Raw genomic sequence first — 121896 nt, 5'->3', positions numbered from 1 at the left:
AATCAAAGTTATTCAAGCTGGTCCTCTCCCTTCAATGACTTTTATTAGTGTACTGTAAGTTTTAATATAAAAAACCTCATTTATATTTTAAAAAATCATCACTACTAATTCAGAAAGTCTTATTCCCTTTTGAACCCAAGTTAGTAAGATGATATAACTCTATTGTATTTTGGTTTCTCACCTGAGGAATGGTATTTTCAAACCACTGCAAAAAGCAAAAAGCCAACCCAGGGCATGTCTAGGGTGGAAGGAGGTAAAACGATGGGGAGAAGGAATCGAGGTCTAGTAGTAATCAGTATTTTATGCTCTCCCAAAATTCCTTAAATGAACAGTGTATGTATTCCTGCTCTCTTGGGATATAAAAAATACCAGAAGATGTACTTAATTTATAATAAGATAATAATTTGATTTATTTTTATACTATTTAATTAATTTATTTGAAATAGGATTTTTGAAAATCATTTGTAGGGGGAAATGTCTAATCCTCTAAATAGAAATGATAGAGATTGTTTGAACTACTGAGAACATGCATTATCTGCTTAATTAAAAAATATATACAAAAAAGGATTGGTATTACCAAAACACACTGTACCTGTCCCGGGAAAGAGAGAGACTCTGGCCCTCAGGCCACAGGCTTACAATGAATGCCAACTGGCAGCAAGGAAAAACTTAATCTTGGAGATAATAAAAAAAAATAAAGATTTGACACCATAGGCAAGTCAGAGGTTGAGAAATCAGGTTTGAAGACACCCAAGTTCTGCTTTGTGTTTAGTTTCATAGGAACAGAGGGGATTTAAGGCTGAGCATGAAAAGAATCCTGAATTGAATAACTTGATACTCTAGTCTTTTAAATTCAGTTACAGAATTTGGTGTGTCTGAGTTCCCAGAAACCAGAATCAGTGGTTCTTATAAAGTCACAGCATGGCCTCAACAAAAACTGAGGAAGAATAATTGAAATCTACAAGGCTGTAAAGAATGTTATTGACACAGTGAACAAGAAAATCCTAGGAAAAGGTGAGTTAACATCAAATGAAAGGCCCTATTTTAAACAGCAGGCTACACGTTTAAGGAGCTCATCAACCCAGTAAAAACAGAAATGTGAAATAATTTCTTTTTCATGGTGGTAAATTCATGGATTACAGATACATAATTAATTTTAGGGAAAACTGAGATAAGTGTGGGATTATCTTCCAAGCTGAAATGAAAGAGGACAAGCATCCCCACTCTGTCAGAGGCAGACAGGCAAAGAGCCGGGGTTTGGGCAGATGGAGATTGACTACTGTGGCACTCCTGTGTCCATCCCCTCAGCAAGTGTTCACTGTTCCCCTACCATGTGCGAGATGCCAGGCTACGTGTACTACAAAGGCAATAACACAATCCCTGCCTCAAGCAGGTCACAGGCTAGTGGGAGACTGGACAAGTAAACCAGAATAACTAGAATCATGGACATGATCCATGCTGCAAATATTTCCTTGAGTTGTTGATGAGCTCCTGCATCCTATTTCCATCTTGTATTCACCCAACTCAGAGTATAACAGCTACTCGCATTGAAAATATCTTTCTTCAGGAATAGCTGAGGTTTAGATAAATCTTTGTAACTGTGAAAAAGCCTGAAATCCTGTAGTTCTAACTCTTTGAGGAGGCTGTACCAGAACCGTACAACACTGCTGTCACTGCCACTGACCTCAAACCCGGGCCAGTGGAGATGGATCTCAAAGATGAGCTGTCCAATTTGTTCAAGGACATCTTCCAGAATAAGATTTTCCAAAACTTTCCATTCTGCGCTTTCCAGATCTGCTTTGAGAACATCAATCTGTAACAAAATGATGAAATGAGATTAGCAGAGTCAATAAACATTGTTAAAAATACCACTGATATCAGAAGCATCACTGTGTAGCTACCTTCCAAGAAAGCAGAATTTTTCAAATTTTAGAGTTAGAAGTCTTTTTCAAATGGTCACTTATGACATGAATTCCTAACCTCACACCACACCAAATGTTAATATACAAATAATGAAATACCAGTCAGAAATCATGATGGACCTTCTTACTCTCTGCCCAGTGGGAATGGATGTCCAAGAAGGAGATGCTGGAGCATGTATATCACAAAGCACCATGTCCACAGCCTCTCCCCAGCAACCTATATGCTGCTCAGAGGAACCCAGCCATGTCCTGGCAGAATGGTAGCCTGCAGGGAGGGACTGACAAAGGGCCACTGCCTACAGGAACCATCTCAAAAAACCTTACCCCCCCACCAACTTCATCAGGATTGGAAGCCAGGGAAAGAGTTCTCAGGTATCTGAATTCTGGACTTGAAAAAGAAAATTATTAACATTATTCCATGATTGCTTTAAAAAGTATATACCAGTACAGTGTTCTAAAAAAATTTCTAATAAAACCATTCTCTGTTCATTTAATGAATACACGTTCACATTCCAGGTGAAATGGAACATAGGAAGAAGAGTAGGATGGGAGAGATTTTGCAATTAATCAAGCTACGAGAAGCAGCTCCTTTCTGCTGACTTTGCACAAAATCCGTTAGAATAGCAGAATACCAAATACTTCCAGAAAGCAATGAAAGCTAATTACTTTGCTCCTGGCACTATGCTAAGTGCTTCACCTTGCAATATTCATTTACTCCTCTCAACAATTCTACAGCGGTGTATCCCTATTTAAAGCTGAGAAAACCAGACTCAGAGATTAATCCATCCTCAGTCACATAGCTTGAGAGACAGTGGTGAACTCTGAACTGAGTCTGTCTACATGGCCCATGTTCTTAACCACGACATGATGTTGAATTCCCATAAACCACAAGAGGAAAAATGGTAACTCAGAGTTCCTAAAAGGCTTTGGTTTGGAAAATAAGGTGCTATTGGAGCGGGAGTAAGGGTCAGTGAGTACAAGTATTGTTATCAGCATCGCCATTTTACACTGGAAAGCAGAGCACCTTCCAGCTTAAAGAATCACTTTCCACACACATTATCTCAGCAAAACAGCCCTATCGGTACGCAAGGATTTGGTAAAAATGACTTTTCTGCTGCCAAGAAATGGAGGGAGAAGTTAAAGGGGATAATTTGACCACACAGAGGAAGGCTGGCACATTCAGACACAAACGGGAATAATCAACATGCAGGGAATCACTGCAATAGAGCAAAGCCTACAGTTCCAAGAGGTGACAGCAAAACCCTAAACAGCTCTTCAGGAAGCTGCTAACTGAAGTCACCAAAATCCTACCCATGAAAGTGAAGTATCTTTGACTTTTCAGAAGGATGAATAAGAACCAAGGCCAATCCTGCCCCAGCCTCTCCTTTCTCTCAGTGCATCTCTATTTGACAAGCTTCTCATTTGCAGCTGAGATGTGAGGCTCTCAGTGAATGGTAAAATTCCTTGTGTCATTTCAGAGTTGACTGGAGGAGATGCATAGAATTCAGATATAATTGATCCAAGAAAATGGCCTTTGCCCGGCATACTGAGACCCTGCAGGAGAGACTTTCACTCACTTGCCTTGGATAGTACCTCCTGGTCCACCAGAGAAAGAGTGATAGTAACAACCCCAAGAATATCAGGAGGCCTTAGAAAAGGCTAGATATCCATAAACCAGATTTTTTGTTGTTGTTGTTGTTCAATGCTTCCAAAATAAAAGGGAAAAGTTTAAAGAAACAAAAGCAACTTTCTTTTCTAAAAGGAAGCAAGCAAAGGCAGGTTTCATGTGAACATAAACAAGGCTGAAATAATTCTTGTGAACTGGACACAATAGAGTTAATTCACTCTTTTCTTATCTCTGCTGCCCTGGAGCATCCTTGGCTTTGTTTAATCTTCAAAGTTTTAAGCAGAATATTCCTGAATTAGGGTAATTAGGCTGCCAAAAGAAATACTAAATCAAAGCTTCACAGAATTTTTTAACTTATACAGAAAATATTCAAAATCAACATTTGTTGTGTCAGTTCACATAGTCAAGAATATCTTAGGTTTCTTACAGGTTTATTTTTTACTATGGCTTTCTGTGAGTTTGGATATACTGAATGTGATCAATAAATCAAAGTATTAGAGGGGCAGAGTAAACTTAATCAGCCTAAAATTGGCCTAAAAATTATATTGGTGAAGTGTAGAAGAATATACTTAACATATTTTTTCAATCATATTTTTAAAACAAGCCATCAATCAGAAGTTATGAGCAACTGGACTAGAGCCCGCAAGCCACAACTACTGAGCCCGCATGCCACAACTAATGAAGCCCACGCGCCTACAGCCCGTGCTCCCCAACAAGAGAAGCCAGCCCAGTGAAAAGCCCACGCACTGCAACAAAGAATAGCCCCCGCTCGCCGCAACTGGAGAAAGCCCGCGCACAGCAACGAAGACCCAACACAGCCAAAAATAAATAAATAAATTTATATAAAAGAAGCTATGCGCAACTGGAAAAAAACAAATTATTAGGCTAATTCATAGCAAATACATGCTTTCTTTAGAAATGCAATTTTCATTTACAAAATGCTATTCCAACTAAAGAGCAAAAAGTATTTCAAACATGACCACACTCCCCCACCCCCTTTTGAATCCAGTGACTGAAAATTCTCCACTTCAATCAGAATTATAAAGGTTGATCTAAATCATGCAGCCCAGGGGTAGTACAGCACTGAGGAAGACATAGCTCTTTCCTATCTTCCAGCCTTAGCGCACAGACAGCCAAATGCGGTGAATAAAACACGGTTTTCTCTTCCAGTGTGCTTTTTCTATTTCTTGCATTTCAGAATGTTCTATTACCACAGCTATTTTGCAAGTGTAATTTCTATTATTACTGCGTAATGCACCCAATATTATTGTTATTATAAGGTGCTAAACATCTCTGAATAAGGTATGCCACTCTTAAGATTCTAATATCAGCTTTCAACAATTATGGCACTAAAAATCATGCAAATTACTATATCGGAATAATCAAGTGTCAATCCTAATACAGTTAGGTTAAATCAGGTTTCTTGAGAAAAACAACTAAATGTTAGCTCTCTGTAAACTCTGGAATAACTGAGGACATATTCTCAAAGGAAGTAGATGAAGCAACCTATTTGGTATAAAATCAGAGGCATTAAAGTAGTCCTCCCATCAAAGTTATCTCCTTTTCCTTGTGCCTGAAATATATAATAAATCACCTTTTATAGAACTTTTTGAGGAAATGAGAATTTTAATTTTAACTGGATTAAGATGTGAGGCCACCTGGCAGCTTCCTCTTCATGGGCACAGTTTATTCTGTGTTCATCCACCCAGAAATGCAGAGATGAGAGGAAAGGAGGGTAAGGTGCACTGGCATGGGTATTAGTTTGCTAGGACTGCTGTAACAAAGTACCACAGATTGTGTGGCTTCAGAAACAGAAATGTGTTGTCTCATTTCTGGAGGCTAGATGTCCAAAATCAAGGTGTCCAACACTGTTGGTTCCTCTGAGAGCTATGAAGGATACTCTGTTTCATGCCTCTCTCCTAGCTCCTAGTGGTCTGCTGGCAATCTTTAGCATTCCTTGGTTTCTTCATCTCTCTGATCTATGTCTTCATCTTTATACAATGTTATTCCTGTGTATGTGTCCAAATTTCCCCTCTTTATAAGGACACCAATCATATTGGATTAGGGACCCACCCCCATCATTATGACCTCATTTAAACTAATTACGTCTGGCTTGACTCTGACTCTATTTCCAGTTATGATCACATTCTGAGGAACCAGGGGTTGTGACTTCAACATACGTATTTTGGGAGGACACAACAGTGTTTGAAGTAACTACTGCTATAGAGCTTTGGCAAGTATGTGTCAGGAGCCAGTTTTCTGGGGCCAGTGCCCAGGGAAAGTGTCCTGTACCAGAGATCCAAGGGCAAGCAACTACCTGAGGGAATTATGGATGTTGTCCTGATGGTCCCCTACATCAGCCAACACTGACAGCTCCAATCTTGCTAAATGTCAAACCCAAGGCAGATCAACAAGCCTCCAAAGCCAATTAAAACCATCATCATGAAACCCCTTTGCTTCATTCCCTGGGTCTTTCTTGGCCACACAACCAGGCCCAGCAGGTGTGGCTCCTGTTTGGCACCCTCCTGTTCCCTAGCCCATCCCTCTCCCTCCTCTGGAACTCCTTCAGGCAGTCAGTGTGCTCATGCCTACAGCTCCCCACCTGAGCCTTTTCCCCTTTGAGGGGGTTCTCCAGCAGGATAGGAAGATTTTGTTACATGCCTGCTAACTTTCAAGAGGGCAAAAGTGGAAGCTGCAACACCAGCATCATTTCTGCTGCATTCTATTGGCCAAAGCAAACCACGAGGCTAGCCCAGATTCAAGGGGAGATGAAATAGATGCCACTCTTGAGGGGAGGAGTGGCATACACAGAAACGAGGAGATAGTCATTGTTCACAGCCATGTCTGCAGATAATTGACCCCAATGATTGAAAACAATATTATTTTATATACAAATCCATGAATGAACTACAGTATTACCATAGACATGAGCCTTAAATGAACACAAGCAACACTCCAGGAAAAATGAATAATAAAGCCTTTATTCATCAGAATATTATTAAAGAAGGGACATTAGGGTATTCCCTGGCAGTCCAGTGGTTAGGACTCCATGCTTTCACTGCCGAGGGCCCGGGTTCAATCCCTGGTTGGGGAACTAAGATCTCACAAGCCTCGTGGTGCAGCCAAAAAAAAAAAGAAGGGACATTAATTAAAACATGGTATTTTCTGTTACATCTGGCTTTCCTTGGAAGTTGACAGAGAACATGGGATATCCAATGGATTAAAGATGACTAATAAAGAAAATTCTGAAAAGAACAAGTAAACATGTATAAGTCCTAGATATATTAGTCTACTAGGGCTCCTATAACAAAATACCACAGACTGAGTGACTTAACAACAGAAATTTGTTTTCTCACAGTTCTGGAGGCTGGAAGTCCTAGATCAAAGTGTCAATAGGCTTGGTTTCTCCTAAGGTCCCTCTTCGTGGCTTGCTGAAGGCTGCTTCCTCACTGTGCTCACATGGCCTTTCCTCTGTATGAGCACTCCTGGTATCCCTTCCTCTTCTTATAAGGACACCAGTCCTATTGGATCAGGGACCACTCTTACAACTTCATTTTAACCTTAATTACCTCCTTAAAGGCTCTATGACCAAACACAATCATATTGAGGGTAAGTGCTTCAATTTGTGAATTTGGGGAGGACACAATTCAGTCCATAACAGATATAAAACAGGTATTTTTGCTGTACTTTATTTAGAGGCAACCAGTATCTCTGCACGAAGAGTTTTAAAATACATCCCTGTTACTGCTATGGCAGCCCGGTTGCTGGAGAGGGCCAGCAGTTCTTCCTGCATAGCTAATGGCTACTCCAGTTCTGGGTAGTAAAAATGTGAGCCATCTAATTAATTGAAGGTAAGTCATAGACACTGTGGCAGATTTTATTTTCCAAAGGTGGTCTCACCATTAATGCCCATTTCACATGCTTTTCTACAATATGGCCTTGATCTTCCTCCCATCAAGAGATGAAGTTGATGTCCCCTCCCCAGGGATAGCTTCTTGGGATGCAACCTACACAGTCACACCAGGCCCTGCACTTAAAAGGGCTCAACACTTGGTTTAATGCTCTGTTTAATTCAAGTCAGTGGACTTGAATTTCTTAATACGTTTTGAACAAAAGACCCTACACTTTCACTTTGTACTCAGCCCCACAAATTCTGTATCCTGTCCTGTTATCCTCCCCCTGAATCTTGATGGGCTTGTGACTAGGGACTACTAAAGTCTGGTAGAAGTGACTCTAGGTGACATTCAAGCACAGGCCATAAAGGTGATGCAGCTTCTCCTTTGTTCACTGGTACTCTTTCTCTTGAAAACTTTAGCCAACATGCAAGGTGCCCAAGTGCCCTGAGGCCACCATGCTATGAGTCCAAACTAGCCCTTGCAGAGAGACCATACGAAGAGACTCAATCAATATGAAGAGAGTGATGCCTGACTGACCCCAGTTGCTCCAGCCAGCATCTGACTGCAACCCGATAAGAGATCCTGAGCCAGAACTGCCCAGAAAAGCCCTTCCCAAACACTGACCCCCAGAAACTGAGAGAGATAATAAAATGATCAATTGCTGGTGTTTTAAGAAACTTTAAGTTTTGAGGGTGACTCATTATGTGACAGGAAATAACTAGAACAGAGACCAAGTGCTGTTTATGCAAGTCTTCTTTTGAAATATTACAAGTTACTTGTATAGTGTCAAATACTATATTTTCCAAAGCTATGACTTCTAGAAATTAATGTATATTTAACCAAAGATATTTTCTTATTAAAAAACCAGTACATAGTCATTATTTAAAAATTAAAGCTACAGATAAGCAAAAAGAAAAAGAATTAAAATACACATCATCTAGAGTTTAAAAACAATTCATTTGAACACCTGGTATACTTCTTGTTAAACATTTTTCTTTGTCTTAAACACACACACATACACACCCCACAGATTACAGCCTACATGGGCATAATTCAAATACACATGTTGTTTATAAAATTAGAATTATACTGTTTTAAAATTTGCTTTTTAATGTAACAGGCCATGAATATTTTTCCAGGCCAATAAATTTTCATCTAAAATGTTCTCTCAAATAGCATCCTTGGGAGCTTTCATAAGAATGTGATGGAGGTGAGTAAGGCCCCTGCAGGAGTGAGGGAGATGTGGAGGAGGCCCCAGACCTTCTGCCTCGATTCAACAGGAGCAGCTCCCCTTTTCCCTCTTTTATATGCTTGGAATCCCTTGTAAATTTTTGCTTAAGAAAGAGCTTTCCTGCCTAAGAAAAAAAGAATTTGGAAGCCTCCAGCTATAATTTTTTTTAACAATTTTTATATTGGTTTAATTTACTTAACCAAATTCCCCTTCTGATGGTCATTTAGGTTCTTTCCAACTGGATGATGTTACAAACTGACATGTTCAACCAACTTGCAGCTAAATATTTAAGTGTGTTTGATTCCTTCCTTAGAAGAAGAACACTCCCAGAAGCAGAGTAGCAGGTTCAAAGCATAGGCACAGTTTACACCTTTAATAATTTTACTAACCAGCAACCCCTTCCTATCCCTTCTCTTGAGAAACTGAGGACAAACCAGGTTGCCCTAAGGTGGGAAGCACGGGCAGGCAGACCACAAAAGGCTCCTCCACTGTTATCAGCCCAGTCTACACTCGCTTGTTTTCTTACCCTGAAGCCACATGACACTCTGGAGCATTCCTAAACAGACCTATACTTTTATGTCCCAGTGATTCTCTAGATAAGACAAAAACCATTTAAAGAAAGAGAAAACAAGACAAATCAATTTTAACTAAGTACATGTTAAACTGTTTTTATATAACTTTTTATTTTAAACATTTTAATAAAAAAATGCTTTATCTATTGTTCTATATTAAATCTTTAAAAGAAGATAGATTCTTTTTCCACCCAGAAAATGTGTATTAAAGCTTCAAACTGGCATCACCATCCCTCATAAAGCTAATTAATCATTATATTAGTCAAAATCCCTGGCTAAGAGCCAAAACTACATAACGCCAATAAAATGTCAATATTAACCATACAGCTTATCAATCGACTAACACAGAACAAGGGATTTCCCATTCATACCAGAATTGACCTGCAAACACAGCTGCTTGCCTCACTATGGGCAGTCTGGTTCTGAGGCAAGAATCAGATACTACGTATATGGCATTTACAGATATATCTCACATTTTGTAAAAGATAGATTCCTGAAAAAGTGTGGAAATTGATTTTTGTAATTAGGCTCTATTTTTTAAATTATTATTTGACCACTCATTGAGTTATTTATAAATATTTTTAAATTAATTTCTCAGCAATTACTTAGCACCCCAACAATACATGCTGCATTCATTCTCCATATTCACCGTGGTTTAGGTCAATATTCAATCATAATTTTAAAATTAGTTTATCAATACAACTTCTTCCTGGCTTTTAGTTTAATTATGAAAAGTTGTTATTTAATGATTGAAGCAAGGTAAATCCAGGCTTTTATATACTGTCTGCTTAAAGCAAGATATATCTGCACCTACAAAATTAAAAGCTGAACACATTAGAAAGAGGATCTTGTTTTTGTAGAAAAATACAAGAAATTTATCTTAAATGAAGAAGAGGATTAAAAGTCTCCTTAAAAGCCTTAAACTTTAAACACACTAAATCAGGCCCAATTATCAGTGTTGGCTGGCAGAAATGTAACATTACAGGATTTTTGCTACCACTACAGAAAGGGGGAGATAAGACTTGCCCTGCATAGTATGGGAAATATGAAGGGTCACTCTAAGCTAATGTAGGAGCAATTCTGAACTAATAATAAAAGAAAATGATTTGTATGTAGTAATCGGCTCACAGAAGTGACCTCTGCAAGGAGCAACACTCTGTAAATGAATTTTAAAGGAATTAAGGGAAACATTTACAAACACTTTTTTTTTCTGCCAAATCTCTAGCCTATTCCAAAGGAGTTAACCTGAAGCTGCCGGGCAAGAACATTCTGGGCTGGGTGAGGTCATATAACATGTAACCCCAGAAACCTAGGTCAGAGACAGGAAATGGGTGAGCTGGTGACAAGTCAAGAAGTCAGCAGGGCTGCTGGTGACATGCAACAGCAAGGAACCAAGCAGTGCAAATTTAGGCAGGATTGAGGTGGCAGCAAGGGACCTGGCCCAGGGCAGAGTCAGGCAGCACCAAGGACAGCACCAGGCAACTGCTTTAATTTCCATCAGCACAAAAAGTTCTATTGGACAGTGCTGCTCAGAGTATCACATGCATCAGAATCAGCTGGAGGGCTTGTGAACACACAGGGTCTGATTCAGTGGATCTGGAGTGGGGCCTGAGTATTTACATTTTTACCAGGAGCCCAGCTGATGATGTTGTTACTGGTCCAAGGATGACACTTTGAGAACCACTGGGCCACACATCGGACTTGGCCGATGACACTGGGTGAGCTTTTCATGGTGTGTTTGCAAAGAACTCAGCCTCAGCACAGGCTGGGTTCTCCCCCTTCTCATAAGCAGATGCAGAAAGTATCTACGCACTGGTAGGGACTTCCCTGGTGGTCCAGTGGTAAAGAATCCATCTTCCAATGCAGGGGACATGGGTTCAATCCCTGGTTGGGGAACTAAGATCCCACACGCCATGGGGCAACTAAGCCCACATGCCACAACTACTGAGCTTGTGCGCCTCAACAAGAGAGTCCATCTGCCACAAACTACAGAGCCCATGCACTCTGGACCCTGCACACCACAACTACAGAGCACACACGCCCTGGAGCCTGCATGCCACAACTAGAGAGAAGCCAGCACGCCACAACAAAGAGCCCGCGCCACAACGAAAGATCCCACACACCTCAAGGAAGACCCCGAGTGCTGCAACTAAGACCCGATGCAGCCAAAAAAGAAAAAAAAAAAAAGGGAGAGAGAAAGAAAGTATCTACACACTGGTCGTCTTTGGCTTGGAAGGTATATGGTGGGTTTCCAACACCAGATGTTTTCTTTACTAGGATACAGTTAGGTCAGGGTTTCCTAAACATATCACCAAGGTGTTGATAAGGCTTGTACTCCTTGACTGTGTACAGAAAAATGTGTGTTTATTTCCATGAGCACTTCTAAGAAAATTCTAGTCCCTGGGACCTTGGCTCTGGGGCCAATTGCCTTATCACATGGGTCTAGGGCAGGTTGTTTAGCCTCTCCTACCACAGGGCTCTCTTGAGGTTAAAGGAGAAATGCACATAACTCACAGAAATGCACAGCACCTAACAGAGAGTATGTGCTCTGTTTGTGGCAGCTGTTATTATTTTCACAAATTCTCAGCGTGGTCCATAACCCCTTCATTAGCCCTGCCTCAGTTAAGATTATCTTATTTAAGCTAATATTAAAATGTGCCTGGGCTTCCATGGTGGCGCAGTGGTTGAGAGTCCGCCTGCCGATGCAGGGAACACGGGTTCATGCCCCAGTCTGGGAAGATCCCACATGCCGCGGAGCGGCTAGGCCCGTGAGCCATGGCCACTGAGCCTGCGTGTCCGGAGCCTGTGCTCCGCAACGGGAGAGGCCACAACAGCAAGAGGCCCACATACCGCCAAAAAAAAAAAAAAAAAAAAGTAAAAATAATTGATAGGTAGATAGATGGATGAATGGACAAGTGAACAGATGGACAGGTGGATGGATAAGAGAATGGAGAGATGGTTAAATGGACCTCCCAGGATCCAGGTTCTGGAAGATTAGAGCCAGTAATGATACGTGAATATCTGGGCCACTTCCTCATTTTCTAGACAAGGAAAACTGCGGCCTAAGAGGCTAAATGATTTGTCCAAGATCACAAATTAATTAATCAGTGGCAGATATTCTACATCTCAAATATCACTCTCTGCTCTGAGTCTTAGATACACATACACATACATACACATACATCCAGTAACATTTATCACGCATTAATACAGCTTTGAGATGAGTCTACAACTCTAAGCTTTATTTTCCTTGAGACTTAAGGACTAGAGAAGTGTTTTATTTCATGACTGCTATAATATTTGAGAAAGAAGCATGATTCCTTTCTTCTCTCAATATCCCTCTCTGCCAAGAATCACTTTGCACCAGAAGTGCCCAGAAAAGCACAATCTGGCATTTTCTAAATTTACTTCTGATCAATACCAGCTCACCACTAAGAACATTAATACAAATTCAGATCCTATAAAATGCTTTTCTCTTAGTAGAGAAAAATAGCAACATATACTATTGTTTAGTTTAAAGGGAAATGTAGCATGGCAGAGGTATCACTTGCACACATATCCATTCCTTCTTCTTTCTCAATAACAAAACCCTGATTTCTAGCTGATCACATTGCTGCCCAGATAAAAGACTGTATCTCCTAGTCTCTCTTATGGCTGTGTGGCCATGTGACTAAAACCTGACCAATGATATAAAAGTAAAATTGTCATGTGGGATTTCCAGTAAGTTCCCTTAAAGGAAAAGGCTGTACTTAGTGCTTCCTCCATCCCTTTGCCTGGAGTGAGAATGTGATGGCTGGAGCTGCAGCAGCAATACTGCACCATGAGGAGAAAGATTACACCCTAAGAAGAAAGACGAGCTGGTTGAAGCTCAGATTCCTGGTGACTATGGAGTCTCTATACAAGACTTGTACTACATACCTCTAGACTTCTCTTATATGAGAGGAAGAAAATTTTCCTACTGTTTAAGCCACTATAATTTTTTTCACATGTAAGTCAACCTAATTTTATTTTTTTAATTTATTTATTTTTTGCAGTACGCGGGCCTCTCACTGCTGTGGCCTCTTCCGTTGCGGAGCACAGGCTCTGGACGTGCAGGCTCAGCAGCCATGGCTCACGGGCCCAGCCGCTCTGCGGCATGTGGGATCTTCCCAGACCATGGCACAAACCCGTGTCCCCTGCATCAGCAGGCGGACTCTCAACCACTGCGTCACCAGGGAAGCCCCCAGTCAACCTAATTTTAAATACATTCAACATATTCTAGTATTCTTAGCTGCTAATAAAGAGTGGTGTCTCTGTTGAAAAATTTATTTAGAATTGAAATCTTCTGTGAAGAAGTAGTTAGTGGCAGTGAAACAGACCAGGAATCCATGCCTGCTGGAAATTAACTTATTCAGCACTTCCTGAATTGGTAAGCAACTTTCTAATTCTGGAATTACTACTCTTCCTCTAGATTCCCTACATATTTCTTTCTGGCCTCCTCTTCCTTTGCTCCAAAACCATAGCATTTCCTCTCCTTCCAGAATTCTTATGACCACCACATTGCACTCTCCCTTCCTCTCTTAACGCATAAATTTACAATGCATTAACAAAATGGATCTGCAAAATACACCTGGTCAGTTCTTTTAGCCTGAAAAATCTAGGTTTGAGTCATCATGTTAATGAAGTTAGTACTATTCTTGATCTGTTCTATACATTTGAAATTCTAGTATATGCTTAAGAAGCCAGATACTGACTTATTATCTTGACCATTCAATGAAATCTACACATTTGTATATTTTTATTGAAAGCACAGATACATTCTCTTGAAGAATCAAAGCAAAATTCAGTCAGTCCTCAACTGGAGCAAGAAAATAAAGATATCTTTAGTCTTATAATGCTCTCATAATAACATTCACTTTAGGCAATTTTAAGTTGAATGTGTCAAGTCTTTCACCTGCAAAACAAATGTAACTTATAATTGGGGTATATCCAGGTTTTGTGAAGCTTGAAGCTTATTTAATTTGAGGACCCTTTTTAAGAAAAAGAATATAAAATTACAAATACAGAATTAGGTAAAATCACTTCTGCTTATAATCAAGACATATGTACAAGTCCCAACTCAAGAGAAAAGAGGATTAAATGATAGCGAACTATAAACAGATGTATGGCTAAAAGCCAAAAAACAAAGAGTTTTTTAAAAACCTACAAGAAAAAAATTCAAGCAGTACCAGTTTTGAACCTCCTGTTAAATTTATGTAGCAATTTCAATGAGGGGAGAAAAACTTTATACACAGAAATATCAGTGCCGACTATCACATATGGAAATTATCAATAAAATACCCAAAGAAATCTGCTAGATATTCAGACACAGCTTGTATCTAAAGCCTCATCTTAGGGAAAATGTTAAGACAATGATGGAGAAATAACTACTCATTGGTTCTCACTGGATATTACTTAAAAGTCCCTAACATTTGCTCTAGATGCGCCATCCCTCAGAACATACCTTTTTATCTTATACCTACTGGTAATAAAAAAAAAATTAATAGCCTACTTTAATCAAGCACTTGCTATATGCCCACTCAAGCAGCATACTAAGCACTTTTCATTCAATGCCCCCAATTCATCTCCCAACAAACAAATGAGGTGTTTAATTATCCTCATGCTACAGATGGGCTAACTGAGGCCTAGGTAGGTCACACAACTTGCAAGAGGTGAAGCCAAAGCCAAACCCAAGCAGTTTCCATAGAAACCTGAGATTCAGAGAAGTTAATCAACCAACCCAGGTCACACAGCTATTAAGTGGTAGAATCAGGAATCTAACTGGGTCTGACATCAAAACAGACGTTCTTAACACCATCTTTTTATATCCTCAGAATGTTAAGGAAACCAAGCACAAAATATGATATTGTGGAGGGTTTCTGGATTTACAGTTCCCTTTGCAAAAATGACAGACAGGTGGAAAGCAAATATGGAGTGTTTATTAACCTAATACATCTTTGTTGAGCTCCTAGCATGTGTACGGCCCCCTTGCTGCTATTCTTGGGGGTAAAAGGTAGCAATTAGGCCTGGCTTTAGACAAAACACCCACATTTTAGCAGTTGTATCAATAGCTTATTTTATCATTGGAACTAGTGCCCTCTCCCCTTTGTTCCACGTACTTTTTCTAGAATAATAACATTGTCACTATATTCATTTCATAACTTTTGTATGACCAAAAGGCATAACTTGGGGCTGAGACATTTTCTTTACCAAGTCATGTTTTATAAAGTTCCATACAAAGTAATATAAATACATAATAATAAGAAAACCACCATTTGCATCTGTGGAGGCTGGAACAACAGACACAAGACTCGTGTCCCTTAGCTAAAGAGGGGTTTCCTCCCGCTAATTCATCCCCTCCACACCAAAAATGGATTATGTATTCCCTTTAATTCCTAATTTCAGATTCAGGTCCAACCGGAAAGGGCCAGGTCTATAGCCAACACCATGTCATGTGTTAAATTGTCCAAAAAAAAAATTATTTGAACCCTAGCATACCAAGAAACAAATATATGACATTCCATCCACCTCAGGCCTCTCCATTCCCTAAAGGGCAATAATTTGGGATGCTGTTTGTTTGTTTCTGTTTATAAAAATAAGACACGAATTTGTTAAAAATTGGGAAAGTACAAAAAGATATAGAGAAGAAGGAAAAAACTGTTTAAAATCCCAGTCCCAAGTGGAAATAACTATTAACATTTTGGTTATATTTCTTGCAGTATTTTATCTACCTTAGAAAATAATTGAGATCAAACAGTACATATAATTCTGAAATCTCTTTCTAATGGGGAGTTTTTGCTTTGCTTGTTTTTTCACTTTAAAAGGTCATCTGCTTAATACTCATGTACGGAGCCCTTTTTTACAGGCAAAGAGCATTTCAACAGCTTGACTGGAACATTCTAGAGACATCTGAAAACAGGCCAAGCTTTTCTTAGACGTAATTCAGTAGGCTGTCCTGGGACTTTCTGCTCCATAGAAGTGAAGATGCGCCCTCACAATTTACCCTCCATAGAGTTACGTGACAGGATGGGAACTGACCTTCCTGAAAAATAAGAGTTGTCATTGTATTTTCATGCTAATATGAATTTAGTGAGAAATTTGTATTTTTTCATGTTTTACAACATCTACTGATTTACACCTGGCACTCTCTGAATTACACAAGCAGGAAAGATTGCAAATTCAAAAGAAAGGAAGCACATATGGAGAAGTGGAGGAGTCATTTAAACATTTATCAAGATAAAAAGTGTGCAAGAGCCTCATTCATTTGACAAGGAAGAGGTGAAAGAAGAGGGTGTGAAGGAGGAGGAGCGGGGAGAGGAGACTCAGCTTCATCCTCCAACTGCCCTGTGCCTTGTAGAGGACTTCTGGTTGAGATTTCTCCTTTCTAACAGCCCTAAAACCTTTCTTATTCCTCAGTCTCACAGCAAGTAGAATGGCTGCCCAACAGTTAAGGTGAAAAGGTGCCTTTACTACTTTGTTTGCTATGAATTGACGTGTGGGACATTTGGCAGATGATCACCTGAAAATCACCCAAATCTATACACTTCTAACTGAATCAAAGAGATCAATACATATAATAGATTTTTTTTAAGCCTGTGTGTTGGCCCAGAACAGAGAGAGTGGAGATAATCATGAAAGTTTTATGGGTTGTCAGCCAAGGACTTCATCATCTTGCTTGATTTCAGTGGTAGCTGTTTTTATAATTTTTAAATTGAGGTTCCCAGGATTCTCTATCCTCTTATTCATCTTCCTTTGTTTTTTAAAAGAATTGCTGATGCCTGGGAGGTTTCAGCCATGAGGCAATGCAGTTTTATTGGAGCTAGAGGAGTTTTCCAAATGGCATCTTTTCAATAGAAACAAAAGGAAGGATGTCGTTTCCCTAACGGGCATACACCACTTGTGGAGCTTGGTGGCCAGTCCGTTGTTAACCTGTCACCACGAACAACACCTTCCCTATATTTCAGGGAGTGAGTGGTTTCAGGCAGACATATTTCAGGCACCAAGGTTAGCTCTGAATCATGTTAAGTAGAATGACAGCCTACTGGCTACTTCCCTGAATATAATGTAGTAATAACACATAAACTTCTTGGAAAGCCAAAACTCTTACAAGACATTTTACTTAGCAAGTTTAAATTCTTTCAGTTACTAGTGATCCTCATACCAGTGTTTTCCATAAATGTCTAAATGGAGATAAATGTGTTCTAATTGTCTTGTTTCTTATGAGAGGAGGAAAAGCAGTACCATCTTGGTTCTTCTGAAGTGAGTTGCCAAATTTAGTTGAGTTCCTTACTAACTGGATGTTTAACTAAAGAATTCATGCCAAAAACAGCTTCTTAATATCTTTAGTTAAGAGCATACATCTTTAATTTGTTGTTTCAAAAAACTGAGCGTGGTGTACTGTATCAGATGCAAGCTTATTGATCTATGTGCTAGAAATTGTCAACCAGATACACATTTGAAATTGAAAAAAAAATTAACAGGGAAGGATTAAAAGGAGTCCATAGTTTATTGTAAAAAGTCTATATAGCCTATATATTTTTTGAAGTCAGTTCTCAGTTATCTATGGGGTAATTTCAAAACCCACATTCAAAAAGCAGTTAGACATGTACACTTCATAGCTAAATATCAAATATTTATTTTTAGTTATATACAATTTGGATTAACCAGATCCCTGGAGGAAAATAATAAATTGTTGATAGTGCACAACCAGCTTTCATTATTTGTGGGTAATGTGACTTATTTCTATTTTCTTCATAGACAAAACCCAGTTCAAATTTGTTTATAGCAAGCCCCAGAGCAACTTTAAATGTTTTAGTAATGAATATTTCTTTTAAAATGAATTCTTAAATAGTTTTAAAATGTTTCATGCTGTAGCTTTAATTTTTATTTTATTTATTTATTTATTAACATCTTTATTGGAGTATAATTGCTTTACAATGGTGTGTTAGTTTCCGCTTTATAACAAAGTGAACCAGTTATACATATACATATGTCCCCATATCTCTTCCCTCTTGCGTCTCCCTCCCTCCCACCCTCCCTATCCCACCCCTCTAGGTGGTCACAGAGCACCAAGCTGATCTCCCTGTGCTATGCGGCTGCTTCCCACTAGCTATCTACCTTATGTTTGGTAGTGTATATATGTCCATGCCTCTCTCTCACTTTGTCACAGCTTACCCTTCCTCCTCCCCATATCCTCAAGTCCATTCTCTAGTACGTCTGTGTCTTTATTCCCGTCTTACCCCAGGTTCTTCATGACATTTTTTTTTTCTTAGATTCCATATATATGTGTTAGCATACAGTATTTGTCTTTCTCTTTCTGACTTTGTAGCTTTAATTTTTTATTGCAGTAGGATTTGACTTTTTTTCCAAAAATAAATTTGTTTTATTAAAACGGTTGTAAAAATGCAACTGGGACAGAAATGTATAAAACAAAAAGTAAAAGTACCTTATTCCTGCCCACATTTTAAATTTTGGTAGAGATTGACAGATGTAATAGCTATTGCTAAAATGCCAAGGCTGACTGATAGCACCTTCACCAACACTGGCTCTTATCAATCTTTTTAGTACTTGCTTGCCCAATATTTCTAATGAACTATGCCTTCTCTCAAGAGTTCACAGCCTTGAACTGTCCACCTTCCACAATGTTTCCAGAATTCTCTACCTAATTTTAAACCTAATTACAGTAAGTCCCCTACACATGAACAAGTTCCGTTCCAAGAGCATGTTCGTAAGTCCCATTTGTTTCTAAGTTCAACAACGTTAGCCTAGGTACCCAACTAACACAATCAGCTATATAATACTGTACTGTAATAGGTTTATAATACTTTTCACATAAATAATATGTAAAAAAAAAAAAGACACAAAAAATAAAGAAAACAATTTTAATCTTACAGTACAGTGCCTTGAAAAGTACAGTAGTACAGTACAACAGCTGGCATACAGGGGCTGGCACTGAGTGAACAGGCAAGAAGAGTTACTGGCTGGAGGAGGGAGAGGAGGTGGGAGATGGTAGAGCTGAAGGATCATCAGCAATAGAAGATGGAGGGCAAGCTGCAGTTTCACTCACGCCTGACGTTGACTGCACGGTTCTGGTTCCTTGCTGGATTCAATTCTATCTACCCTCTTAATAAAATGATCCAGCGATGTCTGGGTAGTAGCTCTTTTCTTCTCATCATAGATGACACTGTAGCACTGGATTGCATTCTGAACAGCCGCTGCAACCTTCATGTACTGTTCTATGTTTGGGTCCTATGCCTCAAAAACTAACAGAGCCTCCTCAAATAGAGAAAATCCCCTTGCCATTTCCTGTGTCATGAATCTCTTCAGTTCTTCAGTTACTTCTTCGTTCACTTTTGTTTCCATCGTTATCTCTTGGCGCTTCTTAGCAGTACCAGCTACATTACCACTGCTTTTACACTTGCTTCTGGACATCCTGGGCTTGAAATAAGGATACTGTACTACTGTACTCCATACAGTACTGTACAGTAAAGTACACAAAAGCACAACCACTTGTAGAGGATGCACGAACGTGACAGTGTATGCCAGACATGTGAACACGTGAACTTATGTGACTGGACATGCGAACACACGTTCGCATATTTGAAAGTTCTCAACTTGAAGGTTCGTATGTAGGGGCCTACTGTATTTTAGTCCCCACTTTCAGGGCCTCTGCTAGTTCCCTGTAGCTATAAAATGAAATCCAAGCTCCTTTACAGGCCTCACTAGGGCCCTCACGGCCTGGACTTAACCTTCTTTTTTTTGCCTCATATCCTTTTTCTCTCCACAGATCACTTTTTGTGCAAGCCACGCTGAATTTTTTACCTTTTTGCAATTCACGATTCTCTTTCTCAAGTCTCCACCCCTGCACTTACTATTTCCCCTCACTCCTACCTCTGACAACCTCCCATTCCACTTCTAAGAGCCAGCTGAAGTATCACCTCTTCTGTGATATCTCCCTGACCCCCCACCTAAAAGGAGCTATACATCTCCTCTTCTGCTTCTCTTGCATTAGCACTTAGTACATTTCAGGATAATTTTTGCACAAATGTTTGTCTCCCCCTACAGACCATGATGTCTTTGAGGGAAAGGACCCTCATCATTGCTGCCCTTCATTGGTTGAGTTCCTGATTTACAGGAGAGCCTCAAAAAGTGTTTACTGAACACCTAAAAAGTGTTCAACAGTATCCAGCAAAACTAAAAAACAACAACAAAAATCCAGGCTCTCTTCTTTGTCTGTGGCATGGAATATGAAGTAATTCAGAGTGCTTAGTACATAACAAGTACATAACAATCTATGGCTGCCCTGCACAAGGAAAGCATGCTAAGAAATTGCTGTTGGGCACTTCCACAGCCACAATCGAAATGACCAAGAAGGAAATCTATACCTAAGTATTTCTCCTTCCTGCCCTCCTTCTGCCTTCCTCTCTCACCTCCTGTGACTTCACACCCATGGCATTCACTCTCAGATGCCCTCTGGCTGGACAAAGCTCTTTACTACAAAATGTTCATCAAGCCAGACACAGAAATTTCCTACTTTTCCATCTCGGTCAACTTCCACTCCCTCAGCCAAGTGTTATGAGACACCTACCCGAGAAACAAATGAGGTCATATGATTTAAGTAGCTGATGTCCAGGCAAGAATAAGCTCAATCTTCCAGAGAGAGATGGCTTTTTAAAAGATTAGCTAATTGGGACTTCGCTGGTGGTCCAGTAAAGAATCTGCCTTCCAGTGCATGGGACACGGGTTCGATCACTGGTTGGGGAACTAAGATCCCACATGCTGTGGGGCAACTAAGCCTTTGCACCACAACTACTGAGCTCGTGTGCCTCAACTAGAGAGCCTGCATGCTGCAAACTACAGCGCCCACACGCTCTGGAACCCGTGCGCCACAACTAGAGAGAGAAAAACCCGCACGCTACAATTAGAGAAAAGCCCGCGTGCCGCAACAAAGACCCCACGTGCCATAACTATGACCTGAGAAAGCCAAAAACATAAACAAAATAAATAAATATTAAAACCGGAAAAAAATAAAAGATTAGCTAATTAACTCAAATGAATCTAACCAGCAGAATGTACTTAAGAGATATTTTTATTGGAAGGCATTCCTGAAGTCCCTTGGACTTTCTGGGTATTTAGACCCTACCAGCCCCAAGATGGAAGAGATGGTGTCAGCAACCAGACCCCGTATTTCTGAAAGGTTGCCCACATCAGGCACATCTGCAGGGATTTCTCAGTGTACCTTCTTTAGAGGGTCAGTGCTCAGAAGATCACAATCGCTCAGTGTATACACTTTTGGTCTGGTAGAAATAAATCATTAAAAAACAAATAAGGGGCTTCCCTGGTGGCACAGTGGTTGGGAGTCCACCTGCCGATGCAGGGGACACGGGTTCGTGCCCTGGTCTGGGAAGATCCCACATGCCACGGAGCGGCTGGGCCCGTGAGCCACGGACGCTGAGCCTGCGCGTCCGGAGCCTGTGCTCCAAAACGGGAGAGGCCGCAGCAGTGAGAGACCCGCGTACCGCAAAAAAACAAACAAACAAACAAAAAAAAAAAATAGAATTAAGGCAAGAGAGCAAGGAGGGAAAAGATTGAGAGAAGAGTGACAGATGAGAAAGGATGTCAATATTGGGAGAATCACATAGGAGATAAAAAGCCCAAACAGATGACACTGGGCACTCACACAAAAAAACTACTGAAAACATCAGAAATGCATCCATCCCATCATTAAAATGCTTTTCCCCTAAAAAAGCTGAGTGTCCTATAACACATTAGCTAAAAAAAAGAAACAAAAACAAAAAGACATAAAAGACTGAGTGGATTAGAAAACTCCAGAGTACTTTTCTTCCTGAAATTATGAAAGCCTGCTGAATGGCTGGAAGTGTCTCTGCTCTACCCTCACTTCTCGTGATATTAGTTTCCATCCCCAATTTGATCTGATTTCCAGGGCGGCCATTTCTCTTATAGCCACACATGCTGAGATCAAAGGATGGAGAGGCTGTTATATTCAAGACTAATGTTATAGAGAGAAGAGTTGGAAAGGGCTCAAAATTCATTATATATATAAAAAAGTTTTCAAGGCATAAAAACCATTTTCAGGGGAAGCCAAAACCAAAAATAGTAGCAACTTTAAACTTCGTTTCAGGAGCATGAGGGATGTTATACCCCTCCATGTGGTTGCCTAGGGAACAGGATTCATTTATTCTTTGCTATTCAATAATATCTTGGAAATTTCTACTCTATATTATACCTATGATTGTTAAATCTACTCTAAATGCAAAGGCTCCTCAAAAAGTGCACTTTAAGTTACAGTACAGGAATCTTTGTCAGGAAAATGTCATATAAAGCCAAAGTTCCTTTAATATCTCTTGCTGTTCCAATACATTAACATTCTTCTACTGAGATAGGAGATTTTCTTATCCACAATATCTTATTCTTCATTTTGATTACTGAATGTGGAGTCTTCTTATACGTAACTGAATTTGCCTCAATTAAACACACTTATGTGAGCCTGTCAAAAAATATAAATAGGAATATTCTGGTCTGAACTAAAGCATGCAAAATTACTCTGACTTTCCCCTAAACATTAATGAAAGAATACCCTTGATAACAATGTGTAAGAAGCAAAAGGAATGATATTTGGTTTTCTGTACATGACAAATGTTCTTCAGCTTTTGTCTGTTATAGGCCCAACCATGAGGGAGAAAAGTTCGAGTAACTGCCATGGGGAAACTTATAGAAAGTGCCATCCATGACATTGGCACATGTTTGTTTTATGTAAAAACCACACTGCTGGCCAAATCCCTGTCCCTCTACTTCCTGTAACTCTCTGAGCCCTAAGTAATTATTTCATTGAGTGTGCTGGGTCTTCCATTTCTGGTTCCCTGTGTTGTTAAATGAACAAAGGGCATTCTGAGAGCAGACTTTCCAGTGGGTAGAATATTCCTTCTGTTTATGTCCCCTGCTCATACTTTTTTTCTTTTTTGGCTGCGTTGGGTCATCGTTGCTGCCTGTGGGCTTTCTCTAGTTGCGGCGAGTGGAGGCTACTCTTCGTTGTGGTGCGCAAGCTTCTCATTGCAGTGGCTTCTCTTGTTGTGGAGCATGGGCTCTAGGTGCACAGGCTTCGGTAGCTGCTGCACACTGGCTCAGTAGTCGTGGCTCACGGGCTCTAGAGCTCAGGCTCAGTAGTTGCGGTGCATTGGCTTAGTTGCTCCGCGGCATGTGGGAATCTTCCCAGACCAGGGCTCGAACCCGTGTGCCCTGCACTGGCAGGCGGATTCTTAACCACTGTGCCACCAGGGAAGCCCTTGGTCATGCTTTTGGCTTCTCCACACATTAGCACTTTTTACAGGAAAACTAGATGAGGTTAAAGTTTAACTCTTTACTTTCCTCTTTGAAACAGCTTGTGTTAAAACCTCGATTAGGGAAGAAACTGAGACCAATGGCTAACGAGTGGGGACTTCGTGATTTGGCAAGTTCAATTTTCTATGAAGTGTTAAGATCCTGGCTGTTCTGTACCTAAAACAGAGACTTTGTACCTCAAACACATATCTTCCAGGACAACCATCTCTGAAATGATAGCCATCAGCTGAACAGCAAAATCTCAATTAACCAGAATCTAACCACAGGAGAAAAATTTCTGCTTGTCATAAAGCACTGTCTTGGGCAATATGGGGCTTAAAAATATGCCAAAATAACTTTTTCTTTAGATCAACTTTAAGGGAGTTGAATGATGAAAGAACAAATTCATATAAGAAATCTTGTTTTTAAAAAATGAAAACAGTCCAGTGGTTAAGACTTCACCTTCTAATGCAGGGGGTGTGGGTTCAATCCCTGGTTGGGGAGCTAAGATTCCACATGCCTCACGGCCAAAAACCCAAAACATAAAACAGAAGCAATATTGTAATAAATTTAATAAAGAGCTTTTTAAAAATGGTCATCAAATATATCTTAAAAAAAAAATGAAAACAGGGGTTTCCCTGGTGGCACAGTGTTTGAGAATCTGCCTGCCAATGCAGGAGACACGGGTTCGAGCCCTGGTCTGGGAAGATCCCACATGCCACGGAGCAACTAGGCCCGTGAGCCACAACTACTGAGCCTGCGCGTCTGGAGCTTGTGCTCCACAACAAGAGAGGTCATGACAGTGAGAGGCCCGCGCACCGCGATGAAGAGTGGCCCCCGTTTGCCGCAACTAGAGAAAGCCCTTGCACAGAAACGAAGACCCAACACAGCCATAGATAAATAAATAAATTTAAAAAAAAAAATGAAAACCATTTCCAGGGACGGTCCTAAGATAAGTGCATACCCAGTTCTATCTTCTACAGCTAATTTCTATACCACAAGAGTGAAGTTCAGAGTGACTTTACAGGATTGTCAAATACCTCACTTTGCTCACTTTATTTTTTTTTTATTAACTAGGGCCTATTAATGGCTTCTATGGAATACTGGATACAGATGTTTGAACATGTAAATGCTGAAGTGGATTAACAATCAACACAATTTTATCAGTTTTAAGTTTTAAATTGTTTTATTTGAGAATATGCAGTTCTGCTACAGAAAATGAGAAATCAAATGGGATAGGTGAAACTTGTAAGATATGCTAAGTACAGATAAGTAACTTATGAGACATTAGGCATAAATAAAATACATAGATGTGCTGAACATAGAAAGAGATAGAAGTGCTGGGTAAACACTAAAATTGTCACTAAACATTACACATACATGATGTATGAGACACTTAATATTTATGAAGTCTTAACTTGGTCACCCATTGGTTACACCCATTCTAGCTCCACAGAGAGTCTGCCAGATAAAATCCATAGCTGCTCATAGACTAGTTGGTGAGCTTACCATTGTGGCCAGACACACTTGTCCCTGTATCTCTCTAATTGAGCTTTCTTGCTCCAAACCTCAAGTCTGTTCCTTGTAACCACACCATCAGCAGGGAAGGCTGATGAGAGAGGAAGGGTTGCAGGGGGAGAAAGTGGGGGCGGGGGGGGAGGAGGCAGAGACTGACCAACTGACCAAGACTCATGCAGTGTGGTCCTTCTACCTCACTTGCACCCAAACCTAAGTACATAAACCTACTCCATCTCTTTCCCCTTACTTCTCACTGTGTGTTTTTAATTGATTCAATAAACCATGTGATTAAAGCATCTTAATTTGTGATGTATAACCCATGGGATAGTTTACCTGGTAGTATATGTGAAGGCTATATTGCATCAAGGTAATTTCCCACATGACAAAAGTCATCAGTGTTTCTTAAGCCTTCATACTGTCTGCTAATTGTCTGCCACCAAGGGCCAATAGAAGGAAAATGAATGGAAGGTGGCAACCAATTATTAATTGGCTAAAGTAGTTAATCCTGCTTAGTCCTACAGCTTGGTTACACGTGGCCTTTGTTCTGAGTTTATATTACATACATATAAAGAGTTATGTTTTCTCCTGGTGAAATTATTCCTAGCTCAAATCATTAAATTACAGATATTGGTATTTCACGATGTTCCACAATGAGTATAGTGGCCTAAAAAGGGGGTTATGAGCTCAGGATGCTCACCCAGCTGAAGTTTCACTACCATCACTGTAGAAAGATGCTCACTAACAGTGTGAAACTAACTCATTTAACTGCACCTGTACTTATTTGTTACATATTTCACATGGGCCAGGCACTACGTTGTGTGCTGCAGTGGAGAAAAGGTGAATATGATAGAGTCACTATCTCAGAAATTTCATAGTGTATCATAGAGAAACAATGTATCACAAAGATACACTACATATCCAGGTAATTATGATACAGGGAGCTAGCTACATTCTATAAAAGACATGCAAACAAACCTTTAGGGACTTTCTTTGTTTCCTGGTGCGCGAGGCGAGGAGAGGGAATTCAGAGCGCTGCTTAAAGGAGCTCCAGAGACGGGAGCAAGCCGTGGCTGGCAGCGCGAACCTCTGAGACGGGCATGGGACGCTAGGGCTACTGCTGCCACCACCAAGAAGCCTGTGTGCGAGCACAGGTCCCTATCCACACCTCCCTACCGGGGAGCCTGTGCAGCCCGCCACTGCCATGGTCCCGGGATCCACGGACAGCTTTCCCGGGAGAACGCACGGAGCTCCTCAGGCTGGTGCAATGTCGCGCCGGCCTCTGCCGCTGCAGGCTCGCCCCGCATCCGCACCCGTCCCTCCCCCAAGCCTGAGTGGGCCACAGCCCCCGAATCAGCGGCTCCTTTAACCCCGTCCCGTCTCAGCGAACAACAGACGCCCTCCGGAGACCTACAAGCACAGAGGCGGGGCCATATCCAAAGCTGAGCCCTGGGAGCTGTGAGAACAAAGAGAACGGGAAATCTCTCCCAGCAGCCTCAGGAGCAGCAGATTAAATCTCCACAATCAACTTGATGTACCCTGCATCTGTGGAAAACCTGAATAGACACCGAATCATCCCAAATTGAGGAGGTGGACTTTGAGGGCAAGATTTATTATTTTTTCCCCTTTTCCTCTTTTTGTGAGTGTGTATGTGTACGCTTCTGTGTGAGATTTGGTCTGTATAGCTTTGCTTTCACCATTTGTCCTAGGGTTCTATCCATCCGTTTTTTTGGTTTTGTTTTTTTTTTTATTTAAAAAAAATTTTTTTCCTAATAATTATTTTTAATTTCAATAACTTTATTTTATTTTATCTTACTTTATTTTATTTTCTTTTATCCTCTTTCTTTCTTTCTACTTTTTCTCCCTTTTATTCTGAGCCGTGTGAATGAAAGGCTCTTGGTGCTGCAGCCAGGAGTCAGTGCTGTGCCTCTGAGGTGGGAGAGCCAACTTCAGGACACTGGTCCACAAGAGACCTCCCAGCTCCATGTAATATCAAACAGCAAAAATCTCCCAGGGATCTCCATCTCAACACCAACACCGAGCTTCACTCAACAACCAGCAAGCTACAGTGCTGGACACCCTATGCCAAACAACTAGCAAGACAGGAACACAACCCCACCCCTTAGCAGAGAGGCTGCCTAAAATCATAATAAGGCCACAGACACCCCAAAACACACAACCACACGTAGACCTCCACACCAGAAAGACAAGATCCAGCCTCATCCACCAGAACACAGGCACTACTCCCCTCCACCAGGAAGCCTACACAACCCTCTGAACCAAATTTAGCCACTGGGGACAGACACCAAAAACAACGGGAACTACGAACCTGCAGCCTGAAAAAAGGAGACCCCAAACACAGTAAGTTAAGCAAAATGAGAAGACAGAAAAACACACCGCAGATGAAGGAGCAAGATAAAAACCCACCAGACCAAACAAATGAAGAGGAAACAGGCAGTCTACCTGAAAAACAATTCAGAATAATGATAGTAAAGATGATGCAAACTCTTGGAAATAGAATACAGAAAATGCAAGAAACATTTAATAAGGACCTAAAGAAGAACTAAAGAGGAAACAAGCAACGATGAACAACACAATAAATGAAATGAAAAATACTCTAGAAGGGATCAATAGCAGAATAACTGAGGCAGAAGAACGGATAAGTGACCTGGAAGATAAACTACTGGAAATAATTACTGCAGAGCAGAATAAAGAAAAAAGGATGAAAAGAACTGAGTACAGTCTCAGAGACCTCTGGGACAACATTAAATGCACCAACATTCGAATCATAGGGGTTCCAGAAGAAAAAGAGAGAAAGGGACTGAGAAAATATTTGAAGAGATTATAGTTGAAAACTTCCCTAATATGAGAAAGGAAATAGTTAAGTCCAGGAAGCACAGCAAGTCCCATACAGGGAAAATCCAAGGAGAAACACACCAAGACACATACTAATCCAACTGTCAAAAATTAAATACACAGAAAACATATTAAAAGCAGCAAGGGAAAAACAGCAAATAACACACAAGGGAAACCCCATAAGGTTAACAGCTGATCTTTCAGCAGAAACTCTGCAAGCCAGAAGGGACTGGCAGGACATATTTAAAGTGATGAAGGAGAAAAACCTGCAACCAAGATTACTCTACCCAGCAAGGATCTCATTCAGATTTGATGGAGAAATTAAAACCTTTACAGACAAGCAAAAGCTGAGAGAGTTCAGCACCACCAAACCAGCTCTACAACAACTGCTAAAGGAACTTCTCTAGGCAAGAAACACAAAAGAAGGAAAAGACCTACAATAACGAACCCTAAACAATTAAGAAAATGGGAATAGGAACATACATATCCATAATTACCTTAAATGTAAATGGACTAAATGCTCCCACCAAAAGACACAGATTAGCTGAATGGATACAAAAACAAGACGCATATATTTGCTGTATACAAGAGACCCACTTCAGACCTAGAGACACATACAGACTGAAAGTGAGGGGATGGAAAAAGATATTCCATGCAAATGCAAATCAAAAGAAAGCTGGAGTAGCAATTCTCATATCAGACAAACTAGACTTTAAAATAAAGACTATTAAAAGAGACAAAGAAGGACACTACATAATGATCACGGGATCAATCCAAGAAGAAGATATAACAATTGTAAACATTTATGCACCCAACATAAGAGCACCTCAATACATAAGGCAAATGCTAACAGCCATAAAAGGGGAAATCGACAGTAACACATTCATAGTACGAACTCTAACACCCCACTTTCACCAATGGACAGATCGTCTAAAATGAAAATAAATAAGGAAACACAAGCTTTAAATGATACATTAAACAAGATGGACTTAATTGATATTTATAGGACATTCCATCCAAAAACAACAGAATACACATTTTTCTCAAGTGCTCATGGAACATTCTCAGGATACATCAAGCCTTGGTAAATTTAAGGAAATTGAAATTGTATCAAGTATCTTTTCTGACCACAATGCTATGAGACTAGATATCAATTACAGGAAAAGATCTGTAAAAAGTACAAACACATGGAGGCTAAACAATACACTACTTAATAATGAAGTGATCACTGAAGAAATCAAAGAGGAAATCAAAAAATACCTAGAAACAAATGACAATGGAGGCACGATGACCCAAAACCTATGGGATGCAGCAAAAGCAGTTCTAAGAGGGAAGTTTATAGCAATACAATCCTACCTTAAGAAACAGGAAACATCTGGAATAAACAACCTAACCTTGCACCTAAAGTAATCAGAGAAAGAAGAACAGAAAAACCCCAAAGTTAGCAGAAGGAAAGAAATCATAAAGATCAGATCAGAAATAAATGAAAAAGAAATGAAGGAAACGATAGCAAAGATCAATAAAATTAAAGGCTGGTTCTTTGAGAAGATAAACAAAATTGATAAACCATTAGCAAGACTCATCAAGAAAAAAAGGGAGAAGACTCAAATCAATAGAATTAGAAATGAAAAAGGAGAAGTAACAACTGACACTGCAGAAATACAAAAGATCATGAGAGATTACTACAAGCAACTCTTTGACAATAAAATGGACAACCTGGAAGAAATGGACAAATTCTTAGAAATGCACAACCTGCCAAGACTGAATCAGGAAGAAATAGAAAATATGAACAGACCAATCACAAGCATTGAAATTGAAACCGTGATTAAAAATCTTCCAACAATCAAAAGCCCAGGACCAGATGGCTTCACAGGCGAATTCTATCAAACATTTAAAGAAGAGCTAACACCTATCCTTCTCAAACTCTTCCAAAATACAGCAGAGGGAGGAACACTCCCAAACTCATTCTATGAGGCCACCATCACCCTGATACCAAAAACAGACAAGGATGTCACAAAGAAAGAAAACTACAGGCCAATATCACTGATGAGCATACATGCAAAAATCCTCAACCAAATACTAGCAAACAGAATCCAACAGCATATTAAAAGGATCATACACCATGATCAAGTGGGGTTTATTCCAGGAATGCAAGGATTCTTCAATATACACACATCAATCAATGTGATACACCATATTAACAAACCGAAGGAGAAAAACCATATGGTCATCTCAACAGATGCAGAGAAAGCTTACGACAAAATTCAATACCCATTTATGATAAAAACCCTACAGAAAGCAGGCATAGAGGGAACTTTCCTCAACATAATAAAGGCCATATATGACAAACCCACAGCCAACATCGTCCTCAATGGTGAAAACCTGAAACCATTTCCACTAAGGTCAGGAACAAGACAAGGTTGCCCACTCTCACCACTCTTATTCAACATAGTTTTGGAAGTTTCAGCCACAGCAATCAGAGAAGAAAAGGAAATAAAAGGAATCCAAATCGGAAAAGAAGAAGTAAAGCTGTCACTGTTTGCAGATGACATGATACTATACATAGAGAATCCTAAAGATGATACCAGAAAACTACTAGACCTAATCAATGAATTTGGTAAAGTAGCAGGGTACAAAATTAATGCACAGAAATCTCTTGCATTCCTATACACCAATGATGAAAAATCTGAAAGTGAAATCAAGAAAACACTCCCATTTACCACTGCAACAAAAAGAATAAAATATCTAGGAATAAACCTACCTAAGGAGACAAAAGACCTGTATGCAGAAAATTATAAGACACTGATGAAAGAAATTAAAGATGATACAAAGAGATGGAGAGATATACCATGTTCTTGGATTGGAAGAATCAACATTGTGAAAATGACTCTACTACCCAAAGCAATCTACAGATTCAATGCAATCCCTATCAAACTACCACTAGCATTTTTCACAGAACTAGAACAAAAAATTTCACAATTTGTATGGAAACACAAAAGACCCCGAATAGCCAAAGCAATCTTGAGAACGAAAAACAGAGCTGGAGGAATCAGGCTCCCTGACTTCAGACTATACTACAAAGCTACAGTAATCAAGACAGTATGGTGCTGGCACAAAAACAGAAATATAGATCAATGGAACAGGATAGAAAGCCCAGAGATAAACCCACGCACATATGGTCACCTCATCTTTGATAAAGGAGGCAGGAATGTACAGTGGAGAAAGGACGGCCTCTTTAATAAGTGATGCTGGGAAAACTGGACAGGTACATGTAAAAGTATGAGATTAGAACACTCTCTAACACCATACACAAAAATAAGCTCAAAATGGATTAAAGACCTAAATGCAAGGCCGGAAACTATCAAACTCTTAGAGGAAAACATAGGCAGAACACTCTATGACATAAATCACAGCAAGATCCTTTTTGACCCACCTCCTAGAGAAATGGAAATAAAAACAAAAATAAACAAATGGGACCTAATGAAACTTCAAAGCTTTTGCACAGCAAAGGAAACCATAAACAAGACCAAAAGACAACCCTCAGAATGGGAGAAAATATTTGCAAATGAAGCAACTGACAAAGGATTAATCTCCAAAATTTACAAGCAGCTCATGCAGCTCAATAATAAAAAAACAAACAACCCAATCTAAAAATGGGCAGAAGACCTAAATAGACATTTTTCCAAAGAAGATATACAGAGTGCCAACAAACACATGAAATAATGCTCAACATCATTAATCATTAGAGAAATGCAAATCAAAACTAAAATGAGATATCATCTCACACCGTCAGAATGGCCATCATCAAAAAATCTACAAACAATAAATGCTGGAGAGGGTGTGGAGAAAAGGGAACACTCTTGCACTGCTGGTGGAAATGTGAATTGGCACAGCCACTACAGAGAACAGTATGGAGGTTCCTTAAAAAACTACAAATAGAACTATCATATGACCCACCAATCCCACTACTGGGCATATACCCTGAGAAAACCATAGTTCAAAAAGAGTCATGTACCAAAATGTTCATTGCAGCTCTATTTACAATAGCCAGGTCATGGAAGCAACCTAAGTGTCCATCATCGGATGAATGGATAAAGAAGATGTGGCACTTATATAAAATGGAATATTACTCAGCCATAAAAAGAAATGAAATTGAGTTATTTGTAGTGAGGTGGATGGACCTAGAGTCTGTCATACAGAGTGAAGTAAGTCAGAAAGAAAGAGACAAATACCGTATGCTAACACATATATATGGAATCTAAGGGAAAAAAATGTCATGAAGAACCTAGGGGTAAGACAGGAATAAAGACACAGACCTACTAGAGAATGGACTTGAGGATATGGGGAGGGGGAAGGGTAAGCTGTGACAAAGTGAGAGAGTGGCATGGACATATATACACTACCAAACGTAAAACAGATAGCTAGTGGGAAGCAGCCGCATAGCACAGGGAGATCAGCTCTGTGCTTTGTGACCACCTAGAGGGGTGGGATAGGGAGGGTGGGAGGGAGGGAGACGCAAGAGGGAAGAGATATGGGGACATATGTATATGTATAATTGATTCACTTTGTTATAGTTATAAAGCAGAAACTAACACACCATTGTAAAGCAATTATACTCCAATAAAGATGTTAAAAAAAAAAAAGAATCACAGTCATATCTCAAAGACATTTGTCACTCTTTTCCAATATCTAAATATTAATATTCTAGTATCATTTTTTACTCACTGAATTACAGCCTCTAGTAAATGTGGAATTATTGTGTGAAAAAGAAAAATTAAAAAATTTTGGGAAACTCAAAGAGGTAAGCAATCACATTCACTGTAAGAATCCCCGTAAAGTAAAATGGTACAAATTCTCTTGAGGGTAATTTAGCAATATGTATGAAAAGCCTTAACACTGCACAGTTTATAGTAGTTAAAAACTGGAAATAATCGACATGCCTAACATTTTGGGAGTGGTTAAATAAACTCTGATACACCTATTAATCAGAATATATGCAGGTCTTAAAATTTACATTGCAAATATGTATTTCATTATAGGTTATAGAAAAAGTATAAAATACACACGGTAAAAAAAAAAAATGTTCGGGTTTCCCTGGTGGCGCAGTGGTTGAGAGTTCGCCTGCCAATGCAGGGGACACAGGTTCATGCCCTGGTCCGGGAGGATCCCACATGCCGCAGAGCAACTAAGCCAGTGCACGACATCTACTGAGCCTGCACTCTAGAGCCCGCGAGCCACAACTATTGAAGCCCGCGTACCTAGAGCCCGTGCTCCACAGCAAGAGAAGCCACTGCAGTGAGAAGCCCGCGCACCACAATGAAGAGTAGCCCCGGCTCGCCGCAACTAGAGAAAGCCCATAGGCAGCAACGAAGACCCAACACAGCCAAAAATAATAAATAAATAAAATAAATAAATTTATTAAAAAATAAAAAAATAAAGTACACACACATACATATGTATGTAAAACTCTTCACGTTTATTCAAATAGTGGGTAACATACTATTTGGATCTTTGTTTGGGGCCTTTAACATTTATCTCAGATATCTTTATGTATTAGCGAAATATAGTTCTATAGCATGTTTGTAAATAGTCACAGAGAACGCAATTGTATGGATAAATATATTATTATATATTTATATATTATATATGTATTATATTATATATTAAAATATATATTAATATATAAATTTATACATTAATGTTTATTTATATATAAATATTTGTTGTGTTTATAAATATACAACATATAAATGTATGTTTTATATTAATATATTAATATATACATTTATATATAATATATTTATATATTAGTATATATTTATATAATAAATATATTTAAATATATATAAATCCAACAAAATATGTACAAGATCTATATGAGGAAAATCACAAAACTGTGATGAATAAAATCCAGTAGGAACTAAATAAATGGAGAGATATTCCACATTCACGGTTTGGAAGACTCAATATTTTCCAAGATGTCAGTTCTTCCCTGTTTGATCTATAGATTCAATGTAATCCTAACCAAAATCCCAGCAACTTCTTTTGTCAACAAATTGATCCGGAAGTTTATATGGAGAGGAAAAAACCAAGAATCACCAATGCAATATTGATTGAGAAGGACAAAGTTGGAAGACTAACACTAACTGACTTTAAGACTTACTATAAAGCTATGGTAATCAAGACATTGTGGTACTGACAAAAGTATAGACAAATAGATAAATGGAACAGAATAGGTAGCCCAGAAATAGACCCTCATAAATATAGTCAACTGATCTTTAACAAAGGAGCAAAGGACAGCATTGGAAGAAAAACAGTCTTTCAACAAATGGTGCTAGAAAAACTGGACATCCCCTACAAAAAAAAAAAATGAATCTAGACCCAGACTTTATACCCTTTACAAAAATTAACTCAAAATGGATAACAGACCTAAATGTAAAATACAAATCTATAAAACTCCTAGAAGATAACATAGGAGAACATCTAGACGACCTTGGATTTGACAATGATTTCTTAGATACCACACCAGAGACATGATCCATGAAAGAAATAAGATAAACTGGACTTCATTAAAACTAAAAACTTCTGCTCTGTGAAAGAAAATGTCAGGAGAAAAAGATAAGTGACAGACTGGGAAAAGTATTTGCAAAGGATACATCCAAAAACAGAGAAAAAACTCTTTGAATTCAGCAATAAGAAAACACACAACCAGATTAAAAATTAGACAAAGACCTTAACACACACCTCACCAAAGAAGACACACATATGGCAGCTGAGTATATGAAAAAATGTTCCACATCATATGTCAGTCATCAGGCAAATGCAACTTACAACAGCAATGAGATACCACTATGCACCTATTAGAATGACCAAAATTTGTAACACATTAAATGCTGGCAAGGATGTGGAACAATAGGAACTCTCATTCAGTGCTAGTAGGAATACATAATGGTCTGGTACAGCCGCTTTAGAAGACAGTTTTGCAGTTTCATACAATATTAAACACTATTTTTATAAGATCCAAAGAGTTGAAAACATTTCCACACAAAAAACAGCAAATGGATATTTATAGCAGCTGCATTTATTATTGCCAAAACTTGGAAGCAATCAAGATGTCCTTCAGTAGGTGAATAGATAAACTGTGACACATCCTGATAATGGAATATTATTCAACACTAAAAAAAAAAAAGAATAAAAAGAGCTATCGAGCCATGAAAAGACATGAAAGAAACTTAAATGCATATTTCTAAGTGAAAGAAGTCAATCTGAAAAGGCTACATACTGTATGATTCCAACTGTATGACATTCTGGAAAAGGCAAAATTATGGAGACAGTAAAAAGATCAGAGGTTGCCAGCAGTCTGGGGCAAGGGGGCAACGGGAGAGATGAAGAGGTAGAAACAGAGGATTTTTAGGGTAGTGGAAATACTCTGCATGATAGCATAATAATGATACATGTCATCACACATTTGTCCAAACCCACAGAATGTACAACACCAAGACTGAATCATAACATAAACTATGTACCACTCTAGTGGGGAACATTGATAATGGGAGCTCTGTGTGTGTCGGGGGCAGGGAGTATACTGGAAATCTCTGTACCTTCTGTTCAATTTTATTGTGAACATAAAACTGCTCTAAAAAAAATAGTCAATAACAAAAGAGCAGATTATAAAATAGCATATACAGTATGATCCCATTTTAATTTTGTTAAAATATATTTACTATACAGAGAATAATCTGAAAGGAGTGACTATATGTATTAATAGTAGTTATCTTAGAGGTAGAATTAAAGGTGATTTTAATTTTCATCTTTTTACTTTCTGTGTTCTCTATTATCTAAATTTTCTACAATGAACATATGCAATTTATATAATTAAAAACCACTAAAATAAATGTTTTTAAGAACAGCTTTGTGGATGAGACAGCATTTGAAGCAGACCTTGAAAGATGAGTGAAATTTTGACTTGTTCAGATACAGAGAAAATATGAGTGACAAAAGGAATTGTGACTGAAGTTATATGGGGTGAGGAAGTTTTGGCAAGTTGGAAATAAAATTGTCTAGTTAGGTTAGAGCATAGAATATCTGTAGAAAAGTGGTGGAAAATAAAGAAGTTGGAAACTGAATTGAGACCTTGCACATCAGATGAGGTGTTTATACTTAACACAGTAAGTAGCACAGTAGAGGAACAATAAAGACAGAGGTGGGCAACAGCACATCTTTCATTTAGTCAGAAAATCTAGTTATTCAGAATATTCTTGAGCACTTAGTTCAGCCAACAGTTGGTGCTATACCTGATGTGTCTCCAAAAAGGAGTCAAAATTATCTAACAGAGGGTTTCAGAGAGAGAAAGATCAACCTAGAGGAGATTCAATGTCATAAGGCAAATGTAGTGGCAAGTATTAAAGAGTTATTACTATATAAAATACCTTCGAAGACATCAATACTCACCACCCAAATGATTCCACAATGGTATACTCAATAAGCCTGTGGGGCTTATACCCAAGACATGGACATGGGAAAAAATGACTGAATTACAAGCTTTCTACCAATGCCATGAAGCAGGTGAACTATTTGAAATGCACACCAACCATATTTATTACTGTCACTGCAGAAAGATTGATCCCAGGGACACTGAAGGCATGTCTGGACATCAGATTCACATTGCTACTGTTCTAAGCACTTCCAAAATCCAATCCAGGATACTCACTCTCTAACGTTTTCTAGAGTAAATGGCTGACCTATCGGAAATACCCCACTATCACTAAGAAAGCAGAAGAACAATGAAATACACCAAATGGTCCACACCATAATATTCCATTCCAAGTATTTGAATATCGGCCTAAAACAATTCAAATCAATTCAACCCAGTAACTATTAAATACACAGCTATCATCTGGGGATCAACAGCCCAGGCACTGTGTGCTAGGTTCTTTATAGACCTTTTGTCTTTAATCCTAACAATCTCACACAGAAGGTATTATCATCTCCATTTTACAGAAAAATAAAGCATGGCTCAGAGGGCTTAATTTGCCTATGCTTTTCACACAACTAGCAGGAGGGAAAGGCAGCATTAGAGCCCTTTTCGCTGAAAGCCAGTGACCCCTCCACTGGGCAACCTGGCCCCATACTCCCACCTGCCCCCAAAACAGCATTCGGAAAATGTCATCAACGTTTGTTTTCCTCTGCCAATACTGTGTGCAGGGCAACTGTGAAAAACCCTCAGGACTCATTTCAGACAGATAACTGGATCTCTCTAGCCCATCAGAATAATAATGCCATAGCAAACAGCAAAAACAATCTAAGTTTCTAAGGAAAGAGCTGTGCCAAGTATTTTTGTAGCCAGCCTCTTCCTTTGCCTCAATTGCTAACAAAATTAAAAACTGGGCAGAATAATAAACATGTCTTTCGTTGGTTTGGGGATCAGATAAAAAGATTCCTTTTGTAAAACCAGGATCAAGAAGTTTAAGTCTCCAAATATGCCTATATATCTTAAATATCAGACAATCCCTTGAAAAATCTCAAAAATGAAATTTCAACTGAAAGTATCTATAAATAGCACAGGATTGAGAAAAATGTTACTGGAATGAGAAAATGAGCGAGAGGCCCTTTTGCTATCTTGATAGAACAAAATTTTCTAGGGAATACAGGCAGTGTTCTAAGAATAGAAAGAACATTTTCTCCCTGAATACCCCACGACTCCCTAACATCACTACACTGTCATCTTACATACTCAGGCAGCTTTCTTTTTTCTCCCCCAAAGAAGAGGCAGGGACATATCTGCTGGAAACATCTCAACATCTCTAAGTATTAGACGAGGTACAGAATAAGAAAAAGAACTTTACTGGGAAAATGTTTTCCATAATCTTGCAAAAGAGCCATAGAGGCAACCAAGGAAAAGCTAGTAATCTATTAACAAATGCTCTCACTGACCTCCATTACCATTCCTGCAGTACAGAGGGCAGCTGCATAGCAGGAAGGAAACAAAGGAAAAGGGTCGCCATGGCCTACCCTCCCACCCACCGAACACTTACCGAGTCTCCACTATCGACTAGGCATCAGGAATACAAAAATAAATGGCATATTAGATTGGATTTCTCTGTTAAACACTCCCCACAGCACATCGCACTTCTCTGTAGCACTCACTACAGATTCACATTTCTGCCTTTTTAGAAATGTGTTAAATCTTAAGACACTTGTTTGTAGAAATGTAAAGTGGTACAGCCACTATGAAAAACTGTATGGCCGTTTCTCAAAAAAATTAAAGATAGAATTACCATAGGATCCACCAATTCCATTTCTGGGTGTATATCCAAAAGAACTAGAGACAGCGTTTTGAAAAGATATTTGCACACCCTTTGTGAGCATTACTCACAATAGGCAAGAGGTGGAAGCAACCCAATTGTCCACTGACAGATAAATGGATAAACAAAATTGTGGTATATACGTACATGGGAATATTATTCAGCTTTAAAAAGAAAGGACATCCTGTCACATGCTACAACATGGATGAATCTTGAGGACATTATGCTAAGTGAAATAAGTCACAAAAAGACAAATAGTGTATGATTCTATTTATACGAGGCACCTAGCATAGTCAAATTCATTGAAACAGAAAGTAGAATGGTGGTTGCCAAGGGCTGGGGGAAGAGGGGAATTGGTGTTTAATGAGTACAGAGTTTCAGTTTTGCAGGATGAAAATGTTCTAGAGATTCCCAACAATGTGAACATACATAGCATTACTGAACCACACTTAAAAATAGTTAAGATGGTAAATTTTCTGTTATGTGTATTTTATCACAATTTAAAATTTTTTCAATTAAAAAGAGACTTGTTTGCCCCTACATCTTTATTATTTAAGCACAGGTCCTTGCATATAGAAGATGCTTAATAAATATTTATTAGATGGATAGATGGATGGAGGAATGGATAAATGGATGGATGGACTGGACAGATGGGAATGTGAACAGAAATGTAACATATAAACCAATAATTACTATACCATGTGAACATTGAGAAATGGGCCCTGTGACTGTGAAGAAGTGGAGAGTTCTTGTTACGGTTGGTTTGACATAATATCTTTCATATAGAATTACTTTGTTTTACCAACCAACACCACAAAAACATTTTTATATAGATTCAGTTGTATCTAGTTGAATAATTCCTATTTCTCTTCACTACAGTATAATCTGTCCTCTGACCTACATGACATTAAAACAGAAAAATCCATTTTCTGTCACCTTTGCTTTTTCCAGCACCTCTCTTAATCCGAAAGGGTAATGTGAAATAAAGCTTACACTCAACACTGCAGAAGATGAAAGAGGGTGATAAGTTGCTTGCCCACAGGTTATTAATCAGCTGTCCTCCAGGGCATAGTGTTATGAAGCTGTGTCGTGTAATAAACAGTAGGCAAAAGGAATAATCTCCATTTTCTGACTCTGAAGTGCAGGCATGTGCTATAAAACTAAATTGACATCTGTTAGCAGGCTTGTCACATGAACGGTTTTTTCCCGCAGAATCTGGAATAAATTAGATCTTAAAACTTGGAACAGAGAGGCTGCTTTACATAATTCCTTCTAATGGTGTGCTGTGAACCCATCACACTGATTTTAAAGAGAAGTTCTTATGAGAGATGTTTCATTATCATTTTAATTGCAAAACTGTTGAATGCCACTCCATGCTAGGAAATTTGTGTTTTTTAAAAGGTCCTTATATTTTTAACTTAAAAGTGGCAAATGACATCTTCCTTTTCTAATATTTTCATGGCTGAAAAATAAATCAGCTTTTACCTCCAAGTGAAACTGCAACCACCTTTCCCCATGCACTTGGAGCCTGCTCTGTGGGCGGTTTATTATGCATGGGCACCCCAGAGGCTGGCATGGCTGAGCTCCCGAGGCAGAAACAGCCGGCCTAGGCGTGACCTCACAGATTTGTTCAGGAATCTCTCCCGCAGAGGATTCGCTAATATGATAGCAAGTTCTTGGGGCTCTTAATGTCAAAAGGCATTAAGCATTTTTTAACACACATAAAGGAACTTGCAGAGCTGCCTGACCCAGTGAATCTGAGCTGTGTAGCACTGAGCATAGCATCCCTCTATCGGCCCACCATCTCCTTTAGGAAAGAAAGTCACAAAAAAGGAAACCTTTAGAGGCACCTGGAGCTTAGAGACCCCCTCTGCTCCCTCAGGATTCATTTGGCTCTCACGCCCCAAAGTTTGTCAAAAAGGAAGATTCTCAGACAAATACACCCAGCCCTGGTACACAGCGACGAAGAAAAACAAATGCCAGCTTCCTGGAGCCTAATTTCCTCCATTTGTGAAATCTTCCTCTTTGGTAATAATACTGGACCCCCTTGAAAATCTCAAAGGAGTGAGAGTCAGTCACAGTGCTCTATAAAATAAAGTTCCAATTCTGGTTCCATGAATACTCTTCATTCATCACTGTCACCAACATGAGTTTATTTGCCTGTACAACCTTCTCAAATGGCAGAGATCCATATCGCTCACCTTTTAGTAGGGAACACTGAGGCACAGAGGACACAGAGACTTTGTGAGGAGCGAGGGAGTGAGGCTACAGAAGCTGACAGCCAGGCTCGGGACTCCATTCCTGTTTAACGGGTTTTATGCACAGCAGGGGATGAGGGATTTGCAAACGGAAAGCTGAGCCACTGAAGTCCTCTCTACACAGGGAGGTTCCTCAAAGGGTGATGCTTATATCACCTGGGGCAGAGCGGGGTGGGGTTGGTTAAACATGCAGGTTCCTGAGCTCCATGCCAGACTAGTTAAATCAGAATCTCTGAGGTTGGTCCTGGGCTTGACATTTGAATCAATCTCCCTAGAAGACTGGATGCTTTGACGGTGGCCTGTTGCTGTTATTTTTGGTTTGTTTTCTGGTGTTCTGAATTCTAACACTGAAATCCGAGAAGCGCTTGGTTGTACAGGTGGGAGTGGGTCTCTGGATTCCAGGGCACTGTTCACACACAACCTTTCCGGTCATGGCTTTTGGCCATGGAAAACCAAGGGGAGGACACATCTAAGGAAACAAAAACTGTAGCTCAATGCAGAGGCACTAAATGGTTTGAAAATTATTAAGAAGAGCCAAGCCTTTTTGTTTCACAGCAAATCTCACCATTACTGATACGTGAACAGGGTAAAAAAAGCCAAAACTCATTTCCTAAATGTTGAGTGCACAAGTGCTTGACTCATGTTCTCAAGATGGCTTGTCCTTAGGGTCCACTGCAGATTGATGGAGACAGAAAGATGTCTCTGCATTTCAAATTACAATTCAGTACCGTGAATGACTCATGACTCTTAAATTGCCACTGGCTTATTTCACAGAAACACAGCACCATCATGATTAAATAGCAATTCTGTGAGATGAAGTTGCCTTCAAATATACAGAAAGATACATACCTCTCTTTGAAAAAGGAATATAAACAAGTCTAAATAGAAGATTCCACTGGGCCCTAAAAGAATCACCTGGACTTCTACCTTTATCACAGCATATCTTGTTTTCATGCAGTTTTCTACCCAAATGTTCTTCTGAAATACCAGTGACTAAGGCCTCTGGATGCTCATGCTGCTGCTGATTAATTCCACAGTAGGTTGTAGGAAAAGGTGAAGTATTCAAACTTTGATACCCTGCACGTTTTATTTAGAAAGGTACCAGGGACAAAGTCAGGTGGACAAGCATGTATTTCCTGAGCTCCTCACTGGGTAGTCAGGATGTGACTCCATACGATAAAGAGTCTCTGGTCTTGAGGCACACGCAGTTTAGTTGGAAGCACACATCTGCGAAGCAGAGGTCCAGCTACAGGGTAAAGCCATTAGTCATCCAGGACTCAGGCATGTCTGGGCCTTGCACTGGTGTGGCAGATGACCAGGGGATATTTTTATAAAGGAGTTTTCCTCCTGAGAAAAAAAAATGTCCCAGAAAAACAGCAAGTCTAGTACACAAAGCTGGTGCAACAGGCTGGCACATGAATAGAAAAATGACCTGAAGCACAGCACAGCATCTGTGCCTTGCTCCACCTTTGGTAAGGACTCAGGCTAGAGGCAGAGGACATCAGGAGAACACAAAGTGGCCCAGTGCTGGGCCTCTGGGTGACACTACTTAAGTTCAGGTCCCAGCACTGACAATTACTATTAATATCCTCTGCTCCTATGCTTCTCAGACTGTGGTACACACCTAGCTGCTAGTCATTGTATGGTCCCCAACCAGAAACATCAGCATTGCCTGGAAGCTTGCTAGAAATGCAGAGTCTCGGGCCCCACGCTGAACCTCCTAAATCAACATCTACATTTTCATTAGATTCCCCAGGTGGTTCACATACACAGCAAATACGAGAAATATTGGTGAAGAATATGATTTAGGGCAAGATAAATAAGGATTTCAAAATCTTTTACGTAAGGTATTTTTAATGTATATTGGAAAACAGCCAGGACAGTTGACTCATGAGTCCATGGATATTATTTCTGCAAATAATTCTAAGGAAGAAAGGTGAATCAATTTAAAGAAAAGTATGAAGGAAAGATGCACATCCTCCCCATTGTACCAAACACAAAGTGAAAAAGACAATGATGAGGGAGGGGACAAAAAGATCAAAGCAGGGCTCAAAAACAAGATGAACGTCTCCATGGACCAGAACATAGTGCAGTGAGCAAGACTGAAGCCAGGACATGCTGGGTTCTCGACATAAAGCAGGTATAGCAGTGGTCCTGGGGGTGCATCTCCTGCAGAGAACAGGAACTAAAAGTGCTCCCATGAGAGAGCAGCTGGGCCACATTCACTGATTAACACCAAAGTCTGTAATGGAGTACCCTGGATCCAGAAAGGAGCTCAAAATAAACTGCTGACAACCACTGATGCGGCTATGGCTTAAAACCAGTCATTGGCCTAGGGAGGTGAGAGAAGAGAGACTCACCCCTGCAGACAGCAAATAAGCCAGACCCCAGATGGTTCAGTAACTGAATATTCCCAGTATCACTGGAAGAAGCAGGAGTCCCCAAATGCTTACAAAAGACCAGACCTGAAGGCTATTATAAAATCACTAGGCAGAGAAGGGTGGAACCAAAAAGGAAAGAAAAAAGCAAAACCAAACCAAAAACCTTCCACTGAAAATGAACTAACAAATGAAACTCGAAAATACACACAGAAATTAAATGATGAGAAACAGCCAATCAAAGCCAATAACTGGAACATTACTTCATTTCAAGATTAAATTAATTTTGTTGAACAGTCTGACAAAAGTTTAAAACAAGTATGTTTAGGGCACTCAGAGCAATCAGTAAGAATAATATTTACTTTCACAAAGACGGAAGTAGTGGCAATACACTTTGAAATAAAAACATGCAGAACTAAAAAAGAACGGACGGACAGGCAAAACACCAATTAAAAATCTTGAAAGTGAAAGATACAATAATTATAATTCTTAAAAATATCAACAAAGGGTATGAACTCTAGACTGGACATAGTTAAAAAGAAAATTAAAGAACTGGAAGCCAGCACGGAAGAATTCACCCAAAAGTAGGCCAGTGACTGAGATTTTAAAATATGAAAAAGCAATTGAGAGACAAGGAGGAACCTCTCAAGACTGAGAGGTTCCAAAAGACATCTAAAGGGAACACCAGAAGTAGAGAATAAAGGAAATTGGAGGAGAAGCATTGAAAATATTTTAATTTTTCAAATATTCACAAGGTGTAAAATTAAAAGATATAGAAAGTAGAGTCCCTTCCCCATCCATTCAGTTCTCCTCCCTGGAGTCAACTAGTATCACCAGTTTCTTGTATATATTTTCAGAGAGATCCTATATGTATAAAAACAAGTATGTGAATGATAAAAATCTACATACATTCTTCTGCAATTTGTCTTTGAGATATAATTTATATACAACAAAATTCATATTTTAAGTATACAGGTTGATGAGTTTTGACATACGTATACACCCATGTAACCACCAACACCCCAGAACATTCCCTTGTGACCGTTTCAGTAAATCTCCTCCATTCCACCACCACATGCTTCAGGCAACCACTGGTCTGATTTCTATCACTATAGGATAGTTTTTCTTCTTCACTGAAGAGAATCATACAACATGTAATCTTTTGTGTCTCACTTCCCTCATTCAATATGAGGTCTGTGAGATTTGTTCATGTTGATGTATCACTATACTTGTTCCTTTTTACCGCTGAGTGCTATTCCATCATAGATGGATGGAATGGTGTATGGTATATTGTATATGGTATATTCAAACCATAACTTCCTTAACCATTCACCTGTTGATGGACAATGGGGTTGTTTCCAGTTGGGGTGATAATGAATAAAGCTGTTATGAACATTCAAGTACAAGTCTTTGTGTGGACATATGTTTTCAACATTCTTGGGTAAATACCTAGAAGTGGGTTTGCAGGGTCAATTGGTAAATGTAAGAACGTAGTAAGAAATTGCCAAACTCGTTTCCAAAGAAGTTGCCTTCCCACCAGAAATGTTTGACGGTTCCAGTTACTTCACATCCTTATCATCACTTAGTATCATCAATCTTTTTAATTTTAGCCATCTTGGTGTTTGTGAAGTGGTATTGCATTGTGGCCTTAATTTTCATTTCCCTATTGATTAACAAAATTGAGTATCTTTTCATGTGTGCTTTGCCATCTGTAATATCTTCTTTGGTGAAATGTTTGTTCAAATCTTTTGCCTATTTTTTAGTTGAGTTGTTTCATTTTTGGTTGTACAGCTCTTCATGTATTCTGAATACAAGTCAAATAATCTGCTTAAACACTTCCACAATGGTAAACATGTAGATTATTTCCTGTCCTTTGCTATTACAAACAATGAGGCAAATAATAACAACCTTGTTCATATATCAGTTCACATATATGGGAGTATGACTGTATGGCAAATTCACAGAAGTAGAATTGATGGATCAAAAGGTACTTGCATCTGCAGTGTAACAGATATTGCCAAATGGCCTGGCATAAAGACCGTACCAATTTATGTTCACGCCACTCTTTATCTTTGATAATCTGATTCCTGAGAATATTGTATCTAAGGGTAGTTTCATTTCCATTTCTCATACTATGAGCAAGTTTAAATACTTTTTCATGAGCCATTTGTATTTCCTTTTATGTGAACTACTTTTTCAGTCTTTATCAAATTTTCTGTTAAGTTGCTAACCTTTTACTTATTGATTTGTTAAAGCTCTTACATACCAGTGAAATTAGCTCTCTGCTTATGAAATGAGTTGTAAATACTTTTCAGTTTTTTATTTGCCTTTTAATTTTGCTTTTGGTATTTTTACTGTGTAGAAATTTTATATTTATATGTAATCAAATTAATCATTCCTTCTTTTATGACATCCTTACTCCAGGATTTTTTACATAATTTTTTAAATTTAATTTTATTTATTTTTTATACAGCAGGTTCTTATTAGTTATCTATTTTATACATATTAGTGTATATATGTAAATCCCAATCTCCCAATTCATCCCACCACTACCACCATTCCCCCCTTGGTGTCCATACATTTGTTCTCTATATCTGTGTCTCTTTTTCTGCCTTGCAAACTGGTTCATCTGTACCATTTTTCTAGATTCCACATATATGTGTTAATATACAATATTTGTTTTTCTCTTTCTGACTTACTTAATTCTGTATGACAGTCTCTGGGTCCATCCACGTCTCTACAAGTGATCCAATTTCATTCCTTTTTACGGCTGAGTAATATTCCATTGTATATATGCACCACATCTTCTTTATCCATTCATCTGTCGGTGGGCATTTAGGTTGCTTCCATGACCTGGCTATTGTAAACAGTGCTGCAATGAACATTGGGGTGCCTGTGTCTTTTGGAATTATGGTTTTCTCTGGGTATATGACCAGGAGTGGGATTGCTGGGTCATATGGTAATTTTATTTTTAATTTTTTAGGGAACCTCCATACTGTTCTTCATAGTGGCTGTATCAATTTACATTCCCACCAATAGTACAAGAGGGTTCCCTTTTCTCCACACCCTCTCCAGCATTTGTTGTTTGTAGATTTTCTGATGATGCCCACTCTAACCGGTGTGAGGTGATACCTCATTGTGCTTTTGATTTGCACTTCTCTAATATTAGTGATGTTGAGCAGCTTTTCATGTGCTTCTTGGCCATCTGTATGTCTTCTTTGGAGAAATGTCTATTTAGATCTCTGCCCATTGTTTGACTGGGTTGTTTGTTTTCTTAATATTGAGCTGCATGAGCTGTTTATATATTTTGTAGATTAATCCTTTGTCCGTTGATTTGTTTGCAAATATTTTCTCCCATTCTGAGGGTTGTCTTTTGGTCTTGTTTACAGTTTCCTTTGCTGTGCAAAAGGTTTTACGTATCATTAGGTCCCATTTGTTTATTTTTGTTTTTATTTCCACTACTCTAGGAGGTGGGTCAAAAAAGATCTTGCTGTGATTTATGTCAAAGAGTGTTCTTCCTATGTTTCCCTCTAAGAGTTATATAGTGTCCGGTCTTACATTTAGGTCTTTAATACATTTTGAGTTTATTTTTGTGTATGGTGTTAGGGATCATTCTAATTTCATTCTTTTACATGTAGCTGTCCAGTTTTCCCAGCACCACTTATTGAAGAGGCTGTCTTTTCTCTATTGTATATCCTTGCCTCCTTTGTCATAGACTAGTTGACCATAGGTGCGTGGGTTTATCTCTGGGCTTTCTATCCTGTTCCATTGATCTATATTTCTGTTTTTGTGTCAGTACTATATTGTCTTGATTACTGTAGCTTTGAGTATAATCTGAAGTCAGGGAGTCTGATTCCTTCAGCTTCATTTTTTTCCGTCAAGATTGCTTTGGTTATTCAGGGTCATTTGTGTCTCCATACAAATTTTAAGATTTTTTGTTCTAGTTCTGTAAAAAATGCCACTGGTAATTTGATAGGGATTGCATTGAATCTGCAGATTGCTTTGGGAAGTATAGTCACTTTCACAATATTGATTCTTCCAATCCAAGAACATGATATATCTCTCCATCTGTTTGTGTCATCTTTGATTTCTTTCATCAGTGTCTTATAGTTTTCTGAGTACAGGTCTTTTACCTCCTTAGGTAGGTTTATTCCCAGATATTTTATTCTTTTTGTTACAATGGTGAATGGGATTGTTCCTTAATTACTCTTTTTGATATTTTGTTGTTAGTGTATAGGAATGCAACAGATTTCTGTGCATTAATTTTGTATCCTGTAACATTACCAAATTCATTGATTAGCTCTAGTAGTTTTCTGGTAGCATCTTTAGGATTATCTATATATAGTATCATGTCATCTGCAAACAGTGACAGTTTTGACTTCTTCTTTTCCAATTTGTGTTCCTTTTATTACTTTTTCTTCTCTGTTGCCATGACTAGGACTTCCAAAACTATGTTGAATAATAGTGGCGAGATTGGACATCCTTGTCTTGTTCCTGATCTTAGAGGAAATGATTTCAGATTTTCACCAATGAGAATGATGTTTGCTGTGGGTGTGTCATACATGGCCTTTATTATGTTGAGGTAGGTTCCCTCTATGCCTACTTTCTGGAGAGTTTTCATCATAAATCGGTGTTGAATGTTGTCAAAAGCTTTTTCTGCATCTATTGAGATGATCATATGGTTATTCTTCAATTTGTTAACATGGTGTATCATATTGATTGATTTGCATATACTGAAGAATCCTTGCATCCCTGGGATAAATCCCACTTGATCATGGTGTAAGATCCTTTTAACGTGTTGTAGGATTCTGTTTGCTAGTATTCTGTTGAGGATTTTAGCATCTATATTCATCAGTGATGTTGGTCTGTAATTTTCTTTTTTTGTAGTATCTTTGTCTGGTTTTGGTATCAAGTTGATGGTGGCCTCATAGAATGAGTTTGGGAGTGTTCCTTCCTCTGCAATTTTTTGGAAGAGTCTGAGAAGGATAGGTGTTAGCTCTTCTCTAAATGTTTGACTGAATTCACGTGTGAAGCCATCTGGTCCTGGACTTTGGTTTGTTGGAAGATTTTTAATCACAGTTTCAAGTTCATTACTTGTGATTACTCTATTCATATTTTCTATTTCTTCCTGGTTCAGTCTTGGAAGCTTGTGCTTTTCTAAGGATTTGTCCATTTTTTCCAGGTTATCCATTTAATTGGCATAGAGTTGCTTATAGTTGTCTCTTAGGATGCTTTGTATTTCTGCGGTGTCCACTGTAATTTCTCCTTTTTCATTTCTAATTTTATTGATTTCAGTCCTCTCCCTCTTTTTCTTGATGAGTCTGGCTAAAGTTTTATCAACTTTGTTTATCTTCTCAACGAACCAGCTTTTAGTTTTATTGATCTTTACTATTGTTTTCTTTGTTCCTTTTTCATTTATTTATGCTCTGATCTTGTTTTTTAAATTTATTTATTTATTTATTTTTGGCTGCATTGGGTCTTTGTTGCTGCGCACGAGCTTTCTCTAGTTGTGGCTAGTGGGGGTTACTCTTCGTTGCAGTGCGCAGGCTTCCCATTGCAGTGGCTTCTCTTGTTGCAGAGCATGGGCTCTAGGCATGCAGGCTTCAGTAGCTGTAGCACATGGGCTCAGTAGTTGTGGCTCACGGGCTCTAGAGCGCAGGCTCAGTAGTTGTGGCACACATGCTTAGTTGCTCTGCATCACATGGGATCTTCCCAGACCAGGGCTTGAACCTGTGTCCTCTGCATTGGCAGGTGGATTCTTAACCACTGTGCCACCAGGGAAGACCCTCTGCTCTATCTTTATGATTTCTCTCCTTCTACTAACTTTTGGCTTTGTTTGTTCTTCTTTCTCTAGTTCCTTTGGGTGTAAGGTTAGATTGTTTGAGATTTTTCTTGTTTCTTGAAGTAGGATTGTATTGCTATAAACTTCCCTCTAACACTGCTTTTGCTGCATCCCATAAGTTTTGGATTGTCACGTTTTTGTTGTCATTTGTCTCTAGGTATTTTCTGATTTCCTCTTTGATTTCTTCAGTGATCTCTTGGTTATTTACTAACGTATTGTTTAGCCTGCATGTGTTTGTGTTTTTTATGTTTTTACCCTATAATTTATTTCTAATCTCATAGCGTTGTGGTCAGAAAAGATGCTTCATATGATTTCAATTTTCTTAAATGTACCAAGTCTTGATCTGTGACCCAAGATGTGATCTATCCTGCAGAATGTTCCATGCGCACTTGAGAAGAAAGGGTAATCTGCTGTTTTTGGATGGAATGTCCTATAAATATCAATTAATCTGGTCTATTGTGTCATTTAAAGCTTGTGTTTCCTTATTAATTTTCTGTTTGGATGATCTGTCCATTGGTGTAAGTGAGGTGTTAAAGTCCCCCACTATTATTGTGTTTCTGTTGATTTCCTCTTTTATAGCTGTTAGCATTTGCCTTATGTATTGAGGTGCTCCTATGATGGGTGCATATATATTTATAATTGTTATATCTTCTTCTTGGGTTGATCCCTTGATCATTATGTAGTGTCCTTCCTTGTCTCTTGTAACATTCTTTATTTTAAAGTCTATTTTATCTGACATGAGTATTGCCACTCCAGCTTTCTTTTGATCTCCATTTGCATGGAATATCTTTTTCCATCCCCTCACTTTCAGTCTGTATGTGTCCCTAGATCTGAAGTGGGTCTCTTGTAGACAGCATATATATGGATCTGGTTTTTGTATCCATTCAGCGAGCCTGTGTCATTTGGTTGGAGCATTTAATCCATTCACATTTAAGGTAATTATCGATATGTATGTTCCTATTACCATTTACTTAATTGTTTTGAGTTTGTTTTTGTAGGTCCTTTTCTTCTCTTGTGTCTCCTCCCACGTAGAGAAGTTCCTTTAGCATTTCTTGTAGAGATGTTTTTGTGGTGCTGAATTCTCTTAGCTTTTGCTTGTCTCTAAAGCTTTTGATTTCTCTGTCGAATCTGAATGAGGTCCTTGCCTGGTAGCGTAATCTTGATTGTAGGTTCTTCCCTTTCATCACTTTATTTTTATTTTTATTTTTTTGCAGTATGAGGGCCTCTCACTGTTGTGGCCTCTCCCGTTGCGGAGTACAGGCTCTGGACGCGCAGACCCAGCGGCCATGGCTCACGGGCCCAGCTGCTCCGCGGCATGTGGGATCTTCCCGGACCGAGGCACGAACCCGTGTCCCCTGCATCGGCAGGCGGACTCTCAACCACTGCACCACCAGGGAAGCCCCCTTTCATCACTTTAAATATATCGTGCCACTCCCTTCTGACTTGCAGAGTTTCTGCTGAGAAATCAGCTGTTAACCTTATGGGAGTTCCCTGGTATGTTATTTGTCATTTTTCCCTTGTTACTTTTAATAATTTTTCTTTGTCTTTGATTTTTGTCAATTTGATTACTATGTGTCTCGGCATGTTTCTCTTTGGGTTTATCCTGCCTTGGACTCTCTGTGCTTCCTGGACTTGGGTGGCTATTTCCTTTCCCATGTTAGGGAAGTTTTCGACTGTGATCTCTGCAAATATTTTCTCGGATCCTTTCTCTCTCTCTTCTCCTTCTGGGACCCCTATAACAAGAATGTTGGTGCATTTAATGTTGTCCCAGAGGTCTCTTAGGCTGTCTTCATTTCTTTTCATTCCTTTTTCTTTATTCTATTCTGCAGCTGTGAATTCCACCATTCTGTCTTCCAGGTCACTTACCTGTTCTTCTGCCTCAGTTATTCTGCTACTGATTCCTTCTAGTGTATTTTTCACTTCAGTTATTGTATTGTTCATCTGTTTGTTTGTTCTTTAATTCTTCTAGGTGTTTGTTCCTTAATTCTTCTAGGTATTTGTTAAACATTTCCTGCATCTGCTCTATCTTTGCCTCCATTCTTTTTTCCGAGGTCCTGGATCATCTTCACTATCATTATTCTGAATTGTTTTTTGGAAGGTTGCCTATCTCCACTTCATTTAGTTGTTTTTCTGGGGTTTTATCTTGTTCCTCCCTCTGGTACATAGTCCTCTGCCTTTACATTTTGTCTGTCTTTCTGTGAATGTGATTTTTGCTCCACAGGCTGCAGGATTGTAGTTCTTCTTGCTTCTGCTGTCTTCCCTCTGGTGGATGAGGCTATCAAAGAGGCTTGTGCAAGCTTCCTGATGGGAGGGACTGGTGGTGGGTAGAGCTGGGTGTTGCTCTGCTGGGCAGAGCTCAGTAAAACTTTAATCCGCTTGTCTGTTGATGGGTGGGGCTGGGTTCCCTCCCTGTTGGTTGTTTGGCCTGAGGCAAACCAGCACTGGAGCCTACAGGCCCTTTGGTGGGGCTAATGGTAGACTCTGGGAGGGCTCACACCAAGGAGTACTTCCCAGAACTTCTGCTGCCAGTGTCCTTGTTCCCACAGTGAGCCACAGCCACCCCCCCACACCTCTGCAGTAGACCCTCCAACACCTGCAGGTTGGTCTGGTTCAGTGTCCTATGGGGTCACTGCTCCTTCCCCGTGGGTCCTGATGCGCACACTACTTTGTGTGTGCCCTCCAAGAGTGGACTCCGTTTCCCCCAGACCTGTCAAGGTCCTGCAATCAAATCGCGCTAGCCTTCAAAGTCTGATTCTCTGGGAATTCCTCCTCCCCTTGCCAGACCCCCAGGTTGGGAAGCCTGATATGGGGCTCAGAACCTTCACACCAGTGGGTGGACTTCTGTGGTATAATTGTTCTCCAGTTTGTGAGTCACCCACCCAGCAGTTATGGGATTTGATTTTATTGTGATTGCACCCCTCCTACCATCTCATTGCGGCTTCTCCTCTGCCTTTGGATGTAGGGTATCTTTTTTGGTGAGTTCCAGTGTTTTCCTGTCGATGACTGTTCAGCAATTAGTTGTGATTCCAGCGCTCTCGCAAGAAGGAGTGAGTGCACATCCTTCTACTCTGTCATCTTGAACCAGTCACCCCCTACACAATTTTTAAAGTTACTTTCCATTTACAATTATTACAAAATATTGGTTATATTCCCCACATTGTACAATACATCCTTGAGCCTATCTTACTCCCAGTAGTTGTACCTCCTACTCCCCTACCCTTATATCACCCCTCCCACCCACTGGTAATCACTAGTTTGTTCTCTGTATCTCTGAGTCTGTTTCATTTTTGCTATATTCTAGTTTGTTGTATTTTTTATTTTCCACATATAAGTGATATCATACAGTATTTGTCTTTCTCAGTCTGATTTATTTCACTTAGCAAAATGCCCTCCAAGGTCAGCCATGTTGCTGCAAATGGCAAAATTTCATTCGTTCCTATGGCTAAGTAGTATTCCAGTGTGTGTGTGTGTGTGTGTGTGTGTGTATAAATATATATAACATATCTTCTTTATCCATTCATCTGTTGATGAACACTTAGACTGCTTCCTTATCTTGGCAATTGTAAATAATGCTGCTATGAACAATGGGGTGCATGTATCTTTTTGAATTAGTGGGGTTTTTTTCCGAATATAACCAGGAGTGGAATTCCTTCCAAATTGGAAAGGAAGAAGTAAAACTGTCACTGTTTGCAGGTTACATGATACTATATGTAGAAAATCCTAAAGATGCCACCAGAAAACTATTAAAGTTCATCAGTGAATTCAGTAAAGCTGCAGGACATAAAATTAATATACAAAAATCAGTTGCATTTCTATACACTAACAATGACGTATCAGAAAGAGAAATTAAGGAAACAATACCATTGTAGCAAAAAGAATAAAATACCTAAGAATAAAACTACCTAAAGAGGCAAAAGACCTGTACTCCAAAAACTATAAGACACAAACAGATGGAAAAATATGCTGTGTTCTTGGACTGGAAGAATCAATATTGTTAAAATGGCCATACTACCCAAGGCAGTCTACAGATTCAATGCAATTCCTATCAAAATACCAAAGGCATTTTTCACAGAAATAAAACATAAAATTTTTAAATATATATGGAGACACAAAACCCCAAATAGCCAAAACAATCTTGAGAAAGAACAGAGCTGGAAGAATCACACTCCCCAACTTCAGACTATACTACAAAGTTACTGTAATCAAAACAGTATGATACTGGCACAAAAACAGACACGTAGATCAATAGAACAAGATAGAGAGCCCAGAAATAAAGCCACACACTTATGGTCAATTAATCTGTGACAAAGGAGGCAAGAATATACAAAGGAGTAAAGACAGCTCTTTCTAGCCAGCACCGAGTGATTGGCATCTCTCGGGACAACTGGCACAAGCGCCACAAGACTGGGGGCAAGAGAAAGCCCTACCACAAGAAGCAGAAGTATGTGCTGGGACACCCCACTGACACCAAGGTTGACCCCCCACTGCATACACACAGTCCGTGGGTGGGGAGGCAACAGGAAGTACCAGGCCTTGAGGCTGGATGTAGGGAACTTCTTCTGGGGCTCGGAATGTTGTACGTGCAAGACAAGGATAACTGATGTTGTCTACAATGCATCCAACCACGAACTGTTCTGTACCAAGACCCTGGTGAAGAACTGCATCATGCTCATTGACAGCACACCATACGGACAGTGGCACAAGTCCCACTATGCACTGCCCCTGGGCTGCAAGAAGGGGGCCAAGATGACTCCTGAGGAGGAAGAGATATTAAACAAAAAACAATCAAAAAAATTCAGAAGAAATATGATGGAAAGAAAAAGGATGCCAAAATCAGCAGTCTTCTAGAGGAGCAGTTCCAGCAGGGCAAGGTTCTTGCATGCATCGCTTCAAGACCAGGCCAGTGTGGCCGAGTAGACGGCTATGTGCTAGAGGGAAAGGAGCTGGAATTCTATCTGAGGAAAATCAAGGCCTGGAAAATCAAATAAATCCTCCTCCCTCCTATCTTAGCTTGTGTAATGAATGTGTTTATTGTTCTGAAAAAAAAAAAAGATTCTACCAGCAATTTTACTGGGATCATGTTAAATGAATAAATTAACATAAGAAAGATTAAATCATTATGATGATGAGTCCTTCTACCCAAGAACACGTTATGCTTTTGAATTTGTTCAAGTGTTATTTTAAATTCTTAAATAAAGTTTCCTTCTTATAGATCTTGCACATGTCTCAAGTTTATTTTTATCTTTTTTTTGTTGCTTTTGTAAATGGTGTCTTCTCTGCCTTTATATATTCTGGTTATTCATGAAAGTGTATGTTTTTAATTTTTGTACACTGCACTCAAACAGTTCCTTAAATTCTCTTATTGTTTGATAGTTTTTCATTAGATTCTCTTGAGTTTTCCAGTATGCAATCATATTATCTACCAATAATGAGTGCTCCAATAATAATAATACATATGCATATAATAATAACAATTTTTACCTCCTTCTTCCTAAATTTTACCCCTAAGATTCTTTCTCTTTTCTAATTGTGTTAACTATTATCTTAGGAACTGTGTTAAATAACCGTGACTATACACTGTACAATTTTGTTTATATAACAGTCTTGAAATGACAAAATTATAGAAATGGAAAACAGATAAGTGGTTATCAGGGGCTAGGGAAAGAGGTGGAGAAAAGGAAGGTAGGTGTGGCTATAAAAAGGTAACATGGGGGCTTCCCTGGTGGCGCAGTGGTTGGGAGTCCGCCTGCCTATGCAGGGGACACGGGTTCGTGCCCCGGTCCGGGAAGATCCCACGTGCCACGGAGCGGCTGGGCCTGTGAGCCATGGCCGCTGAGCCTGTGCGTCCGGAGCCTGTGCTGCACAACGGGAGAGGCCATAACAGTGAGAGCCCCGCGAACCGCAGGAAAAAAAAAAAGTTAACATGATCCCAACAGTACTAGAAATGGTCTGTATCTGAACTGTATCATTGTCAATATACTGGCTGTGATATCATACTATAGGTTTGCCATTGGGAAAAGGGACATGGAATCTCTGTATTCTTTCTTACAACTGCATGCAAATCTATAATTATCTCAAAATAAGATTTTTTTAAAAGAGCTCTAATCCAGTTTTTTTTTAATGATAATGACAGGTATCCTTATTTTTCCCCGACTTTAGTAAGGATATTTTCATTGTTTCAACATTAATCGTGATGCCAGCTGATATAACAAAGATGCAATTAATCCAAATATATCAGCAATCACGATAAATACAAATGGATTAAATTCACATACATAGATGTATTATAGAAGTATCCATCCATTCCTTTCCATTGAGTTTTTTAAAAATCTGCAGAGACAACAGTCAAATGCAAATGTAATATTTGTACAAATGAGATGAATTTCAGTGATGAATATATGAGAGTTCATTGTATTATTCTTATTCTTCCAACGTTTATGTTTACATCTTTTCAAAAGAAAATATAAAAATTTTAAAGAGGTAAACTAAAACTCCAGATAATAGCAATGTGGGGCTCATATTCAATGGGTAGTTAAGTTGCTAGGATCCTTGTTGTGTTTAGGAGGAATAGAGAAATACTGACTAATTTGATACGTTGTTTTAAAATTTTATAGTTAATAATATACATTTAAAATTTAAGGGTAACCAAGACGAATTTTAAAAAAATAGCCCAATTTAAAAGAATTGAAATTTGTCCAATATGCCAGTAATCACAATAAAGGTAAGTGAATTAAACACACCTGTTTAAAGACAGACTCTCAGATTGGATTTAAAAATACAGTACAGGCCTATACTTAATATGTCACTCTTACAGGCTACACATAAACTGAAACTATATCCAAAAAATATAAAAATAAAGGACTCTAGAATATCATTTAATATAAAACGTATTTCCCCCCCGCTAAAAAAAAAAGCTGGTATGGCAGAGCTAACAGCAGACAAAACAGAATTTAAGGCAAAGAAGATTTCTAGAAATAAAAAGTGACATAACTTATACACATGGTCCGATGTTCTTCCTGAAAGAATCTTATCATTTTCCATTTCCAGCAGCAAAGTGTGAACAGTATTCCCAACAAGCATTTCAATGTAGGGCAGTATCAACATGTTGTTTATATTTGCAAACTCGATAAGCGAGAAGAAAAAGGAATCTTTTTGTAGTTTAATTTCAAAGCTCATATTCTCTTAAACACAGCACCAAGCATACAACAGATGTTTTGCAATTAATAGCGGGCTGGCTGCCCAGGAAAGCAGAAACTGGCATTCTTTTCAGAGTCCAAGCGGGCACTCAGCCTCGGGGGCAAAGTCCTGGGCGAGGGAGGACCTGCCCCCCCAGGGCTGAACAAGCAAGAAGTCAGCTGCACCTGCATCACCTGACCAGCTGCCCCAACCCCCATGGTCTACATCTGCTCTGAATTAACTCTCAGCAGCTTATTTCACTTCTATACAGCACAGGATTTACTTTCTATACAATCACCACAAAGCTGTTCAGTGCCCTGAGGAGGCAAACAAGAACAGTCCTTCTATGACCAAGTCTGAACGACCAATTCCCTTCAATTTCACACAAAACTTTCATTAAAAACTCTTGACTAGAATTAGGTGCAGTTAGCAATTTCCAAAGAAATTGCCAATATATTTTCCCTGGAAACAAAGAGAAAAAAGAAAACATTTCTATAAAATTTAGTAAAAACTTACTGAAATTGTTAATAAAAATTCTTTGAATTTACAATCAAATGACAAATTGACGCCAGGCACTCTGCTGAAGGCTTTCACACTGTGTTCTCTGACCCAATTCTCAGAAACAATCCATTTAGGTGGTATCATAATATCCCCATTTTACTGACAGTCAAACTGAGCGTCAGAAAGGTTAAATGACTTGCCCAATGCCAAAAACCAACAAGAGCACCCATGCCTCAAACCTAGAGTAATGAGCTCACAGAGGTAAGCTCTAATGCAGTCAGTCCTGTTATTCATATTATCTCCAGCATGGTTATGACTGAAAATAATAATTCTCATTAACCAGCCTGGATCATTTAGGATACTCTGTGTAATAAAGTCTTCAGAAGAAAGCAACCATTATGATTAATATGAGCAGAAATCTCAGATTCGATATTTCTAGTCATGTTCTGGAAAAATTCTTATGCATAGTTACAGCAACAAGCACTTCAGCCAAGAGAAGACAGTTAATCATTCCAAATAATGCTGGACCCAGGTGATATTATTCCCTGACAGACTGGGCTTCTCGTGCACACACTTTTGCTGATACAGCTGCTCTCACTTGATGCTCTAGAAAGGTTTTCTGATTTACGGCTTGAAGTTGAAATTACCCAAGAGTTTTAAAAGCAGTAAGAAAGCCACATGCATTTTACTGTCACCATCTCAAAATTCTGCCTTTCATTTTTCCCTACATTTTTTTCCTGAGTTGCTGGAATGTACATATGGCTAAAGAGAAGAAGAAAAATAACTCCTTAAAATGGAAAACATCGCAAAACTATATGTGATATTTTAAAGTCATGAAGTGAAAACAAAACAACAAAACCCCTTTGGTCTCTATGGTCACTTGCAGGAAAAATAAGTGAAGGAGGCAAGGCAAACACACTGACATTTTTTAGTGTGTTTTTCCCATTTGTTTTCCCTGCCAGAGCGCTACATCGTATTTACCAGGGTCTGTACACATGCAGAGAAATGAAAACAGACCTTGCCTGCTGCAGGCCAGAAATGAGGTTTCCTTTTATCTGGCACCACGTAGCTTCTAGCTAGAAGCATGTTCCTAATGGAAGCAATCACTCACCAATGGCTTTAGATTTTGTTGTTTTTGTTTTAAAGGATTCACCCAAAAAATCTCTATGAAAGAATACCAGTATCTTTTCGATTTTCAGCAAGGGACTCTTTTTTAAGCGACAAATACATACTTGGCAATTCTGAGCCAGATCACTTTCACTATTTATGGGGTTCTTTCCTCCATTTTTTTTTAATTATGGTAAAAATCACACAACATAAAATTACCATCTTAATCATTTTTAAGTGTCATTATTAGTGTTTTCAATAAAATAATAGCCCTAAGAATATAAAAAATCCTTTAAAACATTTATCCCTTTTAAGTATCACGTAAATATTTCTGCTGTCTCAGGAGCAGTGTTGTAAAAGGCATCATGCTTCAGCTACAGCATAAAGGTTCGCCCACTGCAGCTCCCATGGAGTTAATTAAACAAGCACAATTCAGGTGCCTACCTGGTTATCTGAAAATACGTTTTTCATATGAAATGTGGCACAGATAAATTATATCCACAGATCATTTTTCAAAGTCAATTTTATCCTCACATTTTCCAAATCTTTGGCTAAAATATTATCCAATAAAAGCAAAATGGCTTTGTGTTTTTCACCTCTTTTCTCTACTCAGTCTTTTCTTTGAAGAATGGGGGTGGAGGGCCAGGATGTAAAGAGCATTAAGGGGGAGCAGCAAGACTCCTAAATGAACACAAGGAATCAGTAGTTAGCTCTTTGAATAACCTAGAGTTGACATGCTAAAAGGGTCAAGCCTGTAATTTTCAGCTACAAAAAACATGTCTATGAAGGTAACATGCAGCAAAAACAAAACAATATTCTGAAAAAATGCTCTCACTTCTTTGGGTTCTGTTCAAAGATTTTACGCAAAAACCCCTATACGTGTTTCATTAAGGCTCCTAACTATTAAATGCTAGTTACTCTGAATGGCAAGTCAAAATACAAATCAAAATAAATACAAAATTCAAAACACATGTTAAAAGAACACCAAATTCTTTGAAGTTGTTCTTGAAGAAGTTCCTGTTGTCCAATTAAAGGAAGTTTTTGTTTTCTGTTTTTGGATTTTTTTTTTTAAAAGGAAGAAGAGGAGGAAGAAGGGGAGGAGGGGGAGGGGGAGCAAAAAGAACAGTGCAGAGGAAAAGTCTTTTTATTAAAGATCAAGCAGCCAACTCAGATTTAAAATTGAGTTCCATGTACACTGTATCTCAGGAACACCCATTCTGGCATGTCCTAAATTACATGTCATCTCTGGCTGGGAATAATAGGCCAAGATAGGCCAAGCCCAAGAAGAGCTGGTAATCAAAGGCAAGACAACTACACTCAGGAGAATTTCTCTAGTATCTACCTACAGAATGCAATTAGTCACATCTAAAAATTGCTTTCAAAACATGCAGTTCAAAGACTGAGTTTCCTTTTGCTATCCATTCACAATAAAATATTTGTAGAGTTTTGACGTCTTTTGACATAATTATATCAGTTGCAATACATGTAATGTCCATTCAATTTTACAAAGTACATTTTAATCAAAGCTACATGTATCTTCTGACCTTTAAGAGACTCAAAATCATTGTTACAACAGTGAGAAACAAGCGATCTCTTAACAAACACAAACCTGGTTCTGATTACTTTTTGTATTTGAAGCTGACATAAGTAGTTTGCTCTGTCTGGAAATTTAAAATCAATTCCCAAATGGAAATGGTACTCTTGAGCCCACACCAGAGTAAGTTTCTTACTCTCCTTGCCCAGTCTTGGTCAAAACCTTAGCACTACTCAACAGCAACTAAAATCTTGAAATCAATTTAAAATCTCTATCCTTGCCCAAACGTTATATCTACAGAGCTGACTCAATAAATAATGATAAGTGATCAGTAAGGTTAAAACTGGACCTTCAACTATCCAATCCTTGGTTTGCATTAAAAAAAAAAAAATCTTATGAGTTTGTTCACTTTAACTATGAAATCAAATGAAAAATCTGACCTTGTGATGCCCAAATTCATTCAAAATGGTTCTCAGTTTTCTGGTGTTGCTATATGGTTTTCGGGCAGCAACTGCTGGATGGGAGTCCCGCCAGTCGACGGACAAGCGGTGATACCAAAAACGCTCACTCTCCAGAACATGAGCTGATTTAACAGTAGGATCAAAACGATGCACTTCACATCCATCATTGGCCATGCTGACCTCAAAATGGGTATCATCACTTCCCAGCCTGTAAAGAAAGAGGATGAAAATCAACAACAAAAAAATATATGGAGCAAAAGTGTTGTATTGACAAAAATGACAGTGCCAAGGTCAATTTTCTTAGTCATATCAAGCCTTCTCCTGTTTTAACACATGGCTTGTTGTACACATTCCATAAACCTTCCTTCACAAAAAGCATTAAAGCTAAAAGCTTCTGGATAAAAGAAAGGAGAGAAATTATGTGCTAAATGCAGACCAGAGAACCACATGTTCAAACATGTAGAAGCGTATCAAATTGATTTTTTTTAAAAAGATATAAATTATAGTAGCAATGAAACAAAGAAGACTATCTAGTCGTCTTAAGAGATTTTCTCAGAATATGTCAAAAATATAAGTCTGAGCAACAGTTCCCTTAGGGAGAGGTGCATGGCTATGGCGCTGTGCATGCAGTTTGACTTAAAGACAACAGCTGTTTTCTTAAGAACGGAGTGCATTTTAAATAGTACAGTTAAAGAAAAAAGGCAGACGTATGTGGTTCTACTGGATCTAGTACTCAAGAAGCAAGAGGTATATCACCTAAATTCACATCAGCAGGGGGTAGAAATCATGAATTAGTTGTACTTAAGTACCCAGTTAGGTAACACATATTGTGGAATATTCATAGTTACAAATTTTTAATTTACTCATAAATATTCCTTACTTGGTGATATAAGATTCATAACTTTGATTAAAGCATCATTTTGAATGAAAAAACATGAAATTAACCAAGAGAAGATGATTTTTTTTAAAAAAAAAAGGTGATTATGACTTTTCTGCCCCAAATACTATAATTAGATGTGCTTAAAGATACCAAAATCCCAGAGTATCTATAATGCATTGGCCAAACCTGAACCCAGGGCAGAAATGCTTCATCCTCTTAGACTCTACTATTACAGACTATTTTATAATTTGGAAATATACAAGCTTATTGGGTAACAATTTAGTTAACTAAAGTAAGTCTTCACTACAGAGATCTTCCACCTAAACATTCTTAATATTCTGTTTGCCTTGTTCTCTCCCTTCACTCCCACTACATTCTTTTAATCTCACCGGACCCATGTCATGTTAGCCCTCTGCTATTCTTCAGCTGTAATTCTCTTGACACTTTTGGCTAGAAAAAGATTCAGCACTCTTCTCACAAACATTCTCATTCCTTCTACCCAAGAGATCCTGTTTCCTATTTTCAACCTCCTATTGAACCCACACAGCTCAGACCCTTGTAATTTCTATCCAAGCTTTCCCCCAATTTGTTCATTATCTAATCTGGTGTTGCAGATTGACTTGCTGGCCCTAACTCTTCACCCCTTCATCCACACTACTGCCATGCTCATCACGTATGGAGTGTCCTTTCCTGTCCCTTGATTTTTTGGCTTGGCTATGTGACTTGCTTTTTGGAAGAAAGGGACATGATACCAGTCCTGATCCTAGGCTTCGAGCACTTCAAGAATGAACAATGGTTCACTCTTTTGTACTATTATTGTGACAAAAACATACCCTGGATAGCTTGCTGGTCTCAGGAAACTAAAAGACATGAGGAGCAGAGGTGTCCCAGACAATCCACTGGCCTTCTATGAAACACACAGCTGCCCTTAGCCACCTCAGCCTGAAGTAAAGTCTCTCAGCTGAGCCTGACGTGGATCAACTGAAGCTCAGCTGATCTGCAGACATGTGAGCAACAATAAATAATGGTTTTAAGCTACTGAGTTTTAGAGTGACTTGTTACATAGCAACAGCTAACTGATAAACCTGGCATTAAATGTATATCTAAGAGTTGCAGTAGACGCTGCAAAGCACTTTTTAGTACACAGATTTATTTCTTTATAGATCAGAATGTTATAGAACTCACCTGTCCCAAGAGATTTTTCACTTAATTGAATTTGTTGAAATTTAGGGAATTCCCTGGCAGTCTGATAGTCAGGACTCCACACTTTCACTGCAAGGGCCTGGGTTTGATCCCTGGTCGGGGAACTAAGATCTCGCAAGCCGTGTGTCATGGCCAAAAAAAAAGAGTTTTTTGAAATTTAGATGAGCAAAACCTGTGTTATCATGGAAACATGGAACCCAGTGGAAAAATGGCAGTCCTGTAGCTTTACTAAGAGAACAAAACACTAGTCAAATAAGTACTCATTAAATATAATTTCCATATAAATTTTCTATGTAAAAAAGTGAATGATTTCTCCATGAATTTTCAAAATATAATTTCAAGAAAACACTTTCCACTGTAAAACATGTATGTATTTTAATCAAGCCCTCAGAAATTTTTAAGAATTAACCACATAACAGCTGTGTAACTAGTTTTTTTAGTAAGGCACTATATTATGTATTGATATGTTTTCAATTTAAACTAGCTTCTTACAATTAAAAAAATAACAAACACACTTAGAAAAAGTTAAAGTTGTATATAAGTATATAAAACAAAAAGTTTCCTACCACGAGAATTTTAGCCATCAATTTCCAGAGATAATCAGTTAGCAATTTTTTGTGTATCCTTCCAGAGATTTTCTACACATGTACAAGGATTCTCTATTAGAAATATCATAAGTACACATACACATATATAAGTTAATCATTAGATGAAGGGGAACTATTCTGTATGATACACTAAATAACATGAAACTACTGAAATTTGTAAATTTTCTGTTATGCTTTTACTAAACAAAATCCATTTAATCTAAATGTATAATATGTACTGTATTGGAAAGTAATAAACTACATTTATTTAATCAAGGTCTGTAATTCTTACTTTCATTTATTCAAAATGGTATTGCTACTTCTTCACACTTAGTTTAAATTAGTCAAGTTTGTGGTAGGTGTAAAAAGCAACAGGAAGAACAAATTTAATATACGTAAGTGTTGCAAAAAGTGGCCCAAAGGGGTAAAATCAGGACTCAAATCCAATCCAGGTAGTTCCAAAGCATGTGCTCTTTACACTCTACCTCACTGCAAGTAAGGGTAGGACACAGAATCATGGAAGGAATATTTGTGAACTTAGGGATCTAGGAAACTGTCAGCTACTAGATAGTAAAGCTCCATGAAGTAAAGGGCTGTGTCAATCTTGCTTATTTCTATATCCCTAGTGCTGAGGAGATAGATGAATGATGACAGACAAACCCACAAAATGCTGCACTAAGTAAAAGAAAACTATTAGGTAGGGTCTGGAATTCCCAGAATATACAGTACAATATCCAACACAGCATGGAATGGGCTACATTTCACTGACTTATTCATGTTTATTAATAAATATTTACAGAGCACTTTATATGTTCAAGGCAGTACCCTAGACACCAGAGACAGATAAATTAAACATGATCCTTGATCTGAAGAAACTCAGAAGTAGTAAAGAAGAAAGATTTTTGAACAAATAACTACAATAAATTAAGTAAAAGAAAATTCTTTTTATAGCAAAAATCTATTTAGTCTATAAGGAAACTATTTTCTGCACTTATTTAACTGGAAAGAGAATTCGCTGTAGAAAATTTTACTTTATAGAAATTATCTGTCTATCTGTATCTATATATATACATATATATAGATCATGATCATATGGCTTTTACCTCAAAGTCTAAGACAGTTGTTCCAGTTCCTGCCATCACAACTGCATTCCAGCCATCAAGAAAAGTAAAAAGGGAGGTGAAGGTCACATCCTTTCCTCCTAGGTGCATGGCCTAGAAATTGCACACATCACTTGCACTCATATCACATTGCTCAAAGTTAGTCATATGGCCACTTGTAGCTGCAAGGAAGGCTAGAATATGCAATCTTTGGCAAGGTGGCCACGTGCCCTGCTAAACTCAGGAGTTCCGTTACCAAAGAAGAATGGAAGAATGAATACTGGGGGACAATTAGCAATTTCTACTATAACCCATTTTTGAAATAGTTAAGCTGTTAATACATATATTCAAAGGTATAAGCCTTCATGAAGACTGTAACCTGTCCTTCTATGTGGCAGAGAGATAAATTATATAACTCATGCTTATAAATATTACGCTGTATATGTTAATGGAGAGGTTTGAGATCACAAAAACTCTTCAGTACAGAAAGGTCATCAAATCTGAGGGATTTGTTGAAGAAATAGGAAGGGGGCAGATAACAGGACTAAACAGCCAAAGGTAGTAGAATAACAGAGTAACCATTTTTGCCCTCCTCTCCTGATGTCTCAGAAAGCAACAACTAGGATCCCTAAGTGTGGGTGTGCAGGATGTGCACTAAACAACTCTAGGGGGCACCACGCCTAATCACTATAATGATTATGCAGCAGATAAGTAAAGGTTCTTGAGAGAGCAAATGCCTTTCCCATGTTGTATAAAAGTGTCCCTTGAACTAGCTACAGTGCTGGCAACTGCATCCCCTTTAGTGTTACTGAAGAGTAGAAGGGATGGATGTGGCACTGTTTCAAGTCCTTGGTTATTCTTTTAAAATATTTCCAAGAGTACTGAGGTGACTATCCTTTATGTTCCCTAAGAAGCAAAAGCTCAGAGTATAAACACATGAAGAGATGCTCAAGATCGTTAGCCAGTAGGGAGAAACAAAATAAAACTATAATGAGATACCATTTCACATCTACTAGGATGGCTATAATCAAAAAGACCAATAATAGTAAGTGTTGATGACAATGTGGAGAAATTGAAACCCTCATACATTGCTGGTGGGAACATAAAATGGTATATAACCAAGAGAAATGAAAACATATGTCCACACAAAAACTCATACATGACTGTTCATAATAATATTATTCATAGTAGCCAAAAAAGTGGAAACAACCCAAATGTCTATCAGCTGATGAATGAATAAATAAAATGTGGTATATCCATACAATGGAATATTATTTGGCAGTAAAAAGGAATGAAGTACTGATACATATTACAACACGGATGAACCCTGAAAGCATTATGCTAAGTGAAAAAGCTAGTCAAAACACCACATATTATATGCTTTCATTTATCTGAAATGTCCAGAATAGGTGAATCTATAGAGACAGAAAGTAGATTAGTGGTTGCCTAGGACTGGGAGACAAAGAGCTGAAAGAGGGTTGGAGGGAATTGAGAGTCAGTGCTACTGGGTACAGGCCTTCTTTCTTGTGGTGATGATAATGTTCTAAAATTGACTGTGGTGACTAAAAACCATTGAACTGTACCCTTTAAATGGATGAATTGTGTGTTATGTGAATTATACCTCAATTTAAAGCTGTTTAAAAAAATAAAATCAGAGCAGATACAGGGAAAGTTTTTAACTCTCATCACTGAAGACAGAAAGGTTGGAAGAAGTAAGACAATTAGTGTTTTTCCCAGGAGGAGTTTCAGTCGTCCATTCCTCATCCTAGCAGGAACCAGAGAATCTGGCCAAATAATTATCTAGATCTGTAAACTGCCAACTACTAGAGAAGGAGAAATAGGTTTTCCAAAGCATAAATGACATTGAAGAGTGGATTAAAATATTTTATAATTATTAATTTTTATTAAATAACATTGCATAAAACGACAAGACTTCATCTAAAATATATTCTTAACAGGGATGATATCACACCTAAGCAGGCAAAAATTGATTCTTGAGGGCCAAAAAAAATCTTCTTGTTTTTATGTCTAAAGCATAGATAATACATATGTTACATAAATAGATATACGGTGTATCTATAGTATTAAAATTTCATGGGGAGAGTGATTAGGAAAAAAATTGTCTAAAAAGGGTCCTTGGGTCCATGATTTTCTGATTCCTCATTCATATAGAATATGAGCTCCTGGGCTTCCCTGGTGGCGCAGTGGTTGAGAGTCCGCCTGCCGATGCAGGGGACGCAGGTTTGTGCCCTGGTCCGGGAAGATACCACATGCCGCGGAGCGGCTTGGCCCGTGAGCCATGGCCGCTGAGCCTGCGCGTCCAGAGCCTGTGCTCCGCAACGGTAAAGGCCACAACAGTGAGAGGCCCGCGTACCGCAAAAAAAAAAAAAGAATATGAGCTCCTGCTGTGCTAATTAAACTATTGAAAGATAAAAATTTTGGCTCTGAAGCTCATTCATTCCTCTTGAAATGCTCAGGGCAACCAGAAGTCCCAGATTTTCTGCCTAAGATATTGGCTCTTGTTGCCTAACCATGTATCAGTATCAAATTTTCTTCTGTCTCACATTGAGAATCTGTCTTCAAACCAAGTGGTATTAACATGTCAGAGAACTAAAGGAGAGATGAAAAAGATTTACCTATGTATTATCCCTTCTCAAGTTTTCTCTTCTATTCCCACTCCTACCCCTGAAATATAATCTTTGACATGATGGATAAAAAGATGATTTTCCCAATGCACTGTAGCTACCACCCTCATCCCACCCCATCTCCCCACCATCACCCCTCCACCTCACACACAAAAAGACTTTCAGGGCAGGCCCCATCTAAAGTCATGCAGTAGACAAAATATCATCATGTGAACCCACATCCTCTCCTCCTATCTCTTCTCTTTCTCTTTCTCCGTAACATAACCTTCCTTTTCAGTGCCTTCCCCTATCTTAATTGGTCTATTCTATCCCTTTTCAAAATTGAAAAGGAGCTTCTTTAAATTTTCAACTGAACTTTACTCAGAGTATACTCTCCTAGAAAAAGGTCTTTTACATTAACTACAGAATAAAAAGCTTTGATTCTTAGTAAAGAAATTTCAGACATCAGAGAGAAGGTAGAGGTGACGGCTGCTTCAGTTCTTGGGAGTGGAAGAAAGGTAGGACATGGATCAGAAGGAGGGCATTCAGCCTCTACTTTCTGATCAGTATATCCTCAGATCCCTTCTTCCTCTCACCCCCAGAAGGCCACCACCCCTCCTCACCCCTCCGTTGCAGCTTCATTCATTATGCTCAGGATAGGAATGGCTGCCACAGCCCTGAGGTTTGGAGCACATACTGCCTGGATGTGGGTGCCCCGTGACCCACCTGCCACCTGCCCTCCCCACCCATCTCACAGCTATCCCAACACGCCTAAATGCTTGCACCTCAGGACCACCACTTCTTCCCTCAGCATCAATTGAGGTGTTGTCAGTTGGCTATTTACCTGCCCCTGAAGCAAGCAATTCACCTGAGAAGATTCTCAATCCTGAGTAACAGGACAATCAACATAAACATCCACAATCCAAAGCATCCTTTTTTAGGACATAAGAAATATTTTCTTTAGTTTCCAGTTTTCAATTAAGCATTGTTAGGTTTTAAATCAAATGTTGGCACTTAAAATCTATTCACTTCTTTTCCCAGTGGAATTCAACTGCTCCTATCTGCTCTTTACAAAGCTGATTTTGAATAGTGAACATTTAAATGAAAATAAGAAACTACCTTTTTACATGTAATAATCTGAAATCTCACAGCAGAACCACTTCATCTAATGGCTCTGAAGTATAAGGAAAGCAAAAAGGAACGTGAAAAATTTCCCCCAAAACAGCTTTCACAGTTTTGTTTTACACAGTTGTATGCTTTAAATGAAATTATTCCGGGGTGTAAAATATTAACCAAAACATAAAGGCAGTTTGGAGCAAGAAAACAGGACCAAGCTGAGATCTCTAATTTGCATGTAGTACTGTGCAATTATTTTTATGACCTATTTTCATACATTGTTAATATGATATAAAATAAACTTTCGACTCTCACAAGTTCCCATTCTTTATACAATCTTGCATCATAGCTGGTGGGTTCCCAGAAAAAGAGCTCTGTTCTAATCAACTGGCTGAGCAACTCATTTCCTAATCTTCAGGCTCCTAGTTTAAACCATGGCAGAACCAGCTTCCCTCTTTAGTCTTCTTGCCTCAAGCAATCTTTATGTAGCAAATATATATTTAGTGCCTACCGTGTACCACGCTCCACTGATAATATACCATGGCTCTTCATTTAACCCATAGAACAATGTGTCCATTATCCTGAAACTTATTTCAAACTTGTTGTTTTTGCTTTTGTTTTAATCCACAATGACTCTAAGAATTCTTGTTTGGTGAAGTTTGACAACGGTCGTGATCCTCCGTACGTTAGCACCTTTTGGTGGGTCTCCACAGCACCCAAAAATCAGCTCTGAACCCTTATCATTTAGGATTCTGGGTGGCAGCTGTCACTCATGAGCCTGAATGTAAATCATAGAGGAGATGAAACCTATCGGTGAGGAACAAGCAGAGGACACTTGTGAGGGTCCCCAGTATTTTGTAAAGGACTCCAGGGATCTTGCCTGAGAACCTAACCACACAGCTTCTAGAGTCGATGCAACAGAGTATTCCAAACAAAAATAACCCTCTCCTACCTTTTTTTTGAGACACATACAATTTGAAAATTCTCGGGACTGTTTATATGAATACTGATGCGTTTCGTATATTTTTTATATAATCTCATTATTTTATATTCACCCTTTTACAAAAAGCTCTCTATATCTATGCGTACATTTAGGTCATTTTCAGCCTGAATAACTGAATATCAATAACTTCCCACAGTTTTGACAAAATCTCATTATTTTCATAGGAGTTCCCTCTTCTTTCTTTTTACAGTGTAAAAGTACACACAGATTTACCATTGGCATTGAACATAAAATAAACATAAAACATAAAAATCCAACAGTGGCCATTTGTCTTGGGTCACTCATCATAACTGAGCATAAAATTTCTAACATACTCACTGTTCCTTTTTTTTCTAGGTGCATTCTTAATACTTTTCTGTTTCTAATAAGAATACTCTAATTCTAGCTGAGAATCATCGGCTTCACCAAGAGGATCATCATCATGCTGAAAATGGAAGTTGTCAACTTACTACCAACAGAATGGGAGAGAAAGTGGCCCTGGCCACTGGTGCTCTGCAAGTGCCCACAGTTACATAACAGAGAGATGAGTCTGAAATGATGGCAGGAGAAGAAGCATAGCACCCGTTATACCCTGCAACCATTCATAATTTGTGTTGCTGAAAAAGCGTTGGCTGCCTGCAGGAGCGTTTTTTGTTTTCTGCTGTAAAATGTACTTACCCTAAAGAATAGAGGCGGCACTGCTTGTTGCGAATTTGATGACCTAAGCCAAACCTGTCATCAAGACAGACAGACCAGGGCTTTTTTGAAGGGCTGGAGTCAGTAGCCAGGCTGTCTGTGCTCACGTGATCACACGCAATCTGTAAGGATTGGAAATCAATGTGAATAATTTAAAGCACCGGGTGATAGATGGTAGGTAGAGATTTAACTGCTTTCCCAGTCCCTGAAAACCGTAACGGGAGAGTTATGTCCTTCTCCACTGATAACTACTCCCCTCCCCAGGGAATCACAAGACTGCTATAAAATGTTTGGAGGAATTCCAAATACTAGATTATAAGTAACCTCGTGGAGACTAGAGGCAGGTTTGAAGGGAAGTTAAGAACTGCTATAGCCTTGTGCATGGAGTATACAGGGGAGAACAAATCAGGAGCAAGGAAGGCAGGGAGGAAAAGTCAGGAAAGCTCTACAGAGGTATGTCAGTCTTGGAGGAGGAACAGAAGTTGACTAAGAGGCTGAGACCAAGAAGGGCATTCCAGACATGGAGAACAGTGCTCCCAAACCACAGAGGTCTGTTACCCACAGCATTCCTATTAGAAATTGTGAGATATGACCAAGAGCATAGATCTTTGAAGGATACAAGATTATCTACTCTTTATCTCAGGCAGATACAGTCGGGCCACCATGGTCTGACCAAGCATGTGTTAACCAAGGTAAACAGCATGGGGTCAAGTGAGACTAATGCATAGTTCCTACTAACAAAACAGTACTCTCTGGGTTACACTGGTCCACTGAAATTCCTCCTGGGGGGAAAGGGCAAGAGCCCCAGCCAGGAAGGAGGTTTTCCAGAGCTAGCCAAAGCAACTCTCTTAACTCATCCATCAAAATTAGATAAGAAAACCAAAAGGAACATGTATCTAAGTCAAGTGGAAGGAAGCCAGTCTCTAATTTCAAATGCACATTAAGTAAACATACTTAGTGAGGAATTCTGACTTGTGTTGGAGGCTGGCACTGTGTGCACAACTGAGGCTGTTGGAACCAAAGAAAACAAGTTCTGTGGCCAAGGTATTTATCTTACTGAGCAACAGTATTTCCGCCTAATCCCTCAAAACTCTCACAGTCGTCATGATGCTCCATGAATCATGCAGCAGCTTTTGCTGTCACATCACAGACAACAGACCACTCCAGATGCAAAGGATGTTTTGAGGTTCATTGCTTTAATGCATTAGAAAACATAACAGGACAATTTTCTTTTTAAGAAGGTACTCCAGACTTGCCCAATCCTTTTATTTAACTGATTTTCCAAAATGTTAATCTGAAAAGAGCATATTACATGGAGCCAGCATCTCCCTTATTCTTGCTGTAATCTAGGGCTGGCCTGGCAAAATTATCCTGGCACTATCTATCAGTGACTGAGAGAGAGCCTTCTGCTAGAATCTGGACATTTTATAGGAAAGCTTAAAAAGTGAAATCCTAAATATTTATCTGTTCTTTTCTTTTGATGAAATAAAAACTCACATTTTAAGGCAAGAAAAATTTAAACATGAAATTTTATAACCCACCACACGCCTTGTATGTGCAGACATCTTTGGTGAACTTTATGTACAATGCAAATACATCTTTCCCCTTAAAGATAAGAGACTGGTGCAGAACAGACTGGGTCAGATGACCTGGGGAGATACTGGGCCTCAACTAATGGAAATTCTTAGCTTAAATACTTACTTAGGACCTTATTAATGTTACTAGCTGTATTACTTGCAGTCTGCCTATTTTGCAAGATGACTGTTTCTTGTAGTACTACCATATGTGTGATGGAGCCTTCAATAAAATTAATGATGATTAGATGATGTGAAACAACTGACCAAATACATAGTCCTGTAAGATCAAAGATTGTAATAGTGTAACTTTGGACATGAGAAGCAACAAGAGCAAGCATTTCCTAGACCATAACAGACTAGAAAGACAGATGGTCCAGAGGCTTTTGACTATACTTAACAGGGCCAAGTCCAGTAATAGCACATTAAGTAGCCTATCAATGAAATCCTTGACTGACCTGGGAATGAGCATTCCTAGTGCCGTGAGACAAATTGATCATGAAATGCCTCCCAAACCTTGGTCAGAATTAAGACCAAAAGGGAGGGGATTGTAGAATAAAGAATGTTGCCCACCACCTAGTTCTACAAGAATCTCATTAGCCACTGCAGTCACTGACCTACAGTACACCCTGAAAGGAATTCAGGGCAAAAATCAGGATGAGACATTCTGTGCTCTGGAAAAACTGGCAGAATAGGCCTTCAGATAGTTAGATATTTTCAGGGGAAAATGTATGAATCCTGTTTCTTGCATCTGCCCATACTTAGAAAAGCACTATAACTATTAACTAAGATACCTGTTCCTTGCTATTAATAGTAACTTTCTACCAAGATGTGTTATTGATTGCACGGACCCCTTTGTCAAAATCATGTATCTACTAACCTCCCCCCAACCTCCTCAGAACAGTTCTCAGAGCTGAGAGACCATCTCCCAGGTAATAATCCTCCGTTTGGCCTGAATAAAATTTTCCATTTCTTTCTCAGATTCACTATTGATTAATTTCTGTCAACATCCTCAACCCAGTATCTTGCTCTCAATACTTCTCTATCCACAACCATGGTTTAAAGAAAAAAGTGATAATAGAAAATGGAATTGAATCTTCTCTCAAGCAACTAGTGCAGAACACACTTATTAACTGGATCCATCAACATGTTAATTTGTATAATTCATTTCCTACGATTCTCCCACAAATAAATGGAAATTACGCCTCTGCCTGCCCACTTCTTGCCTCCACTCACCCACCCAAAGGAGAAGCTGCTAATCTAATTAGTCAAAGCTCAATGTTCATCTGGCTGGTTTTCACTAGTAGGTAGATTATGATGCCTTCAACCTTCACTGGAACTTGGTTCCACGCCCTGGCTCCTGCAGGCAGTTAGTTAAGCCCAGGCAGTTTGGTGGGCCCCAAAGACGTGCCTGGATCTCGTAAGACTGAACCTTTTGTTCTAGGGCAGCTTCCTGGGGGTATTTTTATTAAAGTGGTATGATGATTTATTTATTTATTAAAATGGTATGATGATTTGCTATTGTTTCTTTGTATGTACTCTCCCTAAGAGCCTCCAAAAGACAGATCAGGAGACTGACATTCGCAGGTACTTGTTCATAGAACCCTCCCAACACCATTTAAACCTAACTCTAGCCTCTCCCACTGCGTTTCTCAAGGTGTGGCCCACCTACATTCTGATGGATGTGGGAGTACTTAAAAATGCAAATTCTTGAGTCCCACTCCATTCTATAAAATCAGAATCTTTGAGGCCGATGCACGTGAACATGCATTTTAATAAGCTCCCCCAGGTGATTGTTACGCAGGTGGTCCTGTGAGTTTCCTGGCAGCCTTTTGTAAAGTCCCACTGAAATGTTCCAGCCTGGCCTCACCTGTGCCTTAGCAAATTAAGGGAAGAGGCTACACTTGGGCCAGAGCTTTCAACTGAAAACAGCAGCCTCTCCAACCTCACCCCTAGCAAAGGGCCAGAGAGGCGGCCCCTACAATTAGCCAGAGGCCCCCAAGAGTCCACTAAGTCAAGATAGAGGGCTTTGAGGTTCAGCTGCTCCTCCACTGAACCTTGAGGAGTGGGGTTTTATTCTATTAAAGTTAACACTTTAAGCATTTCTTCTTCTTCCACAGACTTCATCTTGCACAGATATCCCTACTGGAAAAACATTCTTTTCCATTCAATCTCTGCTAATGTTCCCCTTTCCTCTCCTAGCTCAAAAATAGAACACAGAAGTTTTTCCATTTTAACCATTTATTAACCATCTCATTAATATACATTAGCTTTTGAAAACAACTAGGAGTAAGGACTCAGTAAAATTCAGCTCCTAAAAATTAATTAAATATTGATTTTTCAAACTTTCTTGTTAAGATTTATGGCCAGGGCTTCAATGAACTCTCTTGTGAGCAAAATCAGCGAAGGCAGTAACTCCTAGCTAAGTTCTAACTTAGGTAATTATGGTTTTTTTTCTCCCTCTCTCTAATTCCCCTTGTAATTTTAGCCATATAAACAGAATTAAGCCTGGACAAAGGAAAATAGACTCCAGGAAAAAGTGTTTTCTGAAATGCTTTTTAGTTATTTAACTTGAAGGGATCTAATTTATTTTCATTTCATTTTGTATCCCAAAAGCCTGAACAGCATTTCTGCCAACCCATAAGTAGAATCTGGCAAAGGGAGGCCTTAAATTTTGGGGACTTGGCAAGAATTACTTCAATAATCAAACTGTATGTTAATGAAATACATTATTTTGAAAGGTAAAATATCAAGGGAAGAGTTGTATTTTTGTTGCTTTTATCCCGGTTTGTGTGTGTGTGTGCATGTGTGTAGCAGTAAATATAATAGAAACTTCTTGTAAAAAAGTTTGTAAAATTTGTAAAATCTGAATCTCTAGATCCATAGGTTCTTATGTCATTCTCACAATCAGTTAGATGGGTAGATGATTAGATAGATAGACAGACTGACTTTAAAACGTATTTTTTCTTTTTAAAACAGCAACTGTTGCTTAGATTAATTTCATACTGCAAGCCATGCTTCCTGAAGGCATATGGTTCGGGGGTTGCCATAAAAAGCTGGATCTGGAGCCTTCCTTTAGAACAGAGCACTGGGTTTATGATTTAACTGTTTCTTGTTAGCAGCAGTGTATCGTCTACTCCAGAACTCAGAGATGTAACCATGGCCTTTCACATTAGAAAACAATACCTAGTAAAACTGAGCTTGATGTTATGCCCACTCTACCCAAATACCTTGCTCTGTGCTTCTGTTCCCAAGCTCCTTTGGCCTGGGGAAGTTTACCCACCCCATCTGTCCACCCTGTTAGAGAACACACAGCTCTCTTGCATCCTAGCCATTCACCACTGTGGGCTGGGGGTGGGGGGGCGGTATTTAATTCAGGTTTGACATCCCAGCCAGTGCCTAGCACAGCGTCATACACAGAGCAGGTACTCAACAAATGCCTGCTGAATTGAGGAATGAATAAATCAACTGATAAACATATCAAATGCTAGGACTTGCTGTACAAGCTTGAACACGGATTTGAGGGAAATATATATATATATATATATATATATATAAAAGCAGTGTAAGAGGATGGAGGTGGAATTTGCTTAAGTACCTACAGAGGGTTTTTTTTTCCCTTGCCCATTATGACTCACTACTGCTAACTGTGAAAATTTTAGGTAATAGTGACTCTAATATTCTGCCAGCTTTGCAGGCTTTCATTGTCAAGATGAGTTCTAAATGAGGCATAAGCTCCCAAAGCAGCCGAAAACTCTGCATTACATAGAGAGGGGGAGGGAGCACTGGTCAGTAGGATTCTGATTAAACCAGTTAGTGTCATCTCTGAAGAGCTCCCACCTGCTGGTCTAGTGACTCGGAAGCACACAAAAGCACAGGACTTTAACTGGGTAAAATGACCTCTGATTGCAAAGCAATTGTGAGGTCTGGAACTTTATCTTGTTCTTTCTAGAGGATGAAAAAGTCTTCTAGCGAGCTTTAACAAGCAACTCTCTATTATTATACTCATCAAGCTGAATAACAATTATATGTCCATTTATCTACCTTCCCGACTAGTTTGTTAGCCACTTGAGGGCAGAAAATGTATTCCCAAGGCCTATGCTCCTGGCACATAGTAGGTGCTCAGTAATACTTGGTTAATAACAATTCTACACTAGTCTTAACAAAGTACAGGCTCACGGAGCTGGGAGGAACCTTAGAAATAATTTGATACAATCTCTTCGTTTTCAAGATCAGAACAGCCAGAGCCAAACAAGCAAAATAACTTGCCCAGGGTCACAACATTGAACTACATCACAGGATGCTTTTTTTAAAGAATTTTTTCCCTCTCAGCCCATAACTCATGGGAAAACTCCAAGAGGGGCTTGAAACAACACTTTCATGCCTCAAGAGCTTCTTCTAAGTTAACATGCCTTTTATAAGTTACAGAACATTAACCTAAAATACATATAAAATAGAATTTAGAGGCTTTCATGTGGTCAATTTATACTGGGGGGTGAAGCTCACAATTCTCAAATTCAACTCATAAATTTAACACCTCTCATTTTTCTCTAGGGCTTTTAAGGGCTTCTTATAGTCATAGTTAAGAGATCCAGCTTCTTATTCTTCGTGTAAAACCAAACTATAAAATTAAAATTTCAGTATTTTAATTGTCTGTGTGAGTCCACCAAATTAATTTGCAGCAGCAAAATAAGATGAAATTATGTAAAGCACAGGGACCAATTTATCATCCCATTACTCATGATGAATTCAACAAGCTTTTACTTCCATGTCTAGGTGACAAATATTAAAATTCCTGGTTGTCTGACTGCATCATATGAGAAATGGGACTTTCTTTTACCCCTAAACTAGCCTTCTAAAATTCCAGAAATATATGCTCTCCCATGGATGAAAAACGGGCTTGGCCGCCAGTGAGGTTTGGGAGGGGAAGTGGGTTGCCAAGAGCGAGTGGGCCAAAGGGAGATCAAAAGACCCAGGGACCCAGGGACCCCCAGTGCCATACCAGCTCCATAGTGCAGCCTCCTCAGCTGCAGCTTCACAGGCAGTCTGAGTTACTAGCACCTCTCAGTTCAGGGCGAAGTTTCCCTCGGGCCTTGATTTTCTTTTCCGTCTCTCTTTCCCCAAGATCAGGCTACTTGAGAATGGAACCTCCTGATTAATGTGTCAAGAGCCATAGACTCTCCTTAAGGGAGGGTCTCTGCCTGCTCGGGTCGCCCGGGCAGGAGCTGCCACAATGTGTTAAGTCACTAATGAAGGCCAGTGCTCAGTAATGATTTAAAGTGCCTTAAGAACAGAGAGTCTTCGGATTCAGTAGCTTCTCTTCCTGCTGCCTGCAAAGCCTCCTTTACTCTCTGGCCTAACGCATCCCTGTCTGCCAAGCTTCTGTGGCAGAAAAGCGAAAAGGCAGACTTCTCCAAATACAAAATGGAATTTGAACCTCCAGATGATGGTTTTGGTTTGTGACACACTGGACTGCCTACTCATGGGCACGAATCTGTCGCTTCACATGGTTTTCCAAAACAATTTTCTAAAGTGGATCTTTAAAACACATCGGGATGAATCATTAAAACATCTCAGGGTGACGATACTCCTGGAAGGGATAAGATGCCGAAGCAGATGGAAGGCATCTATTATATGCCTCTAAGTGAGTGAATATATTTAAGCAGCTAGGCATCAGAAACTCTATCAAGTCCCTATCAGGAGGCACTGAGAAACTCCCCAGCCTTCTTTAAAAGGAAGTAATTAGTGGGACTTCCCTGGTGGTCCAATGGTTAAGAATCCGCCTTCCAATGCAGGGGACTCGGGTCCAACCCCTGGCTGGGGAACTAAGATCCCACATGCCATGGGGCAACTAAGCCCGTGCGCCACAACTACAGAGCCCATGCACCACAACTAGAGAGAAGCCTGTGCACCGCAACTAAGACCCGACGCAGCCAAAAATAAATAAATAAATAAAAATTTTAAGGGGGCAATTAGCGTCTTTTACAGAGTCTCCATACCCACTTGTGCCTGAAACACAACCTGAATGGTGCTGATGTATCTCAGGAACCTCAAGGCTTCTTCATCCAGGGACCGAGCAGGGCCTGCCCAAGGCTGGAGGTCTATATGCCACCGGGGACCCTGTAAGGAGAAAACATAGGTCAGTGTGTAAGGTATCAGGAGCTTGGGATGGGGGTGGGCAGGATGCAGAGCATCAGGGAGGCAAGACTACTAGCCGTCTGCAAAACAAACATGGCTGCACTTTGCGGCAGGGAGTTGGTTCGGAGCTGCTATAGGTAAGGCCACATCAATCACAGGGAGACAAATGAGGCCTGAGAAAGCCCGGCTACCAGATTAAGCAAGAGACTGCAAAAGCTAGAGGGGATGTCTGTTTCGAGCTTCTGATCAAAGGCAAACTCCACTCGACCCCGTCAGGCTCTCTCAGCTGCGGCTTTGTATTACCCGGAGCCGCTACCCGTTGTGGAGAAAACCTCCCCTGCCTACTATGGTTTCCAAGGCTTAGAGCCTCAGAAATAGGTGCCTCCTAGGGGCCAGTTTTGTTGTCATGGTCCCATAATGCCTGAATCCTCAGGGCGCTTGGGCACCTTCCCCCCGAGCAAGCGGGGGGCGGCACCCAGAGTTCTAGACCTCAGTGCACCTGTCATCTGGACCATGCACCTGCCAACAGTCCCTGGAGCTGGCACTACCACGGCTGGCAAGGGTGGCCTTCTAGCACTGTGAGACAACCTCCAGCTTTCAGCTGAGGACATGAGGAGCTCCCAGGAGCAGGGGGATCAGAACCCTAAGCCCCCTTTTACAGCAAGGGTAGAGTGGATGAAGGGTTGGAGGAAAGTAGTGGTGATCTAGAAGAATAAAAAATGGGGACCCCTCCAATCAAAAGGAAGCACTAGTCATAAAATCCTTGCTAGAGCTCAAGTTCCCCGCCTACAGCTGTCACCACCTGGAAACCTCTGGAGGCTCACTGTGATCCCAAAGGCAGAGTACTGCCCAGAGTGTATGATGCGGAAGGGCAGGGGCCTGGGCAGGGAGAAGCCCCAGCAGCTGGCAGGGTGAACATCTAGCGTCAGGAAAGACTCTGGGGGTCTGGGCACAGGGGTTCCTGCAGAGTGGTTAAGATGGGCCCCTAAACCCCATTTTAAGGTGAGGAAAGGGGCAGGGGAGGGTTCTGGGGACAATATAAAGGGACTGTTCATGTACACACATTGTTCTCCAGTCAGGTATTGCAATGGTCTGAACGTCTGTCTCCCACCCCAAATTCCTATGTTGAAATCCTAATGCCCAGTGTGATGATGTTAGGGGGTAGGACTTTGGGGAGGTGCTCATGTCATGAGGGTGGAGCCTTCATGAATGGAATTAGTGCTGTTTTAAAAGAGACTCCTCATAGCTCCCTAGGCCCTAACACCATGTGAGGACACAGAGAGAAGTCAGCCATCTGCAGCCCAGAAGAGGGCCCTCACCAGAACCCAACCACGCTGGCACACCAATCTTGAACGTCCAGCCTCCAGAACTGTGAGCAATAAATTTCTGTTGTTTGTAAGCCAGCCAGTCTGTGGTATTTTGTTATGGCAGCCAGAATAGCCTAAGACAGGTATTATGGCAAGAACTGTCTGTCACCCACAAAGAAATATCGAAACAGGCCAGCCCTGAGGCACTTTAGTACATTTATGGTTTTTTTGCCCCTAAATGGGGTGGCCTAGGTTACTTGAGGTTAAACGGAAAGCAAGGAAGAGCGGGGGGCAAGCAGGTTAGTCAGTGTGGAGCCAAGTGTGTGGGCTTGGGGAAGAAGAGTACACTCTGGCACGAGGGTCAGAGATAAATGCAGACACTCTGTAAGTGGTAAGGCGTTATTCCAGGTTAGGCATTATGAGACTCATGTCACTGCACCAAGTCCCGAGAACCCACAGTCTTATTGGCTAGTCAGGTCTGCACTGCCTTACGGTGGCGGAGACCCCTGCAGTCCTCTGGACTGAAAAAACCCTCACTGATTTCCCACAGGCTGTCTTTTCCTCAGGAATCCTTAAGGCAGGGACAGTTTCATGGGCACGCAACCTGCACAGTCTTAGAAGGGCTTGTGCTCGGCTCAGTGCTGACACCCTTAATAATTTTTTAACAAGAGCCTCCACATTCTTATTCTGTGCTGAGCCCTGCAAATTATGTAGTCAGTCTGCCCTGAGGGGCACCTTTTTTTGGGAAACAGGCTTTTCGTATAGCTGTTCCTGTTCTGTGAAGGTTGAGTAGGCAAAGAGACTCCAGTCAGAGAGCCTGAGAACATTAAGTAATGTATCTTCCCAGTTAATGGCTCCCACCCCCTATTTCTTTGTTCCTTCTCTAAATTAGCTGTTGACTAGCATTCAGTCAAACAATACTTATTGAGCATCAGCCACTCTGTGCCAGGCACTGGTCGGCACACGTGGGAACAACACCTGGAGGCTCCTGGGAGGTGCTCACAGTCTGGTGGGGGAGACAGATACATACAAGATAAGTTTGACAGGGAAATGCTGAAACGTTAGGGAAAGTCATTCTTTCTGGGAAATTACTTAATTATGAAATCATAAATTATAGACACACTTTAGTACAAACACCTCTTAGTTTTGCTTGGTCACACTCCTTTTGCGTCTAATGACAAAGAGTGTCTTCCCAGGTTGCCGCTGCTGTCAGCACAGCAACACAATGCTGCATGCAAGCTTGTCCAGCCCTGGGGTTTAAAACTCCCCACATGATTGTCGTGGAACCCTGACAAGTACCCTGGCACCTGGCCCAGGAGCGTCTTGATGAAAATGATAAAGTTCCCACATTATGGTTTTCCTCTAAATCAGGGATCTGTAAACTTTTTCTGTAAGAGGTCAAACAGCAAATATTTTAGGCTTACAGTTTCTGTTGCAATTCCTCACCGCCTGTTGTAGCTCAAAGACAGTAAGTAAACAAATGGTCAGGACTGTGTTCCAATAAAACTCCATTTACAAAAACAGCCAGCAGGCTGGATTGGGCCTGCAAGGCTGTAGTTTGCTGACCCCTGCTCTACTTGATTCTCATTTGGTTGTAGACCAGCCTAGAGGAGAGTGTTTACTTGAAATAATGCAAGAGACACAGATTATGATATCTAGGTTACAAACAACTTTGTCATCTGGGTGACTGGGGAAATATCGGCCAGGTCCCAGCAGGATACAGTGGGAAGAATTTAATAGAGAGACTATTTATAATACAAAGGTGTAGGCAGAGTTTAGGAAACAAATAAGGAGTAATGCAATACCTGTGGCTGGTAGCACCAGGGAGCCCTTACAAACCCTGAGCCTGAAGGAGCAAGGAGGGGGAGGAATTTGTGGAACCCAGAGAGGGAAACTGCATGGAGAAGGTGTTTCATAGAAGAACACAGCCAATCCCATCACATCCAGCCCTATTACATACCCACCCTAACTGTCAAATCGAAGGGGAAGCTAGAGAAGAGGGAGGCTGTGGTTGGCCCACAGGTCAGCCTAGGGGGTGCAGAGCAGGAGGAGCAGGATGGAGAGTGGCTCTAGACAGGCAAGTGGAAGGCCTCCTGCACAGCATCTCTGGAAAGAGGCACTGAGACTTGACCAGGGAGTCATTCATTCATTCAGTGGCCATTTGTGCCTCGTGCCAGGCTCTGGGTTACAATTTAATATAGGACAGAGCTGTGTACACCAGTAAATGCAATGAAGTTCTGCAAGAGCTCTGACTGAAATCTCTACAGGGCACAAAGGGGTCACGGAGAGAAGTACCCAAGTACCACTCCAAAATAAATGCTACAGAATCCAAATGTAGATTATAGGAAGCAGTCTCCAATGTGAGAAGTCCAAAACTCTCATTAAAGAGACAACTTAAAAACAGTAGAAGCACTTAACCTGGGCTAACACACGAAAGTAATGTCACAGATCAGTAACAGTGAATCCATACGGTGACTCAACATGACAAAACTATAATTATCTTAAGAATCCACAAGCAGTATCCATCTTGCTATCTGATATTTCAGTTTCACTGAGCATTGACCACGACAAAGCTAAACGTGACAGCTGGAATGGTGAATAACGTAAGTTGAGGGGCCTCAGGTGGGGATATAATAGAAATACACAGCAGACAGATGCCCTCAGAAGTGCTCTGGCTTAATGCTTTGGTTGAGCTGTTTAAAAAACATTTCACATAAAGTAATGTTCTCATCGGCATCAGTGTGACAGCAGTTTGTGATTATTTCCCCAAGGAAACCACTAGCTTTTATCATCTCTTCCAATTATCACTTGTCTTGATTCTCTAGTGCACACATCAATATTTGCCCTTCAAAGATCCCACAAACAGAATTCTCTGAGCACCTTAAAATACCCATGGTTGGTGTTTACTAGTACAAGGCAAAAAACCCCATCTTTTTCTTTTAAAAAGATTTTATCATTATGATTTTACCCTCAAACAGTTCCCTAAAATGCCAGCGTCCACTATTAGCCATGTGGTCCAAATATCAAGTGGCCAGGGCAAGGCTACCCCCCTCACTCCCAGGAGGTGGGAAGGTAGATTCCCAGTCCCTTTTGTCACCCCCACTTCCTCTTCAGGTGGGTAAAGGAGCAGCTTAAGCAGAAGGTGGTGGAGGTACAGTCACTGGGGTCATTGGGGGCTGGTCTGTCTGTCCCTGGCAGGCTGGAGCTGAAACGTCAAATGGAGCGTACACAATGCGTTGCCACAGAGAAGCGGCCAGGCTCCTGAGCCCCTGCAGGGGCGGTGGACAGGGTCGGGGGGCGTTGTCCAATTCCTTTGCAATCTGTGGTCCGGCCCCCTACCTAAACCACCAGGCCAGTCGTTCAAAGGAGCCCCTCCCACAACAAAGACAGCCATCCCAGAAAAGGCAGGGTCCCAGGTTTCTGAGGAAAGGCAGCAGCCCCCACCCCTTTTCATCTGTGAAGGATTCATCCTGCACTTCCTCCAGGAAACATGCGTTGCAAAGTGAACTGGTTTCTAACGAGGGGAAATGTTTTGATTATACAGAAAAAAATTCCAAAAATTAACACTAAGCAAAGGATTCTATACACAACTAACTCATGTTGTTTGGGGGTTATTTTGCAGACATCTGAGCATCTCTTCCCAAAGGGTAAAAAGTGATCGCTGAGTCAGCCCAAGTTGGTGCACAGAGATGATGGATCTGGCTCTAAAGACCGCAGCAAGCACAGCCGTGCGGCTTCCACATATTTTTATAATTTATGACTTCAGCATCAAATTTGTTTCTTGAAAAAAGAAAATGATTCTTTCAAGCCAGAGAAACTGAATTCCAAGATTTTACTAATAAAAGATAATGCAAAAAATAAAGCAATCTTTTAAAATACTCTTTTGCCTACCAGCCTATATGTATGCATATAATAGAAATATATTAACTCAAGACCATAAGCCCCAAGCAAAACTGGTTGCATTAAAAAATATGTATATATATATGTACACATATATATACACACACATATAAATGCAGAGCCACCCATGACCTGAAAAGAGAATCATCGATTCTGCCTTGTGCAAAAGCTTTCTTTGCCTTGAAATTTGGAACAACAGCTTCCTTCTTCAGAGGCCGTTTTCCCCACACCCATGAATGACCTCATGCAGGCCACACAGAAATTGTCCAATTAGCAACAGTTCCACCATCAGTTGTACAAGCAAGTTTTGTACATGCATGTTTTTTACTTTCTTTTAAAATAAGAACCAAAGAAGAAGTCTAATGGTCCCACTCCTCTGTGTTTCAATGCTACAGTTCTTTGGGGATGAAATTGTATGATAAGTGATTTAAATAATCAGTTTCTTTATTGTGATGGATAATTGGTAGAGTGTCTGGGATATTTTTACGATGTTTCAATACTCTCAAATGCGCATTCCCACAGCTACTAAGCTCTTGAATGGTTTTAGAACCAGCAATTTTCTGCTGGGAGAGACGGCTAACAATTGATTTTCTGTGCTGTGGTTGTGCCTGTGGAAAAGAACAAGGTTGTGAGTCCTTGACTCAAACTAAACAATACGCTGAGCCTGTGTGATGAGTTGATTTTGGGAAGCCTAAGCTTTCTAGAAAAAAAAACAAACTCAAAACAAGCAAAATCTATTTATTTGGCAATTCTGCTGCAATTCTGTGCTAATTAAGAACATCTGTCAGTAGGCAGGAAACAATGATTGAAGGAAATTGTTTGCTCCTTTTTAGAAGGAGAAGGGGGGCTGTGGGAGTTGTTGGGGGAGGCGGAGGCACAAAATGGTACCTGGGCAGAGCATGAATCTAGGTAAGCACCACCACTGTCTTTCTGGAATGCCCTGAGATAACCATAGTTTCTAGGACTTCGCTCGAGTGGGATTTGGGGCTCCCAGAGTCTGTGGGTGGCAGCTCCCATGTCTCTCCCCACCAGTCTCATGTAACAGGACTTTCTCTCAGAATCAGTCCTGCTTTGGAAAGAGCAGGGGTCAGTTACACACTTTATGGTAACATTTAAAATTCAGGTACCCCATGCAAAAATTTCATTAAAAAAAATTATCTCAGTTTCAGTTCTGGGTAACATGGATAAGCACGCCCGCACCCTGTGTCTGGCACTGAATACGGCAATAAAACCTGGACAGAATGCAGAGGGCAGCCATTTGAGGAATCTGAAAAGTAAATACTGGCAGGCAGATTGAAGGCCAGAACTCAAAAGTACCAGGAACCAGCAGTGAGGTCACCACTGTTTTTCTCCTGGTATCCCCCTCAAGCCCCGACTCAGGCAGCCGCACACTGGATGTGGACATCATTGCAGACCGAGAGCTCCAGGAGAAGCCCTCAAGGGCTCAAGGAGGGAAGGGGTCTCCTAATGCTCAGAGAAAGCTGGGGGCTTCCCCATTTCCCTCTCCTTGCATTTCTCTTCCTTCATTCTAGCATCCCAACTCCCAGGCAATCCCACTGCAGTGGTGGAAGCCACAGCAGGAGTCCGCAAGCACCTAAAACTCTGAGGAAAGGGAAGTTTCTTCTCTGATCTGAGGTTGTGGCCCCAAACCCTGCTGAGTATTTTCTCTCTTCTCGGGCAGCTGGGCCTTGGACTTGGACATAGTCATGGGAAGGGTGCCATAAAACACAAGCAGAGCAAAGAGTAACTAAAGTCTAGCCTTTCCAGCCAGAGGTTCAGAAATGCAGGGAGCTAGATAACACAGTCAACCCTCGGTATCTGTGGATGCGGAACACTGGGGATACTGAGGGCCGAATGTACTATGCCACTGTATAAGAGACTTGAGCATCCACAGATTTTGGTATCAGTGCACGTGCTAGAAACAATCCCCTCCCCACCCCAGATACCTAGATACTTGCATCTGCACGTCCATCTGAACCATTAGCGTATCAAAAACTTTGAGAACCAAGCTAACAGACAGACTTCCACCAGGTGCCAGACTGGCCCCTGGTGTCATGCATGTGGGACAGATCTGAAGAACACTGCAAAGATTTTGAAAACAGAACTGATACTGAAACCATAATCCATAGAAGGCTGGCTGGAACTTAAGACCTGAACCCAACCAGGTCAAGTGCCTATAAAAACAAATATATGGACATTATCTATAGTATTTAAACATGACTCAAGAGTCTCACAATATTACATACAAAATACCCAGGATATAACCCCAAACTACTCAGCATATGAAGAATCAGGAAAATCCCAATTGGTGTGGGGAAAAGACAATCAACATATGCCAATGACATGACACAGATACTGGAATTATTCGACAAAAACTTAAAAGCAACTATTACAGAAATACTCCAAGAAGTAATAGTGTACACTCTTGAAACCAACAGAAACAGAGAAAGTCTCAGCAAAGAAATAGGATATATAAAGAGCCAAATGGACATTTCAGACCTGAAAAATACAATAAACAAAATAAAAATCTCAGTAGATGGACTCAATAGCAGAATGAATATAACACAAAAAAGAGTCAGTGAACTTGAAGATAGATCAATAGAGAGTATCCAATCTGAACAACAGAGAGAAAACATTATTTGAAAAAGAAATGAGGGCTTCCCTGGTGGCACAGTGGTTAAGAATCCGCCTGCCAACGCAGGGGACACGGGTTCGAGCCCTGGTCCGGGAAGATGCCACACCGCAACTAAGCCCGTGCGCCACAGCTACTGAGCCTGTGCTCTAGAGCCCGCGCACCACAACTCCTGAAGCCAGGGCGCCTACAGCCCATACTCCACAACAAGAGAAGACACCGCAATGAGAAGCCTGCGCACCGCAAGGAAGAGTAGCCCCCGCTCACCACAACCAGAGAAAGCCCGCACGCAGCAATGAAGAGCCAATGCAGCCAAAAACAAAATAAATAAATAAATTTATTTTTTAAAAAAATGAAAAGAGCCTCAGGGACCTGTGGACAATATCAAGAGGTCTCACACTCAGTTACTGGAATCCAAGAGGAGGAAGAGAAAGAGTGCAGTGCAGAAAAAAATATTTAAAGGTATAATGGCTAAAAGATTCTCATATTTGACATTAGACATAAACCTAAAGATTCAAGAAGCTCAGCAAACCCCTAACAGAAAGACACAAAGAAATCTATGCCCATACACATCTTAATCAAACTGCTGAAAACTAAAGACACTGACAACAACAAAAAGCTCAGTCTCTTTAATCTTGTGATAGACTTAATAGCGGGCCAGGGTCCAAATGGCTAGATGGGAAAGGCAGAGCCAGCCGAGCTCAAAAGGGCTTCTTACCCTGAGGTCCCCTCCCTGTCAAGGCCCAGTCCCACCTCCCCAAGTCCATCTGCTAAATGTCTTTGGCAGCAGAAAGCACACATACTGAAACCCAAATCCAGAGCACATTGTGAATCCCTTCCCCATCAATCTGCCGCCTCTGCAACATTACACAGAGCGTAGGCTGGGAGGCAAGGGAACCAGAAATCAAATCAACTCTGACAAGAAAAAATGCACTATCATTCAAGCAGATAACTTTTAGGAAGAAATTTTTTAAATAAAAGGACAAGGAGGAATAAATGCTCAGCTCTAGATTTATTCTCTAAGTTATCCTGGTAAGTTGGAAAGAAATGCCAAACTAATTTGAGTTGGGTTTTGTTCTTAAACTGACATCTTTAAATTCACTGTGTTTTCTGTGTGTGGCAAAACCGTTCAAGTCTGGGTGAGATTGAAACACACAAAGGGATGGTGAAGAGAATAAAATATATAATGTATTTTAGGTTTTTATCATTAACAACAGAAAGAGAAGCCAAATTCCTGGAGCAGATGCAGAAGTTTTCATTCATTTTCATGATATAGAAACTATATAACATCTGCATACACAGTAGGCACTCAAATGTCAAATCATGGATCTCACTAGGGTTACACATCAACCATGAAAGGAAGGGAGGAGTTTCATTTGTCTTATGAAAGTAAGATTATACAAGACTGTTTGCCTAAGAAAGCAAAAAGGAATGTAGAAACAGCACTTATCACATTTTTAAGGATTCTCTCTCTCTCTCTCTCTCTGGCACACACACACCCCTCCACGTACATGCACACTGTATTCAAAACATATAAGTTACCCAGACTTGGGACTCAGAATCTTAGAAGCTTAACATCATCTGAATCAACATCAATCTGTTATGAGGTCATGGATTTACTTCAGTTTGAAAACTCCAGCCAGTTAGTATCCCCCAAGTTATTTACCAGTTCCCAAAACATGACCCTCTCAAAATGGAAGGTCTGCAGGACCCCTATAAACCCATTTCAAGGATTCTTTTTTTTTCTTTTTAACATCTTTATTGGAGTATAATTGCTTTACAATGGTGTGTTATTTCAAGGATTCTTGAATCCTGAGAAGCTGCCAAAGCCAAAGGAGACATGGAGTTAGCAGAGGGCAGGGAGAACAGGAAAACCACCAGGAGGGAGGGAGAGGAATAGAGAAGGGAAACAAGAAAGTGGGGGGCATGAGAGGAAAAGAGGTTGCTCCCCCAATGCCTGCTCAGCAATCTCCATCCTCCCCACAAGTTCACCTGGGACCCAGGGTTGTACAATAAGTGGTACCCAGGACTCTTTGGTGGCTCTCATGAGCCACATGAGTCCTCAAACCTCATGCCAAACCACAAGTCCCCCCCCCATGGGTTCCCTCAGTGTGATCCTGAGGCTGCCAGTCACGTCCATGCAGATGCCTCCCTAGCCTCTCAGCCTCCGAACCTCTAAAGAGGCTCTGTGGCACAATGTTGAGCAGAAAGCCTGTCAGTGGCAAGGCTCAGTGCTGCTGAGCAGTTTCACAGGGAAAGTGTTTCAGTTCTACAGTCTAAACAAGACATGATTTTTATTACCAAAAAGAATTAAAATGCGTCATCCAGCATCACCAAGTGCAGGGAGATGGGGATCATGGCAAAAAGAATGCATCCCAGAGGCCACATCTGAGATGCAGAGCTGCAGCATCCAATAGCCACCCCGCAGACTGACAGGGGGAACAGCAGCTGCATGTGGCACAATGCATAGATGGGACACAAAGCCATCCCTGGAAATCAACCAGACAAACTGGATGATGCTTGGGTAGCCTCCTTTGAAAAAGGACGTAGCAAGCAAGACAAGGTGCTCTGCCGTGAGTAGGACAGCCGAGGGTGGGTGGGACAGAAAGAGGAAAATGGGGTTCAGGACCCCAGAAAAACCACACACCACGGTTCAAGGGTATCATCAGTTTCCTGATGAGGCTGTCATATCCCACTGACTATAAGCCATCGGTTGCACACAACTATTTATGTATGTATATGTGTACGTGTGTATGTATGCATATATGTGTTTCTCAGTTTTAAGTGTCTGTTCATTCATTATTAACTGTCACCTTTATATTGTCCATATATACTGTCCATATTGCCACTCTGTGGCCCTTTTGATTATGATATAGTATCTGGTAGCCTAAGTGAATCCTACTGACAATTAGAGATAAGACTCTGGTTCTGGGACATTCCTCACATGATTCTATATTTATAGAACATTTTTCTGTCTGAGTGCACTGTAAGTTATAGTGTCTGACAAGTAGAAGCAGCCCAATAAATGTTTCTTTTTCATCTGTGGGAGGCTGCCAGCAGTGTAAAACAAGGCAGAGAGAGAGCTGGCTGGACAACTCTGGAACCAAAAGCACTTTAAGCTTCAAACCTAAATGGAAGCTTATCATTAACTGGCCCTTTTCAGGAACACGAAGAATTGCCGAAGGAAGCAGACCTTTTCGGAGGTCAATTATTACCAGGTTTGTAACTCTCTGAACTGAGAGTTCTTTGGTGAAAGAGAAAGGGACTCTCAAAGGTTAGAAGTGAAGCTGCCAAAGTGTCATCTGACCTTGGCCCAGTCCCCTTTCCCCATTTCAAACTGGAAATAACAAGAGTAAAGGGGACAGATTGTGAAAATAAATACAGCAGATCTAAACTGATGAAAAATGTTGACCGTATTTCTTAATTGTATGAGAAAGGAGCACTAACACTCCTTGCATTAAAGAAAAACAAGCAAACTTCCATCCACAGGAAGAGCTTTAAAAATAAACAAGTTATAGAATTCAGAAGACAGAAACTATTTCTAGCCTTAAATTTTATTTGTTTCATACTAATAGAGAATCACTGTATTCTAAAAGACCTAAAGAGTGATCTAGACCAACTCCTTTATATTATAATTGAAGAAAATGAAGCTTAGAGACGTGAAGTGACATACAAGTCACATAGGTAGGAGGAGGAGGGCTGTGACTTGGACCCATACCTCTAGGCTGCTAGTCCCATCGTTGCTCTGCTACACCATGCTGCCTTCATCCCAGGTCCAAGAGTTTTATCTTCCCCATATCTAGTTTTACTGTTAAGGCAGACATTTTGGGCTTCCCTGGTGGCGCAGTGGTTGAGAGTCCGCCTGCTGATGCAGGGGACACGGGTTCGTGCCCCAGTCCAGGAAGATCCCACATGCCATGGAGCAGCTGGGCCCGTGAGCCATGGCTGCTAAGCCTGCGCGTCCAGAGCCTGTGCTCCACAACGGGAGAAGCCACAACAGTGAGAGGCCCACGTACCGCAAAAAAAAAAGATAGACATTTTACGCCCAAGAGCAACTTAGAAGGGATTCCCAGGTGAAAACCACAATGGCTGTCTTGCACTTACACACTCATTGATGCAAGGGGTAACAAACTTATGAAATTCTTCATCCATAAGATGTGGAATATACTAAAAAATTCACCAGTGGCTCTGAAAATGTCATGGACGATGAATCCTCAGTGAGTTAAAAAGGAGGATTAGAAAAGATTCAGGCCTCTCTGATGAATGGCAATGGTATATCTAAGTTGAGGCAAGGGCATCTTGAGTCCCTGAATGACAGCAAGAAGGTGAGATCTTGCCTCTCACCTCCCTCCCCAACCCACACTGGGAATATAGCATGAGTGATAAATATTTCTTCTTTTAACCTACTGAAATTTTGATGATGTTTGTTACTGCAGTATAACCTAGCCTATTCTGACTGATACAGGTCCCTAAAAGGCACTGGGTAAAAGATGGTTATCATTATTATAAATGCATCCCCACAGAACCTTCCCAATGCCATGCCGTCAAGGACTGAATGGTAGGCTAGAATGGATGATTGGTCTTATGGAGATTCTCCCATAAGAAAAAAAAGGAAGTGTAACCAATGACAATTCATTGCCAAGACAAGACTCAGGGAAGTTAGGAAGTGCTCAGATAAAGACCATAAGGACACTGATTACAAAACAGATCCTACTCTCTGGTCTGTTTCCTAAAAGCATCTTGCCCCTAACATGCCAGGCCAGGCCTTTTCCCTCCTACCCAGAATTCTCTCCCTTATTCCCTAGTCAGTTCAAATTCCACTTATTCTTCTGGATCCAGTTTTAGTCCCACATACTTCCCCCAAATTTCCTAATCACTCAAGCCTCTACTATACACAAAATAAACTATGCAAAGCTGGATCTTCAACAACTATTGCTTGTACTTCTCATTTATACTAAATCAGATGTTTGCTATAATTTGTTTCAAGTGTGTCAATCTTGTTTCTCAAACCAGACTACAAGCCTTGTGAGGACACCATGTGTTTTATTTCTTTTGCAGTCCCCCAGAGATATTATTCCAAGGGACATTTTTACATTGATTTAAATGCCAGGGAGGAAAGAACATGATAGCATTCTTAGGATTAAGGACAATTTTTTTATTACTTTTGAAGAAAGTAGGGAAATTCACTAGCTGGGCTCTATAGTAATATCTTAATCTAGCTAAATATAAATACTATTTATTGAGGTGGAAATAAATTATTATCAACCTTAAATGTCTTTGATTCAAATTAAAATAAAAACAGAGATGACAAGTTTAGCAGGAATTCTGACAGAAACTTTAAGAAAGCATTGTTGAAAAAAAAAGAAAGCAAGCATTGTTGAGAATTTAAGCCATTTCATTCAAAATTAACATTTGTTTTGGTACATATGTACAATGGAATATTACTCAGCCATAAAAAGAATGAGATAATGCCATTTGCAGCAACATGGATGGACCTAGAGATTATCATACTAAGTGAAATAAGTCAGACAAAGACAAATTATATGATATCACTTATATGTGGACTCTAAAAAAACTGATACAAATGAACTTACTTATGAAACAGAAATAGAGTCACAGATGTAGAAAACAAACTTATGGTTAACAGGGGGTAAGGCGGGGAGGGATAAATTGGGAGATTGGGATTGATATATACACGCTACTATATATAAAATAGATAAATAGGGCTTCCGTGGTGGCGCAGTGGTTGAGAGTCCGTCTGCCGATGCAGGGGACGCGGGTTCGTGCCCCGGTCCGGGAAGATCCCACATGCCGCGGAGCGGCTAGGCCCATGAGCCATGGCCGCTGAGCCTGTGCGTCCGGAGCCTGTGCTCCGCAACGGGAGAGGCCACAGCAGTGAGAGGCCCACGTACCACAAAAAAATAAAATAAAATAGATAACTAATAAGGACCTGCTCTATAGCACAGGGAATTCTACTCGATACTCGGTAATGGCCTATATGGGAAAAGAATCTAAAAAAGAGCGGATATATGTATATGTATACATGATTCACGTTGCTTCACGTTGCTGTACACCTGGAACTAACACAACATTATAAATCAGCTATACTCCAATAAAAATTTTAAAAAATATTCAGAGATCCTGCAGATTAAGGGGAGGCTCCTGATGTCGTGGGTTAAAGAAGTAATTTTTCATCTCTGGAGACTTGGGTTCAAACCTCACTGAACCCACAAGAGAAAACAGGTTTTGTGACCTCAGTCCATCCCGCAATTTGTCACCATCCAGCAGAAGCAAAATCCTTCCTGAAAGCCATTAATCAAAGAAAGTGGAGTCATCAGAGCTTAGGATTTATGGGATGTGGGGAAGCTAAGAGGCTACAGGTGACACTGTCAGCCTAGTTAGAAATGGGATCTAGGACACAGGCTCAAAGGTGGATAAAGGTACAGATGATAACATTGCCTATACTTTCACTTCCCCCTCCTCCACCTCTGGCAACCATCCATCTACATTGTATCTCTGGAGCTTTACCCATTCTGGACATTTCACATAAATGGAATCATACAATGTAAAAAAAAAAAAAATTCTGTTAAATCAAAAGAAAAAATTTAGAGATTCTGAAGGTAAAAAAAATTAACAATTGTTTTGATAGAAGGGTAAGCTGGGACAAAGTGAGAGAGTGGCTCTGACATATATACACTACCAAATGTGAAATAGCTAGCAAGTGGGAAGCAGCCGCATAGCACAGGGAGATCAGCTCGGTGCTTTGTGACCACCTAGAGGGGTGGGATAGGGAGAGTGGGAAGGAGACGCAAGAGGGAGGGGATATAAAAAAAAATTTTTTAATTAACATTTGTTTTGATAGATTAAAAGGTTAATTAATATTTATATACTGGTTATAAAATTTAAGTTAAATCTGTACATATTCTATATCTTGAAATCAGTTAGCTTTTATCCAAATCTATTTGTTAACAAGAGCACAGAGCTTTTCTATAAAATTGAACGTTTTTTTCATAATTCTAAAGATTGTTGGCATGTAACCTTGAAACTATAAATATTTGTTATTGTAAATTTTGTTAAATGCAGAAAAATTAAATGCTCAGGTAAAGGTGAAAACTATGTTTGCCATGGGAGGTTGATTCCACAGAGCCTTGTAGAGATTGACCTTCTGCTCATAACTGCCCTGATCTAGTTCTAATCATTCAATCTGTACAACAATGCTGTGTAGATCCTCTTTTTTTAAATTAATTAATTAATTTATTTATTTTTGGCTGCGTTGGGTCTTTGTTGCTGAGGGTGGGCTTTCTCTAGTTGCGGCGAGAGGGGGTTACTCTTTGTTGTCAGTATTTACTCTACCTGTGTACTCCTGCTGCTACCAGTTTAGTCATATTTTTACCAGGAGTCATTTGATTTGTTCCCAAACCAGTTTATACCAGTTGTACAAGTTACTGAAATTATATAATTTAATTAAAATTTAGGTAAAATGATGAAATTGTGCACAGAAAGAAAACGGGTTCTCTTTTCTATAAAAACCAAGTCGAGAAAAGCTAGGTGCTCTTTTTAAATACTGTTGCGGGTTAGGCATGGGTGAAGTAACTGTAAAAGAGAATAACAAAATCACTAAAATCTAGAGATGTTCGGCACTCAGATTGCTTCACAAGTGTCAAATTCTTGCTCTACTTTAAAGAAACCAAAACTGAAAATGGTGGGTTATGCAGTTCATGGGTTTTTGCAAGAGACCAGAACTCCAGCAGGGGCTCATACTCAGAACAAAAGACTGGCAAAAGAATGCACTTGCATATGTTTTAAGTTAAAATAGGCTGTGTGTATACTTTTGGGGATTCTCTATTTTAACCACCTTCTATGTAACTAACCAATTACTGTGAACTGGTGACTATGGATATGGGCCCACTTGCTAATTATATCGTTTTAGAGATTCCATAAGTGCATAGTTAGAGAGTGCAACGTTACCAATTAGCTTAGATGCTGGACTAACGATGGTGAATAGCTAGAGAAATATAAACATAAAGCAGGACTGTAAACAAGGCAGAAGACTGGAAGAGATGACCCATAACATAATAAACATAAGCTTCTCAAGAGGCTATGAATTTTTCTGCCTTAAAAATTTTTTTTAGCATTCAATATTTTAACAGCATGGAACATGCACTTATTTACAAATGAAAAAACATAAAAATCAATACCAGGGAGGAACCATTGGCTGCTATTCTGAAAACAAAACCTGGCTCTTCTTCAAGGTGTAGCCTGAGACCCCGGAGAGCAGAAGAGGCCATCAGTAGGATTGGTAATACCTCTCAGCACCATATCTCAACACCAGGCCTCACCTGGGCTGGTCCCGACTCTACAGGCTGTTAACCAGGACTCCGAGTTCCACCTTCTGAGGAAGCTCAGCCCAGCCAGCAGTGAGATGATTCCAGCAGACAAAAGCCCATCACACGGGGGCACCCCTCAGTTAGAGACGAACACTAGTTATTGAAACATTTATCCCAACTTTAGGAATCAACCGTCCCAACCATAATGGAACCTGTCTTAACCCAGCACTCACACCTCCCTCAGGCAGGAGGTCTGGGGTATGGGAGGCTGAGGCATTTGTATTCTGAAAACGCCATGAATGATTCTGATCCACTCTCAAAAGAAGAATTTTTGTGAGGCCCATGAACCCCCTGAAATCAACTGTAAACAAATGTGTATGCAAACAGATGTTCAGTATTCTGGAATGCTTATCCATAGCTTTCATCTAATTGTTTTCATCAAATTTTCATAACTCAAAAATTGTGAAGACTCATTGTTCTGAACTTGATTCTAGTCTTCACCTCACTAGTTGCCTACACAATCCTGAGGAAATCTGAGAAGCTGAAGACAAGCATTCCCTGTACAGAGCCTTCCTGTTATATTTCTCTTTTTTGCTCTAATTTTTTTTCCTCCAAACTCCAATCTGTTCCTATTTCTTCACTTCTATTTTTAAATTGAAAATTTTTGGCTTCAAAATAACTATAATCTAAGAACTCCTCCAATAAAAGACACAGAAAATTAAATTTCCAATTTCCCTTACTCCACTTCTCCCACTCTTTTTTTTTTTTTTTTTTTTTTTTTGCGGTACGCAGGCCTCTCACTGTTGTGGCCTCTCCCGTTGTGGAGCACAGGCTCCAGACGCGCAGGCTCAGTAGCCATGGCTCACGGGCCTAGCCGCTCCGCGGCATGTGGGATCTTCCTGGACCGGGCACGAACCCCTGTCCCCTGCATCAGCAGGCGGACTCTCAACCACTGCGCCACCAGGGAAGTCCTCTCCCACTCTTGTATGGTTTTGTTACTGAAACTTTTTTTAAAACCTTAAGAGAACTTTTGCTCTGTTTTTCCTATTAGGTTAATGACTTGACCAAACATATGTGCCTTTATTTTAATTATCAGCATCCTGGCTTGCCTATATTTTTAAAATAACAAATTATACATAGAGATAGTACTCATAACAAGGAAGGATACAATGTTGTATGTGTTAAACAGGCTCCGATCTGTGCTGGTGGTTTGCTTTTATAAGTAAGAACATTCTCTGTCCAGGAGGAAGGCCTAGGCACTCAGATTTTCCAAAACAATTCTCTGTATCCAGGGTACCCAAAGAAATTCAAGCACTTCAGTTTCAAAACTCAGTTTCAAAACTCAGGAGCTGTCTGCTCCTGACTGAGGTTAATGTCCTCTAAGTGCACATTAGTTAAATAAGCCATTTTTTACTATTTCTGTACAAAATGAATATTCACTATTCAAAAGAACATGACCTATCATAATTATATAATCAGTTCAAATTTGTTCTTAAGTAATGTAAGGCGTGCTTGAAAATTCCAACCTGATAAAATAGCTAAAAGTAAGCTTTAAAATACATTATTTGGGGCTTCCCTGGTGGCGCGGTGGTTGAGAGTCCGCCTGCCGATGCAGGGGACATGGGTTCGTGCCCGGGTCCGGGAAGATTCCACATGCCGCGGAGCAGCTGGGCCCGAGAGCCATGGCCGCTGAGCCTGCGTGTCCGGAGCCTGTGCTCCGCAATGGGAGAGGCCACAACAGTGAGAGGCCCGTGTACCGCAAAAAGAAAAAAAAAATGTTAAAATACATTATTTGACTTGGAAAATATCTAAGAAGTCTTTGTATCAAACTTAACATCTACAATAGTCAACTATTTTTCTGAGATCCAGACTTCAGCATGGAGGTAGCCATAGTATATAGTAGAAACAATACTAAATATGACCTCAGCCAACTTGGGTTATAATCTCTATTTACCTTGAACTAATTATTTAAACAGATTCTTTCTTGGTGGGATGGAAATAACAGCCATCTCACTTATAAAGCTACTATGAGAGCCACTTGGGGTAACATCAGAGCAAGCCTTTGGAAGGTGGGGAGAGTTGTATAAAAGCAAGGTATTGGTATAACTGCTGTTCCCTTTAACACAAATGCCCTCCAAAATGTATAAGATGCTCCCTGCACACAAGTCATTATGAATGAGGTGACAAGGGTCCTGTGGGTGAAAGTGAGAAAAAGAAAGAGCCAAGGTAACTGAAGTCCTAAGCAGAAGAACTCACTCCTAGAAGAGGTGCAGTGGGCTGACCCGTGCTCGGCCACCTCTTTTGACAAACCCCTGGTGCTCTGGGTCAGAGCTCTGCACAAAAAAACTGATGCACTAGGAGGCCAGCAAGCTCACAGTGATGGCAGCTTCAGCTTCCCCCTTATCTGGCAAACAGCCGGCTCCTGGATTCCTAATGTACGGCTGCTTGTGTCTGATTCTGCAATGCGTCTGCCACGCCTGGGGAGCTGATGGGAGAGTGAGCACCATGCAGTTCACCAGTAGCCAAGTGACCACTCCTGAGAGGCCAAGCCAGGTACTTCCTAGAGAAGCAAGCATGTGGACTCTGCCCTTCTGTTGAGCACACCCATGCCAATTAGTGAGCACCATCAGGCTGGGGTCCCAGGGCTCTCTCACAGTTAATTTACCTTTATCCAGACAGAGCAAAGCATGTGGTTTCACACCTGCCATTTATTCCATGGGCTTCTGAGAATTTTTTTTAACTGAGATATAATTCACACACCCTAAAATTTACCATTTTTAAGTGAACAATTAAGTGGCTTTTAAACATATACATGGATTAGGCAACCATCACCACTAATTCCATAATATTTCCATCACCGCAAAAAAAAACCATTTCCAGTAGCAGCCATTTCACATTCCCCTCTTCCCCCAGCCCCTTAGCAAACACTAATCTACTCCTGTCTCTATAGATTGGCCTATTCTGGTTATTTCATTAAAATGGAGTGATGCAACATGTGGCCTTTTGTGACTTTTTTCTCTCACTTATCATGTTTTCAAGGTTCATCCACATCATAGCATGTATCAGGACTTCATGCTTTTTATAGGTGAATAATATTCCACCATACAGATATACCACATTTTGTGAATGCATTCATCATTTAATGGAAATCTGGGTTGTTTCCAACTTATGGCTATTATGAATAGTGCTGCTGTAAACATTCATTTATACTATTCAAACAAGTTTTGTGCAAACATGTTTTCAATTCTCTTGGGTATGTTCCTAGGTGTGCCATTTCTAGGCACTCTTGAACCCTAAAGTTCAAGTTAGCACCCTCTATGTAAACTAATTTCCATGGCAGACAGAAGGAAATATAGTTCACCAGGGACCCCAAAAGCCAAAGGAAGTAATGAAGACACGTATGAAGGAAAAAGGAAGTTCTGCATGAAGCAACATATTACTGTTCCCAAAATGTCACTAGTAATATATTTCCCCTATATCACAAAACAGCAGTAGCCACAGCCAGGATGAGGGGACCAGCACTGGACATAAGCTGGCACAATCAACAGGTAATGAGTGCTTACTACATACATCCAAGGCACTGTGCTGAGCACATTATACAGACTGTCTAATAGTAGAGAGGATGTAGGAAACATGATTTTTGTTGTTGTTGTTGCTGTTGGTTTGCGGTATGCGGGCCTCTCACTGTTGTGGCCTCTCTCGTTGTGGAGCACAGGCTCCGGACGTGCAGGCTCAGAGGCCATGGCTCACGGGCCCAGCCACTCTGCGGCATGTGGGATCTTCCTGGACTGGGGCACAAACTCATGTCCCCTGCATCAGCAGGTGGACTCTCAACCACTGCGCCACCAGGGAAGCCCAGCAAACATGATTTTTTAAAACAAACACTGATTGCAACCAATTCTGCTTTCCTGCCAGAGTGGTATAATTCATCTCTATGCCAGGCCTGGAAGGAGAGGAGAAAACTAAACTGCCTGAGTAAGAAAATGACATGCATTTGGGATTTGTTTGCTGTAAGTTCAAGAGAATAGGATGGGAAGTGATGGTCTGAAGGCTTGAAAAATGGAAGAAAGGGATTGATGTGTAGATAAGAGAAGGCAGGATCGATGGTATAGGAGCCTAAGAAGAAAAGACAGCCAGTAAGAAATTCCCAATGGGCAAGAAATCTTTAATCAATTTTAAGTTGAATTTGTTTGGAACTTCACTGACATCTCTATTACCCTAAGACCTTCACTAATGCCTGCATCATTCTGGGGGATAAAAGAAGTGGGCAGAGCAGAACAGAGAGGAGACAGCAGTGGCCAGAGGTAAAACACTTAGCTAGGAGAGTGATCAGAAAATGTAAGCCCCAGATATTATCAGAACATTGAGGGGAGGAAAGGTACTGGACCTCTCACAGCACACGGCTCAAACCATTTTAAGTATTAAACAAAGAGTGAACCCAGAAGCTGGAAAAAATATGGTCATCTGACTGTCACAATATAATCTCAACAAATCTACATGTGTGTTAGAAAAGGTGGGTAACAGGCAGTAGTAAGCAAACACCAGGATTTAAACCATTTTAACATTCACTGCATGGCAGTGGTCTCAAAACAAAGACCTTGGATAACTATGATGACATTCCCATGAATGGTTACAGAGGACCAAAACATATTCTCAGTATCCCTGTTGGAAGCCTAGGACCATTCTTCTCATGTTGAGGATGGCAAAACTCTAGCACAAGAGTCTCCTGGACTCGACTGAGGCAAGTGTAGGTTGCCCTGAGGCTATTTCCACAGCAGGGGTTGGCAAATGTTTTCTGTAAAGAGTCACATAGTAAATATTTTAGACCTTGCGGAGCCAAGAGGCAAAATCAAGGATATTAAGTAGATTCTTACATAAGAGAGAAGATAAATTTCTACATTTTTATTGATAAAATTCAACATATAATAAAAATTGTGCAGAATGTTTTGTAACATAGATATACTATATTACTTTTGGATAGTATTTTGCTTCATTGGGGTTCAAAGTCAGTGTTTCCTAACATCAAGTCAACTGAAAATGTTTATCTTATAAAAACCATTCTTTACTCATGGGCCATACAAAAACAGGTACAGGCTGGATGTGGCTTCAAATCTCTGTAGTATAGTCACTGTTGTCTGAAGCAAAGTCAAGACTGGGAGCTCTGTTCCAAGAGTCTGTGGTGTAAAACCCTGACTGAGAAATTAAGAGATCTGGAGGGGGCTTTAGAAAAGCTCTTGAAAGATCCAAATGTTCCTCAAACACATTGGTCTAGTACCCCAGCGGATTGAAATAACCGTTTTTCAGCCCTATTTACTAAGCACCTGCTTTGTGCTAATGCTATCATAGTCTCTGGGGATAGAGTGGTGAGCAGAACAGATGAGCCCCTACCTTCATAGGAGATGAAACTGCAAACAAGAATTAGAGAAGGAAAAAATATCAGAGAGTGGGAATGCCATAGAGAAAATAAGAGAAGGTATTAGAAGAGCAACTGGGATAGGGAGCTACTTTGGATAAAGTAGTTTAGTAAGGAGTTCCTTTTCCTCGACATTCTTATCAATCTTTGTTTTATCAGACATTTTGTACTGTTCCAATATGACTGGGGGTGAAAATAATCCCACTGTGTTTTGATTTGCTTATTCTGCTTATTGGTAGGATTTATCATCTCTCTGCACTCACACTCTCTCTTTCCATATTATAATTATATTATATTATATTGTTATTTGATAGTTATATATGTGTTATATATGTATGTCTTCCAGGTTCCCTCTTCTGTTAACTCCTAGGTAATGCCCTGTTTGTTTTACTGTTCAGTTGTTTATCTTTTTTCTTATTGTTTTGTTGGGTTTTTTTAAACTTTGAAATATTAATCCTTTATTTGTGATATGCATTGCAGATATCCTCTCCCAGCCTATGACTTGCCTTTTAACTCTGTGGTGTCTTTTGTTTACATGAAGATTTTAATTTTCAGCTGGTAAATGATCTATCTGACGTGAGACTTGGTTGTTAGCTGCCCATTTCATTGGGCAAATTGAAAGAGTCACGGATTGTGAGTTTAAACCTTCATCCCGTCCCTTTTAGTTATGTCTTACTCACATTTATTAATGTCTCTAGCCTCAGCTCCCTCATCTGAAAAATAAGGACAATTCCTACCTTGCAGATTTTTTGTGAGAATTGAGTGAAAGAATACTAGCATTGGGCTTCCCTGGTGGTGCAGTGGTTGAGAGTCCGCCTGCCGATGCAGGGGACACGGGTTCATGCCCCGGTCCGGGAAGATCCCACATGCCGCGGAGAGGCTGGGCCCGTGAGCCATGGCTGCTGAGCCTGCGTGTCTGGAGCCTGTGCTCCGCAACGGGAGAGGCCACAACAGTGAGAGGCCCACGTACCGCAAAAAAATAAATAAATAAAAATAATAAAATGCATACAAAGTACCAAGTAGAATAATACGCACTTAATTATTAGACTAAAATGTGGAAGACAGAACCAGAAAAACAGTTTAGCAATTAGCTCTTTCACCCACAATTACTCCAGTGGCCCCTCCTGAACTAAAGAAGCAGCAGAGTTACAGTAAGCGGCAGTTAATAGGAGATTTGTAAACATTCTTTTGAGTGAAAATTGTATTTTGAAAGCTTGGAAGCACATTTTATACAGTCAACCCTAACATGGACGAAAATTATTTAACAGAGCAATGTTGTAAAAGATATTTGTAACTGGATTTAAGAGAAAAAAATCACAAACTTATATGAAAAAGTAAGTCTTAACAATTTTATAATAAATGAGTTACATGAGGAATAAGTTTATAATAAAAATGCTAACAAAAATTTAATATTTACTTTAGCTTTTATTTAAGATTAAAAATATTCCAGCACCTCTGATGGCTCAGCATATTATATATGCTTTAAATTTCAAGAATAATAAAAGAAGTATTAAAAATTCCAATGAATATTGTGCTTTACACCACACAGACACACGTGCCTATACCTTTTTGAGATTCAGGGGCTAGTGTCACAGCCAGCAATACGAGGCTGAACAGAGACAATCTTCATTTACAGGACTATTTCCATAGGCCAGGTGTTTTCACCTACTCACTCTCCTTTAACCTTCATGAGTTAAGTACTACTACATTTTTACAGAGGAGGAAACTAAAGTTCAGACAGGGTATGCCACTTGTCCACATCCAGTAAGTAGGGGAGCAGAATTTAAACTTCTGACCTCAAGTGTAAAATTACGAGCCCATCTTAGAGGTGAGGATGCATCATAATGAAGTGTTTTCATGACATTTGCAAATACAAGTAAATAAGTCTCCTAGGATCTCACGCGTTACTTGGCTTCTCTATATTCTACCCCAAAAATTGCTGAAAGAAGAGGTCTCCTTCCATATGTGACTGAATCCTTCTGCACTCAATAGGCATGTGTTTTGCTAATTAGGGTTTTTTTTTTTTTTTTTTTTTGCTGTACACGGGCCTCTCGCTGCCGTGACCTCTCCCGTTGCGGAGCACAGACTCCGGATGCGCAGGCCCAGCGGCCATGGCTCACGGGCCCAGCAGCTCCGCAGCATATGGGATCTTCCCAGACCGGGTCACGAACCCGCGTCCCCTGCATCGGCAGGCGGACTCTCAACCACTGCGCCACCAGGGAAGCCCTAATTAGGCTTTTAAATTGATTTGTTGTGCTGCACTCAAAGTAGATGGAAAATAAACTAAAAATACTGTTGTCATTGTGCGCAATAGCAAACACTATACAACATGAATACTGCCTCTGATTTGTGGCCAGATTCTGAAAACAAGCTTGGAAGTCTCTCAGCTTGCTCTAACTAAAAATGAGTAAGCGATTGCCATGAAGATGCATTTAAACATGGAGTTTGATTCATCTCACCAGAGGCCTTCGGTTCATTTACACTCATGGCTTTATTTATTCAAATAACTTGCCCTTTTTCTCCGCAGAACTGCAGACCATCATCCCATCATTGCTCTGCACAAAGAATCTAACATAAACACGTCAACGAGAATCACTGTACTTAACAAACTCCAGGACATGCCACAGCACTGTTTATAAGATGTAAATCGCGTCTTGTTTTATTTCACTGTTCTGCTAAATTCAGATGTCTGCTTCATTTTAGATCTACATCCCCTGAAAAGAGCCTCGCATGCTTTATTCAATACTGCCAAATGTGCAGATTCAGTGAGGCACTGGAAATGGCAAGCATGAAACATGACCTAGACGATGTCCATTTAGATACGGATGATTGAAGTGTTACCATAGTGTGGTGACCGTAAGTGCTGCTCACCAAACAGTTCCTGTCTCTGACTTCTGAGCACATGGCAGACCCCTGGCCTCCTGCACTGGGTAAGGCCCAGCAAACAGCTCTGGTCATTGGATTGTGAGCAGGAGTGTTATATCTGGCTTCTGGTCAGGGCATTTAACAATGCCACGCAAGACTCTCTAGAGCACTCACTGCTCTGCCGAGGTGACAGGCAATGTTCCAGACTGGGGTCCAGAGAGAGGATGAAGACAGCATAGAGCAGCACCCCACTCCTGCCAACCAGCAATGGATACGCAGCATAAGCAAGACAAACCTTTGTTGGTAAGCGCCCTGAGATTTGAGGGTTGTCTGTGATCACAGCATAAACTGGCCTCCCCTGCCCGATACCCTAGACAAATGGTGCCATGAAAAAGGGCTTGGTGTTTCTAGTGATAAGTCAGCAGATTTGTATGATTTAGTATCTGGTGCTAAATGTTATTATCTTGTCAGGGAAAGGTCCCTTAGCCCATAGTTCACTTGGACCCCAATCATCATGTTCCAAAATCTGAATTAAATAGAGCAAGCAAAATTGAAGAGGGAAAGCTACAGCTGTAACCTTCCCAACTGCCAACTCTAATTTATTGATCTGCCAAGGTTCTTGGTTGTAAACAACAGAAACCACTCTGGCTAGTTAAGTAGAAAAGGAATTAATTAAAGATTTATTAGCTTACAGAATCTCAAGAGCAGGAGGAACACCACCGTGGACACCAGTGTAGACCGCACTACCGCACCACTGGGCACAGACTCCATGGCTCATTTCACCACCCTAGGCACTGGATGTCTCTGCTAGAACCTGGAGCTCTGTGATCCTTGTGCTGAAGCTTGCTTCTTCAAATCTCTGAAGTACAATCCAAACTCTCACGCGGGTGTATGTGAATGGTAAAGCCCAGGTCACAAGAATGCCCTTTAGGGCCAAGGAAATTTATTTTTTACCTTTTTCTTAGAAAGGTGGAGAATTCCTCAAACACAGGAAGGGAATCCAAAGGTGTGGCCAAAAAAGAATGATAAATACCCATTACACCTTTGGTAATGGGTAATACGGATAACTAACATACTCAATACTCATTTTAGTCCATAATCAAGTTCCGAGAGCTGTCCTGGTTTCTGCAGCTCTTTCTTCAGTTCTACCCTAGTACCCTTCCGATGAATCCGTTTTTACTAGTTTCAGTTGGGTTCTGTCACTTGCAACCTAGAGAGTCCTGATACAGAAGTAATCATATGTTAAAGAATCCCAAACCAACCAGTTGCAAAAAGGGCTATAAATATTCAGATGCTCTGAAGAATTTTTCAGATCTTTTTTGCAAAGTAACTTTCTGAACTGACAGACAAAAAATCAAAGAACATAAAATTCTAATAACTTTGGTTTGAGAACCCTAATGGGGATCACGGGATGAATACTGATTATATTTACCTTCTCCACAAAAGTCCTCACAAATAACGTTTTACTGGTGGTCCAGTGGTTAAGACTCTGCTTACAATGCAGGGGGCGCCGGTTTGATCCCTGGTTGGGGAACTAAGATCCCACATGCCACGTGGCACGGCCAAAAAAATATATATTGCCTAAGTATAGATCTTGTGTATATATACCAAACTGAATAAAAAATCAGAAGTATGCACAAGGTACCAACTTATTGCTGAGTGCTACTTGGAAGTAAGGTTATCTTTAAGTTTTAAATAGAGAAACAGTTAACCAATAAAGAAATACACACACACAGAGGCACAGAGGCTAAGCTCCGAGATTATTATTTTTAAAAAAGACCTACACTCTATTTCCAGGTGCTCAGAAAGTCTCTCCTTTCTCTAAAAATGGCTCCCTGCACAGGGACAGGGGCTGCTGGGCTATTTGTGGCCTGTGGTTAGTGCTGGCTGACCCAAGGTGAGTATCTAAGAGACCAAACCCAGGAGTTGAGGGAGGTGAGTCTTACTGTGGTGGACCTGGAGGGAGAAGCCCAAGGAAAGCTGGGAATTCTAGAGTAACCTATTCTTTCTCTCCTCAACAGTATGATCATTTAACTCTTCCTCCAATTCAGTGGTAAATTCCAAAGTTTCAATACATTTATTTAATTCTTTTTTTTTTTTTTTTTTTTGCTTAAGCTAGGCCAGAGTCCATCTTTCTTGTTTATAATCAAAAGAATATTGTATTAACTAAGTACACTCCCCTATAATCTTACTCTCCCCAATAGCCAACTCTAGCCTTAGGTAACTCAACTCTCTTGACTAGGAATGACTTAAAAGACCTTCAGCTTCTGTGTATTTAAGTATTTATGTGCCATGCTACCATTGAGCTTAGCAGCATTAACCTCGCTTGTCACTTTTTAGGAAAAACAATTGCAAATTTTTTTTTAAATAATAGTTTTATTTTTTTACATCTTTATTGGAATATAATTGCTTTACAATGGTGTGTTAGTTTCTGCTTTATAACAAGGTGAATCAGCTATACATATAGATATATCCCCATATCTCCTCCCTCTTGCACCTCCCTCCCACTCTCCCTATCCCAACCCTCTAGGTGGTCACAAAGCACCGAGCTGATCTCCCTGTGCTATGCGGCTGCTTCCCACTAGCTATCTATTTTACGTTTGGTAGTGTACATGTCCATGCCACTCTCACTTCGTCCCAGCTTACCCTTCCCCTCCCCGTGTGCTCAAGTCCATTCTCTATGTCTGCGTCTTTATTCCTGTCCTGCCCCTAGGTTCTTCAGAACCTTTTTTTTTTTTAGATTCCATATATACGTGTTAGCATATGGTATTTGTTTTTCTCTTGCTGACTTACTTCACTCTATATGACAGTCTCTAGGTCCATCCACCTCACTGCAAATAACTCACTTTCATTTCTTTTTATGGCTGAGTAATATTCCATGGAATATACGTTCCACATCTTTTTTATCCATTCATCTGGACAATTGCAAATTTTGACATCTGGCTCAGAGGTTGAAACTTCAAATGCCTTCACAGATCAGACAGATAATATAAAGGGAGACAGTGCTGAACTGGACTCCACTGGACACTATATGTCATATCTGAAAATATTTATGTTTAGATACTTAAAAACACCGTGTGGCTCAAACAAAATTCTTCACGGGTCCAATTTACCTCCCTGAGCCATAAACTAACAAGCCACCTTGCTATTAGTTTAAATTACATGTGGTCCTAGACTAGAAGGCTAAAACTCAATTTTGTTTCAGTCATTCGAGCAGAATAAAAATGCTTCTTGGACAGCAAATTTTCCCACCCTGTTTTAGCAGAAAACTCTATAGGTCATTAATGGGATTGATGTGAGGTATCTAAGAGGACTCAGGGGCTGCTTTTAGAGAAGCTTATCAACGCTAGCATCTCATGGTAAATGAAGCAGGCACCTGTTACTTTCTATGAATCACAGAATAAAGAGCCAAACTCCTTATAAGGACTCCAAAGGTGTCATAACACAGATGAAAAAAAATCAAATGTCTACCACTCTTAACAGTCTCCAGTTTAACTACACAGCTCTGATTCTCTTCACAGACCAAAAATGAAATCCAATTCGAGAAAACCAATAAGGCTTTCTGTTCCTTGGAGAAAATGAACTGGACAAATTGCACACAAAAAAACCTAAAATCTCCACCACCAATTGTTGAAAACAGTGGGGCCTCCATTAGCAGTTTCTTTGCCCACAGAACGCTCTCTGAGGAACTGCGGGGTTTGGAAGGAGTGCAGAAGCCTATTCTCCACCTACAGCACATCAAAGTTTTCATCAGAACCTGCTTTTCTTTGCGAAACTAAGCAACTGCTCTTTCACACCCACATATTGCTGGAGCACATTCAATTACCCTCAACGACTGCTTAAAATGAAAATGCTTTGCCTCCTGAGGACAATGTGAGAGGATTAATGAATGTTGTTCTTGAAGGACAGAAGTGTAGGGATACAGCAGAAACCTAAGTAGCTGGAAACTACTGCTGGGCCATATTTTACAAGCAATTCAAACCTACCTTCAAGTATTTTGTAAAGAAGAATAATGTTTAAGGCAGTTGGATATATCAAGGGGCATACTATGCCATTTTTCCTCCTTCTTGATGACCATCATGGAATTAGAAAACTAAGAGGATAACAAGAAGTGATGAAGAAAGACTAACTTTTGCCATATGGTTTTTCAGGAGAAGAGGAAACAGCACTTTTTTTCCCCTGACACATTGTTCCAAAGGATCTGTAACTAACAAACCAAGCCAGCACATTGCTGGGTTCTGTAGGCCTGTGACTCAGAAGTCACTTTTCTACCCAACATATTAAATGTCAAGCAAAATACATCCGATAAGAGAGAAGAAAATTTCTTCAGGAAGCTTGTCTCCTGTATGAATACTAATGAAACAAAATTCATATTTTAAGGCAATACGAGAAAAATTTAAACATAAGATTCTTTTCTCTGCCTGTTTGGACCTCCTTTCCTTCCAGCGTGCACTGTGCATCTGCATTATACATTAACCAGACCACCCCAATGGCAGAAATACCCGCTTAACCATAAAGATCAATTTTTCTTCTTCTGGAGCCAGCCATGTAATTCCTTAGAAGTTAAACTTCCTTTCTCAATCCTGTAAAAGGTCACGATGACCCACCACTCACCTTATACATGCAGACTTTTTGGTGAACTTTATGTACAATGTTAATATATCATTTCCCTAAAAGATAGCAACTGGTACAGAACAGACTGGGTCAGATGACCTGGGGAGATATTGGGCCTCAACTAATGTAAATTCTTAGCTTAAATACTTACTTAGGACCTTATTAATGTTACTAGCTATATTACTTGTAGTCCGCCTATTTTACAAGATAATTGTTTCTTGTACTGCCAACTGTGTGATGGAGCCTCCAATAAAATGAATGATGATGAGGCAACTTGAAACAAATGCCCAAATATATAGTCCTGTAAGATCACAGATTGTAATAGTGTAACTCTAGATATAAGAAAAAGCAACAACAGGCAAGCATTTCCTAGACTATAACAGACTAGTAAGACAAGTAGTCCAGAGGCTTTTGACTATTGTTAACAGGGCCTACTCTAGTAATAGCATGTTGAATAGCCTATCAATGAAATCCCTGACTGACCTGGGAATGTGCATTCCTAGTGCTGTGAGACAAATTGATCATGAAATGCCTCCCAAACTGAGGTCAAAATTAAGACCAAAAGGGAGGGGATTGTAAAATAAACAATGTTGCCCACCATCTAGTTCTACAAGAATCAAGTTATTAGCCACTGCAGTCACTGACCTACAATACACCCTGAGAAAGGAATTCTGGGCAAAATCAGGATGAGGCACTGTGCTCTGAGAAAACCGGCAGAATAGGCCTTCAGATAGATATTTTCAGGAGAAAATTCATGAACACAGTTTCTTTCATCTTCCCATACTTAGAAAAGCACTAAAACCATTAACTAAGATATCTGTTCCTTACGAATGATAGTAACCCTCCACCAAGTTGTGTGCTTGACTGCACTTAGCCCTTCTCTAAAATCACTTATATCCTGGCCTCTCCCTTTACCTCTTTGGAACAGTTCTCAGAGCTCTCTGAGAGACTGTCTCCTGGGTTATAATCCTCAGTTTGGCTCAAATAAAATTTTCCATTTCTTTCTTAGACAGACCACTGATTAATTATTTTGTCAAAAGTACTTCTCCTGTGCATATGAGACATATATTTTGCTGCTGTCTTTTAGGTGGATTGCCAACGTGTAAAAGAAACATCTACCCAAGATTGTAGGAAAAAGCATAAATCATGAAGACCATCATTAGTCCTCTATTAACGTCCCCTAGAATAACTTTACCCATGTAATCATAGTAAACATCTGTTTAAGAAAGAAAAACCATAAAGAAACACAGACAGAAAACAGAGAGAAAGGAAAGGAATGAAATAGAATTATAGTGGTATTTGTAGGCTTAAAGCCTCTGTAATATACAAAAATATATGGGTTCCAGGGGAGTCCTAATCACATAAGACACTATTTATCCATCATGTCTCATTTGTCCTCAATTCATAATGCTGTAAGATTAGAACCCCTGATGTGAAAGAAGATTTACTATTTAGAGCTATTTCTTTCTTTCTTAGGTTGGTGAAAGAAGGGGATGAGAAAAGAGAAAAAGAATTATACCGGAACTACACTTCACTTCTCTTTTTTATAATAGATTATTTTCTTTGAGAGAAGCATAAGCTATGATTAAAGTGGCAATATAATTGCTAAATTTTTGAGCCTCTAACACCTGCAAAGGAAGCATGTTGACAAGAAACACTCAGCAACCCAATTATTTCATGCAGGTTCTCATCCACCCAGAAAGCCATCCTCAAAATAGAATGGAACTTTTTCTCCTTCACCAATCTGGTAGGTGCCTACGGCAAAGTAACCAAGAACTTAAATAACATTATTTATCATTATCCACAACAAACAAAATTTAAATAAAATAGGATCCAAGGAGTTTAACACATAGCTTCCAAACTTTAATTATATCAATTATTTAACTGTGCATTCAGTTTATATTACACCTTGTCTTGATGGGAGGCTAAAAAGGAACAAGACTTGTTCCCTGAGAGATAAGGGACATTGCACTCTGTTCCCAGAAGTGGGAGAACAGATTAGATAACTAGTCTTTCCAGTTTTGAGGAACATTTTAATTCAACTGTGAAATAATGGAAAAATGAAATAAATTCAAGATCTCTACTATCTAGGAATTTGGGAACCTTAGAATGTATACCTTGAAAATAAGAAAATAAATAACTAAGTAGCTAGGGAAAAGAAAATCCAGGGAATTTTTTTTCTTTAAGAGGCTAAAAACTAAAACAATACTTTAAAAATAGTAATTTTTAATTGCTATTTTCACTCAATTCTTTCTTATATATTTTTAACCAAAGACACTTAGAGTTATACGTAATAGGTTGAAATAATAAGATTCTTATTTGTTTTACTTATTGGTGTCTTGGGAGTAATAAGCATTTACTAAGGGTCACTTTGGGAAATGTGATCCTTTCCATCACAAACAACTGTGCAGACAAAACATTCAATCTGAAATAGATTATTAGGTCAAAACACGTACAAAGCAACTCACAAATCAGAATGCACTTCTGTTGTCTCCCAAACTGGCAAAGATAAGCAAGGAAGTAGGAATGATGAGTAAAGGTTTCCAGGCCACGATCCTTGACCTGAATGTTCAAGGGTGGAAAGGGCATGAATCATAGGAAAGAAGGATGGGAGTAAAAGAATCAGTGTAAACCAAAGGAATATAAATAGGTTATAACAAATGACATTTAGCAAATGGCTGAGGCTAAAGACTTGGGACAGATTAGTGAAAATTAAAGCTACCATTATTGAATGCTTACAACATGTAAGGTTCGATGCAAATATTTCCTTTTTTGGGGGGGAGGAGTATAGTTGTTTTACAGTGTTGTGTTACTTTCTACTGTACAGTGAAGTGAATCAGCCATATGAATATTTCTTTTTTTTAAATTTAATTTTAATAAAACTGAACCCCAGGGCTCAGACTCAGATCTCTGTCTTTGTTAGCCACCCTCACTGCCCAGATGATCTCCTGCAGTCTCATGGCTTTAAAAGGACCACTTGTACACTGATGACTCCCACACCTCTATCTTCAGCCTGGACATTTCCTCCACCTCCAGACTCATATGTCCAACTGCCTATTTGACATTTCCACATGGATATCCAAAGGATATCTCAAATTCAAGATGTTTAAAACAAAACTCCTGATTTCCATCCACTCCACCGAAAACACAAAACTAAACAAACAAACAAACAAAAAAAAACCTACTCCTTTCTCATCTTCCTGCAAAATATATCCAATATTGGACCACTTCTCACACCTCCACTTCAACCATCCTATCTAAGCCACCACTATCTCCTGCAGGAATCACTACAGCAGCCTCCTAAAGGAGGTGGATTAGAACTTACTACTCTCCAGTAGCCCTCTGAGTCTATGCATTTCAAACCTTTCCATTTGTAGGACAGGCTCCAGTTATCGATTCTGTTATCTGAAGTGGAGACTGAGACTAATCATTTAAGAATGATTCTTGAACAGGTGAAACGGAAACAACGGAGGCTGAGAGCAGATGTGAAAGGGCAAGTGCAAGGTGGGATTGAAGGTGCCAAGGATGGAACATTTGAGGACATCCAGAGGGACAAAAAAACCTGAACTCCTAAGAAATACCAAATCCTAGGTCAAAGGTCCCCTCCGGGTTAGCCTTTCTTGACTCCCCAGGCAGAGTTCAAGACATTAAGTATAGCAATGGTCACAGTACTGGATGTCTGTGCTGTGTGCCTCCCCCACTAGACTCTGAGCTCATATTGTGTCCCCAGCACCTGAAGCAGCACTGGGGACCTGGTAAGCCCTTGGCAAAACAGTGTTGAAAAGCCTTTAACAAAACATGGTACCATGAAAAGTGCGTTAGGACAATGAAGAAGTGACTACATTCTTCTAGAAAAGCAAATTAGGACTTTACATAGGAAATGATGTTTCAGATATATATATATATATGAGTTTATCCAGGAAGATAACACTGATGGCCTAGACAGGGACAGCAGTGGTGTGGAAAGACAGAGGGCAAGGCTTGGAGAGGAAGTGAGGGAAAGGAAAACAGTAGTAGAAATTGGTGGACATGATATTGAAAAGTAAGGTAGAAGTTAAAGAAAGCAGCAGAGTCCAAGGAAGAGTTTTTCTTTCTTCCCAATAGTGGGCTGGTGGGGAAGCTGGAGGGATGCAGGGGGGATGTTTCAAAGAAAAGAGGGAAAGCAAGGCAAAGGACGTTGTTAGGGTTGATGGGTATAAAGACCAGGCAAGCTCATACCTGCAGTTCTTAATCTTTTCACTCCCAAATACCAAGTAAATTATGGAGCTCCAACAGGTGGATAGGAGGCCAGAGGCTTAACAATCAGAGGTTAAAATTGAGTAAGATAACGACTTAATGTGTGAGCCAAGAAGTTAATGAGGGAGTGAGACCAACACTGTTGGTGTTGTAAGAAAAACCCCGGTTATTACTACAGTCCTCCAAGTTCCAATTAACTTCCCATTAAGTGGTGCTGGGGGCTCGACTTCTCACCCCACACCCAACAACCTGCCAAAGTCTGCGGTGGAATTCAAGGAAATTTCGACTAAGTGTATCTTCATCACCGCGATGAAGGTAGAATGGAAAAGCAATTCACAGTGGATACCCACCCAGCTTTGTCCAGGCCTCAAGGAGAAAACGGGGAGGGGCACAAAACATCAACAAAACCACAACTCCTCTCTTTTCCTGGCCTTGTAAATCGCTCACGCCCTCCCTCCCCAAAAGATAAGCTCCTTGAGAGCAGGGCTTGGTCCTTCCCTCCTGGATGCCCGCATAGCAGGGGGCCTGGCACACAGTGGGCGCTCAGCAAATACTGGTTGAATATTGAATGAGGGCTCTGTAGCGAGGACCGGGAGGGAGATCCGGGTCTAAGGTCCAAGACTGTATCTTTTGCAACTGACCTTACGGCGGGGACGCCCGCGCGGAGGGCAGCAGCCCGGCTCCTGCGTCCCGCTCCCGCCGCCCCCCGGCGGCGCTCGGCGCCCGCTGCGCACGTACGTCACCTGCCTCCGGCTGGCACCGCGCCGCTGGGCCGGCGCGGGCGGTAGGGGCGGCTCGGGCGGTCGGGGGGCCGGGCCCGGCAGGCCGCTGCGGGCCGGGGCCTGGGCCCCGGCGCGCCGCAGCTCCGTGCAGAGCCGCAGGCCGAGCAGCAGAGCAGCGCCGAGCAGACAGCGGTGCAGGGCACCGCAGCCCCTTCCCGGTAGCCTCTCCCACGCCATGGCGGGCCGGGCCCGGGGCTGCGCTCCGCCGCCCGCACGCGCCGACCCGCAGCCCGGATGTGGCCCCTCGGGCCGAGCTGCCAACTGTGGCGACTCCCACGCGGGCCGGGGCGCGGGCTCGGACCCGCCTCCCTTCCTCCGTCCAAGGAAGCCTCGGCGTAACCTTATCCAGCCCGGTCGAGAGCGCCCGGCTGGCAGGGGAGAGGGACGACGGGCCAGGAGGGGTCCCGGCGGCGCAGGCGACGGCAGGCGGCACGCAGGCAGCTCGGCTAAGCCAGACTCCGGGCCCAGCCCCACCTTGAGGGTCCCGGAGGAGGCGACCCCCAGCCCGGCCCCCGGAGCCTGAAAGCTACATAGCCAGAAAAAGCACGAAAAAAAAAAAGTCCTAACGGGATCCTAGGCTATAACTTCATTTTCTAGTATTAGTGTTGTTGAAGAAACACAGGAGGAGGATAGGTGAGCTGACAGGTTTTGCTACAAGGAACAAGTTCTGATTGTCAAGCAGTTTGTGCCATTAAGCACATTATAAAAATACGTCACACTTATGCTCAGGTTTACAACTTCTCTCCCTCAAGAAAGAAGGGAAGGGGGGAGGAGACAATAGCGCTGGATGCAGAATAATCAAATTAAAGTTATTCCATTTCTAAATTCTGCCCGAAGCCAACCCGTGCTTTCTCCTCGTGTTATGAAATGTGTAGGAGGTGAAGGAAGGGGGGGCGGGGAAGCCAGCTAAGATATCTGACAGCAGGGAGAGAGAACAGAAGTTACCATGGCATGATGTAAATCAAATTAATTTAGCTCCAAACACACACCTCCCTGCTGTCTTGCAGAGAAAAACAGGGACAAATTTATCTTTCGGCAAAATGCTCCCCAGCTGGTATTTCCATCACCACCTTGACCTCAATTAATCAGCCTGAACGCTCACAGCCTGAAGTCCAGTGTTGGCTGATTCCGTTTTCAATTGTTAGTAAAATTCTTTCTCACCACCCGTTTGAGGTTTGGGTTTGGGTTTGAGTTCGCTTTCTTTAGCTGGGGCTACGTTTTTTTCATACTCTACGCTTGCATTTTCCATGCTTTCATGTTAGATTACCCCTGCCGAACAACCCTCTCCCCCTGACAGCCTATAGCAAGGACAGCAGAGAACAAATACGGAAACCCCACCTCCATTTGAATTTTGGGAATTTCCCATAGCGTCCGCCTTTCTAAAATCTCCTTGGCTTAAGAAAGATGTGATTTAATCTTTGTCACTCACAGAACACTTGGGCTATTTCTCTACATGTAACAAAACTTCTCAACCTGATCTAGTCCACTCCCTGGGCACGCTAGGTCCTCAGGCTTTTGAGTGTTTCATTATGATTTTTGTATTTTTCATAGATGTAGCCCTCTGGCTATTGCACAATAGATGGGCTCTATTTTAAAGAATCCAAGCAAGTACACTTTTCCTGACACAAACTCTCAGAGAAAACCTCATTATTCTGTGACTGTTTAAACAGCATGAGCTGTGGTGTTACACTTGAACTGTGTGCTGAATCAGGACCCTGCCTTTCAGAAGCTGTGAGACTTTTGACAACCTCTATGAGCCTCAGTTTTCTCACGTGTAAATAGACTTGTATATCTGGTAGAATGACAAGATTGCATAAAACATTTTATGTTCAGTACCTAAATAATGCATGGTTATAGAAGTTATTCAAATAACAGTAACTGTTTTTATCATTTACCATTAAAAAAAATCCTGGATGTTATGAAAAACAAAATTTAAGCATTCCAAGGTAGATAAACATAAGAAAGTAGAAGGGTATTTGTATATCCTTAAGATATTTACTTTACACAGTATTCTCTGGATTAGAAGTACCCAACAGCTGCAAGAAACAACCACTAAAAGTCAAGATCCCACAAATGCACTCTATTAAATAATTGTGTGAAGCTTTTGAAGATATGATGTGTATTGTGCTTGTGGTGATTGTGGATCACCAATGTCTGATGCGGACTTTGCTAGAAGTTTTAATTTCTATGCAACCAACATAGTGCCACTAACTAAAGAAGTCATCTTTTGAAGATTATGATACCACTGAATTATACCCTCTGCTCATCTGCTGAGTTCCTCTCCAGGGGAGAAACATGAGGAGTATCCTATATTATTAAAATGAGACTCTGAACTGGGGGTGGAGGAGGGGAACACAGAACAGTGTAGCTCTTGAGAATGGGCAAGAGGCAAGATGACCTCATGTTTTCCCTTATCTCATTTCTGTGGTTCTCTAATATTTCCATTATGCAGGGGAAAATCCAAATAAAATGTAATATTTAAAGGCCCTTTTTCCTTACCATTTGCAAATGTCTCACTTGTTTATTATTAATAAAAAGGAACTGTTTATATGTATGTAGCATCATTAATTTTCTAGGAAAGAATCTCCTATTTTTAACTTGCATGCATATTTCCATGTGTTGTCAATGGTAATGAATCAGGAAATGGGTCAGTTGATAGAGGAAAATCTAACTGATCACTGTGAGAGCTGACAAGCAATCTTTCATTCACGACCTTTGCTTTTCTTATAGACTTGAACTTGTCTCAGTCATTTCTGGATGTTTCCAAAATGCAGATAATCATTAACCACTGAGTCGTAGGTTGGTTAAATGTGCAGTTGAGTAAACCACAAAAGCAGCTTTCATCAGATCACAAATTACATCCTCCTTAAGGTTTCAGCCAACAAAAGGAGTGAAACCGAAAATTTTTACTACTAATCTCCTAGACACCATACATTTCAACTTGCACACATGCTGTAGTGCAGTGGTTCTCAATCAGGGATAATTTTGCCTCCTAGAGGACAACTGGCTATTTCTGAAGACATTTTGTTTGTTTGTTTGTTTGTTTTTACTTTGTGGGGTTTTTTTTAATTTTTGTTTATTTTTATTTTTGGCCACACCATGTAGTTCCCTGACCAGGGATCAAACCCGTGCCCCCTGCATTGGGAGCGTGGAGTCAACCACTGGACCACCAAGAAAGTCCTAGCCATGGATGTTAATGTACCAACTTTTAATTAGAGGCTGTCCAGAGAGAGAACAGAAGCTGACAGACTAGGATCCTCACCTCTACTAGGTGGTTATTTCTGTTTCACAATGTGAAGTATCCAAACTGAATTAAAGTTATCAAACTTAGAAAGGAATGGAGCTGTCATTAACATCTTCCCCTAAACCCCATTCTCTTTTCTCCATGTAATACCTGTTCATTGTGGAAAATATACACAAGCAAAAGAAGATATCAACAATCATTCATAATACCACAATTCAAATAGAGCTATATTTTGTTCCTATTCATATATATATATATATATATAAAAAACAAAAGTGAACTCGTATCATGTGTATTTCCTTATAATCTGCTTTTGTAACATAATGCTATATAATTTACATATTAAATAATAAAGTATATTATTTAATATATAATTATATAATATTTAAATACATAATTTATCATATATTACATAATATGATGTCTGGGATTTGCTTAAAAACAATCCAGTGGGGAGGTGGGAGATAAGCGGGGGTATAAATGAAGCAAGAACAGCTGTGAGCTGATAATTGTTGTAGCTGGGTGATGGGGATTCACATCTCTCTACTATTGAGTATGTCTGAAATGTTCCATAATTAAAATGTCACTAAGCATTAACCTATTAACCTACAACATCATTTTTAATGGCTGCATATACCACAATTTAACAGATCTTTCACTGTTGAATGATTAGATCATTGTCAAGTTTTCGTTTTATAAACAATACTGTGATAGACATCTTTGTAGCTAAATCTGATGAATCAGAGGTAGACTGAGAAAAAGAAAGAAGTCAAGGATGATTCCAAGGTTTTTCCTCAGTAACTAGAAGAATTAAGTTGCCATTAACTGAGAAGGGAAAGGCTCAAGTAAGAGTTGTTTGGGTGAAAAATCAAGGGTTTGATTTTTGTGGTCATGTTAAGTTTGGGAAACCATCCAAGTGGAGATGTCAAGTAGGCAGTTGGATTTAAAAGACTGGAATTCAGGGGTGCAGTGAAGCCTGGAAATATAAATTTGGATCATCAGCATATTGATGTTGGGAGTGAGGGAAGTAATATTTGAAGGCTTAGTTCTGGGGTTGATCAGTTTAAGGTCAAGAAGATGAGGCGGATCCAACAAAGGATTTGTAGATAGATAGGCAGAAAAGTAAGAATGTGGTGTCCCAGAAACCAAGTGAAGAAAGTATTTCTAGAAGTAAAAGACTGAGAGGTTTAATAAAATGTGGGCTGAAAACTGCCCATGAGATTTGATAACACCATGCTTTTTTATTACCTGTCTCTTCCAACTAGAACGTAAACTTCATGAGGTCAGGGACTTTGCTTTATTGCTATAATCTCAGTTCCTTGAACTGTACCTGGCATGTAGTATGTGCTCAATAAATAATTGTTGAATTGAAGAGTGAATCAAATCTGTATTAATAATTATGTTAAATTTTTAAGGGCAGAATTGATAAGTTAAAGCAAAACTGAAAGTCTTTCGATGTGAAGAGCTATTATTAATTTTTCAGTCCATCAAAAAAGACTGTATTAATGCCATTTAAAGCCCATCAAATACTCCTTTGTTATCAGTGGGAAACCTCAAAGGATAGCTTGAGCCAGCCTCTAAGATAAACTAATCAGTTTATTTTTAGTTCCCTCCTACTTCTCTCACTACACTTGAACCAACTTGATTTCCCCTCCAATGCCCATCTCAAGCTGCATCTTAGATGGGATTGTGTTCACTGAACTGTCAATTAGTTTCCTCCTCCCCACCCTAAGGATGTAGCTAAATATTAAGATGACTTCAACACGACTTAAGTCCCCATCAGAAGCATCCATGTTAAAGGAAGAACTCATCAAGATGAAAGCTTTCAAGACCTAGAAGAACAAAGTTATAATAGAATGACAGACACTGGAACTGCTATTTGGGGCTGGGAGCCCTCCCTAAAATCACACCATTGCCTAGTCTACAACCTAATAAAGCCAGCTTTGGGCTAGTCTTATGGAAAATGCTTGGAGGATATCTCCATTCCCCCAGCCTGCTTGGGAAAGAGCTCTTTCCTGCCTCTTTTGAATCCCCTAATGCTGTGTTCTCTCATTCTTGGTGTTTGTCTTACTCAAGCATTTGTGGACTTGCTTTATCCTTCCTCTACACAGGCTGTTTCTCAAGCATGGGATGGGGTCTTACTCACCTCTGCAACCCTGCAATGCCTTTTGTGGATACGGCCTCAATCAGACATCTAGAAGTGTTGACAAACAGCAGACATCACACCCAACCCCGCTGAAATCAGACCCAAGATAACACATTTCTTCCAGCAGATCCTGGTGCTCATCCACCCTAACCAATAAAGAATCATGCTCAGACCCGTGCTGGATGGCTCACAGGTAATATTTCCAACCTGGTTCCTTTCTTCCCCTCAAGGAACTTGGCAAGAATCAGGGAATGCTTCACATAAGCCACTGGGAAAAAAGAAAGATGTGGGTGTGGGGAGAGCAGTACATGGAATGGGTGAAAATTATGAGGGCTGATAGCTCTAGGCCTGGAAAGGAAGTTCATAAAAGACACATCACACACACACACACACACACACACACACACACACACACTTTCCTGTATTCTGAAAACATATCTGAAGCATTGTTAGATAGGTTTATTTATAGACATCAACTCTCATGATGAGACAGACATTCCTGGATTTTATGACAATAAAGCAGCTTAGGTTAAGAACGATCAAAACATTGCCTCTTGGGCTTCCCTGGTGGCGCAGTGGTTGAGAGTCTGCCTGCCGATGCAGGGGACACGGGTTTGTGCCCCGGTCCAGGAAGATCCCACATGCCACGGAGCGGCTGGGCCCGTGAGCCATGGCCGCTGAGCCTGCGCGTCTGGAGCCTGTGCTCCGCAACAGGAGAGGCCACAACAGTGAGAGGCCCACGTACCGCCAAAAAAAAAAAAAAAAAAAAAAAAATTGCCTCTTTCATAGGACCAGGACCACCTACGGAGCATTTCCCCTCCCTCACCCTCAGCTCATCTTATTAAGACACATGCCAGAAATAATCTCCCCACTACAGATCACTTTGAAGTCACAAACATTCCTGGTTGAAACTTTCCCAAAGTCAAGGGCTTAAGAAACCTTTTAAGGTCAGAAAAGATCACCAGGGAACTGACAGGATAAAGTGAAGCACAGCATGTCCAAAGGCAAACATCTCAGGGCTCTGTCATTTCAACTTAGCTTGTGAATATATTAAAAATCCTGGGATCAAAAGCCATTTTGCTTTTTCATCACATCACTGCTCTAGCCCTAGAGAGAGCAGAAGAACTATACTATTTTTAGATCATAATGGAGAGGCTCTCATACTTAAGTGTGTGTGAGAACCACCTGGGAGTTATTGAAAATGTAGGTTCACAAGCCCCACCTCCAGAGATTAAGTCAGAGGTGAGTCCCCAAAATCTTTCATTTAACAAGTTTCAGAAGGTCTGTGACCAAACTTTTAGAAGCCTTGACATGGACCCCAGCCATATTGATGGTTGAGGGGGATAAAGGGGTTGCAGAATGTAGGAAGCAGTTATTACAAGGTGTCCCATGTATCCATGGGTGCAAATGTTCTCCTTCAATCCTCTAAGTACAGTTACTAACAAACTTTCAGAAGTTAACAAGGGGTCCTCATATTCAAAAGTTCAGGGTCTCCCTTGGCAGCTACTCTATTCTTCCCTATGACACCTGACAGGAAGGTGAAGGGAGTACGAGAGGAGAATTTCCTTCCCTTATCTGCTCTGGGAATTTCTCAGAGATCTGGAATGAAAGGGGAAGGAGCTGGGGTCACCCACAGGAATATTGTATGGGCAGAGCTGCTCCTTGCTTACTCAAAGTAAGGCAGTAGCACCTGGAAATCTGCAAAGCCCTCGCTGAGATACAATGCCCTTCAGCTCACTAAAGGACCCCAGAGAGTTAAACAGAGATGGACTCAAGAAGGCAGGTAAAGGAAACAAAGTCAAAAGATCAGATGAAGCAGAAGACCCTAGTCTAAGCTTGGCTTCTCTGAAACTACTCACTAGCAGTGTAGCCCTGCACAAGTTACTTTACTTCTCTGTGCTCCAGTTTCCTCATCTATAAAATAGAGATAATACTAGTAACTTCCTCATTGGGTTGTTGTGATGATTAAATGAGTTAATGTATTTAAAGAACTTAATGTGCCTGGCCCACAGTAAGTGCTGTCATGTGTAATGTGTTATTGTCACTCACTGTAAGTCAGAAAGGACGTTTGTTTTAGTTTTGCTCTAGATTATATTCCTTTTGCCTTTAGGTTGGATTGTTTGGGGTTTGAGACTGGGTCTTGACTGGCATAAGAGGGGAAATGAAAACTATGCCTCTGTTTCTGGTGTTACCACCCAGCCCACAGTCTTTTTCTTTCAGAATCAACACATGCCAGGGTGTATCTTCCTAAGGTTTCCATTGTTTCTGGGAAAGCACCTTGATCCAATTTAACTAGCGAGTCTTTTCCTTCCCACTTTGACCTGCAATATTCTAAACTATGTCCTTTCTTCCTTTTATTTCTGATTCCTATGGGTTTGGTGTGCCATAACCCACACCACTCTTCTCCCGTACCTTTCTTATTGTGTTTGCTTGCTCACTTTTACACTTTCTCTTTAAAGCATGCTCTTCATACTGGGCCAGCTCCTTCACCTTTTCACCTGCCCCTCAGAACAGCCACAGCCTTGATCACTCGACTATGAGTTTGCATCATCAATCAGATACAAACCCCGTTGCAGAGAACACATCTCCCCACACTTCCTTCAGGAATGTTCACAGTGCAGAAGCCTGCTGAGAATTTCCAGAGAGCAGCTCTCTCCCAGAGGGGAGGAGAAGGCCAGGAACTACTATCCCGCCTCCCACCCACTCCACCTCCCACTCCCCACCCCCCCCCACCCCGTGACTTAGAGGATTGCTCAGAGAGGTAGACAAATGCTGTCTGAAAGCATGTTGCTGTTGCTAGGAGAGAACGAAGGAGAAATAGTTCCCGCCACAAAGGGCCTCCAGGAGAAAAGAAAAAACTGGATGACAAAGAGTGGGGATGAGTTTCTGTGTCTTGCTAATATTGCGGGTGTGTAGCTACCCTTAGCTGCTTCAACCGCAAAGTATGAGGTCACTGGAATGTGTTTTTAATAGCTGCAGTTCTTCTTTTAATGTCTTTGTGGGTTTACATACTATTCCCCCACATTGTTGGCCTTTAATGTGGGAAAATAGTATGTAAAAACCAGGAAACAAATTCCCATTATTGCCATAACTTTGGCCCATCAGGTATCATAGCACTTAACTGTCTCTGCAGTGCTTGTTTACCAGTCTAAGTCCCACAGTAGATGCAGGGATGGGGACATGCATGGTGAATTATTCATTTTTGCCTCCCTGCTGTAACCAGTCTCTGGCATGGAGAGGAGCTCAGTAAAATGAGTGTATGAAGAACCCTGCAATGCTGGACTTCGTAAAAATGGACCCAACCTTCAGGCACCCCACATTCCAGCTAGGAACCCCGAATGGCTATACCCCAAACACCACTCTGCTTTCCTGCCTCTGGACCTTTTCTCGTACTAATTTGCCATGTCCTAGAGATGGGAAGGTCCTGGGCAGGTTTGGAAAGAAGCTAGCTGAATAGTTAGGTTTTCAGTTAATAGGAAATGAGGAGTTATTGATGGTTTTTGGGCAGAAGACACTGGTATGAATTCAAGGTAGAGCCTGATTTAGACCTTCACAGACCCTAAGAATGCAGATGGTGGCTCTCCCAAACCCCCATCTGTATACTTCAAAGTGAAAACAGTACCAATCAGTAAAACACAAAAGATCAGATACATTGACAATGAAAAAGTTTGATTCTACATCTTTTGAATGTAAAATTCTAAGTGCAAAAAGAGAACCCTTTTCTAGGTCTTTCTCTGCTTCTCCTTATCACCCAAGACTGAGATGGACCTTTTTACTTTAGATCATGCTCCCAGAAATGTATAGAATTTTATCAGTTTCGAACACAGAGATATAAGAAAATAAAGTGGTCATTGTCCAACTATACATTTCCTTCACACAAAATTAGATAATGGTGTAGCATAATTATTTCAGAACAAATCCTCTCACTTTTGCTGCAGCCTCACAGAATGCACTGAGAGAAACCTTAAAATACATCTCATGTACCTTTCTTGAAGCTCTTAAAGGCATCACTGGTGAAGTTTTAAGGAAATCTTGATTTTGTATATTTATTACATTAGATTAGAGCCTTCCCAAGTTTTGTGGACAATAAAAAAAATAGTTTGCAAGTCACACAGTCGTATTCCAGCATTCAGTTTCAGCATAAAGGGGGAGCTAGTCAGCATTGGGCATCTATATGAACAATCAAATCCTTCATTTTGCCTAACTCTGCTTTAAAAGCAAAAGGATGTTGTTTCACAAGGGTCTTTCACCCCTAAGCTTTTTTTTAACAGTGAAATTAAATATGAAAAGGAGATAGCTTAAGGTTTCATTGATAGGAAATTAAAATCAAAACTAAACTCACAGTCTATCTTTAAAACAGAGAAACACCCCTTTAACACAAAGGTCTGTATCCTGTTGACCACCAACCTGTAATGTAATACAACAATTTCTATGTAGCCTGTTTCAAATCCTATGTTAAAGAGAAGTGGTTTCATTATCTTTCAGGCTTTAACATCCCAGGATAAATTGGCTGTTCGTCTATTATTCATCCGGTGTTGTTAGAAATTAAGTCTTTGTTACTAACAGTGGTAAAACTTAGTGGAGTAGATCAACAGAATTATTTCTACAGTAATAGAAGGTAGGAAGATAATGATGAGCCATGTCTTTTTTTTTTTTTAATTCTGCCTTTCATTAGCAGTTCATACTCCAGTAAAGGCTTTTTGAGTTGCTGAATAAAAGACAACTCCTAAGGTTCAACAGCTTCATGTACCAGAGAAATTTTCTGTAGCCCTGAAACCTCTCTAAAACCTAGCAAAAAAATTTAAAAAGAAAGAAAAAGAAAAGCATATTCTGTGCACAGTCCACTCTCAGAACCAGAGGAAAGCCTTCATAATTAACACACTTATGAATCCATTACAAGTCAGTGCTAAACCCTGCATTACTACATTGAAGGCCACCAATAGCCGTAAGATCAGAACAGAAAGAAGAAAGGACACACTGAACAAGATGCTTCGGCAACAAGAAAGACAGCTCTGCTTTCAGAAGACTGACTGTTCGGACTGGTTTCACATTTTGGCCCCATGTGGTTTCTTTGGAAACTACTTGTCATGAAATTTTATGATCTGTTAAAAAAAAAAGTGTAAAAATATTTCTTACCTACCTCACAAGGATGTTGAAAAGATTAAAATTAGATAGTTGTGAAAGTGTTTCTAATTCTCCTAGGAAAGACTGGAGAAATGCTTTGTGGATAAACTTGTTCCTTGGAACTTTAAAATTGTCATAATGATCCCATCTCACAGCCTTCTCCCATTAAAAGCCCAGGATTCTGCTGACCAAGCAACCAGTAACCTTGCCTCTAAATAGCTCTTTAAAAATCATTCCACTTGGGGGCTTCCCTGGTGGTGCAGTGGTTAAGAATCTGCCTACCAATGCAAGGGACACGGGTTTGAGCCCTGGTCCAGGAAGATCCCACATGCCGCAGAGCAACTAAGCCCATGCGCCACAACTACTCAGCCTGCGCTCAAGAGCCTGCAAGCCACAACTACTGAGCCCACGTGCCACAACTACTGAAGCCCGCATGCCTAGAGCCCGTGCTCCACAACAAGAGAAGCCACTGCAATGAGAAGCCTGTGCACTGGAACGAAGAGTAACCCCTGCTCACCGCAACTAGAGAAAGCCCTCGCACAGCAACGAAGACCCAACGCAGCCAAAAATAAAAAACAAACAAATAAATTAATTTAAAAAAAAACATTCCACTTGAAGCCCAAAAGTATTTAATATGTGACTGACAAAAAGAAAAAAAGAATTGCACCACCCCCTCCAAACCCTTCCTGGATTAGTCAGAAGAGAAATTCCAGCAACCCTGCCTTGTCTCAGAGTGGAAATACTCCCATTACCCACTCCCTTCCTTTTCTCTAAACACATTTTCCTTTGTCTACTTCCAAGTATAACAAGTAGCAAATGCATTGCCCACTGTTTACACACCCTCTTCTCATCTGTCCATATCAGCATATAC

At 40.2% G+C, this 121896-nt stretch overlaps 1 protein-coding gene and 1 pseudogene across 1 annotated transcript; one reads left to right on the top strand and one right to left on the bottom strand.

The window, feature by feature from the left end:
* Window positions 1–381: 381 nt before the first annotated feature.
* On the bottom strand, window positions 382–110705 carry METTL24 (methyltransferase like 24). The gene is made up of 5 exons (XM_027088727.1): window positions 110371–110705; window positions 76301–76417; window positions 68706–68845; window positions 59515–59743; window positions 382–1813 (listed from the first exon to the last, which is right to left on the bottom strand). The coding sequence occupies exons 1-5, from the start codon at window positions 110686–110688 to the stop codon at window positions 1499–1501; spliced, it is 1119 nt and encodes a 372-aa protein (XP_026944528.1). The 5' UTR covers window positions 110689–110705; the 3' UTR covers window positions 382–1498.
* Window positions 37977–53744, top strand: LOC113606207 (40S ribosomal protein S8 pseudogene; annotated as a pseudogene).
* Window positions 110706–121896: the final 11191 nt, after the last annotated feature.

The sequence above is a fragment of the Aethalodelphis obliquidens genome, unplaced genomic scaffold (assembly GCF_003676395.1).
Source record: "Aethalodelphis obliquidens isolate GAN/ISIS:26980383/991018 unplaced genomic scaffold, ASM367639v1 scaffold3, whole genome shotgun sequence".
NCBI classification, from domain to species: Eukaryota; Metazoa; Chordata; class Mammalia; order Artiodactyla; family Delphinidae; genus Aethalodelphis; species Aethalodelphis obliquidens.
This window is presented reverse-complemented; position numbering and strand designations above follow the sequence as displayed.

Coding starts and splice junctions, on each gene's coding strand:
- METTL24 (XM_027088727.1), bottom strand. CDS start 110,688: ATGGCGTGGGAGAGGCTACCGGGAAGGGGCTGCGGTGCCCTGCACCGC. Junction 59,744..68,705: donor TGCCGCCTCTATTCTTTAGG/GTAAGTACATTT, acceptor CTTTCTTTACAG/GCTGGGAAGTGATGATACCC. Junction 1,814..59,514: donor ATGAATTTGGGCATCACAAG/GTCAGATTTTTC, acceptor ATTTTGTTACAG/ATTGATGTTCTCAAAGCAGA.